Below are 106,152 nucleotides of genomic sequence, written 5' to 3'. Positions count from 1 at the left end.
ATGTAGGTAAATGTTTTGTGATTTTAATGGAAAATGATTTGTAGACCATTGGGTAAGATTTAAAGATGCTATCAGGTCTTTTTTACATCAGTAATCCTAGATGCAGCATTTAGACAGGCCTGTACTGTACATACAATAACATGCAAATGAGTCTAACTCCTCAATTACAACAGAACAGCAGCATCGGAAAAATCCTGCGAAACCAGACGGAGTGGAATTTTGTTTTCATAGCGGTAGAAATGTACGGCTGTTTTTAAGTTCTACCAGCTAGAACTGGTTCAGTGAACACTGTACTGCGTGTGACGGTGTGATTGGTTCCCTGGTCGTGGGGCAAACAACCATAAATAGAAATCAAAACCAATTCCAGGAAATAATTCATTGCTTTGTTCTGTATGATGCAATGCAACAATTGACTTCGTATAAAGGTTTGTTTTTCTGTTTTTATCTTCCAGTCGACTGGAATCAAGGGAGGGATAGCGATAACATGCCGGATTAATGTCAGGCCTGTCATTATGCACCGTAGTACAACCCACCACCAGGACGCCCCATCGTAGAATTGTTCAAGCCTGTCTTAAAACAATAGCCAGGTGTTGATATGAACACTGAAACAGGTCTTGCTTGCTGTAATAATCCCTCCTGTTCATTCTGGCCATCACATGTAAGAGATTCCTCTTCACGGCCAAAACATCTCAAGTTTATTTGAAGTAGAGCGATGATCACGGCCAAAAGATCAGGCTGAGTGGATATGGAGGAAAGGCCTGAAGGGACGGGCTGTCAGTGTTGCAGACTTACCGACCTTCTAGCTAGTTTAAGGGATGTTTGGAGCTAGCGTGAGCTAGGTAGGTCGGTCAATTTATAGGTGGGTAGGTCGTTGGTAAGGTAGGAAGGTAGGTAGGAAGGTAGGTTGGAAGGTATGTGGGTAGGAAGGTATGTGAAGTTATCTGTTTTTTGGGTCTTTTTGAGCGGATTGCAGCCGGGCAGCAGGTGCTGTCGGCGTGCTAAACGCTAGCATGCGCCTGACGGAGCTAACCAGGGAACACGGCGTGAAGATCCCGCCGCTGTTCGGGTGTTGGGTGGAGGAGATCAGCCTGGCAGTGGGTGAGGTTGTCGGCCACAGCCACGTGAAGTCCGCAGCGCGGATGAACAGCGCTGTGGTCATCTTTCTGGACAGCATAGAAACTGCGGAAGTGGTGTTGATGAACGGGATCTCTGTGGGTGAGCACTTCCTGCCCACGTATGCTCTCGCCTCACCGGAGGTGAAAGTCACTGTGTCCAACGTGCCGCCATTCATAAAGAGCGCTGCCATCGTCAAAGAGCTGTCCAAACATGGGAAGGTGGTGTCTCCGGTTAGGAGGGTGTCCTCTGGATATCAGTCTCCGCTGTTGCAGCACGTGGTGTCTCACAGGAGACATGTCTTCATGATCCCCAGCAACAGGAGCAGAGTGGTCAACCTCAGCTTCAAGATCACTGTGGACGACTTTGACTACGTCATCTTTGCAAAGACGAACGATTTTAAATGTTACAGCTGTGGGAGAGAAGGACATATGAGCAGAGCTTGTCCTGGGGAACAAGGCTCAAACAACGACCAGAACCGGAGAGGTACTGAGGACAGAGGGGACAAGCAGGACGGACAAGAGGGAACAAGTGGCGCACAGGAGGTGAGAGTGGAGGAGACGGGTGGGGCTCAGGTGGTGAGAGTGGAGGTGACGGGTGGGGTACAAGAGGTGAGGGTGCAGGAGACGGGTGGGGTACAAGAGGTGAGAGAAGAGAGGACAAGTGGGGGACAAGAGGTGAGGAAGGACGGGGCAAGTGAGGTCCAGCAGGTGAGGGAGAGTACTGGAGGACAGGTGGAGGCAGGTAGGGAGGTGGACATGGAAGCAGACGAGGAGCAGCTCAAGGCCCCTCAGCTGAAGAGGAAACAGAGAGGAGACAGAGGATGCTCACAGGCCAAGAAAGTGGCAACTACAGAAAGTGGAGGAGCAGCCGAGTGTGAGTCCAGGCTGGAAGAGGACCCTGAGTCCGGTTGGGAGGACTCTGAGTCCAGTCAGGAGGAGAACTCTGCTGTAAACAGTGAGCCCTCTACACACGGTGCTGGCAGCTCTCGGGGCTCTGGAGGCTACAGCGTGGAGGAGATCAAGGAGTTTCTGAGGAGGAGTAAGAACGTGAGAAAAGTCAGAGTGGAGGACTACCTCTCTGACAAGGAGCAGCTCTCCAGCTCTGCCAGATCTCACATGAGGAGCAAGGACAGAGGAGGTCTCACGAAGCAGGAAGGATACAGACTCAAGAAAATAGTTCACAAAGTGAACAAAGAACTGGACAAAGTGGGCACTAAGTGAGAGTCAGATCTCAGCCTACAGACAATTAAAGACACGTTTATGTGATTTGTTTAAACCGTTTTAAATGATAACGTATCGTGTTGATCAGAAAACAATTCTGTTTGTTTTGAGTAACAGTAGAACTCTGTAAATGGAACTTAACACAAACAAATAAAGATATATTTAACCTCTCTCTCTCTCTCTCTCTCTCTCTCTCTCTCTCTCTGTCTCTCTCTCTCTCTGAGTGGAAGGAGGTGTGCGGAGCTGCAGGAGCGGAGTTTTGAGAGCGAGAATTAACGTGTTTTTCGACATTTTTCTTCGTTGGGTAATGTTGGGGATGATAGTGTAGTGTAGTGTGGAGGGTTCACGGGGGTTGTGTGCACTTTTAGGGACTTTGTTTGGGGGTGTTTGTAGCCGATCAGCGCGAGCTGTCGGCGGCTAGGCGCCGCCATGGGCCTCATTGATTTGACCAGGAAGCACGGGGTGAGGATCCCGCCGCTGTTCGGGTGTTCGGTGGAGGAGATCAGTCTGGCAGTGGGTGAGCTTATCGGCCACAGCAGCGTGAAGTCCGCAGCACGGATGAACAGCGCTGTGGTCGTATTTTTAGATTGCGTAGAAGCTGCGGAAGTGGTGGCGGAGACCGGGGTGGAGGTGGGCGAGCTTTTCCTACCCGCTTACGCTCTCAGCTCACCGGCAGTACAAGTCACCGTATCGAACGTTCCTCCGTTCATTAGGAACGATGACATCATCAGAGAGCTGGCCAAACACAGGAAGGTGGTGTCTCCGGTTAGGAGAATGTCCTCTGGGTTTAAGTCCCCGCTGTTACAACACGTAGTGTCTCACAGGAGACAGGTCCGCATGATCCCCAGCAACAGGAGCAGGGAGGTAAACCTCGTGTTCAAAATCACTGTAGAGGACTTTGACTATGTCATTTTTGCGAAGACTGATAATTTTAAATGTTACAGCTGTGGGAAAGAAGGGCATATGAGCAGAGAGTGTCCTGGGCAAACCGGTTCTCATGAAGACCAGAACCAGAAAGGCACTGAGGAGGAGGACAGAGGGGAGAAGCAGGACGGACATGAGGAAACAAGTGGAGCTCAGGAGGCGAGGAGGGAGGAGACGGGTGCGGCCCAGGAGGTGAGGGTGGAGGAGACAAGTGTGGCCCAGGAGGTGAGGGGGGAGGGGACGGGGGCGGCCCAGGAGGTGAGGGTGGAGGAGACAAGTGTGGCCCAGGAGGTGAGGGGGGAGGCGATAAGTGTGGCCCAAGAGGTGAGGGTGGAGGGGACGGGTGTGGCCCAGGAGGTGAGGGTGGAGGAGACGGGGGTGGCCCAAGAGGTGAGGGTGGAGGAGACAAGTGGGCTGCAGGGAGTGAGGAAGAGTACTGGAGGACAGGTGGAGGAAGGTAGTGAGGTAGATATGGAGGAAGACGAGGAGCAGCTCAAGGTTCCTCGGCTGAAGAGAAAGAAGGGGGAAAATAGTGGAAACTCACAGGCCAAAAAAGTGGCGATGACAGGAAGTGTAGGTGCTGCTGAGAGTGAGCCCAGTCTGGAGAAGGACTCTGAATCCAGTCTGGAGAAAGATGCTGAATCCAGTCTGGAGAAAGACGCTGAATCCAGTCTGGAGAAAGACGCTGCTGCTGAAAGTGAGCCCTCTAAACACGAGGCCGGCAGCCGTAAGGACTCTGAAGGATACAGCGTGGAGGAGATACAGGAGTATCTGAAGAAAAGCAAGAACGTGAAAGGAGCCAGAGTGGAGGACTACCTCTCTGACACAGAGAAGCTCTCCAGCTCGGCCAGATCGCACATGAGGAGCAAGGACAGAGGAGGTCTCACGAAGCAGGAAGGCTTCAGACTAAAGAAGATAGTTCAGACAATAAGGAAGGAGATGGACAAAGATGGAGCTAAGTAAAGAGACCGGGGCCCACGTCCCCACACCGGCTGTTTCACGGACCGCTGGGGGACGGAGCCAGGACGGGCATCCAGGACGGCACGACCCAGGTCTCAGCAGCATGCTGTGACCCTCTGAGGTCTCCAGGTCTCAGCAGCATGCTGTGACCCTCTGAGGTCTCCAGGTCTCAGCAGCATGCTGTGACCCTCTGAGGACTCCAGGTCTCAGCAGCATGCTGTGACCCTCTGAGGACTCCAGGTCTCAGCAGCATGCTGTGACCCTCTGAGGACTCCAGGTCTCAGCAGCATGCTGTGACCCTCTGAGGACTCCAGGTCTCAGCAGCATGCTGTGACCCTCTGAGGTCTCCAGGTCTCAGCAGCATGCTGTGACCCTCTGAGGACTCAACCGGCGGAGCAGGAGTATCCTGAACTCCTGACTCTACAGATCAGTTTTCAGATCTAGGATTAAGTACAGAGCTGAATGAACTCAACGATTCTTGTACATATTGTGGAAAGACACTCTTTTGATTGTTTTTTGTTTTGTTTTTGTCGTGAAGAGTTGCTTCTAATCCATTGCCACGGCAACGATGTTTTGTTTGTTCATATTGTTTGGCAAAGTAAAATAAAGGTTTTTCTAAAAATCAAAATCTCTGTCTGTCTCTCTCTCTCTCTCTCTCGCTCTCTCTGTCTCTCTCTCTCTCTCTCTCTCTCTGTCTCTCTCTCTCTCTCTCTCTCTGTCTCTCTCTCTCTCTGTCTCTCTCTCTGTCTCTCTCTCTGTCTCTCTCTGTCTCTCTCTCTCTCTCTCTCTCTCTGTCTCTCTCTGTCTCTCTCGCTCTCTCTGTCTCTCTCTCTCTCTCTCTCTCTCGCTCTCTCTGTCTCTCTCTCTCTCTCTCTCTCTCTGTCTCTCTCTCTCTCTGTCTCTCTCTCTGTCTCTCTCTCTGTCTCTCTCTCTGTCTCTCTCTCTCTGTCTGTCTTGGTCTCTCTCTCTGTCTGTCTCTCTCTCTCTCTGTCTCTCTCTCTCACTCTCTCTTTCTTTTTTTATGTCTTTAATCAATTTGACATTGACACTTAACGTGTGTTTCAAACCTCGGAGGTCAAAGATTGTGAATATGGCGTGTTCACCTTCACCTGATAATGAACAGGTTCATTCTCTCTCAAGAAGCAAGTCATTGCACTAATGCACAAACAGCCGAGAACAACCGTTCAATGCCATCCTTCATCAGCAAGTTTTTATATTGTGACACGAAAAGTAATATTGGAAGGCGTTTAAAATAAGAATTTTTCTTTTTGATTGTATGAAGTGAACACAACACACTTCTGAGCATGCATTCACAGTTTCACAAAGTGGAACACAGTTTTAATGTTTGGGCACCAATTCTCCAAAGTGGGCTTTTATTCTTTCAATCAATGCATCCAAACAATGAAGAAGAACTACATTGGCATTTAGCAATATACTTAACAACTCCCCGGATAGCCAAATACGGGCTGCCGCCCCTTGTGGACTTCTTCCATGTGTAAGTTGCGGACGTTGTGTGCTACGGCACATCAACAGTCATGATAGTAAGCGATGATGAAGAAAGTTATAATGAACAAGTCTGTACCGGGCATTAACTGTTGCTGACAAACTGTTATGGCACAAATCTGACCAGAGTTCTTCATCAATTGTTATATTCAATTCTGATGCCGGTATGCTGCCCAGCACGAGTTGTTCTTTCATTTCCTCCTCCAGACTGATTTGATGCCAAACGGCACATTGTCACATTCTCATGTCAGGAGTGGAAAGTTTTTAATGATTAATAATAATTGCAAAATGTCCTTGCAATTACTGTCATGAACATGCTCCACCAGTGCACACCCACACGGATGTTTTGTTCTTTGAGTGATTGATTGTTGAGCACACTTTGAAAGTATCACCCAACGCTCCACTGACACCTTGCCAGGAATATTTGTCGGATTGTCACGGATAAGAAGTAGTGTCACTGCACCTCGAACTCAGCACATTTACTGTGCTGAAGCACAGTTTCAACTACTTATTCTGTATTTAAGAAGAAGTGCAGTTGTTTGCTCCTGTATACTTCTACTACACTCCATGTTAGAGGAAAATATTGTTCTTTTACTCCACAATCTGACATCTGGAGTTACTTTACAGATTAAGATTTCAACATAAAACATATGATGAAGAAGATATGATGCTGTGCTACAGATTAAACTATGCAGCAGTATGTGATTAACATATTCTTATATGTATATGTATATATATATATATATACATGACAGCAGATGAAATGCTTTCACACTCGTCTTCCCGTAAGTCCACGGCTGTCTGAGCTTCAGGACATTCTTGCTCGTCACATTCTTTTCTTACATGTCGAGTATAAATGATCGGAGATAAGAAAAGAGCACAACAATGATCAACTGTATCGCTGTCTTCACTTCAAACTGCAACTTTACTGACAGATGGTGAATTTAGATTTTATTTAGAAAAAGACATATTGTAGATCTCCATCAGCTGCACGAGTGGGTGAAGTCCGTACACCACTGTGTGAAGTCACTACGTATCAACATGATGACGTCCAGCCCGCTCTCAACTGATGGTGAATGAATCATGAAAAAGCCATTTTGTATTCTTAACAGTTGTTTGTATTTTTATGTTCATGCAAAAGTATGTGTGTTAAGCCCTTTAAAATGTTCACCATATGATGGAGTTAAGGTAATTGGTCATGTTGCAGAATGTGCTTTGATGTATGTTGTTCTCCTTTAAGTAGGTTTCAGCTTGTTCGGCTCTCATGGAGCAAGATGTGGAGCAACAATTTTTCTGAACGCAGATTAGAATTTTTAGTTACAGCCAGCAGAAGGTCCGTGTTTTGGTACTCCATTTATTGCATCAGGATTTTGTCAATTGTTTTGTTGACATGGAATAAAACTACTTTAAACTACGAGCTACGAGCCTCATCATTGGACAGCTAACAAGACAAGGCTAGTCTGCAACAACAAGGTAATTCAAAGTGCTTCACATGAAACCATTAAAAGCATAAAGGCAAAAGGTAAAGGAGATTTAAAACATACATTTGTGGGGTTTGAGGCACTGATGGTCTTTAAATGTCATTTATAAATGCTTTGTAAGCAGATAGTCCTCACTTTAGATGAGGTCACACAAAATACTACCTGAATTAATCATGAGTCGCAGTATTAATACGTGTTTATAAAGCATATATTAACATAGTCCCTAACCATTAGTGCAAATCATTATATATATATATAAATGCATGAATAATGTAGATCTAAATACGTTCTTAATCATTTACTTACACTTTAGAAATGATGTTATTAATCATTGACAACTCCTTAATTGGTTTGTAATATATATATAATACTTCATTTACAAATGGGGAATCCATCATTTATAAAGTATGAAAACACAATGAAACTGTCAGGATCCCTGTGTGACCCATTGTGTGTTTACCTCTGTTCCCCCTCCAATCTCCTCTCCTCATGTGTCTGTCATTCCCCTGTTTGTTTTTGTTATGCCATGTGCTTGGTGTTTTCTCGGACCCTGCCTCAGACTCCTCCCACTGCTACCGCCCTGATGGATGCAGCTGCAGACAATCTGGCTCGTTACCCGGCAGCATATCAGCCCTGGTCTTGCAGGCCTGGGTTGTCAGTCTGTATTGTCTTCTGCCTCGGTAGCGCCCGCCGTTTCGTGAGTTGAACCCCATGGTATCTTCCTGTGCTAATCTCTCTCCTCTCTGCTACGGGTGTAGAGTACTGGGCGATCTACGAACTCTCCGGTGTCGAGCCACGGGACTCACACCAGCAACCCACCTGTCTAAAATAGTGTCGAGCCACGGGACTCACACCAGCAACCCACCTGTCTAAAATAAACCTGTTTCATCGGACTCTGTCTCCTGTGGTCTGCATTTGGGTCCTACCCGTGAACTCCCGTGACAGAAACACATAATACACAAGCTTATTAATCAAGGATAAAACATTTATAACTGTTGATATTAATTGCATACTAACGAGTGTTAATGTGGGAACAATGCTTTATAGATGATGAAGTAAGTGTTTACTCATACTTAACTAAGGCTTCATAGTTTAAACATAATCATGCATGTCAAGCATAAGTTTAGTATGATGTTGAACTGCTGTCTACCATCTTGTGTGCACATATTTAGGATCTACAGTTATGTGAAGTTGATGATCTGACAGCAGATGTCTCCACTAGTCAGCGTTCAGGCGGTTGGAGGTTTTGGGGTTCATAAGTAATGACAGAGGAGAAGGAGGGGAGCTTGGTCTTGGCTGGTCTGGTTCCGTGTTGGGACTTGACTGAAGTTATGAGGCAAACCCAGAATGTGTTGAACTGATTTATTCCTTATCATACACCCACGTCGCTACATTAGCATGCTGACGTTAGCCCCGAATGATTACATCGCACACATGCACAACACACCACAGACACACAAAGCATTGCTTATTGTGTAATGAAGACATCAAATGGAAGGTTGATATAATGCACATTTCCCCTTTTATTGTAAATTAAAATCCCATTTAAAAGACGCAAATACATGACTTCACCATGATCACAGGCGGTGAAGGATCCAGCTGAGTTGGTTCGGGCATCCGATCAGGATTACTCGTGGACACCTCCCTTTACAGGGTTTCAGGTAAACCCAGAAATATCATATATCTCATCTGGAAAAGTTTCTGTGGAGAGGTACGCCTAGAATACCCTGCTAAACCTACTGCGCCTGCAACCCGGCCCGAGTCAGCAGAAGGGAACGGAAGAAAGGTTTCAAAGTGTGGAAAGTTTTATAGCTACACAAACTGAACTGCATGTCTAACGGCACATATTGTCAAGCTACCGATGTAACAAATGTAGGTAAATGTTTTGTGATTTTAATGGAAAATGATTTGTAGACCATTGGGTAAGATTTAAAGATGCTATCAGGTCTTTTTTACATCAGTAATCCTAGATGCAGCATTTAGACAGGCCTGTACTGTACATACAATAACATGCAAATGAGTCTAACTCCTCAATTACAACAGAACAGCAGCATCGGAAAAATCCTGCGAAACCAGACGGAGTGGAATTTTGTTTTCATAGCGGTAGAAATGTACGGCTGTTTTTAAGTTCTACCAGCTAGAACTGGTTCAGTGAACACTGTACTGCGTGTGACGGTGTGATTGGTTCCCTGGTCGTGGGGCAAACAACCATAAATAGAAATCAAAACCAATTCCAGGAAATAATTCATTGCTTTGTTCTGTATGATGCAATGCAACAATTGACTTCGTATAAAGGTTTGTTTTTCTGTTTTTATCTTCCAGTCGACTGGAATCAAGGAGGGATAGCGATAACATGCCGGATTAATGTCAGGCCTGTCATTATGCACCGTAGTACAACCCACCACCAGGACGCCCCATCGTAGAATTGTTCAAGCCTGTCTTAAAACAATAGCCAGGTGTTGATATGAACACTGAAACAGGTCTTGCTAGGAGGTAGGAAGGTATGTGGGTCGGTAGGAAGGAAGGTATGTGGGTCGGTAGGTAGGAAGGTATGTGGGTCGGTAGGTAGGAAGGTATATGGGTCGGTAGGAAGGAAGGTATGTGGGTCGGTAGGAAGGAAGGTATGTGGGTAGGTAGGAAGGAAGGTATGTGGGTAGGTAGGAAGGAAGGTATGTGGGTAGGTAGAAGGAAGGTATGTGGGTAGGTAGGAAGGAAGGTATGTGGGTAGAGTTTCATCGAAAAAGAGTTGGCAACACTGGGCTGGGTTTTTAGGTTGGATCATTTTAAAATGTTGCGTACTCTTGCTCGTTTCTCATTACAACCAACACTAGCTTTAAAAAGAGATCTTTTATTAAATAGCAAATTGATCCGGAGGGATGATGAAGGAACGTACATATAGACACCTGAGTATTGTTTCAGTAAGACAGACCTCTAAAGGAGGTGAAGCAATCCTTTAACAAAATACAACACATAGTAAAAGAGATTAGTTGGGTTTAGTTATCCCAAGCTGAAACCAAAAGAGATTTGCGGTCTTCAGATTTGCTCTTCCTTATGAAGTAACCAACAACCGCAGCCATCACCACCAGTGACACAAAGAAGGCGCTGGCAAACACCACAGTGCTGATGTCGGTGTTGAGGATCTCCTTGATTCCCCGAGCTCCTTCGCTGGATTTAATGTCTGGATAAATGAGAGAGACAGAGAGAGAGAGAGAGACAGAGAGAGAGAGAGAGAGAGAGAGAGAGAGAGAGAGAGAGAGAGAGAGAGAGAGAGAGAGAGACAGAGAGCGATAGAGAGAGAGAGAGAGAGAGAGACTGAGAGAGAGAGAGAGAGAGAGAGAGAGAGAGAGAGAGAGAGAGGAGACAGAGAGAGAGAGAGACAGAGATAGAGAGAGAGACAGAGAGACAGAGAGAGAGAGATAGAGAGAGAGACAGAGAGACAGAGAGAGAGAGACAGAGAGAGAGAGAGAGAGAGAGAGAGACAGAGAGAGAGAGAGAGAGAGAGAGAGTCGTAGGTAAGTCGTTGGTAAGACGTGTGGTCAGGGGAGGCAGGTGAGATCATGAAAAGCGAAAAAGAAATAATGATCAAATAAAATAAATATTAATATTTCTCTACTGATCTGTGCTATAAATGTAATTTCTTTCTGATTCCAATAATTCAAAATCGCTGAATTTGCACGCGAGCTGTGCCTCATCTCAGATCGCACAATCCCTCACGAACTGGGTTGAGCGCCTTTTGCTGTCTCATTGTTTGTCACCACTCTCATATTTGTAGACACCTGTATTACATGTTCTTTCTTTCTTTCCATAGAACAGGCCATGTAGTTCACGTGTGTGTAGAACATATTTCGTCTTGCTGATCTGAGATTAAACTGCAGTGAAGAAGCACAGCGGGGAGGCAAACAGCACCTCTGCCTCCATGACGGGTCGGGTTCATGCTTGTTCTGCCGTTGCTCTTCTTCTACACTTCTCTTCTTCTTCGTATATTTTGCTTTGACCGCAAAAATGGAAGATTCTATATCGAAGCATAAACATTTCTCAAATATGACCAAATCAACAGCAATTCAACGTCTGACAGGTAAAGTAACCTTTTATGTGTTTGTTGTTCTCTTTACACATCCGTGGTTGTTACACAGATTCGCGTCTGAAACGCTCGCAGTGTTAGGTAGGAAAGGTAGGTAGGTAAGGTCAATAGGTCAGTAGGTAGGTAGGTGGTAGATAGATAGGAAGGTAGTTAGGTAGATAGATAAGTCGTTGATAAGGTAGGTAGGTATGTCATTGTTCGGAAGGTAGATAGTTAGGTAGATAGGTAGGTATGGCTGTAGGTCGGTCGGATCGGTCGGTCGGTCGGACGGCTGATAGATCAATAAATGAATTGATAGATCACATATTCACCTGCAGCGGGCGGGTCACTCTTTTTAATCACAGGGCCGTCATCATTTGCATTGGCAACAGCCTGAACGGCAAACCGCAAAGGACCCTGGGTAATGTAGTGTCCGGCTGTGTCCCTGTGCAGCGAACGCTTGCGCCTGCGCCGGGATGGATCCGTCAGACAACCCTGGGCGCATCTGGAAAAGGCACTGCCAGGCTCGCACAGGATGACAGAGCAGGTGATGTACACCTGTAAGATGGAAGTTAAGAGGTTTTATTAAAGAAGAAGACAAGACATCCTTAAATAACAGGAAACTGTAGCTCATGCTTTGCTTCAGTTTGCATTTTCACAAAAATCTGATTTCATCTGGTCTTTGGTGATGTTATATATATAGTACAACCGGATACCTTAGACACAGGTGTCTGCAGTTCGAGATGAATCAGTCAGTAATAAACTGTAAAGACAGTCGGGCTCAGCTAAAGATCTTGGAGCTACTGTTATTTGTGCTACCACCACCAACAACCAAAAAACAGATAAATAGCTGCCAGATGGCAACCTCCTGTTCTGAAAGTGAAGTCAAAGCTTCATGTGTTAAAGCTGCATTCACTCTAGTGTCCACCAGGGGGCGACTCCTTTATGGTCTCAATCTCTAGTTTCAAGTCTTCTTCAATACAGCATGATGTTCATTTAGTACATTATGGTCCATTTAGAGTCACACAGACCATAAAGCAGGGGATGCTTTAGGGCGGGGCTACACGCTGATTGACATGGTGGCGTCCAGTCTGGAAGTTGTACGTGTTTTGGTCTTTGAACTTAAACCCTTTCACAGTGTGTTTCCACTTCATGAAGGTTCATTGTAACATGTTGGTCGCTAAAAAAATGTCTTGAAAAAAGGCTCCAACCTCTCATGTCACTTCTGGTTGCAAAGAACAAGATGGCGATGGCCAACATACAGAACTCGAGGCTTCCAAACGGCAGTCCACAAACCAATGAGTGACGTCCGGTGACAATGTCCACCTCTTAAATGCAGTCTATGATTGTACATTGTCTCATCCACACCACAGCCTGTATGAACAATATTTTTGGCATAAGTTTGGTATAATTTAATATTCATTGTTTTTACCTGATCAAAGTTTCCCGTAAATTTGAAGGCTTGAACCTCAAAGTTGAATGAAGTTTGATTAGATGGGTGGATTTTAAGTGTCGCGTCCATTTGACACCTGTCAGAAAAATGAAAAATGAAGTGAGAAATGAAAAGCCAAAAGCATTTTTGTTTGTGATCCCAGAGAGCATCAGCACTCACCCGTTCTTGATGAGGTCATAGGACAAGGTGTTTTCCGGGTTGTCATCGGGAGTGGCTTTGCACGATTCGACAAACAAATTCACATTTGGTAGATCTGATTCCGCCTGAATGCCCATGTAAATCATCTCCAACAGCTTCACCTCCACTGGATAGGCGCTGGCAGCCACCTGGCTCGTAAAGTTGCCGTCTGTGAATATCTCGAAAGTGTAGCCGAAGCTGCCGAAGCTGGACTCTGTGAAAATGTAGTCAGACTTGTGGAGGTTGTAGTACCTGGAGATGCTGATGGTTTTCGGAAACTGGCAAGAGAAGCCAATCTTAACGTTTTCCCTCCGGGTTATAACCTCGGTGGGCTTCATGTAGGAGTGTATCTCGTTCTTGAAAATGAGAAAGTCGCCTTGATCCTGTATTTCAGAGCAAAAAGAAAGCGGTATGAGAGCAGAATGAACAGGAAGTTCTGAGTTCACAAAATGCAGAATTTGTTTCATGGCATAGAGTGCTGCAGGAACGACTCCTACAACCCCATCAATGAGTCAGCATGTTTGCACTTCCGATTCCCTCGCCTCCATGTCAATGTATTTTTTTTATTAGGTTACACGTCTGAAACCAGGTTTGTGTTTAACTCAAGCTGAAGAGATTTTAACGTTTGGTGCTATGATATAAAATATGTCAGTAACTGAATTTAGAAGCTGGTTAAAGGTGGTTGCTAAGAAGTGGCTTAATGAGAACGCCATCACGTCAACTAGCCCGCCTTCACAGCCTCGTTTTGTGTACTTACATTACATTACAGTCATTTAGCAAAAGACGCTTTGATCCAAAGCGACTTACAATTCAGATTCTATCACAATTCTACACGTAGGCACGGCTAGAGGAGCAATGTTGGGGTTAAGTGTCTTGCTCAAGGACACATCAACATGCAACTGCCTGAGGCGGGGATCGAACCACCGATCCTCTGATTGAAGGATGGCCCTAAGTCCCTTGACAGCCTCACGTTAGCGTTTCACTTTACACTTCAAAAATCACAGAAGTGGTGTTTATTTGTGAAGAAAACCTGTGAGCGTCATGAACGTTTGTTTTCCACAGACATTATTTTCTGCAATAATCGAAAATCTGATGGAAGACTGTCATTGGCTTTTTTGTGGAGGAAACCGGTGATGCTAACTTCCTGTTGGATTTTTTAAAAAAAGAAAGCATCCCTGCAGCTCTCTTTTGCAATTTGATCAACGAGAATGAATTCCTGATTTTGATTTTTTTTTAATGGAAATTTTCTGCAGACCTCAAGTTTTGTGCCGCAGGTGCTGAACGACATGGAGCCCACGATGTGAGTGCCGTTGGAGGTGAGAGAGCACGACGGGTCGCTCAGCTGCAGGTAGTTCTCATCGATGCCGGGAATGGAGGCTTTCTCCAGGGCCACCATCATCTTGTTGGGTGAGCATGTGACAGTGGCCTTGCCTGTAAATCACGTTTCGTGTTCAACTTCCACATCAACGAGGACGACGTGGCTTCAGAGTGCAACGCATACAGTCTCCAATGGCCCAAACGTTAAAACACTGCTCACATGATGAACTTGGAGAAGTAAGTAAAACAACTTTGGTTGTGTTCATTGCTAAGTTAGCTAAATCAGATCCGTGGGACGATAGCACACTACTTGTGTTAAGAAGACTTGTCATCTGTAAACAGTGCAGAGAGGAGCTAAAGTAAAACAAAGAGAATAAATGATGCAACATTCACACACGACAAGGACGACTGTACACGAGTCATAGAAATAGAAAAGTATAAATACTAAAGCCAGCTGTAAATGTGGTCTCTACTGGACCCTCACTCTGCAAATCAGCCCATTCGCAAAAACAGTCCAATTCACAAGGATCTCTCCAGCGATCATGGCAGCGCTGGAGGATATCTTTTCTTCGAGTCCAGTCCCAGACTGGGAGGTTGAATCTCAAACAGGGCTTCTCGCCTCACGCTGCTCGCCGTCTCAACGTGCCGTTATTCTCTTCTTCTCTCAGTCAACACTTATTCTACAGCTCAGCTCTGTCGCTGTTGGTTAACGGCGCATGTTTCTCTCCACTGTGACCTTTTGTTCTCATGGTTTTTAACGGAGACAACTGACGATCAACACACCTTCAATGACGGCCCTCTTGGTCACCGTGACGACGACACACCTCATATCTGATTGTCTGAATGTTGAAACAGAGAAAAATATGCTTCAGTGCAAAATGCAAGAAGAACATTATCAGTCATATTCATGACAGAGTTACTGATATTATCTCACGCAGTAATGCTAATGATTTAGATTGAAAGGATAAAACATGTTGAGATCATCAGAGAAGATTTAAAGCGAATGTTACAGAAACCAGAAATACATAATCTCCTAAAGCAATAGAGGCTCATGTCTTTGTTAGTCCTCCTCGGTTACTCCTCCACTTTATAGAAAGAAACAAAAGATGTCCGCTCTGCTGACGCGACACAAAGCAGCAAGAAGGAAGTACTTGACCGTACTTTCCCCGTGACTCACGTTTCTTGAGTCTCTGCAGTGAAGCAGAACGGGACAGAGCGGTACAGGTCGGTGGGCTGAGGTTGCCAGCTCACGGTCACTTCAGCTTTTCCGTTCGGATCGTCTTTGAACACTTTGCTCGAGTTCATGGGGCCGCTCACCTGGAAGTCCTGAATGCTACCGGACAAAATGGAGACAAGTGTCAAATAATTTGGCATTATCTTCTCCTGGGCAACCAGAAATGAGGTGTCCTTGGTTACATGTGCATAGTATGCATATTAGGCAAGGCAAGGCAAGGCAAGTTTATTTGTACAGCACATTTCAACAACAAGGTAATTCAAAGTGCTTTACATAAAACCATTAAAAGCAGCAAAACACAAGGCAAAAGAAAAGGAGATTTAAAAACAATTAAAGAAACAGTGTAAGAAATAAAATTCAGTAGTAAAAAGTAAAGGAGATTTAAAACATACATTGAAACAATAATTGATGTCTTCCTGAGACATTACGCTGCTCGCACACAAACCACGTCTGGAAAAGATCTCTGCCGATTAAGCATATTATGCATATATTATCTTTATTTAGGCAGGCTAATGGACATAGGCCACGTACGGATTATTTAACGGGCCAACCGGGAACAGGTCCAGGGGCCCAAAGTGTCAGGGGCCCCTGGACTTTACTTACTAATGTCACTCACACAAACTCAAAATGAACACAAAGAAACAAAATGATGACAAAGAAACAAAATGACGACAAAGAAACAAAATGAACACAAAGAAACAAAATGAACACAAAGAAACAAAATGACGACTACAAAGAGACACACACCGGCTACAATTAGGGACAAAACAACTACAGAGACACTAAATGACGACAAGGCGACAAAACAACAACAAAGAGACTGAACACGACTAAAAATAAAGCCACGTAAAATGAATAACTCAAAAATACACCAGAGAGTCTGAGTGTCCTGCTGTGTACGTGCTCTACAGACGTAAGAGGTGAATACCTGGTGTGGTGAGCTTGTGCTCGGGCAGAAAACTGGAAATCCTGACCGACAGCAGCAAAAAGAACATCACCGTGAGAAGGAGTCTGGGACAAGAACATGGGCCGACTGTGACCAGCTTGACAGGTCGGAATCGGAGGAACGACTGAAACACAGACGGGACAACAGGAGGTGCATTAGACTTCAGTAGGTTCTAGTGCTTTCTATGCTTTCCATGCTTTCTATGCTTTAGTGCTTTCTAGTGCTTTCTATGCTTTAGTGCTTTCTAGTGCTTTCTATGCTTTCCATGCTTTCTATGCTTTAGTGCTTTCTATGCTTTCCATGCTTTCTATGCTTTAGTGCTTTCTAGTGCTTTCTATGCTTTCTAGTGCTTTCTATGCTTTCTATGCTTTCTAGTGCTTTAGTGCGTTCTAGTGCTTTCTATGCTTTCTAGTGCTTTCTATGCTTTCTAGTGCTTTAGTGCGTTCTAGTGCTTTCTATGCTTTCTAGTGCTTTAGTGCTTTCTAGTGCTTTAGTGCGTTCTAGTGCTTTCTATGCTTTCTAGTGCTTTCTATGCTTTCTAGTGCTTTAGTGCTTTCTAGTGCTTTCTATGCTTTCTAGTGCTTTCGTGCTTTCTATGCTTTCTAGTGCTTTAGTGCGTTCTAGTGCTTTCTATGCTTTCTAGTGATTTGGTGCTTTCTAGTGCTTTAGTGCTTTCTAGTGCTTTCTATGCTTTCTAGTGCTTTAGTGCTTTCTAGTGCTTTCTATGCTTTCTAGTGCTTTCTATGCTTTCTAGTGCTTTAGTGCTTTCTAGTGCTTTCTAGTGCTTTAGTGCTTTCTAGTGCTTTCTATGCTTTCTAGTGCTTTCTATGCTTTCTAGTGCTTTAGTGTTTTCTAGTGCTTTCTATGCTTTCTAGTGCTTTCGTGCTTTCTAGTGCTTTCTAGTACTTTAGTGCGTTCTAGTGCTTTCTATGCTTTCTAGTGCTTTAGTGCGTTCTAGTGCTTTCTATGCTTTCTAGTGCTTTAGTGCTTTCTAGTGCTTTAGTGCTTTCTAGTGCTTTCTATGCTTTCTAGTGCTTTAGTGCTTTCTAGTGCTTTAGTGCTTTCTAGTGCTTTCTATGCTTTCTAGTGCTTTCGTGCTTTCTAGTGCTTTCTATGCTTTCTAGTACTTTAGTGCGTTCTAGTGCTTTCTATGCTTTCTAGTGCTTTAGTGCGTTCTAGTGCTTTCTATGCTTTCTAGTGCTTTAGTGCTTTCTAGTGCTTTAGTGCTTTCTAGTGCTTTCTATGCTTTCTAGTGCTTTAGTGCTTTCTAGTGCTTTAGTGCTTTCTAGTGCTTTCTATGCTTTCTAGTGCTTTAGTGCTTTCTAGTGCTTTAGTGCTTTCTAGTGCTTTCTAGTGCTTTAGTGCATTCTAGTGCTTTCTATGCTTTCTAGTGCTTTAGTGCGTTCTAGTGCTTTCTATGCTTTCTAGTGATTTGGTGCTTTCTAGTGCTTTAGTGCTTTCTAGTGCTTTCTATGCTTTCTAGTGCTTTAGTGCTTTCTAGTGCTTTCTATGCTTTCTAGTGCTTTCTAGTGCTTTAGTGCTTTCTAGTGCTTTCTAGTGCTTTAGTGCTTTCTAGTGCTTTCTATGCTTTCTAGTGCTTTCTATGCTTTCTAGTGCTTTAGTGCTTTCTAGTGCTTTCTATGCTTTCTAGTGCTTTAGTGCTTTCTAGTGCTTTCTATGCTTTCTAGTGCTTTCTAGTGCTTTCTGTGCTTTCTATGCTTTCTAGTGCTTTAGTGCTTTCTAGTGCTTTCTATGCTTTCTAGTGCTTTATGACGCCATGTATGCCGGCTGGTGTTAGATTTGGTTGGTCAGCACTCCGTCAACGTCGCATGTCTTGAGTGAAAAAAGGTAAAGCTGAGTATTTTAAAGACAGTCATTTCAAGTCAGGATATCATGACACAGGAGTTGGTTTTAATGTCTTACTTCAGCCTCTAGTGTCTGAAAACAGGCAGCGCTATGTACGCTGCGCTTATCGAGTGTGGAGGACAAACTGTGTTTAAGGGGAGACACGACAAGGGAATCGGATATAGAATTGAACTAACAGATTGATTACAGTTGATTACTCACATGAAGAACATTATTTACTGTATTACAAGTGTTCTGAAAAGTTATGTTTAAATATGTAAAAGAGGCATTATGTAATGCTATGTCTTCTGCTCAATATCAAGTTAATCATCACTTTTTCACTCTTTTCCACACAAGATAATTCCGCTGTCACAAAGCAGTCAGTTGGTTTCCTTGAGGGTCCGACATCCTCTGTTCCTGCGTCCTACTTACTCTCCATGGAGAACTGCAGCTTCACTCTGCAGAGAGGCGGTGCGTTCATGTCGGAGGCCTCCCGCACCACCGACGATCCATCCGCGTAGGTCAAAGTGATGTTTTTGCGCGGAAAGTCATCCAGCAGCAGCTCAAACACGTGGACGCCAACGGCGACTTGACCTGCAGCCGTCAGCGCACAAGCAGTCTGGGAGGAGAATAAACCAAGATGGTGAGATCATTTTGTCTCTTCGGGGTTTTGACGTTAGAAGAACACATTTTTGGAGCTTAATTTAGGACACCTGTGAACAGACATAATACAAAGCTAAATACATGAGGAACATGATGTCGCTGCCTCCCTGATGAAAAGCATTACCTCATCCATAGCGAAGTTTGCCGGAGCCGAAGCATCTGGAGCAAAGCGGCATCTCACGTGATCTCCGTCTGGGTCGTGTGCCAGAAGCTGAAACCTTGAAAAGCAGTTCTGAGGCACGCTGCAAGGAAATCAAAACGCAGAATGTTCACACTTACATGTGTGACATATTCTGATCTTCATGCCACCTGAAGATTGAAGAAATTATGAGACGAGAAAGTAAAACAATTCTATATCTTTTCTCTCTTTAACATGTTTTTTTATTTGTGGAGGCTTCCACCATGTCAGACCTGTGAAGTCCTAATCCTCAATAATGACATTTAATTTAAAATCCCATTTGAGGGAGTCGTCTCTGATAAGACAGCAAGTCAGGCTACATACTGAGTAAATATCAAAATACATACGTGTGTATGTGAACAGAAATATAAACGCAATATGTTTTCTTTTTGTTCCCATTTTCCAAAGATTTAAGTCTTTATCTATGCACACAATATTATTTCTCTCAAATAACGAGACAGTCTTACAGCAGTTTATTAAATACTCACAACGTGTTTTGCTTGAAGTATCTTTTGTGCCGGCACAACGTTGGACGACATTAAGCAACAAAACTAACATAACCAAAATGAAATTGATATTCCATGTAGACAATTCACCAGATTTTAATTTCTGTTTATATATATGTATATATACATATATATATATATGTATATATGTATACATATATATATATATATATATATGTATATATACATATATATATATATATATATATATATGTATATATACACATATATGCATATATATATATATATATATATACATATATATATATATATATATATATGTATATATGTGTATATATACATATATACACATATATATATATATATATATATATATATATATATATATATGTGTATATGTATATATACATATATATATATACATATATATATATATATATATATATATATATATATATGCATATATGTGTATATATACATATATATATATATATATATATATGTATATATATATATATATATATATGTGTATATATATATATATATATATATATACATATGTTTAAAGTAGTTTTTAAAGCTGTCAACAGTCTGCATTACAGACTTTCTGTGATGTTATGATCCTTCATGAGCTGTTTGTAAAGAAGAAAACAGGCTCAACAATGATGGAATGTCCTCCAAAAGCTGAGGTGGAGGACATTGTTCAACGACAGATGAAAACCTATTTATTTGACTTGGTCTAATGTTTTTTCTCCTCATTTTCTATTTTTTTGTTATTCTTATTGGTCTCTGTTTTTAATTGTAATAATATATTTTGAGCTGCAGTCTTTTTATTGTGTACCTTTTATTTTTTTTACTTTGAGCTCCAGCTCTTGTCATTATTATTATTAAGGAGCTTTTTCTTCATTTGTTTGTTCATATTTCTGTATTATGGTTGAGAACTGGTCCTCAGGCTTCTTCCCGATCCGCTGGAATCTGGAGATCCAGTACCGGCACACAGTGATGTCGCACAACATGTGTTTCATTCCTCCTGCACTGACTGACAGACTGACATCTTACTGGTGTGTGTTCTGCTTCACCTGCAGAGCTCTGCTTGGTGTCTTAATCCCAGTTAAAGAGAAGGTTCGTACCGTAGAGAAGACACCGTTGTGGTGACGGGACAGCCGTTGAGGCTGTGAGAGTCGGATCGACTTCCCAGGTCCAATTCTGCGAGAGAAGTCCAGTTCGTCTTTCCTTCCACATTGGACGTCCAGCAGCAGCCCGAGTCCCTGAGGAGAACAAGATGAAATGGGTTAAATAAATACACACACACACACACACAATTATTATTGTTATTTTTATGTTATTATTATTTATTTTAGTTTTTACTGTGTATCCCATTTTATTTACAAAAATGTAGTTGTAGTTATTCAGCTTCATTCTCTGTATTTATTAAAGCATTTCTAAATAATTTCCTGTGTTTACATGGCTATACATATTTATGTCGTTATGTCGTCATAATTGTTTTTTGGGTTCATGTAGAATGTCTAATGTAATCATTTTCTGAAAACCTAAAAAAATATATAAATCATAAAAAAATAAAAATATTGAGCCTTCAAAATCAACTTTGAAAGTCTCACAGACATGTTTGGTGTTATAACTTCGTTTACTAACACTCTGATTTCCCCCCACATCTGCATTCAGGCCACAACAACAGATGAAGCACTGTACACGTCCACTGATGTGCAGAGAAGAAGGCGCTCACGTTACCTCAGGGAAAAGGAGGTTTCATTGGTGAAGGTGGTCGCTGCTGTGCGCCGCTCAGACTGGCACCAGCGCCCCGGTCCGGTGGAGTCCTCGTCCGTTTGCAGGACAGTTGACTCAGTGGAGCTCGTGCACACCCCGCCCTCACAGCTGTGGGATGACTGGCTCTCACATGTGTTTCTACCATTCTGTCTGCGATGAAAGGTCACCTGCAAAATAAAACACGCACTGCATTCATACTATGAATCGTTTTAAAGCACTTGTTTCCTTGTAGTGTTTCTGTCTCGGCGGGTTGTAAAGGTGTCTCCATCGTTTAGATCAGGGGTTCTTAACCTTTTTGACCTCGGGGCCCAACTGTTCAAGGACAAAGTGTCCCGGGGCCCACTCTGACTATATGCATCAAAAGTGTCAGACAACCTGCAGGTCATACAGAAACAGAGCAGTGGGCCTTTGGAGTCAGTAAAAATTTAAGATTTTTGTCCGCATAAAATAAAAAAGTATCTTTCAGTATAAATAACTGCCGGTGGCTGTATCTGTACAGGTAAAGGACAGTATAGGGCTGTAACTACACTATCAGTGAACAACTGCCTCACATTTGAAGAAGATTGGACAAAGTATGACCATTCACATACAGTGTTTCTTCATGAAGAGATCCAGGCGGAGCTCTAAAAGGACATTTGGAGACCCAAATGGACACATGGTAACCACATGATATTCTGACACACTAAAGGTGTTTCTCCCTTTATATTGTGATTTTATATTATTTTCCTTTTATTTTTAGCCTTTGCAAATTGCAAAAACTATGTATATGTGGTCGAATACGTGGTGTGTGAGTAGCGGACTTGCTGTGCTTAATGGCTGCGACCGAGCGCACGAACGAGAATGAGAATAGCTCAGTTACGCAAACGTTGGTTGACGGCTTATGGAAGAGGAGGATAAGGTTTGTATTATAAGTACCAGCGTTTTCTGAAGACAGTAGCTCCATGGTAACATCCGCTAGCACGTTGTCGGGTCTGTAATGTGTCTTTTTCCGTCGAAATGCTGCAAGATACGACTTGCAGCGGTTATGGCGACTTTGGACAGTGTGTGTGTGCTCCTTTTGTGGATAAACCATAAGAAATGAAAGAAAATCGATGATTTCTTTGCAAAGATGCGGATTTTGGGCATGCTGGGATACCAAACACGGACATGTTTTGTGACGTATTTGCGCAAACAAGCCGTAGGAACGGAAGGGGAGGGGATGGAGGATGCCGGTGTTGAACAGGCAAAACCCTTGTTAAATAAATGAGATGATACAATGTGATGATCACAAAGACATTTATTATCATGTGTATGGAAACCTGAATACACAACAAGAAGCCCAACAGACTTGCCCACGAGCGTTGGATGTTTCGTCGCTTGGTGTCGCTTTATTTTTGAAGGCTCCAGTGCTTCGTTTGATAGCATTAGCCCACATTCCACACACTGAGCCCTCGGCTCTGCCTCGTTGCCTCCGTTCACAAAGCCGTACTTAAGAAAGTCAGGGTTGTACTTGCGCACACATTTAGACTTTTGGGGGGTATGGCACCACTGTCGTCTTCATTTTTTCTTTTTAATAACTTATCCATAACTTTCGCTACAGGCTAGCGGCTAGCTGAGTGTCTTCTTCTGCTTATTGCAGCTTGTTAAACAACTGACTGACGCATTACCGCCACCAGGTGGTGGGAAGCTGTATTGTAACTGAGTGTCTCATGGATAACAGTGATATCTCTGGTGTCTTCGATTGATAACCTATGCGGTCCCGCGGCCCTCGCGGCCCACAGGTGCAAAACTGAAAGTTTTTCGCGGCCCTCTAGGTGGCGCTCGCGGTCCAATCATGGGCCGCGGCCCTATGGTTAAGAATCACTGGTTTAGATGACAGCAGGAGGTGTGAATGACGTGCAGGTGTTTCACAAGCCGAGGAGCACTCCCTCCCTCCACCCTCTCATGTTAAGAACATGGGTTCTAAAATATGTTTTTCAGTTTGTTCTTCTGACTCTTTCGTCATAGTTTACGCGGCAGGAAACCTTTTTCAAACAGTAAATCTTGATTATGAAATAAAAAATGATAAATCCTTCAAACAGTACTTGCTTTTTTTTGTAGTTTTGCTTTGAATCCCTTTGGTAAACGTCCAATGTTGTGATAACATTGAAAAACAAATTACATTTCTAAAATATGATGATGATGATTAAAAAAACAACACAATACCTTGAATGTCCCATCCGTCTTCCTCCTCAGAGGCATGAAAGTGATGCTGTCTCCGTAAAAGCTGAGCGTGGAAGAAACCCCCAACAGCGCGGACAGCAGCAGCAGCAGCGCAGCGGCCTCCATGACGTCTGACTCAGTGTGATCGGAAGAGAAGCTCGTTCAGTCGGTGATAACGTGAGAGGCGGCTCCATCTCCATCACCCAACCGGACCAACCAGATCTGCGCTGATGTGTCACCATTTATCGTGCTTTCTTCTTGGCATTCTGCCTTTCTGTTGGCCATGAACTTCCATCGCCTGGTTTGGGTTCCAGTCGTCAGTCATCCAGGGCCTGTTTAACGGATGGACAGTGCGTGAAGTGACGGGAATTAATCCGTCGACTCGGACGAGCTTCAGACTCACAGTCGGTCAACTCCATTCTGTTTGGATTCGATCCTTAATTGGACATTTGTGACATTGTTTCCTGGTCGATCCTATCATTAGAGACAAAGTAGACAAGAATCAACATCAAATGTGCAGCATTTACAAACAGTCTGCGTGTTCAAAATGACTCTCATCGTGTTGCCTTTGGGTTGTGTTTGTGTGTTGTTTCTTTCTGTCTGAGAATGCTTTTTCTTTTGTTGCTGTCTTTATTGTGTCTTTATAAGACGATCAGCTCACTGGATTCAAAACATCCCGCCAGTTTAAAATCAGCCAGCTGGCACAGTTATGAAACGTTGATTAATGTGTGTCGTCCTTATAATGTCATTTAAATAAATAAAAACAAAAAAAGAGGTTGTGTAGAATATACAAAATGTAATAGAAAGAATCAACCCTGACTGATCATTTTGATGTTGGAGCTGGTTGAGGTGGAGCCACTTTGGACTATTTTGCATGATATTTAGTCTATAACAATGGATCATATTCTATAAACGTATTACAGTTCTTTTATGTAACATCTTAATCCATAAAGTAGCAACAGCTGAGAAATATATGTAGTTATTCACTCTTAAATAGGGAAGTAGAAGTATCGTAAAAGGGAAACACGCAGGAGTGCTTGAGTAAATGACTTTATGCCACCATGGTTGTGAAGAGGAGACAAAAACTAAATATGTGAAGACTTAGTAAGAATTCTGACATTTGCAGAATCAGTAACATCGTTTCTGTCAAAACTTATCTTTCACTTTTCTGTCACTTTTAGGTATTGTATTTCCATTGTACTGTAATTATTGCAATGCATTTCTGTTTGTTGTTCCTGTTTAAACCATGTAAAGCAGTTTGTGACTTTGTTTTGAGAGGCACTGTGTTCCTAGTATTTGTTTTTTAGTATCAGTATTTATAGTATCAGTATTATGGAGTTTTGACCTCTTAAAGCTTATTTAGAAATTAATATTTAGTGTTGATTCAATGATTACACTGCCATTCCTGTTGACTAATTGATCCACTGGTATGATATAAAGAAAAATAGATTGTTTTAACAATATCCTAACCCAATGTAAATTATTTTAAATGTGTCCTTCAGAGGAGTTAAGAAAATGTAATCCACCATCTTCATAGTAATTCATAATGACTGATTTCTGACCATATAGACCTATAACTAATCCTCTCTATGATCCCATTAAGGGCTTAATGCTGATTGGTTTAGCCAATAAGAGTTGGCTGCAGCATTTAAAATATAGTTTATTGTACAAGAGTGAAAATGGAGGAACGTTGAATTATTACACGCAAGCTACGCGCCAATCAACAGGTTTTACGTTGAAAGCTTTACGTTTGTGTGAGCGTAAACCGGCTTTTCGCTTTTATTGGGTGTATGACCAAATGGCTATCCGTAGTGACGTAATCTTATGGAAATCTGTCTAACAGTTGCAAGATGGCTACGGAACCAAATAAGACTGAGATCCTCACCATTTTTAAAAGACTTAGATCCATTGCCACAAACAAGGTAACCGAATAGGACGCCGGCGGCCGTTGTGTGTGCATGTTTTTTTTTAAATATATGTACATATATATATATATATATATATATATATATATATATATACATACATATATATACATACATATAGATACACACATATAGCCCATGTATGCCATGTAGCTAGCTCCCATGTAGTTGGTCCTAGCATGTAGCTATGTAGCATGTAGCTAGGCCCGACTACATGGGAGCTAACGACTGCTAGCCTCAAACATAAAGGCCACGTATACGGGTTGTGTATGCCGAGGAGGGGGAAGCTAACCACTTAAGCCTCACTACGTTATGGAAAAGTATTAACGAGACAGCTAGGTAGTCTAAAACTCTAGATACATACAAAATGAGACTCGGTTTAACAAAGATATGTACGTGAAGGATTGACAGTATTGAACCATATGCTATCCAATGCTAGCAGTGTCTGACGTAATAACTACCGGTAGCTACAGGACATATGGCAGGCTGGCTTGGGATCAGTTTAATATTAATTGTAGGTGTATTGTATCTGATTTGATACGTTTTATTAAAGCTGGTTACAATGAGAGTGTAAATCAAATCCAGTGGTGAAATGTAACGAAGTAGATTTAACTTAATCAAATCTTCAGGTACTTTACTTGAGTGTTTACATTTTGTGTAACTTTATACTTCTACTGTACTACAGCTCAGAGGTACATATTGTACTTTATACTGTACTACATCTCAGAGGTACATGTTGTACTTTATACTGTAGTACATCTCAGAGGTACATATTGTACTTTATACTGTAGTACATCTCAGAGGTACATGTTGTACTTTATACTGTAGTACATCAGAGGTACATGTTGTACTTTATACTGTAGTACATCAGAGGTACATATTGATGTGTTGGTGTTGACTGAAGCGGCTCTCTGCAGTGTAATAACCACTGAAATGTTGACGCTAACAATAGCTCATGGGATGTGCGTGTTGTTTCTGCACAGGGATGTTTTGACTGCGCCGCCAAAAACCCGAGCTGGGCGACTATCTCCTACGGCGTGTTCTTGTGCATCGACTGCTCCGGCATCCACCGCTCCCTGGGAGTGCATCTCAGCTTCATCAGGTAAGCCTCGGCGTGCAGCTGTCAACAGTCCGCATCATGGCGCCCACCTCTGAGAGGAGTTGAGCTGTCTGAAGGGAATACTTTAATTACAGTGTGTTCTGTGTGGAGAATAGTTCTGCGACCACAGATTGTGAATGACTCAGAATTCGCAGATGCATCGGCTACGTTCACACCGCAATCTTTAGCCTGAGATGGAGCCCACACTGTCACTCACTGCACTCCCTGAACATGTGTTATTTAAGAGAAAGGACAGACAGAAAGGTCTACTTTATGTGTTTGAAGGTATATGACCAGGATGAAAGCAGGTTAAAAAGATAAAGATAGAAGTGAACCCACCAGAGAGACAATGGAATGAAGGAAGAACACTGTTGCTGTACAGCTGGGCAGCTTTTTATTCACTGTTAGAAGGATTAAAAAAGGGAAATCAGCGTGTGTTTACATTCAGTAGCTTGTCAGACAAATCAAAATGGAAAAGATCAGATTCCTGCTGTTCATGAAACACAGTTTTGAGTCACATACATCAGATTTGGTCCACTGCTGATTCTTTCTCCATGTTCTTCCCTCTGTGCCTCAGGTCCACTGAGTTAGACTCCAACTGGAACTGGTTCCAGCTCAGATGCATGCAGGTTGGAGGCAATGCCAATGCGGTGAGTCCAGCTTGAGGTCAGGCGTGAATCAAATTTAAAGAATGAGATACAAGATGTTTAGGTTCAAGGTAGACATCAATAACTCCTCCTTCTGTTTGAAGACGGCCTTCTTCCGTCAGCACGGCTGCTCCACAAACGACACCAACGCCAAGTACAACAGCCGCGCCGCTCAGCTGTACCGGGAGAAGATCCGGCACCAAGCTAACGCCGCGTTGTCCAAATATGGCTCAGACGTGAGTATCACTTGAGTGGAAACCGTTTAAAGGGGGAGGAGTCTCGTGTTGTAGGGCTGCACAATTAACTAAAGTGTCTGTATTTGTATTGCACACACACACACAAGGACACTTACACTATCTGAGCTTTTCTGATCCAGGATGGTTTTTATAGTCATGTGATACGTTTGTGACCTCCTATAGTCTGACAGCTGATAGCTGCACACAACAACCCGACCAGCTGGTTTGTTGTGTCAGAACTGAACAGAACTGAGCCGGCGTCCTGTCGATGGTTGTCGTGTTACATCAGAGTCTGAGCCGTGCTGGCAGGTCTGGTTCAGAGTCCGGCAGGTGCACTGATCACGCTACCTGATGACAAGAACATGAGAGGCTTGAAACGCTGCTGTGTGAACACAACGTGTCTCAGTTATCACTCTTCTTGTCTTTGTCGCAGCTCTGGATCGAATCTTCTGCAGGAGGAACTCCTGCAGCTCCTCAGAAGAAAGAGGCAGACTTTTTTGCAGAACTCACACAGGTGTGTGTGTGTGTGTGTGTGTGTGTGCGTGTGTGTGTGTGTGCGTGCGTGTGCGTGCAACAAAACCCCAGCAGCCATCTTCAATAAATACGTTCGTGATCACTAAACGTATTTAGCCACATATCGGGAGCAAACACGTAAAAGATGATAATTAAACATTTAAGTGAAACACAACACATCTGAAACTAAAGTCATTAGTAATACCAGTAAATATAAACAACAGCATTAATACAACAAAAACATAGTAAAGTTGAGGAAAATGTGTAAAAACGTTTAAAAATCAGAACTATAGCGAATGAAAACAGGAGCATAATCTCCATTAAAGGAAGTTGTGTTTGTGTTGTTGGCAAATCTGTGTTAATAACATATTGTTGACATTACTGTGACGCAGCATCGTGTTATCAGCTGAAACGCGTTGCAGTTGATACATCTGTGATGCTGCTGGACCGACATCATGAAATGTTTTCTCTCGCTCGATAGGAAACATAAATACATAAATACTTTGTTTCTCTGTCTCCGTCCTCAGAACGCTGAGGACTGGAGCGTGGCGCCGGAGCAGAACGGAGCCGCTCTGACCTCACAGCTGATGGACACGCCAGCCAAAGGCCAGGAGGACACCCGTCAGTAGAACAAGCCTTTGTCTTATCGGGTTTACACATTTTAAAGGTTCTATAAAACAGATGCATCAGCTGCAGGGGACTCCTCTGAATTCGATTATTTAATAAAAGGAGTGTTTTGTGGTGCTGTTCACAGAGCTGGAGGAAGGACCCAGCATCCACGGTCTGAGCTCGTCACCCAAAGCCTGCATGGGTGAGTCTGTGAGCTCCACTCGGCTCTTTCATAACCTCAGCACTGTCATGTGCAGCCCCCCCCCCCTCATGGTGGACACGTGTGCTTATTCTCAGTGATGCTCTCCCTGTGCCTGGAGCTCCATTCGTTATCTGACTGTGTCTGTCTGCACCGACATGCATCTGCAGATTGTTTCCCTGATTCATTATACTGATTCATAGTCAATTATTTAGCGTATTTCATAGAAACAGATGCAGCAGAATGTGTTCAAACCAACAGAGAGAATATAAATCAAAGAGAGAGATTCATGAATGATCATAACTGTTTTTAAGATCACGAACAGCACACGTTGTGTCTGCCTGAGGTTACTTTGTGATGACATGTCAGCAGAATAACACACAAAGCATTGAGCTAAAGGAAAGTCCTAAAGTGAACCGCTCAGTTCTCTTCAGCTTCCTGTCGACTGATTCATTGATCCATATGTTGTGTGTAACTGTGGCTCAGAGCTTGATGTTGATGTTAAATGGGCTCCTTCTGTGTTTTGGACGGTGGTTGTGATGACGCGTAGACGACTCCATGCGTCTGTCCTCACAGGACGGGCGGACCCCTGCAGGTGACTAGCCGCTGTTGGTGCCGGCGGTTGCATGGCTGTGTTTGCTTGATTTGACTCTTCAGTTTTGTGCCGATCTCACCGCAGAAAAGGACTCGTTCAGGAGAAACGCTTTGGGCTATTCCTGCTCGTCGGCACGACAAGTTGCCGCTGCGTTGTGTGAACATGAACGGAGGTTATTGTGGAGCTGAAATACCTGCAGCTGATCCGTGTGATGCTGCTGACATTCCACATTCCACAAGTGTTGACGTTGTGCGTCATAGCTCTTCATTGAAAGGTTCAAAGGAGTCTAAAAATAGTCTCTGAACAAATAGTTTCCTGAAGTGTCTGTGATGTTCTCTCAGCGTGCAGGTAACAGACTGACGAGCACTCGTCTGTTTGATGTGCCAGAGTTCCCACGCGGAAAGCTGTTTAAAGTCATTTAAGCACAACGAAGACGAGAGAAAGTCAAACGTCCTGAAATATTGTTCCAACGTTCTCAACATTTTCCTTCAGCTGAGAACAAGAGCGCCGCGAACGGAAACGTTGCCGTCAGAAAGTACGACTTAGTGGTCACACTCTGGATCATATTAACGTTGAGTTGGTAGTTTAGAGATGAGAGAGTTTGAATCACGCGGTGAACACCTTAGCGACACTGCTTGAGATGTAGACGTGAGTCTCTGCTGGTTTCTTCTGTTATCACTTTGTCATCGTGTTGCATGTTGGAACCGTACACCAGAGCATCTTTAGAAACCAACCAGCCTCAGTGCAGCTTCTCCTTGTGAGCCGTGGGGATTCTTCATGCTTTGATTCCAGCTACTGAATGAAAGTAGTCTTTGAAGTTTGTTTCAACAGATTCTACTCTGTGTTACAGACGTGAAGGCCTCCATCATCGGTAAAAAGAAGCCCATGTCTGCCAAGAAAGGGGTGAGTCTCGTTTCCACCAAACCACGAGCCTCGTGTTTGAGCGTCCTCTTTAACTTTCATCCGTACTTATGAATATGTGACGTTGACTCGGTGCAGCTCGGTGCAAAGAAAGGTCTCGGAGCCCAGAAGGTGAGCAGCAAGAGCTTCTCTGAGGTGGAGAAGCAGGCGCAGGTGGCCGAGAAGATGCGGGAGGATCACGCCGCTGAGGCCAAGAAGCACGCCGAGGAGTCCATGTGAGGAGACACTTTACTCTCCTATTCCCACCTCAACTCGTCTCACATCATTACAAGAAATGTTTTTCTCCGTAATTGTCGTTCATCCATCCATTCTTTTCAAAATAAGAGATAAAACACTTTGTGCTCCGACGTGACTCGTTGTGGCTCTTGCAGCGTGGCCTCCATGCGTTTGGCCTACAAAGAGCTGGAGATCGACAGGAAGATGGAGGAGAAGAAGATCCAGAGCCTGGAGGGCAAGAGGAGGGAGCAGGCCGAGAGGCTGGGGATGGGCTTCGGCAACAGGAGGTAACGCCCGAGGGTCGGCGAACCGGAAGGTTCCGCTGCACTCCAGCGGCCCTCGTTGTCCCTGAAGCGGCTCGCTTCTCCTCTCAATGTGTTGCTGTTCCTGTTTCAGCGCCGTGTCTCACTCGGTGATGTCGGAGATGCAGGTGATCGAGCAGGAGACCCCCGTGGGAGCCAAGTCCTCCTCTCGCTCCAAACTGGACTTGTTTGAAGAGCCGGGTTTCACCTCCGGACCCCCGAAGTACGTAAGACACCTCGAGGGACCTGTGCTTATTGATCTCGCACAGTTTGAAGCTGTCGTATGTGTTGTTGTCGCATGATGTTGATCATATCAGACACCAGTTCGTGATAATCTGCTGATGGACCACAGACTCTCTGGAACATCTGCATTGAGGTGAAAGCTGACCCGTTGATTCATGTGCACTGTCCCTCGTAAATAGATGCATTCAAGTCAAACAATGAATATGTTTCTTTGAGAGAAATGTGATTTCAGTCGATGGCGTGATATCCTCTTTGTGCAGCCTCAGCGTTGTTGTTATGAACTCGTGGGACGTCAGGATCTTAAGTCATCAGAGGAACCAGCTGAGCTAACGTCAGCATCATTAGCTCGTCTCTCAGCGTCGGAGAAACACCGATTATTAACGTGAAGCTGCTTCATTCAGTGTTTTGATCAGTTGTTTCAGTAGAGAGGACATTATGAATTGTGCGTTTGAATCTCTGATTGTGTGCTTTGACCACAAAGAGCTGAACAGAACCCCGTTAACGCTCCGCTGTGTTTGATCTTCCAGGTATAAGGACAACCCGTTCACAGTGGGAGACACCTTTGGGTCCCGGTGGGACACCGAGGGAGGAACCGCCTCCTTCACCACCTCCTGGGCTCTGGAGAAAGACGACCCCAAAGCGGAGGTCACCATCTCCAGCATCCAGCCCATTGGAGAGAGGTATCTGCTGTCCTCTGTGTTGTAACGGCACCAATGAAGCCGCCGTTTCCTCCGGCCGGTGTGCAGCTCTGACCTGCTCTGTGTTTGATCCAGACTCCCCAGCAGGAGGAAAGACGTGTCGGCTCCGCTGTCCGAGTCCAGCGAGGCCCGACAGAAGTTTGCCAATGCAAAGGCCATTTCTTCAGACATGTTCTTTGGTCGGGAGATCAGTGCAGAGGTGAGCAAACGACTCGGCTCCTCAATATTCACATCTTCATGCTCAGAAATCACTCAGACGTCAACTTTCTAGAAGATTTAGGAGCAAATTAGGGCGCGGCTTTCCCCACTTCTTTCCTCTGTGCAATGCTTGAAAGGATGCTTTAAGACGATATTGCTCTTTTGTAATTGCTCTCGTGTATTATTGTCCATGTTTCATATGTTACATTATATTTATGGTTGTTTGATTCAGTAGCATCACTATCTTTTATTAGGAGTTAATGCGGCTCTATGAACCACACACAGTCATTCTTATAGCTCCTATATCTCGTTAAAGTACCGTGTTATCCACATTACGTAGTCACATCTTATCTCTGTTCGTTTAGTTCTCTGTAATATTGGGCGTTTTTAACATTATTTCGGTGGAGGCTTCAGTGTGCTTCCTGCACTGTGATATTATTTATCTCTGCGCTTCAGTTTAGGATGATAACTGAACTTGGATACATGTTTCCGTGTATATGACAGCAGTAACTCGGTCACGGTGACTTGTCTTTGGTCCTCAGTACGACGCAAAGACCCGACTGGAGACCATGTCTGGAAGCACCTCCATCAGCTCAGCGGACCTGTTCGGGGACGGAAGTGACCAAAAAGGTAACTCCTGCTTGATTGAGTGTTTGTGTAGAAAAGAGCTGCAGGTTCATCTTTTCAAAAGGGTTCAAATTCCCTGAAACAGCTGGAAATAGTGCATTTGTTGGGGACTGTTTTTAGCGGCGGATGAATCCACATTTGGTGCTCTGGTGAGTCAAAATAAACGAGTGTGTGAAGGGAAATCTATCTGCACCCTTATCATCCCACTTACTCCCCAAATGAGTGATTGAACGTCCCCTCCTCTCAGGCAGGGGCCCGGGCTTCGACAGCGTGCTGCCCTCCGGCCCCGACATCGCACAGTTCAAACAGGGAGTCAAGACTGTAGCGGGAAAGATGGCCGTCCTGGCCAACGGGGTCATGAATACAATCCAGGTGAGCCGTCAGCCGGGTCAACGTCACCTTAAAGAGACTGCGTGTGAGCGTGAGCGAGAGGTTCTTCTGCAGAGTCTGAGTCTGTTAGGAGTCTAGAATACGTCCACAGCAGAACATGCTTCTCCGTCTGTTTCTATAAACTCTACTGTAGTAGAACTGTGACTCTGGAGAAGAACCTCACACACCACTAAACATCTCTACTGTCTCTTTAAACCGGGGAAATGATTGAACAATGTTTGCTCATTTCTCTGGATTTGTGAAATGTTTTCTCAGGATCGTTACGGCTCGTACTAATCACCTCTGACCTTTGGGAGGAAACGCTGACTGACGCCTGTGAAGAGCCGCCCGGCCTCCTGACGGACCGCGAGAGAGACGGGCAGCAGGACGGGTTGCATGGGGACAATGAAAGCGTCCTCTAGAGACAATGCTGCAGCAGTGAGAGCGTCACAGGGTGAAGTCGCCGTTCTTCTCCTGAAACCCACTTCTGTTGGTCTGTTTTCAAAAAGGACGCCAGAGTTAATTCTACATTTTATTCCTTATACATAAATCAAAGTGTTGTTTTTGATTCATATTGTCAAATGTCTTATGTTTTTTGTGATATTAAAAGAAAAGTGCAGTATATCTATATATATATATTTTCAACGTTAATTTGAAGACCAATACAGAAATTTTGCATTTGGTGTTTGATTCACGGAAGTTCAGATTTATTTTTATTTTCATTGACACAAAACACTGAAATATGCATTTCTGTCTGAAAGTATATGTTGTAAAAACATCGGAGCATCACGAGCTGCTCTGGTTATTTATTTATGTTTTTAATAAACGAGTTGAACCCGGCAGAGACCAGACCTCCTGTGACCCGGAGGAGCTGTTAAACTACACGGCTTTGATTCAAACTCCTCAAACTAAACCTTCACTCAATCTGACATCTCCGCAGTTTGACCTTTTATTTTGAAAGGTTGGAAGTCTTCAGTTTACATTTCTAAAGATAGTTTAAGATAAAAATGTCATTTCAGAGCCGGGCAGCATGTAAGTTCAGTTAGAAGTTATTCTCTCTGGTAGATGCTGCAGCATCGTCACGTTCACCGAGTTACCGACCGGACCGACCGGTTTATCTTCCTTCATGGACCGATTGTTCCTGGCGTGGCCGTGTGTGTGTGTTCCACCCTGTGACAAACAAAACAACCACAAACTAAAAACTTTAAACTATTTATTCGTAGGCCACAAACAGGCTGTTCAGTATGATAATAAAGATTTAAGAAAACCTGCGGCTTGTTCATGGTCATTGACTCCACATTGAAACCGGATGTTTGATCTGTTTCTGAGGGAGAAACTCTCCCGACGGGAAACTGGAAATTCAGAGTCGGCCGGCGGGGACGAAGCCGCTGCAGTTAGTTTTTAGGCGCTCTCTCGAAGGATTCCTCTCTGCAGCGAGCTGCCGACGACTCGCTCTGGACCGACAGCGGCGCTCGCCTCACCTGGTGAGACGCTGAAGGGGGGGGGGCTCCGAGAAGAATAGAATGATGACATTGCTTCCAAAAATAGGTCGCAAATCAATGCAAGTAGGTCAGACTAAAGGCTGCGCGGTCACCGACATTGACGCACGAAGCAGACGGGATGTTTAACGCGAGTCACAGCTATTTGTGAAATAGCCTAGAAGCTGCTCTCTGCCCGTCAGACGTGGTAATCAGCGCCACATCAGTGCCGTCTGACTTTAAGGGGCCCACGAGGAGCGTCTCCAGCAGCTCTTTATCCCCAGTTGTAGAAGTAGATCTTCTGCCAGGTGGGGAGGTAATCCATCAGCGGGCCTGCACACAGGAACAGCACGTCAGGAGAACACCAAGACCTCCGTCATTCGATATCCTGTTGTCTTCACGTGTCACTTCTATTGATCATTCCAAGTGAGACTCTGTAACTCCGCTGATCAGAAACTTATTTATTTTACATTTACACCTGAAACATTGTGTTGAGGTTCTGGATGTTAAACGTCAGATAATAAATATGGAATTATTCTGTTTGAGTAAAATATTTATATTCAAAGTCAAGTTTCCTAAAACAAATACGAAGCACAGCTCATGTATTTTGGGGACAAACTGTCAAAGTTAAGATGTTTCCCCTGATAATCAATAAGGATAACTGTTCGTTGATGATCATCGCTTCAGTACTTACGAGCCACGAGGCCGATTCCTGGAACGTGATCGGCCAGAAGTCTGAGCAGGAAGAGCATCTTCTCCCTGAAGACCAACAAACAGACAGAACAAGAACTCCGTGTGACCTTAAACACTTCTGTTGTTGATTGGTCGGTTGTCAGAACATTCATTTCATTCAATTATGATCAATATTTTTTAAGGTAGTACTACTTACTCAGAGTATTTGTCGTAGAAAGGTGAGCGGAGGAGGTAGTACAGCAGGAGAAAGGTTCTCCTCCTCATCTCGGCCTTTTCCCATCGATTGAGGAACTTCCCGTCACTGAGCACCGCCAAACTAAAGGGAGGAGCACAGAACCACCGATTATTATGAACACATGAACAGTGATGTCATCTTTGTGTTTCAGAAGTCTGATCTAATAACTAATAACAGCAGAATGCTTCTAGTCACTCTGTGAGTTATGAGCGTTAGATTCAACTACTTCGATTTATTTATTTTAATCTGAGGAAACACGACTTTAAAATGCTTTCACTTCTTACGAAATCACGTTTAAAAAATATATTTATTCATTGCCACTCATTTATCTATGAATATTTTATAATTATTTATGTGATCCTCCAGAGAATAAGGGAGGTAAAAACAATATTCTAGAATAATCTTTCTAAACTCCTAATTTGTTTTCAGTGTTTGTTGTTGTAATACTTATTTCAGCCACACGAGGCTGACGTGCACCACGAGCTCACGTGTTCTTCTTAATTTATCCATGTACCATAAACACAATATTGTCTGTTCGTGAGTTATGTCTCATCACGGTCTTGTTAGGAAAAACATGACGTAGCGACGCACTTCTGCCTCTTGTGGTCGAAATGAGAATTACAGCAACAAACAGACAACCAGAACAAAAACCTTTCAAAACGTTTTTCCCATTTGAAAATAACTAAATAAGGAAAAGTATGATTATTGTGGTGAAACCTTTTTATTCAGCTGTGCTTCAGTCATAAACACAGGACAGAGAAGTACGTCCATCAGACTTCACTTCCTGTCTGGATGTCTGTACTTCAGAGAAGATCTTTAAATGAAATCTACTTTCTGTTTGTTTTCCCTTCCACACATGGAGGATCAGGTGAGGTTATATTACGGTGATAAGTATTCAGCATCCCTGGTTTAGATCAATCTAAAACTCCTCACAACTGAAAATATTTAAAATATTTGAAATAATATTAGATCAAGAAATGACATAACAGTTGGAAGCGACAACTACATATATATTTATTGTAAAGGGGGAGGAGCTTGCAGACCTGGAGAGTTCGAGGACTCCGGAGATGAGCCACGGCTTCCAGGACTGTTTCCCACAGAGTCCGAGGCAGAGCACTGCAGCCGGGAGGCTTCACTTTAAGGACAAACTCATTAAAAGGTCCTCGGAGCAGACAGGAGGAACGACGGATACTTTGTTCTGCTTTAAAGGTCTGAGATGGTTCTGTGGTCATATGATGAGGCTTTCACTCTTTCTAACTTAAATACTCGTGTTTTTGGCTTCACCGCAGGTGCTACAGCAGTCCTCATTAAAATATATACAATTATAACAGTAAGCTGTATTTCTACAGCACCGTTCAATAAAACAAGGCCAGCAACTGTGAAACTGAATAAATTAAAAACGACTTTTTAAAAGCAAGATAAAAAAGTTATTTCTTAAGATTTTACTTGTTTATTACTAAACTAGATGCTTTCTGTTCTGTTCTGGTTCATCAGATAGAAGCGAACACGATGATCTGTGGTCGTGTTTGTGCAGCAGATTAAACCATTAGAGGACTGTGCAGCCCTGGAGGTATGTTCTCCATGTATATAAATATATATATGTGTGTATATATATACACACTGTACACACTATGTACTGTTCCCGTGTGCACAGATGAGGGAAGGATACGGTGAACGAGTGGCCGCCCGATGTACACAGACTCGGCCAGAGTCTCCCGACGGCCCAGCGGCGTCGGCTTGCTGTGGAGCTTCTCCCCACTCGAGCTCCTCTTCTTCTGCTGACTCGGTGCTCCCCACAGCCGGGCCTGCAGGGAGGGAGCTGAGACACGAAGGAGACGAGAGGAGACGGTTTACCACAGGGACAGAAAGTCTTATTCTGTTGCCTCTTCATTTTAGAGTTAGATTCAGTTTGTATTTCATCGGATTTTATTTCACTTTCTTTTATTTCACTTTATTTTAAATGAAATGAAATGAAATTACATAAAATTATTTTTTATTTTATTTGACAGTGAAAAGTCAATAAATTCTTTGACCTATTTTCACAGCAGACATTCCCATATTTCCGTTGATCAGGAAAACCAGATCCCAGAGAACCAGATCCCAGAGAACCCGATCCCAGAGAACCCGATCCCAGAGAACCAGATCCCAGAGAACCAGATCCCAGAGAACCCGATCCCAGAGAACCAGATCCCAGAGAACCAGATCCCAGAGAACCAGATCCCAGAGAACCCGATCCCAGAGAACCCGATCCCAGAGGACCCGATCCCAGAGGACCCGATCCCAGAGGACCCGATCCCAGAGGACCAGATCCCAGAGAACCCGATCCCAGATAACCAGATCCCAGAGAACCCGATCCCAGAGAACCCGATCCCAGAGAACCAGATCCCAGAGAACCCGATCCCAGAGAACCAGATCCCAGAGAACCCGATCCCAGAGAACCCGATCCCGAACATGAAACCCAAGTGTTTATAACCTTTCAAACAGCATTCATCTTTTTTTCAGGCTTTTGTTTTGACAGGAACCGGACATTTCCTGTTTCACATCAAGTCAAGTCACGTGACTTGACACCACCACTCAGTCACGCAGACTCTTAATAAAGATATTAAACTTAAGATTGAAATATTAACGAGTCTTACCGCCGCCTAGGGGCCGAATGACTCGCCCTGACCTCTGACCCACGAAGCAGGTGTCCTCTTGCTGCTCCGTGTTCCCGTCATCTGTGGAGAAGAGCAAAGAAAACTCACTCTATATATATATATATATATATATATATATATATATATATATATATATATATATATATATATATATATGTTACATTTGATCAGCTGTTGATGTAAACAATATTAATAAAAGCAGCTTTCATTAATCCAACCTGAAGCAGTCGATTCTGTCAGAAGAGTCAACAGGTTGGACTGTTTTTAGTGCTGAGTCATGTAAACGACTACAGCAGAGCTCATCAACAACGTCTGTCCAAGAGCCAGAGTGTCTCTGGAACCAGACTCAATAAATAAATAGAGATAACTTAAGTCAGTGTTTAATATGTTCACCTTCTTTATAACATGAACGTTGTTTATATTAGTCTGCGTCTGTGTGAGGACTCTATTCATACTCAGAACTCGATACTTAACGAGAAAACGCTCTCAGATTTCCACCATGGAGGAAGTTCATGCAGATATTCTAGGATTGGTAAATCATTCCTAATAATACGATTCTGTGCTGAGACACAGAGGCGACTTGAGCTAAAGGCTAACTTCATGCTAACGCCCTGATGTGTGAATCGCTCCATCTGTAACATCCTCCACTTTCCTTCCCTTTCAAACCAAAAGAAGCTCTTTCTCATTAAATATTGTGGCATCACAAGGGGACAGGTTGTGGAGGGGCGCTACATCCTCACCCGGGATCAGGGCCCACAACCCAAAATGGCCGCCGGGCTAGAGACTACAGCTCCCAGACTGCCTCATCATGCACCCAGCTGCAGGTGCTTAAGGCCCCTAATTGAGGCAGGGCTGGGAAACGGAATAAAGGGGAGAGCACCACGGCAGAGGAGGGGGGCCCGGAGTCGGAGAGCGGACGCATACCTGGAGGAACCGAGACCAAGGACTTTGCAGGGTGGGAGTACTTTGTTGGATGAAGAACCCCCTTTCTGGGACGCTTTAGGTTTATTCATGGACTTTTTTGGTTGAGGTGTGACTTTTGGAGTTAAAGGCACTGCCAGTGAGATGGGCCAATAAAACCTTTATTTTTGTTTGTACGGTCTGATTGTGCCTGTTTGATGCTCTCTTTTGCACTGCCCCACCCAAGGGACAACCCGTGACTCTACAATATGAAGGACGAGCATCTGAGATTGTGCAAAGCGGAGTTAATAACAGGGAGGAAGAGCGAGAGGAAGAGGAGCGCTGACCTTCACCAACAAACTCAGCGCCTCTGTCCAGGGGCATTATGGGAGGTGAAGTCTGGATGCCAGATTTGTACCACAGAAGAAGCACGAGCCGAAAAACTGCCCTGAAGACGAACGAGAGAAGAAAATCTGGTCAGAGACGAAGGATGACATCGTGCTTCATAAAGTGTTAAATATTCAAACTCTCATAAAGGTTATAACACAGTAATATACAGACAACACCACATGGAGTTTCTATTCATCTTTACCGTTTAAAACTAATTGCATACACTTTAAACTGGTCTGCTCTCTAAAGAATAGTATTAAACATGTGGACACCCATATGTGACAGTTGAACAATGCATTATAAGATAACGATAATTAGCATTAACGTGCTGCTCGAACAGCCTGTACTCTTCTGCTTTCAGGGGTTCAGGGGGAAACTGTGGCACCTGTTGCTGTAAATGCGTACCTACACTGAGTAGTAGAAGCAAAGGATTATGGGTCATTTCAATTTCCAGTTTTTTTTTCTTCTTTTCATTAGAAAAATGAAATCCTCCGTACTTGAAGACGTGGATGAGTCCGATCACCAGCCAGCGGCCGACGTCGCCCCACAGCTTACAGGCTCCCATCTCCAGGAACACCTCCACGTGCTCCAGCACAGACAGCCAGGTGAGCAGCCTCTGCTGGGAGAGAGACTGAGCACACGGCAGCAACACCGGTCACACCGTTACACTTTCACAAAATAAAAAAGTTTAAATCTTGATGCCACTTTCATTCTTGTTTATGTTTTCTTCCTACACCGCACAGACGGAGCAGCACGTGTGAGACCAGTGTTTGTGTTTGTCTGTCTGCCCGGTGGAGCTCACCACAGGGAAGGCACATCTCAGCCCTTTACGCAGAATGCTGTCATTGAAGAGCACCAGCAGATTGGAGGCAGAGTACACTGAAAAACAGACACCAGTTCATCAGGAAACATGTCGATCTTTGCATCATCATATTTTATAATATATAATACATTCATGTTGTGTAAATACATACATATCTATCTATGCAATTTCAACAGGGATAAATAAAGATAACGGTCCTTGAAACAGCAGATTTATTGACTCTTAACTTTTACTTACCGAGTTCAGATATTTCATGAGAATCTGCAAATCGCCCTGAAAAATAGGATTCATGATCAGCTTTATGTGTGCACAGGAATTTAATGTTTTTTTTGCATTGCTCTCAATGTACTCACAGAAATAAACACAACAGCTAAGAACACAACACGGTAAAGAACTGTTATGTACACAAGTATGTGAAAATATATCATTTAAAAAGCACCAATGTCTCTAAACATGTCATTCATTACGTGCTGACAACATTAAACAAGTGTCACTCTGTGCAGCAGACAACAAGTAGTTCATGTTTTCAAAGTTAATGATTTATGATATCTGGAACAAAGTTCAGTCGAGGTAACAGCAGTTAGAATTAAGACAGATGACAGACAGTTACTTTACTAATGGATAGATGACAGACAGTTACTTTAAGTTACTACAAGGGGACATTTTTCACGACAGCAGCAATTGTGGTGCATGTAAATAAAATAACATGTTAAATATAAATATGCACAATATAACTTATATAATGAAATGGAATCATATTCAACTAACTAACTAGACAATAGTGCAAATATTTTTATTTAAATTTGAGTTTTCACACAACACATGTTTTATCCTGCATCATTATTCGTTAAAATAAAAACGTACCTGCGATCAGGTAGGAGAGCGTCCGCACCGTACTCTCCAGCTGCGCTGTGGCGGCCGGGTTCCTCCTCACGTACTCCGTGTAGCGCTCATAAACACGAGTCACTTTATCGATGTGCGCTTTAATGTTTGACATGTTTCGCTTTCAATTTCTGCACGCTAACAAATAAAGTCCTCATTTACCCGCCGTGTTCACAGATATACCCGCTGTGTGGACATATATGGAGGAGTAAGTTAGTTTAGGACTACGTACGAAACCAAAAAACATAACTTCCGTGTTGATAGTCCGTCAGTTACTAACGTCCCCCCTGCCCCCGCACTCTGGTTGGAACACTTTGGTTCCGGTTCCTACTGCTCGCGTTTAATGCTCGGGTTCTTCTTCCGGACACGTTATTGTTGCATCAGCATCATCCAAACATCCAGCGCTGCAGCTATGTCGACCGCAGCAGAGCCAGGTACCGTAAATAACGTTTGTTTGTTTTTATCTCTGAAAATATATATTTTTTTGCTGCCCTTTCTTATTCTTTGTATACATTTTTTTTGTTGTTGTTTATTGAAAAATTGTGTTTGTACATTGAGAGCGGAGTGGAAACCGGAGTCAAATTCCATATATGCGTAAGCACACATGGCCAATGAAGCTGATAAAGCTGATTCTGTTCTGATCTCGTAACAGACACGTTAGCAGGATTTAATGCGTGTTCACGAGCTGTGACAGCCAACAGGCTGCCGTTAGCTGTGGTAGCTAAAGCCGTAGCTAAAGGTAACACCGGTCGGTTAATGACAAGCCGAACCTTCTTTAAAATTCTGACCATTTAAGATCATCACTGCTTCAGCAGAGACACGCAGGTCAACGAATACAACTCCAAGAGTTTAAAGGAGCTCATTCTTCAGTTCGGCATATATATAATTTGTAGATATATGTAGATATATTTCTATATATTATATAACAATATTTTCTTTAGATACACTGACTGCTGTTGTCATTGGTTCAGGGTGTTGAATGGTGTTTGGTGTGTCCTAGTGTGATGTAAAGAAACGAAATCATCTTTAGACTGATTGAAATACAATTTAAAATACATTTATTGAATTATGAATTCATTAAAAATAACGCTTTAATTAATAAAAAACTGATGGAAATTGGTAGTTGATGTTTAACATAACCACAAAACTGTAATTTATGGCCTGAGACAATACAGGCTGTTCATTCCGTTTCTAATACATCAGCATCTTTTTATAACTTCACATCTGGCCAGATGTTACTTGACATCCTTGGTTGACTGCGGATATATTTCCAGAAAACAATAAAATAAAGAATTATTAAGACTGTGATCTGTTTGTGGAATGTGAGTTTATGCAAAATCATATTATTTCTTAACATCCAGTTTGATCCGTTTAGTTTCTGTTTGACAAGTCATGTATATTTTATTTAAGGGACCAAAGGTCCTGAGACCCTTTTGGAATAACTTGTATTATTATTATTATTATTATTATTATTATTATACAAGAGTACAGATGTTGTTGCAACATCTGTACTCTTGTATAATAATAGCACTACTCCTCCTTTAAGTCCTGTGTGCAGTAGAACATCTGTCCATGAATCATCATTTCTTCTCTTCTTACGACTCTGCCTCGGTCAGTCTGCTCTTGTGAGTCATAGAATCTGTAGGATTTTAGTTTAACTTCTTTGTGAGTTTATTATTTCATAATAGACGTTTAATTGTTTGTATATGTTTGGTTTTTACTTTCAGTTTTGCACAGTTGCATCATCTTGTTTGATCTGTTACTATTATCATTATTATTAATAGGAAGTACTTTTATTGTTCTCATTCATATGATGATTATTATTGTTGTTATTATTTAAAGCCATAATAATAACAATAATAATAATAAGACAGCCAATCAAAACAAGCTCAGCTCAGCTTTTCAAAGCTCAGTCTGACACACTGCTGCATCTTAGTGATGAAGGTTTAATGTGTAAATCATTGATGACTGAAGAACCTCAATAAGCAGATTGTCTCCATTGCAAACATCACAGAGTCCTGGTGGTCTGTGCAGACCTCTGGTGGTCTGTGCAGACCTCTGGTGGTCTGTGCAGACCTCTGGTGGTCTGTGCAGACCTCTGTATAGACCTCTGGTGGTCTGTGCAGACCTCTGGTGGTCTGTGCAGACCTCTGGTGGTCTGTGCAGACCTCTGGTGGTCTGTGCAGACCTCTGGTGGTCTGTGCAGACCTCTGTGTCCTGTTTGAATCCTTTGTCTCGTGTCTCCTTTGCTTTAAAAGCTGCTTTAGAACAGCGTTGGTTCTATTGTGTCTACTTCTCCTCCAGCTTCACGTTGTGTTTGTTTCTCTCACTTTCTTTCTTTTCAGTCTCAGGTCCTCTGCTTGAGTCGAGAAACACATTTAAGTTTCCTTTTGACTTTTTGGGTTCACACTGTTTGGAAAGTTCATCCAGTTAATTTCAGTTACACTCTTACTCGTTGGTGGTTTCTGGGAAACGGTGCGTTTCCTTTTCAGACAGAGAGCAGCTTTGTTATTGCAGAGCGCTGAACTGATCAACATGAATTGATATTTACTCGTGTATCCGTATGTTCTCTACATTACTTTGTGTGAGTTTCTCATTGAAATCACATGTAGAGTCTGTTTCATGTCCCGTTTACAGAGTTAACTCTGAGACGTCGTGTCAGTTACACGTCTCTAAAACGTCTGGGATGTTGTCCGACTCCTGTAATAAGATAATGAGTCATGAGAGCAGTATTACAGCTGTGCATACCAAACATGACAACAATCTACTCTTCTCTAACGTTCAAACATGATACCGAGAGCAGAACAATCCCAACTCAAGCCTGGTCTCTGGTGAACTCGTGGTGCTGAGCCTGGTCTCTGGTGAACTCGTGGTGCTGAGCCTGGTCTCTGGTGAACTCGTGGTGCTGAGCCTGGTCTCTGGTGAACTCGTGGTCTGCCCTCTTGTTTCTGCAGCCTTTGAGTTTGGCTTCTTGCTTCAGATAAATGAGGAGTCCGCGCTGGCAGCGGCCCTGAACGACTACCTGACCCCACGCGGCTACCTGGCTGGGTTCAGCCCCTCCCAGGCCGACCGGGAAGCCTTTCGGCTCCTCCGCAGACCCCCAGACCCGCGGCATGTCCACGCTCTGCGCTGGTACAGACACATAGCAGCCCTGCGGGACCTCCACCCTGAGAGAAGCAGTGAGTAGACGGCCTGGATGGAGGTGCTGTCTGAGGTCCGGAGACTGAGAGGCAGCTCGAACGTGCCCGTCTGCAAAACACTGACACGCATGAAGCCTGAAATCATTGAGCATTTGATTGAGTTCCAGCTGTGACTCGTCATGGCAGCATGCAGTACGTGGTGCTTGTAGGCGAACGCAGGAGAGAGTTAGTTTATCTCTGTTCCAACAAAACGTCAGCAGCTGGAAAAACCCCCGTAGACATGAAACACAACCTGGTGTTGAAACGGCTGCAGACACAGAAGTGTGACATTTGCAGGAAGTCGCTGCTTTGATCCTTCACAGGACCGCTGAGCAGATCCTCCAGCTTTGAGCCGCATGTTGCTTCCTTTTTGCAAATTGTTTTACTGGAAATCTTAGTGAAGAAGCAAAATAAGAGAACTTGTTGCAGCACGACACAGATTCAGATGAGTAGAGCTGAGGAGGTTTTCTCCGTCAGTGATGTTTTAAAGCTACAGTTACATTCATCAAGACTGGAACGTTTGAATTGTCTTCTTTTGTGTCTTCCAGTGAAAGGAAAGCGGGTTCAGCCGGCCTGGTCTCCTCCAGCAGGGACAGATGTTCCTCAACTCCACCTCTACAACAGCCTGACCAGAGCAAAGGTGAGGAGGAGGAGGAGGAGGAGGAGGAGGAGGAGGAGGAGGAGGAGGAGGAGGAGGAGGAGGAGGAGGAGGAGGAGGAGGAGGAGGAGGAGGAGGAGGAGGAGGAGAGAGGAGGAGGAGGAGAGGAGGAGGAGGAGAGGGAAGGAGGAGGGGAGGAGAGAGGGAAGGAGGAGGAGAGAGGGGAGGAGGAGGAGGAGAGAGGAGGAGGAGGAGGAGGGGAGAGGAGAGGAGGTGAGGAGGAGGAGGAGGAGGAGGGGAGGAGAGAGGGAAGGAGGAGGAGAGAGGAGGAGGAGAGAGAGGAGGAGGATGGGAGGAGGGGAGAGGGAATGAGGAGGAGGAGGAGGATGGGAGGAGGGGAGAGGTGAGGAGGAGAGAGGGAAGGAGGAGGAGAGGAGGAGGAGGAGGAGGAGGAAGGGGAGGAGGAGAGAGGGAAGGAGGAGAGGCGGAGAGGAGGGGAGGAGGAGAGAGGGAAGGAGGAGGAGGAGAGGAGGAGGAGGAGGAAGGGGAGGAGGAGGTGGAGGATAGGAGGAGGGGAGGAGGAGGAGGAGGAGGAGGAGGAGGATAGGAGGAGGGGAGTAGGAAGGGGAGAGGAGGAGCGGAGGAGGAGCAGGAGGAAGAGGAGAGGAGGCGAAGATGAAGATATCAGATCTTTGTCTTTGTGGGGAAATGATGCAGAATATAAAGTTGCTCACAGGTTGAGTGGTTTGTTGTGAACATCACTCTGGAACGTGCGTCCGTCTGTTAGTCACTGCAGCTCAGTCAGGAAGTAAAACCTTTATCTGCTTCCTGTGTAGACCTTCTGATGTTCTGCTGTGAGCGGTGAGGATTTACAAAGTGAAACTCTCCGTTGTGATGTAATCTGTATGAAGGGCAGAGGAAGGTCGTCAGCTGACTCTTCTGATGGAGATGAAGCTCCTTATAAGGTGATGACAAAGAGCAGAGGCAGTGACTCCATGAATGTAGGAAACGTCTGAACCGCTGTGCCACTCGTTTGTGTTCTTGCATAAAAAGATGCTTTGGAAAGACGTCACTGCACGTTGTTTGTATGAAGATAAAATAGATTAAAAAACATAAACACATTCATGCAGCACAGCAGAGACTAAGTGACGATCGTTAGGATTTCAATCCCTGTTGATTAATGACATTAACAATTCATCTTTCTCTTGGTTCCATGTTGGACAAACATGTCGCATGTTAAACCATCACGGGCTGTAAATCCGTATGAATAATTCTTATTAATCACAGTCACGTGTGTACAGAGACCACATGCAGTCTGTTCTCTGCTGCTTGATGTATTGTGTGACGGTCTTTGTGTTTCAGGAGCCGTTTGTTCCTCAGAAAGGGAACCGGGTCTCGTGGTACTGCTGTGGACCGACGGTGTACGACGCCTCTCACATGGGACACGCCAGGTAAACACGTCCCAGCACAGAGCACTGCAGACGGCAGCTTCGTTAACTAACCAGTGTTGTCATTGTCCATTAATATGTTGATTATTTTCTCAAGTAGTTGTTTTGTCAATAAAAATGTCAGAAAATTGGTTAAAAGGAAGATTGGTGTGACCCAAAGCCCAAGACGACGTCCTCGAATGTCGTGTTTAGTAAAAGATGTTTAATTCACTGTTGTAGAAGTCAAGAAACCAGAAAGAAATCATTTAAGAAGCTGGAAAATAGTTTTTAATAGCAAACAATCAATTAACTGTAATTGTATTGAAAACAATATTTTCTAATCTGTCTGTGTGTTCAGATCCTACATATCTTTTGATATTCTGCGAAGGATACTGAAGGACTACTTCAAGTACGATGTCTTCTACTGCATGAACATCACAGACATAGATGACAAAGTGAGTGTAAGGAACGGTTAATCAGTGACTTTATCATCTTTGATTAACCCTCCCAACCGTCACCTAAACTACACCGTTTATCAGAGCAGGAAGCTGTGGAAACCGTCATTATCTTCAGATTTTAATCTTTCAGACGGTCCTTGAACACATCATGTGTGACGTCAGAAAACACAACCGAAGCTTAAAATAGTGATATTTACCATGTTAAGATGCGTCATTGTAGTTTTGATTGGTTTGTAGCTTATTTGCTCCGGCTGTGAGACTCCTTCATTCTTCCTCCACCCTCCATATGTAATGTAGTTTTTGTAGTTTTCCTTTGTATGCAGCTGATTGGGACTTCAGACTGAAGTTTGTAGTGTAACGCTGTCGCACAATGACACATAAAAACCTTCTAACCGTCACTGAATCTGGATCAGCACAGACACAGAATGAGTTCAAGTGCAGTTCAGAGGTTTATACATCAAAAGGATTCAATCATGAACAAACATAAGACATCAACAGAGAAAGACCTACATGATAATGAAGTAGCCATTGATGATGCTAATGATGCAGTCAGTGTTTAGTTCAATTAAACAGCTACGTATTGATGTTGAAGGTTTCTAACACGGTTTCTTATGGGCCGTCATGTCCTTTTCCTTTGTGTTGCTTAACGTTGGTGTTTCCTCCTCTCAGATCATTAAGCGGGCCCGGCAGAACCACCTCCTGGACCAGTACAAGGAGAAACAGCCACAAGCGGCTCAAATACTGCAGGACGTCCTGAGCGCCAGAGAGGTGAGACAGAAGCTCTCTTAAACCCTTTGATACAACAACAAAGAGCTTCTAGAGACGCCTGTCAATCACTGTGTAGCCCCGCCGTAAAGCATCCCCTGCTTTATGGTCTATTAGAGACCTGTCAATCACGTGTAGCCCCGCCCTAAAGCATCCCCTGCTTTATGGTCTATTAGAGACCTGTCAATCAGCGTGTAGCCCCGCCCTAAAGCATCCCCTGCTTTATGGTCTATAAGAGACCTGTCAATCACGTGTAGCCCCGCCCTAAAGCATCCCCTGCTTTATGGTCTATAAGAGACCTGTCAATCACTGTAGCCCCGCCCTAAAGCATCCCCTGCTTTATGGTCTGTGTGACTCTAAATGGACCATAATGTACTAAATGAACATCATGCTGTATTGAAGAAGACTTGAAACTAGAGATTGAGACATAAACTCATGTTTACAATGTTTACTGAGATAATAAATCAAGAGAGAAGTAGTATTTCTTTATCATTAAAATCATTCAAAAATAAGGACAACACAATTTAAAGAGCTTTATAGACTTAATGCATGTGTTCATTTTCAGCCCTTTCAGGTCGTCTTGGCTTCGACGACCGACCCGGATAAGAAGCAGATGCTGGAGAGGCTGGACGCTGCCGTCACCGCCGCTCTGCTGCCCCTGCAGGCAGCGATGGAGGGCAAAGCAGCCCACGCCGTCGTGCAGCCTCTGGCCCGGGTGAGACGGAGCCGCCTTGACTTTGGTCACTTCCACATGTGACCAGTTTATCTCTTCATAGGGAGAAGTCCGACATGTTGGGGAAATACTGACGGAATCACGTCTGCGTGCTAAATCTGAAGCCATCGCAAGCAGCTAACTTAGCTTAGCATGAAGACTGGAAAGTGTTTCTTGTTTGCTTAAACTTGAATTGGCTTTAATGTATTCTTATTTTGACTGTATTAGTCCTTATTAGCTTGAGGGCGGTGTGTTGTACACACTTTGATTGGCTTTAACGTATCCTCGGTTGTCTCCAGGTGCTGCTGGAGAACTCAAAGGACTTGCTGTCTGATTGGTTGGACAAGCAGTTTGGAAGTCAAGTCACAGAGAATTCCATCTTCTCCATTCTCCCTAATTATTGGGAGGGAGAGTACCACAGAGACATGGAGGCCCTGAACGTGAGTAGAAGCACTGTTGTGTATTAACGCGAGGAGCCTCCGAAGGAGAGGAGAGATGACGTCATTGGTGCTTTCTTGGTCAGTATCATCGTTAAGTGTTTGTTGTTGTAATTCTCATTTTGTCCACAAGAGGCTGAAGTGCACCTCTGCCCCATGTTTTAAAAAGGGGAGTTTTAATTCTGACACAGGAACATATACTGTGAGTCAGCGGTTATGTGCACTTCAGCCTCTTGTGGACAAAATAAGAATTACGTCGACAAACAGTGACAACGAGGATCCCGACAAAAAAAATGCCAAAATAATAAAGAATGAATGAAGTTAAAGCTTATCCACCTGTTGTGAAGTCCTAAACACAGAAGAGAAACGTGTTTACATCAGACTGAGGGAGTGGGTCAGCAGATTGTATTCTTTCATTCTCTCCGTGTGAACTGTGTTGTGGAAAATTCCGAAGACTAGTCGGGAGAAGAAAGTGGAGGTTTTTCAGTTAATATCAAACAACACAAAGTCTGACCAATGAACAGAGTTGCCGTGATAATTAATTTGTCTGCAGACAGAGAAACGGTGTCACAGATACATCGCCGTCATAATGCATGGTCGTTCATGCTCAAAACAGCTTCCTGTTGCTCTCAGCTGAGCTGGCAAGGACACACAATGGACACAATGAAAAGGCGCGTCATCATTTTGCCTTGGACACTTCCTGAATATTCAGTGAATATTAAAAAGTAAACATTGGAATCTGCTATAGTCATATTGTAAACATGACATTGCACTCGTACTTTCATTAATTTACGCTGAGAATGTGTCAGAAAGTGAACTTGATCCACGTTATAGAGAACAGATCAAACAGATTCACTTTGATTATGAATATGCATAATGTGGTCACGAGTATGTGGACAACGCTGTCTTTGGTTTGGGCTCCGCCCCTCTGCTCCTCTTACAGCTTCGTGCAGCAGCACACAGTCATATTTGAGACTGTAGTTTGTTGTGGTACTTCTGACCACGTTGTGTTTGTTTATTGTTGTTTGTTGTGTGTAAATCGTCTCTGCGACCACCAGGTTCTTCCTCCAGACGTTCTCACGCGAGTCAGTGAATACGTGCCGGAGATCGTGGAGTTTGTGAAGAAGGTCGTGTCAAACGGTTACGGGTGAGGAAGAAGCTCCTCGCGTTCACGCGTGCGTCCGTTATCGACGGGGCACTTTGTGGTGATTCTGTTTTCCTCGTGTTCACAGGTACGAGTCAAACGGCTCCGTGTACTTCAACACCTTGAAGTTCGACGCCAGTCCGCAGCACTCGTACGCCAAACTGGTGCCGGAGGCGGTCGGAGACCAGAAGGCTTTACAAGAGGGAGAAGGTACAAAGCTGCACATCTTACGATGTTCTCTGTGATTAAAGCAGCCTTCACGTCATCCTGATGGTTTGCAGAATGAGATCCACGATGTCTTTCTAGCACCGGGAGTCAGAAGTGTTCTAATCTCCTGTAAACATGAATGCTGAAGATGGATCTATCTTCAGTGACCGTGTTGCTACTTCCATGAGTCCGTTGCTGGTCGTGTTGGTCCCTCACGTGTCTCTTGTGGCCCTGCAGGTGACCTGAGCGTCTCCGCTGACCGGCTGAGTGAGAAAAAGTCCCCCAATGACTTCGCCTTGTGGAAAGCCTCCAAGCCCGGAGAGCCTTCGTGGGACTCTCCGTGGGGGAAGGTGAGCGCTGCTCCTCCATGCAGACGATGCGGACGCCTTCCAGTGATCGGTGCGACGTTGACTGTCATTTGAATGTTGTGATGTCACAGGGAAGGCCGGGCTGGCACATTGAGTGCTCGGCGATGGCCGGCTCCGTCTTGGGGGAGTCCGTGGACATCCACGGGGGGGGGTTTGATCTCCGGTTCCCCCATCACGACAACGAGTTGGCTCAGTCTGAGGTACACAAAACCACCCAAAAATCCACCTTTATTGATTATTGAAAATACATTTGAACTCAACAGCAACGTCTCTTTCCAGAGATCACGAGCCTGTACCTGAAGATAGCAGAGCATCTCCCATCTCTTTGTGATTCTCATCTTTTCACCTTTTCACTGATTGAATCACGTCTGTACGCTAAATCTGAAGCTATCGCAAGCAGCCAGCTAGCTTAGCTTAGCACAAAGACTGGAAACTGGGCCTTGTTCTCTTAATCTGTACAATAATACCAGGTAATGTTCTCCTCTGACTCATCTGAAGAAAGCTTCAAGTTCTTTAAATGTCGAACTGTTCCTTTAAGAGACTTTAGTAACTCCATGAAACGTCTCACAACCAGGTCTGATGGGGAACCGGTCATTTCTAGAAAGAGACGTTGCTCTTGAGTTATTTAAATGTATTTCTTTGGAAGATGATCAACTGAAGTATTACAAAGCTGTTTGCAGTCAAACAGAAGGTAACAGAGTTCGCCTGTTGTCCTCACAGGCGTTCTTTGAGAACGATTACTGGGTCCGATACTTCCTGCACACCGGACACCTGACGATCTCGGGCTGCAAGATGTCGAAATCTCTGAAGAACTTCATCACTATTAAAGACGCCTTGGAGAGGAACTCAGGTGACTCCCCCGCTGGGCGTCGCCGGTGCTGTAGATCTGTTTCTTTATGAAAGTCTGTCTGCAGACGAAACCTCTCGTGGTGCTTAAAGGGACAGTGCAGGTGAAGTGTGTTTGTGTGAGTCAGCGTTCTGAGAGGTTAAATCACTGTTGTTATCAATGGAGTCTGATGAAGAGAGCAAAGATAACAGCTTCAGTTCTCTGACAGAAAGGTAAAGAGGTGGAAATCTTCTCAATACAGCCTAAAACTGACAGTGATAAAGATTCTAGAGTCTAGAATACGTCCACAGCAGAACATGGTCCTCCTGTGTGTTTCTATAGACTCTTCTGTAGTAGAGCTCTGACTCTGGAGAAGAACATCACTACCGTGTCTTTAAGTTCCAGCAGAGCGCCTCTGGATGTGTTGTGTGACAGAAGTAGAGACCGTTTTCCTCTCCGTCCTCCTGCAGCTCGTCAGCTCCGTCTGGCTTTCTTAATGCATTCCTGGAAAGACACCCTGGACTACTCCTCCAACACCATGGAGTCGGCCGTCCAGTACGAGAAGTTCATGAATGTGAGTCGACAATATGACAAATGGGAAGTTTGAGTACATATTGTGATGCATATATATTTCATTAATCAGCTGTTTTTGTGCCGTTCATGTGACAGGAGTTCTTCCTGAATGTGAAGGACATAATGCGAGCTCCTACTGACATCACCGGTCGCTTTGAGAAGTGGGAGGAGGCAGAGACGGAGCTCAACAGCGGGTGAGGGAGCAAAGACGCGGTTTCACCTCCGGGAATCTTCCCAAACGCATTAAAACAACAAGCTTCAAAAGCTTCTTTTCTTAAAGCGGTCTACTTGTGTTTTCCAGTTTCTACGACAGGAAGTGTGCCGTCCACGAGGCTCTGTGCGACAACGTGGACACTCGCACCGCCGTGGAGGAGATGAGGCTGCTGGTCGGCCTGAGCAACAGCTACATCGCCGGCAGGAAGAGCGCCAAGCTGAGGCCCAACCGCATGCTGGTGGAGAGCGTCGCCGTGTACCTCACCAACATGCTGAAGGTGAGCACCGTGTCACGCTGTACTCGCAGCCGTGTGTGAGTTAAGAGCTTCGAGGCTGCTGCTCACCACGGCCCACGCGTTCGTCAGCTCGTTGCGTAGCGACACGACTCGCCCTTTGGGTAACGGAAGGTTTCGATGCTCTAACTGGACAGAAGGAGCCGCAACTAACTGTTGAGTGTCTGTGAGCTGATGATCAAACAGCAGCAGCAACAATGGAAATAAAAAGAGGGTTCAGATTATAGATATGTCACTTTATGTTTGGATTGAATGATTTACACTCCAGTTCCTTTTATATTTACATTTAGACATGACGCTCCATGTGAAATATGAGGTCTGCCCATTGGTCCAGAGGCCCGATATTCCAAAACAACAATCGTTTGAAAAACTTCCTATTTGAGCAAAAAAAAACAACTGACGTCCAACAGCGTTTTTTCACCAAAATAAAAGCCCACTGCTCTGAAGACACGTTGCTCTGAAGTGACGGTCTGCTTTAATACTTTACAGACTGTGAACATTTTGCTCAATTTAACAGACAACGTCAACTCATCATATCAATCATAACGTATGGCTGTTTTTTCGGGATAATGGGCCGTCGAACATCCTGCTTTCAGTCCGACAGGACGTTATTGTTCACCCTGCTTTCTGTATTTAGTTTTGAAACTCGCCCACTGGGAACAGATCATGAAGCCACCACTAGGGGGCAGTGAGCTTCACTTAAACCCTTTTTAAAGGCCTTTCCATTCAATCCATTCATTGTTACTGAAATAATCAAAAGAACAGAGTGAACACCAACAATGTGACTATTTATTAAACATGTTTTCACTGATTTCAAGTGCCTGCTTTCATGTAAACAAACACTGTGATTCTAAGCATTCTGGGTAATGCAGTTTAAAGATTTACAACAGCTCATATAAACACTGTTCACTTGATGTTCAGACACATTGTTGTTATTTGATGTGTGTCCATTAATCATTTGATGATTGTGAGTGAGGTGAAATATCTGTGTTTCATGCACTTTATTATCTGGTGGGTCGTGTGATGCTAATGCTAATCTAGCGTCTGTGTGACTCCTTTGTTTTATGCTGTTGAGGCTGTTTTACGGGTCTAGACATTGTTTTTATGTGTTTGTCATTTAGATATTTGGTGCCATTGAAGGATCGGAGCCCATCGGTTTCCCAGTGGGAGGACAAAGTCAGAGCATCGATGTAAGTCCAGAGATTTCTGTTTCTATTGTTGATGGAAATGAATCTGTTCACGCTGATTATGATTGGGTGATGCTCGTGAGACATCTGAGATGACTCTCTTGTTAATGTTTTCCTCAGCAGTCGATCTTAAGATCACTTTGTCTCGTGTGAATCACATCCGTCATGTGACCAGCATCCTTGTTTTTCTTCTACCGGGTGATTTGTTTTGTCCATCGTTAAACTTTTAGATTATGTTTTGTCAGAATAAAATAATAATTAAAAGTAACTGAATGACTTCATCGATGTTAAAATGTATCTGTGATTCCTGTGAAACAGATGATTGCGTACATCAAGCTGTTACTGCTCAGGTTTACAGGATGTTTTTAAGCTGCTTCCACTAAAGAAACCTTCAGTAAGATGTTGCTCTCGCTGTGTTGGTGTTTCCAGCTGGAGAGCACCGTGATGCCGTACCTCACCGTGCTGTCAGAGTTCAGAGAGGGCGTCCGAAAAATCGCCCGAGAGCAGAAAGGTAAGAACTCCGAAATATGTTAAAGTTGTGTTATCATGTTTACGTCTGCTTAGAATATCATGTTAGTGTTGAATCAGAGAAAGTAGAAACATTTATCATCATATTTTAACACTTTTTACTGTCATAGTTTCTCTTCAGGGTCCAATTATTAAGGCCTTTATTTAATGGAATGTATTTTTATTTTATTTTTTATTTTGTTTTGTTTTATTTTGTTTTGTTTTATTTTTGTTTCATTTTTACTTAATTTTGACTTTTTACTTTCTTTTGACTTTCTTTTTAATTTTGACTTTATTTTATTTCCTTTCCTTTTATTTTGTCTGATCTGATGTGATCTAGTGACGGAGTTGCTGCAGCTGTGTGACGTCGTTCGTGACGAAACGTTCCCGGCGCTCGGAGTCCGACTTGAAGATCATGAAGGTAACAGAACTGATCTTAATCTTTCTCTTTTCATGGACTCACCTCAGTATTATAAAGTCAAATATCATTTTGTTAAGATAAGCGACTCACTATCAAGATGTGGTTGAAAAGGTCCCGGGATCGACGCACGATGCTGATGGTAAATAATAAACGTGTTTCACAGAAAGTCTCCTCGTTGAATCGCTTCCTGTGTCCTCAGGTCTGCCCACCGTGGTGAAGCTGGTCGACAAGGAGACATTACTGAAGGAGCGAGAGGAGAAGAAGCAGGTGAGGGAGTCAAGAGGACGTCTCCACATTAATTACGACATGACTACAAATAACAACACAGCTTCCTGTTTGGAGCAGTTTGTTTTTAAAACTATAGGACACAACCACACAACACAAAGCATCATGGGTAAATAGCTACACTGTTGTATAGACTGAAGCTACTGAAAGCTCTTTTGTTGAGCTTCCTTTGAGTTCCCTCTGCTTAACAGTTACAGTGTACACGTCTCGGGCTTTTATTGTGAAAAGCGCTGCCTTTGTCAAAGTTAGAAAGGACTAATAAAGTTTGTCATCTTGTGTCCGCACAACGTCACAGCTTGATGCCGTTATTTGAGGCGCGGAAGCTCAGAGGAATCGACCAAACTGTGGCTTTTCTGTTTTTTTAGCCAGGTAATATTTCACTGTATTTATGTAAATTATTCGCAAGAGCAACGAAATGCATTTATTTATTTAAAAATGTCAATTAAAAAGCACAAGTCAAGTATGATTCGTAAAATAATTATACCACTAACAATAATATATGTGAATATAAACCACACTTTGTGTCCAGTATTGCTGTTGTAAAGTGTCTGTCTGCTGCCTCAGCAAGCAGTCAGGTCCACTGTTCCGTTGGTCATTCTGTGCACCAGTCAGGAGCGACTGTGCTGAAGAGACAGACCGCTGCACAAGAAGGGAATATCTTTCATGAGGGATGTTAATATTGAGGTGATGTGTGAACTCTGCTGGTTTCTCTTCTCTCACAGATGGAGGCGGAGAAGAAGAAGAAGAAGGAGGAAACGGCCAAGAAGAAACAAGAACAAGAGGTGGCTCAGTTCCACTCGTTTGGTTTCTCTTGATCCACAAACAGGTTCACTCACTCGCGTCTTCTTCTGTGTTTCAGACGGCTAAACTGGCAAAGATGAAGCTGCCGCCGTGTGACATGTTTCGCACAGAAACCGACAAGTATTCCAAGTTCGACGAAGCGGTAAATCCCTCGAGTCCAGAATAACTATTTACAGCACTTTGCACAAATGCATTACTTCAACGAGTGAAAGAGTAAAGTACTCTATTGTTTTACTTTAACGAGTGAAAGAGTAAAGTACTCTGTTGTTTTACTTTAACGAGTGAAAGAGTAAAGTACTCTATTGTTTTACTTTAACTAGTGAAAGAGTAAAGTATTCTATTGTTTTACTTTAACTAGTGAGAGAGTAAAGTATTCTATTGTTTTACTTTAACTAGTGAGAGAGTAAAGTACTCTATTGTTTTACTTTAACTAGTGAAAGAGTAAAGTACTCTATTGTTTTACTTTAACTAGTGAAAGAGTAAAGTACTCTGTTGTTTTACTTTAACGAGTGAAAGACTAAAGTACTCTATTGTTTTACTTTAACTAGTGAAAGAGTAAAGTACTCTGTTGTTTTACTTTAACGAGTGAAAGAGTAAAGTACTCTATTGTTTTACTTTAACTAGTGAAAGAGTAAAGTACTCTATTGTTTTACTTTAACTAGTGAAAGAGTAAAGTACTCTATTGTTTTACTTTAACTAGTGAAAGAGTAAAGTACTCTATTGTTTTACTTTAACTAGTGAAAGAGTAAAGTACTCTATTGTTTTACTTTAACTAGTGAAAGAGTAAAGTACTCTGTTGTTTTACTTTAACGAGTGAAAGACTAAAGTACTCTATTGTTTTACTTTAACTAGTGAAAGAGTAAAGTACTCTATTGTTTTACTTTAACTAGTGAAAGAGTAAAGTACTCTATTGTTTTACTTTAACTAGTGAAAGAGTAAAGTACTCTATTGTTTTACTTTAACTAGTGAAAGAGTAAAGTACTCTATTGTTTTACTTTAACTAGTGAAAGAGTAAAGTATTCTATTGTTTTACTTTAACTAGTGAAAGAGTAAAGTATTCTATTGTTTTACTTTAACTAGTGAAAGAGTAAAGTATTCTATTGTTTTACTTTAACTAGTGAAAGAGTAAAGTATTCTATTGTTTTACTTTAACTAGTGAAAGAGTAAAGTATTCTATTGTTTTACTTTAACTAGTGAAAGAGTAAAGTACTCTATTGTTTTACTTTAACTAGTGAAAGAGTAAAGTACTCTATTGTTTTACTTTAACTAGTGAAAGAGTAAAGTACTCTATTGTTTTACTTTAACTAGTGAAAGAGTAAAGTACTCTATTGTTTTACTTTAACTAGTGAAAGAGTAAAGTATTCTATAGTTTTACTTTAACTAGTGAAAGAGTAAAGTACTCTATAGTTTTACTTTAACTAGTGAAAGAGTAAAGTACTCTATAGTTTTACTTTAACTAGTGAAAGAGTAAAGTACTCTATAGTTTTACTTTAACGAGTGAAAGAGTAAAGTACTCTATTGTTTTACTTTAACTAGTGAAAGAGTAAAGTACTCTATTGTTTTACTTTAACTAGTGAAAGAGTAAAGTACTCTATAGTTTTACTTCAACGAGTGAAAGAGTAAAGTACTCTATTGTTTTACTTTAACTAGTGAAAGAGTAAAGTACTCTATAGTTTTACTTCAACGAGTGAAAGAGTAAAGTACTCTATTGTTTTACTTTAACTAGTGAAAGAGTAAAGTACTCTATAGTTTTACTTTAACTAGTGAAAGAGTAAAGTACTCTATTGTTTTACTTTAACTAGTGAAAGAGTAAAGTATTCTATTGTTTTACTTTAACTAGTGAAAGAGTAAAGTATTCTATTGTTTTACTTTAACTAGTGAAAGAGTAAAGTACTCTATTGTTTTACTTTAACTAGTGAAAGAGTAAAGTACTCTATTGTTTTACTTTAACTAGTGAAAGAGTAAAGTACTCTGTTGTTTTACTTTAACGAGTGAAAGACTAAAGTACTCTATTGTTTTACTTTAACTAGTGAAAGAGTAAAGTACTCTGTTGTTTTACTTTAACGAGTGAAAGAGTAAAGTACTCTATTGTTTTACTTTAACTAGTGAAAGAGTAAAGTACTCTATTGTTTTACATTAACTAGTGAAAGAGTAAAGTACTCTATTGTTTTACTTTAACTAGTGAAAGAGTAAAGTACTCTATTGTTTTACTTTAACTAGTGAAAGAGTAAAGTACTCTATTGTTTTACTTTAACTAGTGAAAGAGTAAAGTACTCTATTGTTTTACTTTAACTAGTGAAAGAGTAAAGTACTCTATTGTTTTACTTTAACTAGTGAAAGAGTAAAGTACTCTATTGTTTTACTTTAACTAGTGAAAGAGTAAAGTACTCTATAGTTTTACTTTAACTAGTGAAAGAGTAAAGTACTCTATTGTTTTACTTTAACTAGTGAAAGAGTAAAGTACTCTATTGTTTTACTTTAACTAGTGAAAGAGTAAAGTACTCTATTGTTTTACTTTAACTAGTGAAAGAGTAAAGTACTCTATTGTTTTACTTTAACTAGTGAAAGAGTAAAGTACTCTATTGTTTTACTTTAACTAGTGAAAGAGTAAAGTACTCTATTGTTTTACTTTAACTAGTGAAAGAGTAAAGTACTCTATTGTTTTACTTTAACTAGTGAAAGAGTAAAGTACTCTATTGTTTTACTTTAACTAGTGAAAGAGTAAAGTACTCTATTGTTTTACTTTAACTAGTGAAAGAGTAAAGTACTCTATTGTTTTACTTTAACTAGTGAAAGAGTAAAGTACTCTATTGTTTTACTTTAACTAGTGAAAGAGTAAAGTACTCTATTGTTTTACTTTAACTAGTGAAAGAGTAAAGTACTCTATTGTTTTACTTTAACTAGTGAAAGAGTAAAGTACTCTATTGTTTTACTTTAACTAGTGAAAGAGTAAAGTACTCTATTGTTTTACTTTAACTAGTGAAAGAGTAAAGTACTCTATTGTTTTACTTTAACTAGTGAAAGAGTAAAGTACTCTATTGTTTTACTTTAACTAGTGAAAGAGTAAAGTACTCTATTGTTTTACTTTAACTAGTGAAAGAGTAAAGTACTCTATAGTTTTACTTTAACTAGTGAAAGAGTAAAGTATTCTATTGTTTTACTTTAACTAGTGAAAGAGTAAAGTACTCTATAGTTTTACTTTAACGAGTGAAAGAGTAAAGTACTCTATTGTTTTACTTTAACTAGTGAAAGAGTAAAGTACTCTATTGTTTTACTTTAACTAGTGAAAGAGTAAAGTACTCTATATACTCTGTTGTTTTACTACTTTTAAGTAAAAGATGTGAGGGAAACATTCTTTTGCCGGTTTTCTATAAATTGGGTATAATTTTGTGCAGCATTGAGACAGAAAACTCATCAGAAGGAAGTTGTTGTTGTTGTTGTTGACGTTGTTGTTGTTGTTGTTAAACAGGGTTTCCCCACTCATGATGTGGAGGGGAAGGAGCTGAGCAAAGGACAAACCAAGAAGCTGAGAAAGCTCTTCGAGGCCCAAGAGAAACTACACAAGGAGTATCTTCAGATGAACCAAAATGTAGACTGATTGTGTTTACAAACTGTCCGAGCCCTCCTCTTCCTCCTCCTCCTCTTCCTCCTCTTCTTCTTCCTCCTCTTCTAATCTTCCTCCTCCTTGTCCTCTTTCTCCTTCTCCTCTAATCTTTCTCCTCCTCTTCTTCTTCTACCTCCTCTTCTTCTTCTTCTTCTTCTTCCTCCTCCTCCTCCTCCTCCTCCTCGCTGCAGAATAAATGTTTAGTCCAGAGATGCCGGGTCATCGTTTGTCTCTTTATCTGTTCGGGATCAGAAAACAACGCGATACAACTTTGTGATTTTCTTCTTTACTTCAGAAAGACGCTTAAACGTGACACTTGACAACATGACGTCCGTGCATCGTGTTCCTAAAAGTTGTGGAAGAGAAAACCTGAAGTGAGGTTTCATGGTGTTCTGGACTGAAACGTCAGTCAAAGGATGAAATCGATGATTCTTTCTGTATGATTTCACTTCAGAGTTTTAAGATGAGCTACAAATGAAAGACACGTTTGAAAACACTTTCTAAACAGACGGACACATTGAGCACTGAAGCTGCAACTATTCTCATGATCTGACAATCTGTCCGATTAATCGTGTTTTTCTGTAACATTTAACGTCTTCGTGAAAAGATTCACATTGTCTCACAGCTGGAGAGGAGATGAAGTCAGACTGCTCGTTTTAATCGTTTGACTGAAAGACGTTCAGTTTTCTGTCATTGATCATCTGAGAAGCTTCAATCGTCACATGAATGAAATGAGACTGAGCCGTAGATGTTTCAATGAGCCACTTAAGCCTCAACAATGTTCATTCATTACCGGTACTTGTGTATCGATCAATACATTCAGTAAACGTTGCAGCTCTAGAAGTCGACCATAAATAAATATGTTTTACTGCCGTACTTCCTTCTGTAGAGTTGGATTGCTTTCTCGGACGAGTTTTCTTTCTACAAACTGAATAAAAAGTAAAATAATCGTGATTTCTATCTACAGCGTGACCTTTAAGTGAGGTGAAGCTGTTCTCCTTCATTTGAACAGAAACTAACAGAATGTAAATGCGTATGGTCTGACATGGTGAGATAAATAACGTGTTGCTGTATTTGATGCAGTGCACAGAGAGAGCTGGTGTTAACCAGCTACTGAACAAACATTCTCTCTGCCTTTATTATTTAACTCAAAACCTTTTTTTTACACTGTTTTTGATTCATTCCTCGTTTCAGTTACATATTCTGTAAATTCACTGGATTTGTCTTCAGCTTAAAGCTGCTGATGTTTACTTTTGTTTTGGTCATTGAATCTTCATGAAAAGACCAAAATGAACGACGTGTTGCTCCGCCTCTGAACTCCTCCTCACCTCCCTAATCTTTAGAAACGCCTTCAACAAATATGAAGGTTCATTTGAGCGGGACGAGATTCAGCGGCGGATTAAGAGACATTTGGTGCTCCAGTGAGTCAGTAACGCTCCGTGGCACAGAGGAAATCAATACATCGTTGGTTGTGCTCTTTTTATGGGATTTGTTGCCAAAGAGAACAATAAAGGAAATCACCATCTTTGAAATCTGTGCAGCTGTTTTCTCACCATTTGGGCAAATGTAACTAGTTCAACCCTGTTAGTGTCTCTGGTGGCCGTCTTAGGAGTCATGTGTTGTTGTACTGTGTGTGTGTGTGTGTGGGGGGGGGGTCATGGTTCATGGTCCTGTGAAGGCATAAGGATGAGAAGAGGCTCCGATAAAGAGGCAGTGAGCTGATTTCACTTTGACGAAATAAAATTGGTCGTCATTGAAAATTCTTTGGTCTTCCAGGATGTTGACTTTTATCCCAAATTGCCAAGATAATGTTATTAATAAAGATATAACTGGATTGTTACTCAAATAAAAGACATCCGGGCTGGAACATTTGGGTTTAAACTGTCTTATTTTAAACATGTTGTGCATCTGTTGTCTCAGTGGAACATATACGTTTATACTGAGGCAGCCGGTGATTGTTCTTCATGGTGTTCATGAAGCACCAACAGGAGCATGAGACGTTTGATTTGAGCTTCAGTCGACCTCGTGGATGAACTCTGAGCCTCATTGAGTTTGACTTTAAACATTTGAAAACCCACATAATGCTTGAGTTGCTCTTTGTTCTCATAGCGTTCATTTTAATGTGTTCATATATATATATTGTGCATAATCGCGTTTTCTGTCATGTCTGACATTGTTGGACATATATATATTATATATATATATATATATATAATATATATATATAATATATATATATATATATATAATATATATATATATATATATAATATATATATATAATATATTATATATATATATAATATATATATATATATATATATATATACATACTTTGTTCACGATGCTGGAATTGTTCTTGTAATTTGGCAGCCGTGTTTGATTCTTAGTAATACTTTGGATTGAGTTGCAGCAGCTGTTTGGAAATCCACACGTTTGATATTTGGTAAGAACTTGTTTGTGTGAAACTGTTTAACGTGAATCTCCGCTTATTAACATGTATAACTGGCGCCACCAGTTCAGAAAATATTTAAATGAAAAAGAATCAAAACTCTGAACAAGCAGTTTTTTTTGTAAACAGTTTATTACCAAAATAAGTTTTGTAGTTTGTGTGTAAAGCTGCAGGTTTCTTGTGTTCCTGCTGTCGGTGTTTAGTTGAAGCGGACTCGGCGCATTGAGCCCACGGTGCTGTTCTGGCTGCCCCAGTCCGAGAAGTTGTTGAAATCACGCTTCTCCAGGATGTAATGAGACCCTCTGTAGTTCGGCTCCTGGTACACGGCCCACCTGCACACACACACACACACATTAGTGTCTACTGTGAACACATTCTAAAAACATAGACATGTCTCAGTGTGTGTGACAAAACTGTGATTTAACCTCTCAGAACTCAGGAGCTGCTGGTCTACTGCTGCCCCTGAAGTCTCTCAATAACTCAAACACACTAACAGATGGAGGCAGCAGTAGAACAGCAGCTCTGAGAGGTAGAATCACTGTTTCATGAATGGATTCTGGTGTCTTTGAAGAGATCAAAGACACCAGCTTCAGAAAGGTCAAGAGGTGAAAATATTCTAAATATAGCTTAAACCTTAATCTGATATAGAGTCTTTAAAGAGTCGACAATACGTCCACAGCAGTACATTGATTTTCTCCCGTGTTGGGTCTCAGGTCAGTGTTCTACTACAGTAGAACACTGACCTGTAGTAGAACACTGACCTGTAGTAGAACTCTGACCTGTAGTAGAACTTTGACCTGTAGTAGAACACTGACCTGTAGTAGAACTTTGACCTGTAGTAGAACTCTGACCTGTAGTAGAACTTTGACCTGTAGTAGAACTCTGACCTGTAGTAGAACTTTGACCTGTAGTAGAACTCTGACCTGTAGTAGAACTCTGACCTGTAGAACACTGACCTGTAGTAGAACTCTGACCTGTAGTAGAACACTGACCTGTAGTAGAACTCTGACCTGTAGTAGAACTCTGACCTGTAGTAGAACTCTGACCTGTAGAACACTGACCTGTAGTAGAACTTTGACCTGTAGTAGAACACTGACCTGTAGTAGAACTCTGACCTGTAGTAGAACTCTGACCTGTAGAACACTGACCTGTAGTAGAACTTTGACCTGTAGTAGAACACTGACCTGTAGTAGAACTCTGACCTGTAGTAGAACTCTGACCTGTAGTAGAACTCTGACCTGTAGTAGAACTCTGACCTGTAGAACACTGACCTGTAGTAGAACTCTGACCTGTAGAACACTGACCTGTAGTAGAACTCTGACCTGTAGTAGAACTTTGACCTGTAGTAGAACTCTGACCTGTAGTAGAACTCTGACCTGTAGTAGAACTCTGACCTGTAGTAGAACTCTGACCTGTAGAACACTGACCTGTAGTAGAACTCTGACCTGTAGAACACTGACCTGTAGTAGAACTCTGACCTGTAGAACACTGACCTGTAGTAGAACTCTGACCTGTAGTAGAACTTTGACCTGTAGTAGAACTCTGACCTGTAGTAGAACTCTGACCTGTAGTAGAACTCTGACCTGTAGTAGAACTCTGACCTGTAGAACACTGACCTGTAGTAGAACTCTGACCTGTAGTAGAACTTTGACCTGTAGTAGAACTCTGACCTGTAGTAGAACTCTGACCTGTAGTAGAACTCTGACCTGTAGAACACTGACCTGTAGTAGAACTCTGACCTGTAGTAGAACTTTGACCTGTAGTAGAACTCTGACCTGTAGTAGAACTCTGACCTGTAGTAGAACACTGACCTGTAGTAGAACTCTGACCTGTAGTAGAACTCTGACCTGTAGTAGAACTTTGACCTGTAGTAGAACACTGACCTGTAGTAGAACTTTGACCTGTAGTAGAACTCTGACCTGTAGTAGAACTTTGACCTGTAGTAGAACTTTGACCTGTAGTAGAACTCTGACCTGTAGTAGAACACTGACCTGTAGTAGAACACTGACCTGTAGTAGAACTCTGACTCTGGAGAAGAACTCTGACTCTGCAGAAGAACCTCACACAAACACACTTCAACTAAACATCACAACTATATTTTGAAGTCACAGAAATGTGGACTTGGACTTCTTTAGAAACATTGAAGTAAATTGCAATTGTCCAATTAAAAGTAGTTTGAAAGCAAGTCAATCGGCAACGATTGGCCGATCGTTTGAGTCCGTTTCCTCTTGGATCAGCTGATTGGCTGTTGAAGACAGCAGGCAGGATGTTTGACTTACGCTCCTCCGAGCACGCGGATGGAGGCGACGCGGTTGAGGCTGTAGCGGCTCATTAGGTTGGGGATGTCGTCCTGGATCTCCATCTTCTTACCAGAGAAGCCGGCTCGCTCAAACAGCTGAGCTCTGCCCGGGTTGTTGTCCTGGAAGAAGAAAAAGCTTCCATTGAGTGTCGGTGGTGAATATGTTGACTCTGTGTTAGCGTTCTTAATTATTCCTCCAGAGTCTGACATCATTCGGACATTTAGTCTACTTTCTAATTATTAGGACTTTATTTTCCTTATTTAGTACATTTCTTGCCTCAGTGATCGACTCTTTTATGAACTGGAACAGCCTGCAAATTACAGTCTGAACACTTTACATATGTACAAGCTGTTTACATCTAAAGGCACGATGAAATAAGTCGTTTTTATTTTTATATTTTGTAAATAAATCCTACTTTTAAAATGATGTAATCTTGAAACCATTGCACAGGTCTTCAGTCATTTAAAATGATGTATTTCCATCTATACTGCAGGTAACCAACTCATTCACTAAATAACAACTCTGGTTTAAATGTAGATTTTAATGTAAAACATTAAATTTGTGGGAAAAATCGGACAGAAAATACTTTTTTATTTCCTGTAAAATGTCAGATTCAACAATTATTTCTGTCTAATTTCTTTTATTTACATGCGTTGATGAATTCATGGGAGAGACACAGCTGTTGCATATGCAGCAGCTGTGATGTCACCACATTGAATCCAGGTGTGCGCTTGGTGTGTCTTACCTGTTTGACAGCGCGGACGGAGGAGACGTGGTCCACCTGAGCGCACCACTTGTCGTAGCAGTTGTACTCGCCCCGGTCGGACATGTCCCACAGGTACTGACGGCCCCGGAAGTTCTCATGCTCGTAACCGACCCATCTGTGAAGAAGAGAGGCGGCTCAAACAGCAGCAGGGAAATCTTTTGAGGTTTTGTTGATCCGTCTTAAATATGAACGGATTTCCATTCAGTTTGGAACAGAAGAAATCTTAGACTTGAATTTTCCACAATTATAAATGTCTAAAATATGTGTAGAAACCAGGTGAACCAGGTCCTAAATTCATGTTGAAACAAAGTCACAGTTATACTTATCCAAGACATTTAAAAAACAAAATGTAACCTCAACCCAACTCAAATTTTGTGTAGTAATTTCAGTTCATGCAAGTGTGCATTTTCTATATTATGTCCTTTTGTGACGTATGATTTCTACCTTTAGATTTAGCTTCACCTGCAGATGACCAAACTAAAGTCGTTGTTTTTTCATTTTCTTGGCTCAAGGCTCATCTTTCCACCAGAACAGATGAACAGGGCTCATATCTGCACCACTGGGTTTTGGGTGCATTCATTATATTTTACATTTATACATTATGAGTCCCCCTCTTCAGATGAAAACATCTCTCTTGTTGTCCACTATAATACAATGATGTTAATCTGCTCGTTCTCTGTCCGGTCTCTCGTGGCCCTCCAGTACTCCAGCCGTGGGTGTTGTGGACTTACGCTCCGCTCTCCACCTGCACAGAGTTGCATCTCTCTGGGAAGTTCTTGTCACTGATCCGGGTGCAGTCTGAGCTTAGGTCCAGCCGCCTGCCGGCGAAGTTCCGCTGCTCGAAAAGGGTCACCTGAGGTCAAGAGACAGCAAAGCGGAAAAAGAATGACATCACAGAGCCTGCTGGGATTTCACCGCAAACGTCACCACTCAGGTGTTTGGGTGTGTTTTATAGATGTTACATTCCTTTCTTTAAATCTTCTGTCTCTCCTTCCACTCGTTCAACATGTTCAATAACTACAGTAAACATCGTCGTGGATAATCCTGTCGTGACATGTCATGATGTGTGATATTTTTTTAAAAGGACAGTTTGGAAGGTTAGTAACTGGTGACAAAGCTCCCCAAAGGTAAATGTAAATCACCGAAAATGAACTGTGATATTTACATTGTATTTTCGGGGAGTAATATTTATTTGTGAACAGTCAGCAGTGTCTTCCTGGAAACTTGGGCGAGTCATCGAGATATAATTACGCTGCACGACTACTCTGTTTGTGTACAGATTAAACTATCGAGATGAAACTTAGTTAGTGAACTTAAAGTAGCAGCATGTAGCGCCATCTAGCGGTGACATTGCAGATTGCAAACCAACTGAAACTTCTCCAGTGTGCCAAGTATGCAGGACGGTGAAAATGTGAATGTCCCTCTCTAGAGCCAGTGTTTAAATGTGTCCGTTCTGGGCTACTGTAGAAACATCAATGCATTGAATTTGTGTCCACCATGAATAAAGCTCCTAGTTGACTCTCCATTGGTGTTATTTTTGTCCCGAGCGACACGGAAAAAACTGACATTTCGTGTCCCTGTATAGAAAACCAGGTTTCACAACCTGCTATGATACGGGCTGCATGTTCAGCTGATCATCCACTGAAGAAAAACATACTTATTGTTGGAATGCTGTTAAGCATTCCAACTATTGTTATCCTGTTTCTTTATTCAACTTCTTCTATTTCTTCCGTCGCACCGCTTCTCCTCCTTCATTTTTTAAGCGACAGAAACCGTTCAACTATTAAAATGTTCAGCTCTTTCACCAGAGGTGTGCTATGACTTTTTATATTTCTAACCTTTAAACTTTTTGAATTATTAAGCTTTTTATTTTTTCAATAGGATCTCTATGGAGAATATTTTCAAATGGCTTCAGGCACACAGGTGTTTGTGATTGAGTCAATTAGTGATGTTGATGAACACACAGACTCACAGACACACTTACACTCCTCTCTCTCTCTCTCTCTCTCTCTGTGTCTCTCATACAGTCATTCAGGTCTTAGGGATCTTTAGAGGTCTTCCCCCCTCCTCCACCCCCCCCCCCCATACACACATACACACACACCATTTTAAAATAAAAGCCCCACAGAATGAATCCTAACTGAAATGCTTGTGATGAGCCTGTCATTTAATAACCGGTTTGTGTTTATCGAACATTGTGATTCTGTCTCCTCTCCCCTTCTCCCCCACACCCCATTTCAAAATAAAAGCCCCAGAGAGTGAATTCTAACTGAACTGCTTGTGATGAAGCCTGTCATTTAATAACCTCTGTTTATGTGTCAAACATGATGATTATGTCTCCTCTCCCCCTCCCTCCCCCACCCAGTCCCACCCTTTCAAAATAAAAGCCTCATGGATTAACTGTATTTAAACGTTTCGCTCAAAATTTGGCTTTTTTGTTGAAATAATGAATGCTCTTACTAATACTGCGACAACTACTACTACTGCTAATATTTCGAGTATTAGCACTACTACTACAACTTTTGCTGTTGCTACTATTACTACTACTGCTACTGCTATTACTGCTACCATAAATATTATTACTACCACTACTGCTATTACTACCACTACCACTACCATTATTACTGATACCACAACTGCTAATACTGCTATTCCTGCTACTACCAGTACTAATAACCAGTACTAATACTACTACAGCTATTAGTACGACTGCTGATACGACTACTTCTACTACTTCTTCTAATTACAAATACTTCGACGACAACTTCTACTACTACTGCTACTACAAATATCACTACTGCTACAACTAGTACTGATTCAAATGCTACTCATACTTATACTGCGAATAATACTTCTACTACTACAACAAATATCACTACTGCTGGAATTCTTTTAAGCTACAGAAACCGTTCGAATATCAAAATGTTCAGCTCTTTCAGGAGAGGGGTGATATAACTTCATATTTGTAATCTTTCAACTTTTTGAATTATTCAGCTTTTTGCAATTCTTTTAAAATTGGATATCTATTTTCAGCAATGTTTTTGAGATTCATTTCAGCTTTCAGCATTCCAACGCATTTTCAGCAGGAAATGCATTTTCTAGTTCATATTATATTCCATCTCTGCCAATAGATCGCGCTGAATACAACACACTGTACCTTTAAGAGGTGTCGGTGGGTGAATTTTTAGAACTAACTGGACAGAGCTAGGCTAGCTGTTTCCCCCTGCCTCCAGTCTTTATGCTAAGCTACGTAGCTTTGAATAAAACAATGAAGTAATTAGAAATTAGTATTATAATAAAAAGAAAACAGGGAACAAGTATGTTAATATACACTCACGAGTCAGCACCATTCAAAGATCCTGACTCATGTTGGACTCACCCTCCCACTGGACCCGTAGAAGGCACGTTGGAGCACAGACCCCAGCTTGCTGCAGATACGGAAACATTTTCAATGGATAATTACACCACAAACACACCACTCCATAACTAATACAGACGATGAAACAACCACAGAGAGACTTTGGAAACAAAGCGGCGCTTTTGAGGTGAAACTGAAGACCTGAGCCGCTGAAAAAACGTCATAACTTGTGTCACGGCTGATTGTAATTTATATTTTAAAGTGTCGTCATGCTCCAGTCTTTCAAAATAAAACCATCAACTTGCACCTAAACTGTACAGTTTGTGCAGTACAGTTTGTGCATGTTTAGGTTAGGGAAAGTGGTGTAGGAGGCGTCCCAGAGAGCAGAGCAGAGGACCTCCACACCTCTGACCTTGGGGGGGGGGGGGGGGGGGGGGGGGTCTGACCCTGGAGCACGGCGCTCTCAACATACCTTGTTTGTTGGGCAAATCCTGGGACTTTAGTGAAGATGTTCATGTCCGCTCTGCGAGGCACCAAGGAGGCCCCTTAAATACAGCGAGGAGAGGAGAGGAGAGGAGGAGAGGAGAGGCTGCTAGGAGGCTCACAGAGCTTCTGCAACAGTCGCCATTGATATGCTAAACACACACACAGGACCACGCTCATGTTGTCCTCTGTGTCATCACACACACACACACACAAACCCTGCAAGTGCATGCAGAGCACAAAAAAAACATACAAACACACACACGCACACACACACACGCACACACACACACGCACGCACGCACACACGCACACACACACACACACACACGCACGCACACACACACATCAATAGGAATAGAAGAGCGTTTCTGTTCACACTAACATGTAGATGTGAGAGTGCAGAGCTAACAGTTTTTGGCTTTGAACAATTCAGCGTTTTTGCACAACAATGCATCTCACCATAATGTTTGTGTTCAGGCTTTGTGCCGGGCAAAGCTCCAGCACACTGTATTCACTGTAAAGAGGTCGTGACCCTGAAGGGGGGGGGGGGGGGGGTCCTCTATGAACCTGAATGTACAGATTAGACTGCTGCAGGGTTCACCTGGCATGAGTTTAACGTGAGTCACATGTCTCACGTATTGTTTCGTGAAATGTTTTCTACAATCTGTACAATGTGATAGAACAACAAGCTCAGGCTCAGCTGCACCGAGTGTCTCAGTAAACCAGGACTGTGAGTGACCCAGCACAAGACCAGGACTGTGAGTGACCCAGCACAAGACCAGGACTGTGAGTGACCCAGCACAAGAACCAGGACTGTGAGTGACCCAGCACAAGAACCAGGACTGTGAGTGACCCAGCACAAGACCAGGACTGTGAGTGACCCAGCACAAGAACCAGGACTGTGAGTGACCCAGCACAAGACCAGGACCTGGAAGCAGCTCACCTCCTTGTTAATGTCATCACACCTGAGCTTCTCCTGCTGAAGTGGAAATCTCACTATTACTGAGCAGATGGTTATTGTTTTAGTTTATAATAAATGTATTCGTATTATTTTTTAGATTACCTGATTATTATGAGCTAATTATTAAAACAGCATTTGTATTTGAGTGATCAGCATTTTTTCTCCTGTATGACAGAACTGTCTGTATGTTGATGTAATTATGTAGTTTTGTATTCCATACAATCATAGTTATTGGTCTCTAATTGGAGACGAGAGAAGCGATTATCAAAGACAACGCGCCATCATTTCCTCTATTGTGTTTTATTATATTATTGAACTCTTGTTAAATGTGTAACCACTGACTCCAAGCCACACATTTATTTTCCAAGAAATGTTTTCGAATCAGTTTGGAGGCAACATTTTATTTTCATAAGAAATTGAGTTGAAATTGTGTCCGCTCGTCAATAACATCATTCAGCGCAGCATCACGACAAACTGCAGCACGGCATCAAAACTCTGACACGTCAACTTTACAAAATGTATGAAGGTCACAACAAGTCTACTACATTGACTGATGCACGTCTTTCTAGTGGTTCATCCTTTTTATTTATTTATACTTAAATTGATTGCGTCTTCAGAGATAATATTTTCAGTTCTGTTTCACAGGATGAAGCTCGTATCGAGACAGAGCTGCAAACTTTGCTTACAGTGTCAGAATCCAAAAGATCTGTTTGCCGCAGCAAATTTACTGTCACACATCACTGCCTTCAAATGGAGCGTCATTCAGTGTGTGTGTGTGTGTGTGTGTGTGTGTGTGTGTGTGTGTGTGTGTGTGTGTGTGTGTGTGTGTGTGTGTGTGTGTGTGTGTGTGTGTGTGTGTGTGTGTGTATGTGTGTGTGTGTGTGTGTGTGTGTGTGTGTGTGTGTGTGTGTGTGTGTGTGGCTGATGAATGGCAGAACATGTCCCTGGATGCTTCACTGTTGTAACATTGGCTCTGAACCTGACGGGTGGGACCCATTAACCAGGTCCAGCAGCTTGGGGACGTTTCTTGCACTTTGGAGCAGGTTCCAGCGGAGACAAATGCAGGAGGTGCAGCAGGTCAGACATCTACATGTGGTTCTGAGGAGACAGAGGCTGGGCGAGGGGGGACAGATGTAGGGAGAGACACGGCACAGGCTTTGGCAAGGACACGACTCAACCCTACTTTTAATCTTCTAATCTTATCCCGGTGGGAGATTTACAGCAGCTTGAACATGTCGCTCATCCTGACTGCGCTGGACAAGCTGGCTTACGTTCTGTCTCTGGTGGCGTTTTGTGTCAGTGTGTCCTACAGCTGGCTGAAATGAGACGACACTCTTCCTTTGAATCCACGAGCTCTGATACTGACTGGGTGTGTTTTGTCTGTGGATATTTTAACAAATGATCCCGAGTGTTTTGAGTTCGGATGGTTTTACTCAAAACCTGTGGACACCTGACACCTCTGTTCTGTGTGAGTTCCTCAATCTTTGTTTTTACTTCAAGACATCTGGGCTCAGGGATTGAACAGATGTTGTAACCCATGTAGCTGTTTTTCACAGGTTTGCCTTGCTATCTGTGAGATTCGTGTTCAAACTGGGTGATTATGGTCCTTCAGGTGTAACTGAAGACCAGGACCACGATGCTGCAGCGGTGCATGCTGAGGCCGTACCACCTGCTCACACTGGTGCTGTGTGTGTCGGCCAGGGAGGACTTTGACTGGACGAAGAACGAGAGGACGTCTTTCCACTACGGCACCTTCCCGACTGGTAGGTCACGCGATCAAACGCAAGATAGTCAAACTGTTATAATAACCTGCAAAGAGCATCAGCAACGGTTACGGTTGACCGTGCAGGTTTCTCCTGGGGAGTCGGCAGCTCTGCGTATCAGACGGAAGGCGCTTGGAACATAGATGGCAAAGGAATGAGCATCTGGGATGCATTCGCCCACAAGAAGGGGAAAATATCCTCCAACGACACGGGAGACGCCTCGTGTGAGGGCTACTACAAATTCAAGGTGACATGCCAAAGATGGAACACAATGTCAGAAAAGAAAAAGCTGATCAAATCTTGAAATGTATCTTCGACAGATGGAAATAGAACTGACGTTTAACTGTTTGCCTAGTACAAAAGAAAACAGCACTTATTATTTGTTACGGTAAAGTGTTGTCGCAGCTCTTTAGACGGATGGAACGCTGCTGCTGTTCGGCTCGTTCTCTGTAACCAGCATGGCATTAAAGCAGCGGTGGAATTAGAAAACTAGCTAACTTGCCAGTCGTCCGCTAGTTTTGCTAGCTGGTTTGCTAATTCCACCATAATGTGATAATCTTTGATGCTTTGCTGGTTACAGAAAATTAGTAAAGTTGTCACTCATCATCTGTTGATAGCAATGATCTTTCCGACGCTGTGACAAGAGTGTGTGGATGAAGCGTTAAGTTGTTAAAATGTACTAATTTAGTGGCTGGCTAGTTAGCTAGCTAGCTTGCTCATTCCACCATGCTTTAATGCTACGCTTTCTACAGAAAATGAGCCGAACAAAGTTGTCACTCATCAGTTTATAGCAATGTTCTTTCCTACGCTGTGACAAGAAAGCATTCAGTTGTTTTTTTACTCATTTATTTCCTAAAATAAAGTTCTGTGGGTTTGAACAATGTTTGATTTTTTAAATGTCTCTTTCTTTGTTTGTTTTTCAGGATGACGTCACCTTGATGAAGGACATGAAGCTGAACCATTATCGTTTCTCTATTTCCTGGCCGAGGATTTTACCAAGCGGACTGAAAAGTAACCATGACGATGTTTTTATATTATTGTTTTTCAGTTTGTCACTGTGTGGAACGCCATTCTTTACCATTTTAACATTTATTTTTTTCATTGGCTGGTGATTGAAATCAGTACCGAAAATGATTGAAGATTGAAAAGTCAATAACTAGAAGTTGTTTCTCTTTTCTAAATAATTTTACTTCAAATACGTCACCTTGGGCTCTAAAAATGATATTAGTCATTTTTCATTCTTTTTTGACATTGAAAAATAAATATTTTATTTTGTTAAACTCCAATCAAGGCAACCCTAATTGTAATGATGTTTTATTTCATGATAGTGAACATTGATATTCATTATTTAGTGGTAACTCTTTCAGGTGATCACATCAACGAGAGAGGAATCAAATACTACGAGGACCTGATTAACATGCTGCTGGACAATAAGATCACACCCGTCGTTACTTTGTACCACTGGGATTTACCTCAGGTGAGCAAAGCACCAAACACTTTAATTATTTTATTGCCACTTACCGACTGAGACACTAACACGTCTTTTACTCCGCAGGTCTTACAGGAGAAGCACGGCGGCTGGCAGAACGCCACCATGGTGAACTACTTCAACGACTTTGCCGACTTGTGCTTTGAACGATTTGGAAACAAAGTGAAGAACTGGATCACTTTCAACAATCCGTGGGTATGTCGGGTTTTAAACGGGAAACGGTGCGTTCACTGTCCCGGTGAGCAGACGTGGTTTTGACTCGTGGCGTCTTGTGTTTTCAGTCCATCGCTGTGGAGGGATATGAAACAGGGGAACATGCACCCGGACTGAAGCTGAAGGGAACGGGAGCTTACAAAGCTGCTCATCACATCATCAAGGTACAAAGACTCCAGACTGGTGGTCTGTGTCCACTTCAGTGGGGGTCTGTGGACCCGAGACACGGTGGTCTGTGGACCCCAGACTGGTGGTCTGTGTCCACTTCAGTGGTGGTCTGTAGACTCCAGACTGGTGGTCTGTGTCCACTTCAGTGGTGGTCTGTGGACCCGAGACACGGTGGTCTGTGGACCCGAGACACGGTGGTCTGTGTCCACTTCAGTGGGGGTCTGTAGACTCCAGACACGGTGATCTGTGTCCACTTCAGTGGTGGTCTGTAGACTCCAGACTGGTGGTCTGTGTCGACTTCAGTGGGGGGTCTGTGGACTCCAGACATGGTGGTCTGTGTCCACTTCAGTGGGGGGTCTGTGGACTCCAGACATGGTGGTCTGTGTCCACTTCAGTGGGGGGTCTGTAGACTCCAGACTGGTGGTCTGTGTCCACTTCAGTGGGGGGTCTGTGGACTCCAGACATGGTGGTCTGTGTCCACTTCAGTGGGGGGTCTGTGGACTCCAGACATGGTGGTCTGTGTCCACTTCAGTGGGGGTCTGTAGACTCCAGACTGGTGGTCTGTGTCCACTTCAGTGGGGGGTCTGTGGACTCCAGACATGGTGGTCTGTGTCCACTTCAGTGGGGGTCTGTAGACTCCAGACTGGTGGTCTGTGTCCACTTCAGTGGTGGTCTGTAGACTCCAGACACGGTGGTCTGTGTCGACTTCAGTGGGGGTCTGTAGACTCCAGACTGGTGGTCTGTGTCCACTTCAGTGGTGGTCTGTAGACTCCAGACACGGTGGTCTGTGTCCACTTCAGTGGTGGTCTGTAGACTCCAGACTGGTGGTCTGTGTCCACTTCAGTGGTGGTCTGTAGACTCCAGACTGGTGGTCTGTGTCCACTTCAGTGGTGGTCTGTAGACTCCAGACTGGTGGTCTGTGTCCACTTCAGTGGTGGTCTGTAGACTCCAGACTGGTGGTCTGTGTCCACTTCAGTGGTGGTCTGTAGACTCCAGACTGGTGGTCTGTGTCCACTTCAGTAGGGGTCTGTAGACTCCAGACTGGTGGTCTGTCTGTGCAGAACACAACATTTACAGTTTCACTGCATGTCCATTTGTCTCAGTAATGACATGATTAGTGTGGGTTAAATATGTATTTATTAACTTAACATTGTTAACTTATGAAGGACTTTACGCTCAAACCTAGACATATTTTCATGAAGGAACTCCTGCAGCTTTGCTTTCTTTACACCAATGAAGACGATGGAAGTAAGTCTCATACTTCAGTAGATGTGTGTGACTGTCAAAATAATGTCAAACAAACTAAACTACAACAGACACTAAAGTGACACTTTCTGTCTTTGAAACAGGCCCACGCTCAGGTTTGGCACACGTATGACATGAAGTGGCGAAGCAAACAAAAAGGTAGAAAAAAGAAAAAGCTTTCATTTATTTTATTTACTTTGTATTTCTTTTTTGTGACTGAAGTCAAAGATAAATCACTGCCATGCTGAGTGTGTGTGTGTGTGTGTGTGTGTGTGTGTGTGTGTGTGTGTGTGTGTGTGTGTGTGTGTGTGTGTGTGTGTGTGTGTGTGTGTGTGTGTGTGTGTGTGTGTGTGTGTGTGTGTGTGTGTGTGTGTGTAGGCCTGGTTGGGATCTCGCTCACGGCCGACTGGGGGGAACCAGTGGACATCACCAACCAGAGGGACATCGACGCAGCAGAGAGATACATCCAGTTCTACATGGGATGGTTTGCTGCTCCCCTCTTTAACGGGGACTACCCCCAGGTTATGAAAGACTACGTCGGTACGTCAGTGTTTCCGAGAAAGACGACTGTACTCAGCAGAATAATGTCCGGCGACAGAGGCTGACTTTATTCTGTTGTTGCAGTTTGTTTGACGTTATTATTGTTACTATAAGACACATCAAATCACACACAGCTACAAAAGTCCAAAACGTATTTCCATTGTCGTCGTAAAGTCCTTCATAAGTTCTCAGTCGCTACGAATTAGTTTAAAACTAGAGATTTACCAAATGAAGCTGCACTATTATAAACATAAGAAATGTCTCAGTGGTGTGTAAATCGGTTACTAGGAAACATCGTCAGCGATGTCCAATCAAGAGCAAGCAGCCACGTAAACAGGAAGTCATGGAAGCATCACAAAGTACAGTTTTAGAATCGCAAAATAAAATACTTTTGTAAACGTAGTTATTAAGTTTTATTTCTGTCTGCATACAAGGAGAAATCTGTATTCATACTGTTTATGATGAGAAGGAAATATGTGATTATGCTAAGCTAACTGATGGGATTTGGATTTTTCATATATTGTTTAACTATTGCACAATATGAACAGTCATGTGATCTAAAATGCTTAAAAAGGCATTTTTCCACTTCATCTAAACTATAAGTTAGCGATGCGTAACACTCCACCAAGTAAACACTTTGAGTCAGAAGGAAGTTGATGAACCGCTGGTGAAACCGTCTTGAAGTGGTGTTTTAATAGAAAACGTTTGTCTCAACGAAACGGTGCTTGTTGTGTGTTGCTGTACAAATGATTTGTAATCCCTGAACTCTGACCTTCAGGCAGGAAGAGCGGCCAGCAGGGCCTGGGCGCCTCGCGGCTGCCCGTCTTCTCGTCTCAGGAGAAGAGCTACATCAAGGGGACATGTGACTTCCTGGGTCTCGGACATTTCACCACTCGCTACGTGACCCTGAAGAATTACCCGTCGGGCCTCGGGGACAGCTACTTTGCGGATCGTGACCTCGCCGAGCTGGTTGACCCACGGTGGCCCGACCCCGGCTCCGAGTGGCTCTACTCGGTTCCCTGGGGCTTCCGACGCCTGTTGAACTTTGTCAAGGTGGGAAACAGGAATGTGAAAGACGTCCAGATGTCATTTATCAGCTCATTTACGCTTCACAGGAACAACAGCAACACGATCCGTACATTTCTAACTGACACTACTGCACATGTGCAAACTAGTACTGCACACCTGTGGTGAGGCGCTCTGGTGCTCGCTGTTCTTTTCCTTGTGAACACCAAATCTCTGGTGAAGAGCTAAAATGAGCTTCCTCCGAAAATATAAAACATTCACTGAAATAAGGAACATTTATTTTGATAAATTCAAATCTGTCGTCCCAGATTTCAAAGAGTTTAATAAGCTGTATTTATTATTATTATTATTATTATTATTATTATCCAACAATCGTAATGTCATGTCAATGTTGTATTTGTATTCATATTAATATCATTGCATACTTTTTTATTTTAATGCTTTCATGCCAATAAAAGCGCATGAAATTGAAATAGTCAACGTCAGCTAACGTTAACGGAGGATTCATTTTATTTTATTTTTATTCGTTCAAGTTTTTTGCAATAAACTTGAATGAATACAGTTTTTTGACAATAGAAATGGCAAATAATTTAGAGTCAATTGCTCTAAAGATATATATTTTAAAATCAATTTATGCTGGAATTTTACCTGAAGAAACAGTTCAATATTTTTGAAAATAAGCTCATTTACTTCAAAGTTAATGAAAAGAGAAGATCGAAACCACACTGATGTCTTTACGTTTGGAGCTAGAGCCAGGAGGTGATTAGCTTAGCTTAGCATAAAGACTGGAAGTAGGGGGAAACAGGTAGCCTGGCTCTATCCATAGCTCAAAAATACATACCAGCAACTTTAAAGCTCAAGAATGAAATTATATCTTTTATGTCGCAGACAAATGTATAAATTACAATTTGTGATTTTAGACGGAGTTTTGTCGTGAAATTATTTATCGACAAACAACATTTATCCATCCGCACAGCACTTCTATGTTTTTGAACGTTAAAGAGAGCGAGGCTAACCATTTCCCTCCGCTTCCAGTCTTTATGCTAAGCTAAGCTAATCACCTACTAGCTCCAGCTCTGTTGACACACATGAGTGATATCCATCTTCTTCAACAAATGTTACATAAATACACGTGATACCTCGTGTCACGTGTGTGACACGATGTCTCCTTCAGACTCAGTATGGGACACGATGTCTCCTTCAGACTCAGTATGGGACACGATGTCTCCTTCAGACTCAGTATGTGACACAATGTCTCCTTCAGACTCAGTATGTGACACGATGTCTCCTTCAGACTCAGTATGGGACACGATGTCTCCTTCAGACTCAGTATGGGACACGATGTCTCCTTCAGACTCAGTATGTGACACGATGTCTCTCCTTCAGACTCAGTATGTGACACGATGTCTCCTTCAGACTCAGTATGGGACACGATGTCTCCTTCAGACTCAGTATGGGACACGATGTCTCCTTCAGACTCAGTATGGGACACGATGTCTCCTTCAGACTCAGTATGGGACACGATGTCTCCTTCAGACTCAGTATGGGACACGATGTCTCCTTCAGACTCAGTATGTGACACGATGTCTCCTTCAGACTCAGTATGTGACACGATGTCTCCTTCAGACTCAGTATGTGACACGATGTCTCCTTCAGACTCAGTATGTGACACGATGTCTCCTTCAGACTCAGTATGTGACACGATGTCTCCTTCAGACTCAGTATGTGACACGATGTCTCCTTCAGACTCAGTATGTGACACGATGTCTCCTTCAGACTCAGTATGTGACACGATGTCTCCTTCAGACTCAGTATGTGACACGATGTCTCTCCTTCAGACTCAGTATGTGACACGATGTCTCTCCTTCAGACTCAGTATGGGACACGATGTCTCCTTCAGACTCAGTATGTGACACGATGTCTCCTTCAGACTCAGTATGTGACACGATGTCTCCTTCAGACTCAGTATGTGACACGATGTCTCCTTCAGACTCAGTATGTGACACGATGTCTCCTTCAGACTCAGTATGTGACACGATGTCTCCTTCAGACTCAGTATGTGACACGATGTCTCCCCTTCAGACTCAGTATGTGACACGATGTCTCCTTCAGACTCAGTATGTGACACGATGTCTCCTTCAGACTCAGTATGTGACACGATGTCTCCTTCAGACTCAGTATGTGACACGATGTCTCCTTCAGACTCAGTATGTGACACGATGTCTCCCCTTCAGACTCAGTATGGGACACGATGTCTCCTTCAGACTCAGTATGTGACACGATGTCTCTCCTTCAGACTCAGTATGGGACACGATGTCTCCTTCAGACTCAGTATGTGACACGATGTCTCCTTCAGACTCAGTATGTGACACGATGTCTCCTTCAGACTCAGTATGGGACACGATGTCTCCTTCAGACTCAGTATGTGACACGATGTCTCCTTCAGACTCAGTATGTGACACGATGTCTCCTTCAGACTCAGTATGTGACACGATGTCTCCTTCAGACTCAGTATGTGACACGATGTCTCCTTCAGACTCAGTATGTGACACGATGTCTCCTTCAGACTCAGTATGTGACACGATGTCTCCCCTTCAGACTCAGTATGTGACACGATGTCTCCTTCAGACTCAGTATGTGACACGATGTCTCCTTCAGACTCAGTATGTGACACGATGTCTCCTTCAGACTCAGTATGTGACACGATGTCTCCCCTTCAGACTCAGTATGTGACACGATGTCTCCTTCAGACTCAGTATGTGACACGATGTCTCTCCTTCAGACTCAGTATGTGACACGATGTCTCCTTCAGACTCAGTATGTGACACGATGTCTCCTTCAGACTCAGTATGTGACACGATGTCTCCTTCAGACTCAGTATGGGACACGATGTCTCTCCTTCAGACTCAGTATGTGACACGATGTCTCCTTCAGACTCAGTATGTGACACGATGTCTCCTTCAGACTCAGTATGTGACACGATGTCTCCTTCAGACTCAGTATGTGACACGATGTCTCCTTCAGACTCAGTATGTGACACGATGTCTCCTTCAGACTCAGTATGGGACACGATGTCTCTCCTTCAGACTCAGTATGTGACACGATGTCTCCTTCAGACTCAGTATGGGACACGATGTCTCTCCTTCAGACTCAGTATGTGACACGATGTCTCCTTCAGACTCAGTATGTGACACGATGTCTCCTTCAGACTCAGTATGTGACACGATGTCTCTCCTTCAGACTCAGTATGGGACACGATGTCTCCTTTAGACTCAGTATGTGACACGATGTCTCCTTCAGACTCAGTATGGGACACGATGTCTCTCCTTCAGACTCAGTATGTGACACGATGTCTCCTTCAGACTCAGTATGTGACACGATGTCTCTCCTTCAGACTCAGTATGTGACACGATGTCTCCTTCAGACTCAGTATGTGACACGATGTCTCCTTCAGACTCAGTATGTGACACGATGTCTCCTTCAGACTCAGTATGTGACACGATGTCTCCTTCAGACTCAGTATGGGACACGATGTCTCCTTCAGACTCAGTATGTGACACAATGTCTCCTTCAGACTCAGTATGTGACACGATGTCTCCTTCAGACTCAGTATGTGACACGATGTCTCCTTCAGACTCAGTATGTGACACGATGTCTCCTTCAGACTCAGTATGTGACACGATGTCTCCTTCAGACTCAGTATGTGACACGATGTCTCTCCTTCAGACTCAGTATGGGACACGATGTCTCCTTCAGACTCAGTATGTGACACGATGTCTCCTTCAGACTCAGTATGGGAACCCGATGATCTACGTGACAGAAAACGGCGTGTCGGAGAAGATGCTCTGCACCAACCTGTGTGACGACTGGAGGATGCAGTACTTCAAAGATTACATCAACGAAATGCTCAAAGGTGAGACAGCAGCTCAACGTCACGCAAAGATAAAACAGAACGATTTTCACAGTCTGGATCATGTGAGATGAATCTAGACGTGTTACGTTTGTATTGTTTGCTTGTTTGTTTGTTTCCAGCGATGAAGGATGGGGTGAACGTGAAGGGCTACACAGCCTGGTCTCTCCTGGATAACTTTGAGTGGGATGAAGGGTTCTCCGAGCGGTTCGGACTCTACTACGTGGACTTCAGGAGCAAAAACAAGCCGCGCTACCCGAAGGCCTCGGTCCAGTTCTACAAACGCATCATCAGCTCCAACGGCTTCCCCAATCAGAGAGAGGTAAAGCGTCCCGCCGCGCGACACGTGGAGCACATGGTGTGAACCACTGCTAAGAGGTGTTTGGATCTTTACAGGTGGAGAGCTGGAAGAGGAAAGCCGTGGAGACTTGCTCCTCCAGTAACCAGCTCCTGGCTGCAGGTCAGTACGATGAAGCTCAACAAAGGAAGCTCGGTGGGGGTCAAACAAAGAAGGAATTCTGTCTCAAGCTTGTTCTTTCGCTCTCTAACGGGGTTTTTCTTTGTTTCGCCCCCTCCAGCTAGAAGAAAGTCCCAGAGAGATCAGCAACAGGCTTGGCCAGTGCATGATGAAGTTTAGGTACAACAGCTGCTTCTGAGTGAGATCAACGGGATGTTTCTTTCATGCAATGCTGCCTGATTCTTTATTTCAGGGGCAAATAATACGAGTTTTGTTCTCTGAGTTCAAAAAGCTTCTTAAGAATGAGAAAGCCTGACAAATACAACAAATGTAAGATAAAAAACTTAAATAATTATATCAAAATACAAGGTCAATAAATGAAGAAATAATAACACGCACATAAAAATGGAGATAAATCCATGAGATGCATGACTTTTACTGAACGTTTTCAAGGTGCATAGCAGCCATTTAAATATATATATATATAATATTTATAGACTTGACACTTTAATTAACATACTTAATTTAACTTACTCTTAATTTTCACATTATTTTATTATTAAATGATGTATTTTACTTCTGAACTGTGTTATTGTTATGCACCAAACACCAAGCCAAATATGGCGAACAAACATTCTTGGCAATAAAGCGATTGTGATTGTGATTTCCAGTTATTTGAAGCTGGGGCTGTAAATGGAGACTTTTCCTCACAGTTCCTTGTTGTGTGTCTCAGATCCGTTGATAGGCCACATGGAGATGGTGACAGAGATCGTGGTTCCTACCGTGTGCACGCTCTGCATCCTGCTCAGTGCAGTCTTCCTCATGTTCCTGCTGCGTGGACGACTCTGAAGACACGCACACACACACGCACACACACACACAGATCTGAGAGTGACTTCAAAGCTGTGAAACTTTATTCTGTCGAGAGAATTTTGTTGATTTAACTGTCCTGCTGTTCTGTTTTGAATAAACACTTTTCGAGGTTATCACCATTGAGTCAAAAAAGCTGTTCAAATCTGAAAGAATGAATTCAAATTCGGTATATTACTATTATTATTGTTTTTATTTATTTTTTAACAAACTGTTCTTGAGTGGTAGTTTGACTCAAACTAACTGCAGAGAAAATATGGTTTATTGTCAAAAGGTTTGTAAAATAAAGAAATAAGAGTGATGGAGATAACGTGTAACTCTGTGGATCATACACTTCAAATAAATACATGTTAAGACTTAAATGGAGCTGGTTATTGATATGAATTGATCAGATAAATCACAGAAACACCTTTTCCTGCACAGCGTTCTATCCTTCAAATTAAAAGCCCTTATCTGGATATAAATCAGGGAAACCAACATACTAAACATGCAATTATAGTTAACAATAATATTGAATCTGTTTCTTTTTCAGTGAAACTATTTTTGATCACTGAACTATACTGACAGAAATTAAATACACATTAAAACAACTCAAACAAACTGAAAGGCAAAGTCATAGCCAGGATTTCAGGATTTTTTTCAAAAACATCTGTACATTAGTAACTTCTAAATTTACTTTTTTATATATTAATTTCACCGTTAATTTATGAATGAATCGGTGGGACTTTATTTTGAAAAGAGAAAATATTTGTACCGGAAGTGGGTGTGGCTAACTTGACATTTGGTGCTTCGCTCAACAGACAAGTGAGTGGTAAGTCAATATTATAAAGTTATAAAGTATTCAGTTTGAACTACAACGTCGTATTTGTATAAGCTATAGTTATTTTGGTGACTCGTGTTTTACTATTGTGCTGACAGCAGCTTATCGTACATGTTAGCTAACGTAAGCTAGCCAAAGTAACGTTATCTCAGCAGCTCGTAGTTAGCTTAACGTTAGCATAGTGTTAGCATAGCGGTCTTTACGTTTACCGCCGTCTTTTTCTTCTTCGTCTTCTTTTCAGTCTATTTGGCGGAGTACGAACCAACGCCACCTACTGCACCGGAGTGTGTAACATCATGACTTTATGACTGTCATTTAAACACAATAATGTTATTTATATATAAAATAAAATAAATACTTTATTTATAAATACAATTATAAATTTAAAAAATACTTTATTTGTAAACAAAAACGATTATTTATGAATGGGGAAAAAAAGACTATGAATACAATTTGAATTAAAAAATACTTTATTATCTATAAAGAAAAAATACTTCATATAAAAGTTATATTCTGGATGTTAAACCCGTTCCATTCATAAATGTACATGAAGTTCTTTTAACCTGAACTTGTTTGTCTCCTGTCTCTAACAGTCCTTTGATGCTCCACTCCCTTCCTAAAGTTATATGATATATAGATATATATATATGTCTATATATCATATGTATATGTATATATATATATATATATATATATATATATATATATATATATATATATATATATATATATCATATGTATATATATATGTATATATATATATATATGTATATATATATATATATCATATGTATGTGTATATGTATGTATGTATATATATATATATATCATATGTATGTGTATATGTATGTATGTATATATATATATATATATATATATATATATATATATATATATATATATATATATATATATATATATATATATATATATATATATATATCATATGTATGTGTATATGTATGTATGTATATATATATATATATATATATATATATATATATATATATATATATATATATATATATATATATATATATATATATCATATGTAGTTAACTGCTCTGTAAGTTGTAAACTATACAAACAGTGCAAATAAATAAATACTTCATGTGTAATGCTGCGTTCACACCGGTCGCGTTGATTTTTTGACGCACTGCAAAAAAGCGTCCAACGCACTGCAAAAAAGCGTCCAACGCGCCGCTGGTTGTGTTCACACCGGTCGCTGCAAAATCTCGTAGCGCCGGAGAGGGGGCGTGGTTTATCGTCCTGGAAGCCTCCATCTGGCCGCCATTGTTTTCCGCCGTCAACCATGACAGGAATAAGGACAATTGCTGCTCTGTACGTGTTGTGGAAGTCCCTCAAACGTCGGAATGCCAAACGCAGTCGTCTCTGGGTCCATAACAGCATCCGTAGACGAACACAGCTCGGTGAATTTCACAGACTTCTCCAGGAACTACGTCTGGATGACTACCGCTTCCAGCGCTACATGCGGCTAACCATTAGCCAGTTTGATGACCTGTTGGCTCGGGTCGGTCCCAGGATTTGTCGACTGGACACCTACTACAGGCGTTCCATCTCAGCTGCGGAGCGCCTGTCCGTCTGTCTCCGGTGAGTGGCAGTTCCATAAAATGAATTAATGAAAGAATGAAATAAGTTCAGGCTTTGTCGGTCCACAACAGGGCAAGGAAGCCACTTTAACATAGTTTTTCTGAATGGAGTTTGGATCCATGATGGATCCGAAGTCCGACAATACTCAAAATAACGTAATCTTACCAAAATCACCAGCATTTAAGATGTTTATTATTCATGACAGCAGCTGTGCAGTCATATCAATAAAAACTACTTCTATTAGCAGCTACAGTATGTTCAATAACTCTGTTAAATTGAATGTTCTTCTGTGCTGCAGATATCTTGCTACTGGTGACTCCTTTAGGACCATCGCAAACAGCTTCCGTGTCGGGGTCTCCACTGTCTCCGGTATTGTCCCAGATGTTGCCACAGCTATTTGGGACTGCCTTGTGGAGGAGTTCATGGCTGTGCTCACCACAGAGGAGTGGAGATCAATTGCTGTGCAGTTTGAGGAGCGGTGGAATTTTCCTCTCTGCTGTGGAGCACTGGATGGAAAGCATGTTGTCCTCAAAGCCCCTGCTAATTCCAGATCTTCCCATGGCAAGACACCGTGTTCAAGCACATCCAAAACAGCTCTTTTAAGAGCCACCCACACATTACTACTGAGCAAACTTCCTGCAATGTTACTTAATATATGTTGTAGCAGTGTGTCCTTCACTATATATATATATATATATATATATATATATATATATATATATATATATATATAGTTGTATCCTTAAGTTTTCTTGTAAAACTACAATAAAGAACATGGACAAAGTAACATGAAATGAAGTGCATTGATTTATTGAAAATGTATAGAAAAACATATACAAAAACAAACTAATTTTTACAAAATACAAACTAATTGTTTTTTTTTAATTCCTGGTTCGTTCCCTGGAAAGATTGTCCCCCAGATGTCTAATCCAAATGTTCCAAATTCAGCACCACAGTGCTGGCATCATAAATTAATTTGTGAAATTGCAATTTTATATATTCCTTTTGCTGGCGTGGCAATCTTTCCAGGGAAGGAACCAGGCTCCTCATGAAGAGTTCATCCTCAGATTGTGGTGGAGCTGGTGGAGCTGGTGGAGCAGGGGGGTGTCTCTCTCCAATGCCTGCAGAAGGCGCTTCTCTATCTCCTGCTGCTTCTCGATCCCTGTTGGCCTTTTTGGGGCCCTTCTTTTTCCTGTATGACATGGAAACAACATATTTCGTGAAACTATTGCATCCCATCACTACAATAGCTTGTAAAGTAAATATTTGTAATTGTGAAAAACATACCATGAATGCATAAATTGTATTCATACAAAAAAATGCAATCCAACTTTTGTGATGTACATACCCATGGGTGGAGCAGGAGCGGGAGGAGCAGCAGGAGGAGGAGCAGCAGCAGCACCTTGAGGTTCTTCCTCACCGTCCTCTGATGACCAAGCTGTTTCATCTTTGAACATGAACAATAAAACAATTGTATGACTCAAAAGTGCTGCTTTAATTGAATAGTAATTTGCCTTCAAAGCTATGACAGTATAGTGGTTTAAGATCCGGAGCCCAGAGTTCAAAGCTCCTTTATTATAATTTATTTTTGCTCATGAAACATTTTTTTTAATAAGTATGAAGACTATACAGAACCAGGCTTTGCCAAATGAAAAAAACAAACCTCTTGCACTGATTTGGCCTGTCGTTACTACTTCAGCTGTAGTAATATTTTCTGTATGACTTAACTATGCTGTGCTTTTGTGTCTTCACTTCAACAAACCTCTCCTGTCAATCTCAGATGGCCCTGTTGCTGCCTCTGACATGTCGTCCTGGTCTGGTCCTGCATCTGTGAAGTACTCTGCGGTACTGTCTCCCTCGACCCTCCCCATGTTACCGCTACTCTCCCTGGGAGTCACGAAGGGGTTGAGGAAAGACATAACCGCAGAGTACTTCCATTTCTTTGATGGCCCTGCTCCTGAGCCACTCTTTCTCTCTGTCTCCTCTTTCTCAAATACGTGTCCCTGAGAGTCTTCCACTTCCGTCGGCAAATCTCATCTGACAAGGAACGCATAACGTATTTAGTGTGAAAGCCGGTGGTTGGGCTAGCTTTCATGCTAACATGGTTCATATAGCTAGTTAGTAAATTACAACCGATAGCTAGAATCAAGTAACAAAGACATAATAATAACTTACCAGGTTGTCCGACGTCCTCACCTACTTTCCTCCATGCCATATCCTTTTTAGTTCGGTCGCGGTAGAGATACGACGACGTATCGTAGAGCTCGGGGAAGCCACAAAACCGCCACTATTAATTTGTCCTCCATTGTTTACGATTCAGCACCGCAGGAGCTACGGCACTGATGACGGGGGCAGCAACTCAACGCTGATAGGCTATCGCGCCACAGCGTCACCCGATTATGTCGCTGAAGTTGAAAAATTTCAACTCGCGCGTTGGCGATTTTGCGGCGTCCAACGCGTCCACCGCGTCCACCGCACTGCAATAACGCGTCCAACGCGCGGCGCCATCGCAAAATCGAGGCGCGCCAGTCTCATCGCGTCTGTGCATAGACTTTGTATGTAATCTCGACGCGCGTCAAAAAATCAGCGCGACCGGTGTGAACGCACCATAATGATGGAATGGATACATGTCTAAATACAGTTATAATGATTTATGGCTGGTATTTTAACTTTTCCTCCAGCAGTTGCTCACCATGGTGAACGGCCGGTTTGACAACCTAGAGGACGAGACCTTCCCTCCCCTCCCCCCTCCTCACTCCCCGGGTCAGGGAGGACGAGAGGCCGGACAGCCTTCTGATGACGGTGAGAAGAAGAAGAAGATATTCGGCGTTTGAAGCCAGGTCACACCGAGAGAGTGGAGAGTGATGGTAGATCCAGATGGTAACTGAGCTGCTGTCATGTGTTGATGCAGCGGAGGAAGACGGAGATGAGTCCAAGCTGGTGGACGTTCCTGCTGCGAAGAGGAAAGGAGTGAAGAGGCCTCAACCCAAGCTGGACTCTCAGAGGTACCTCACACACCCGCATGAGACGTACTGTGAGGAACGCACCAGGAGGCCTCGGAGATTAGCTTTCACACTGTTTCTTATTTCTTATAATACTTTTGAAAAACATTTTTCTTTTTTGATCCAAAAATCCAAATAGAAATCCATTAAATACAGTTTTTAATGCAACATAACCGGAAAAACGGTAAGCAGGGTGAATAGTTTTGGGGTGTGTGTGTGTGTGTGTGTGTGTGTGTGAGAGAGAGAGAGACAGAGACACAGACAGACAGAGAGAGAGAGACAGACATTACCTACCATAACATCCTCTTTTGTACAAACAGTGGATCATATGACAGAGGTTTTGTGTATTTTCCTCTTCAGGCTGATCTCAGAAAGAGGACTTCCAGCTCTACGAACTCTGTTCGATAATGTCCGTTTCAAAGGCAGAGGGCACGAGGTGAGAGCAGAGAGCAGACGACGTGGAGTCGTTCACAAAGTATTGAATCATATCTCATCGCGTTCAGCCTCACGGTGTGTTTTGGTTCCACCAGGCTGAGGACCTGCGGCTGCTGATGCACAAGATGGAGAACTGGGCTCACAGGTTGTACCCAAAACTGCAGTTTGAAGATTTTATCGACAAAGTGGAGAAGCTCGGCAACAAGAAGGACGTGCAGGTGGGAGGAAGATCATTTCAATGAAATGTACTTATCGTAGCATTAATTAGTATTCGAGTAATTATTAATTTCCTTTGTTTCCTGCAGACGTGTCTCAAACGGATTCGACTTGACATGCCGCTGACCCACGAGGACTTTATGGGTGGTAAGAAAACCTTTCATATGAATTCATCTGAAACATGAAGTATGAGCTCCATATAGGCCGGGATCAGGGTCTGTAATGAGCTCCATATAGACCGGGATCAGGGTCTGTAATAAGCTCCATATAGGCCGGGATCAGGGTCTGTAATGAGCTCCATATAGACCGGGATCAGGGTCTGTAATGAGCTCCATATAGACCGGGATCAGAGTCTGTAATGAGCTCCATATAGACCGGGATCAGGGTCTGTAATGAGCTCCATATAGACCGGGATCAGGGTCTGTAATGAGCTCCATATAGGCCGGGATCAGGGTCTGTAATAAGCTCCATATAGGCCGGGATCAGGGTCTGTAATGAGCTCCATATAGGCCGGGATCAGGGTCTGTAATGAGCTCCATATAGGCCGGGATCAGGGTCTGTAATGAGCTCCATATAGGCCGGGATCAGAGTCTGTAATGAGCTCCATATAGGCCGGGATCAGGGTCTGTAATGAGCTCCATATAGGCCGGGATCAGAGTCTGTAATGAGCTCCATATAGACCGGGATCAGGGTCTGTAATGAGCTCCATATAGACCGGGATCAGAGTCTGTAATGAGCTCCATATAGACCGGGATCAGGGTCTGTAATGAGCTCCATATAGGCCGGGATCAGGGTCTGTAATAAGCTCCATATAGGCCGGGATCAGGGTCTGTAATGAGCTCCATATAGGCCGGGATCAGAGTCTGTAATGAGCTCCATATAGGCCGGGATCAGGGTCTGTAATGAGCTCCATATAGGCCGGGATCAGAGTCTGTAATGAGCTCCATATAGGCCGGGATCAGGGTCTGTAATGAGCTCCATATAGGCCGGGATCAGGGTCTGTAATGAGCTCCATATAGGCCGGGATCAGGGTCTGTAATGAGCTCCATATAGGCCGGGATCAGGGTCTGTAATGAGCTCCATATAGGCCGGGATCAGGGTCTGTAATGAGCTCCATATAGGCCAGGATCAGGGTCTGTAATGAGCTCCATATAGGCCAGGATCAGGGTCTGTAATGAGCTCCATATAGACCGGGATCAGAGTCTGTAATGAGCTCCATATAGACCGGGATCAGAGTCTGTAATGAACTCCTGCCACCACTCAAATGCAGGTGAATTGTTGGCAGAGGTTTAGTAAAGTTCACTTTGTGTTTTTCCTATTTCGTTGGCATTACAACCTGGAATTTAAAGTGTTTTTTATTTGGATTTTATTTGATGGACCTACACAACATAGTTAAAACAACAACCTTGTATGAACACAAATGTATTGATGCTTTATCTTTACATTAATGTGAAACAGTGCGTTCCTGGAAGCTACGGTGTCATTGAAACATGTAATATATCTAAACTGTTATTCCTTCATTGAGCAGATGGACGTTCAGTGTCAGACTCAGTTCATTTCTAATAAACGAAAGTATATTTCCGACCCTGCTGCATAGTGCCGCTAAATTATACTTCTGGTGCAGAAAAGGGTTCCCTGCTGCAGCAAAGCGTTGGAGACGATGACATTAAGTTTCCTTCTGTGCGGTCATTGGTTTGTATTTCAGACTTCATGAGATCAGTTCTGCTCAATTACCCAGAACCCCTCGTGTTCCTGTGTGGTTCCATGTTGTAAGAAAACCTCTTTGTTTGGTACAAATCTGCAACAATCGCACAATAATCATCTTAGGATCGTGATCTGAAACTGATCATTCCCTCTAATGTCACAAAGCATTTTGCAATATCAGGTCAAATGATCACAGTTACCGTATATGTTGATGGTCGTTGTGTCACACTGGACTCAGGAACGAGTTTTAATTGGCTGAGATCTGGAGAGTGAACGCTACAGAGGAGCTTTTCTATAATCAGTAACATCCAGAAGAGTAAAGAAGCATTCATCAGCTGTTTGTTCTGCTCTGTGAGACCGACCCGAGGATGAGGCCACACAAACAATAAGACTTATATGAGAGTGAGTAATGTTGAAATGTATTCTCTGAATCCACGTTCTGTCCAATGTGTCTCGCTTTAGGTGAAGAAGAAGAAGCAGCTCCTGGATCTCACGTTTTTGGGGATCCGGATCCGTTCAACAGCTCGAGCTTTAACGACCTGCCGGCTCCGGTCCGCTCCGCTCCGGCCGCTCCGGCTTCCCCCCCGGCTCCCTCCCTGACGGAGGAGCAGCGTAGACGCATGGAGCTGAACCGACTGCGAGCGCTGGAGAGGCGGCTGGCCCGCCAGCAGCCAACGGGTGAGAGGAACTTCTGCTGAGAGCTGATCTCGTTCAGTCGTTGTCTATTAATGATGCAGACAAACCTCAGACCGTCACCAACACGACGCACAGCTGCGTCCTCGTCAGGCCAGTCTGCACATGTTGGAGTATTGACCTCATGAAGCGGCATTCGATCTTAGCTGCAGGTCTCACTCTTTCTTCTTACTTCTAGTACGAGCTGCCCCTAAGAAGCCCTTTGAACTCTCTCGCTCATATATCTGCTGTGCAAAGGATTGTGGGTCAGAATGTATTGGGACGTAGTGATAATATTCTGGTTTTATGAGTTTATGAACACTGCTTATTTAAGAGCTTGATAGCAACATATGCACGCACCACTCCCCAGTCTTTTATTTCTAATGCTGCGTTCACACCGGTCGCGTTGATTTTTTGACGCACTGCACAATCGCGTCCAACGCGCCGCCGGTCGTGTTCACACCAAACGCCGCAAAATCTCGTAGCGCCGGAGAGGGGGCGTGGTTTATCGTCCTGGAAGCCGTTCACCTGGCCGCCATTTCTTTCCGCTGTCAACCGTGAAAGGAATAAGGACAATTGCTGCTTTGTACGTGTTGTGGAAGTCCCTCAAACATCGGAATGCCAAACGCCGTCATGTCTGGTTCATAATATTGTTCAGAGGAGCTCCGTGGATTGTATCGAGCTGTATTCACTGTGTCTAGCAAGCCACCGGTCGCTGTTTACTACAGCTGTAGGAACACAACATCAACTGATTTGGCTGTGATTCAACGGCAATAAACCGACAAAAAGGGACTCCGAAATAACTACGAAATGATACCGATTTGTAGGCTACTTGTCTTCTCAATGGAGCTCTGATGGATCGGTGCTAGGCTATGCTAACATCGTAGCAGCTCCACCAGCACTCAATAACGTCACGTAGACGTAAACACGGCAGCGTCTATTCATTGTTTGTACCGTATGGTTTACACACACACACACACACACACACACACACATGCATACACATAGTTTGGTCCGGTCTCTGTTGATATGAGGTATCGTAGAGCTCTGGGTGAACACAGACGGCTACAGGATTTATTTCCTGATTCAACAACGGCAGGAAGCCAGTGATGACAGGGGGAGCAACTCAACGCTGATAGGCTATCGCGCCACAGCGCCACGCGATTATGTCGCTGAAGTAGAAAAATTTCAACTCGCGCGTTGCCGATTTTGCGGCGTCCAACGCGTCTACCGCGTCCACCGCACTGCAATAACGCGTCCAACGCGCCGCGCCATCGCAAAATCGCGGCGCGCCAGTCTCATCGCGTCTGTGCAGAGACTTTGTATGTAATCTCGACGCGCGTCAAAAAATCAACGTGACCGGTGTGAACGCAGCATTAGAATCGTTTTTAAAACAATTTCTGTTTTTATTTGACTGAACTTTGCCAATTTTGATTATTTTGTGGAGATCCGTTACATCAAATCCAAGTAAAATTACATTTGAATTCCAGTTTTTAATGCAACATAACAGGAAAAACACTACGGTGTGCGTGCGTGTCCCCTCTCAAACAGTAGGTATTCAAACATGATATATAATATAATATAATATATGTAAACATTGACTGACATCTGATCTAAAATGTCTTCCACCAGATCCTTCAGACTCTCAGACCGTCGACTCGTCAGCAGATGAACCGACAAACGTCCTCAACAATTCTAAAGACCGGGATGAGGAGGTGGAGGCTTTAGAGGCGGAGCCAGCCAGCAGCACACAACAACAACAACAGGAAGAACCCAGCCAGCTTCCACACACAGACTCTGAGCTTCCTGCTGAATCGCCTCACAGTGAGAGAGAAGAAGAACCCGGTCTCACTGAGGTCCAAGAACCCGGTCTCTGTGAGGTCCAAGAACCTGGTCTCACTGAGGTCCAAGAACCTGGTCTCACTGAGGTCCAAGAACCCGGTCTCACTGAGGTCCAAGAACCCGGTCTCTGTGAGGTCCAAGAACCTGGTCTCACTGAGGTCCAAGAACCCGGTCTCACTGAGGTCCAAGGACCCGGTCTCTGTGAGGTCCAAGAACCCGGTCTCACTGAGGTCCAATAACCTGGTCTCACTGAGGTCCAAGAACCTGGTCTCACTGAGGTCCAAGAACCCGGTCTCACTGAGGTCCAAGAACCCGGTCTCACTGAGGTCCAAGGACCCGGTCTCTGTGAGGTCCAAGAACCCGGTCTCACTGAGGTCCAAGGACCCGGTCTCTGTGAGGTCCAAGGACCCGGTCTCACTGAGGTCCAAGGACCCGGTCTCACTGAGGTCCGGCAGCGTGTGTGAGGACGGAGATTAGCGCTCTGAGATTGAAAGCCAGAATTTATTTTTGTTTTGGCAACAAATTAAATTGATGCATAAATTGTCTTGTAATTTGCAACTTTGTTCAAATTCAGAATTCCTGTTTCCATCTGAAATACATAAATACATACACACTGATCCCACATCTGTTGTTTTATTGTGTCAGCAGCTTTAAATGAAACTGATGTTTCTTCATATTTTATTAGCAGGATGTAGTTTGTAATAAATGTCGGTGTTTGTGTATCTTTGTTGTTCACGCATCATCAGTGCAGCACGTTCTTTTGTGTTATTGATCAATCGAGGCTTAGTTTCCATCTTTTGTTTTTTTAATGCCAAACAATAAACTTTATGAAGAAAAGTCTGATCTCATCTTATTAATACATTTATGTTCTTTATTTATGCAATAATCAGAGTCTGTGGACCAACATGATAAACTCCTCTAATAACAAATTCACACTTTGCATTGTTGAACATTTGTCTAAATGATGAGTATGCGGATGATAAAATCTTCCATCATGATTCACTCAACGCTGAAGAAAGGTATGAAAGAGTTCTGATTCTGTGTTCGTGTTTCCAGTCGTCTATTTAAAAACTTTACGCCGCTTCACGCCGTCGTCGCAGCGACCCGTGAAGCGGCCTCCGGGTCCATCAGAGCCAGCTCCCGGACCTCCTCCAGGAGGGAGTACAGATTGGGAGTCTTGCTCTGGCTGAACTCTCTCTCCTCTCTGGAGAGTTTGGGCCGCCGGGCCGCCTTCTCCTGGGCCTGCTGGGTCGCCTCCTCGGCCAGACGCACCACCTCCTGGACCAGCCGGCTGCGGCCCTGCGAGCTCGGCCGCCGGGGTTCTGCGGCGCCGCGGTGCGGCTCGTTGCTGACGACCTCCAGGTTCAGAGCGTCCGCGTGGCAATGCAGCGAGCGCACCGAGATACGCACCTGTGGAGGAGGACTCGCACGTCACCGCACGGCCGGTTAAACTAACAAACATGTCGACATCGGTGAGGACTCAAGGATTCAGGGATGGATGATGACGCTCAAGTTAATATCGCAATATTTGTAAGAATATTCATCACAACAAATGATACTTCTAATTATGAAAACCAGTTGCAGGGCTGTGGAGCGATGCCTTAAAGACCGGGTCTCTTGTTTGCACAGGCGACGATGCAACACGCTGATGCAGCAAAGCGCCTGCAAAGGTGGAGAAGAAGAAGAAGAAGGAGCAGGAGATGATGAAGGAGGAGGAGGAGGAGGAGGAGGAGGAGGAGGAGAAGAAGAAGAAGAAGAAGAAGAAGCAGAAGAAGCAGCAGGAGAAAAAGAAGAAGAAGCAGGAGGAGAAGAAGAAGAAGAAGCAGGAGGAGAAGAAGAAGAAGCAGGAGGAGAAGAAAAAGAAGAAGCAGAAGAAGAATAAGCAGCAGGAGGAGAAGAAGCAGGAGGAGAAAAAGAAGCAGGAGGAGGAGAAGGAGGAGAAGGAGAAGAAGAAGCAGGAGAATGCCAGCGATGACCTCTCTAAACCCTCAGACTCCCTGTAAGTCTGTGAGGGTTTAGTTCTGTCTGTCAGACCCTCCAGTGTTTGAGTCCTTTGTCAGCATGTTTCTGTTCGTCCACATTTCTGCAGATTTTGCCCAAGAGAATTACCCACAATTCATAGCAAAACAAGGTAAACAAAGGGGACATCACATGTTGGTGTTCAGCCTGGTGTATCACATTTACACAAAGAATTAGGGTTTGAATATGGAACCAAAAAACATGAAATCAGAGGAATGGAAGCAGAAACTTTATTCATCAAACATTTTACTTTGTTATTTAAGTTCTTTGCCAAAAACGAGAAAATAGATTGTTTGACAAATAACTTCCATCTTGTGAGGAAAGAGCCCGGAAGACGTTCAAATACAAACTAACAAATAAACACCCACGATATACACGTAAACATAAACAAATGAATAAACGCGACTCACAGTGATGTGGTCGAACAGTCTGAAGGTGGAGGTGCCGCAGCTGGACGTGGTGCTGATGTGGTCAGAGTGTCGCCGCACGGAGCCGCTCTGCCACTCACAGCAGCCGCCCTGACCGACCCCCACCACCTCACCCTCTCGATTCCTCATGTACACCGGCCCTTTAACACCGTACCTAGGGGGGGGGGGGGGGGGGGAGAGAGGGGGGGGGGAGAGAGAGAGGGAGAGGAGAGAGGGAGGGGAGAGAGAGGGAGAGGGGGGGAGAGAGGAGAGGGGGGGAGAGAGGAGAGGGGGGGAGAGAGAGGAGAGGGGAGAGAGAGGAGAGAGAGGGAGAGGAGAGAGAGGGGGGAGAGAGAGGGGGAGGAGGGGAGAGAGAGGGAGGGAGAGAGAGAGGGAGGGAGAGAGAGAGAGAGAGGGAGAGGGGGGGAGAGAGAGAGGAGGAGAGAGAGAGAGAGAGCGAGAGAGAGAGAGAGAGCGAGAGAGAGAGAGAGAGCGAGAGACGTCATGGTTGCAGCTCTGTTGTGAGACGGACTCACACGTTGTTTTCATGTAATTCAATCTTCGTCCTTTGAACATTTGAACATAGAATTGACTGACACTTGGTTTGACAATGAAAAGCTGAAAGTATTCGTACTCGGGGACAAACACCAACACGCCGTTGTCTCGGATGGAGTAGATGACGGCGTCGGCCACACAGCGCCGGTCCGACTGAGGGTCTCTGTCTTTGAAGTAGAGACACTGAAACAGCTCCGTGGACGACTTCTGGGCCTGCTGGGCCGCCTGAGGACGCCACACAGAGGCGGAGCGGTCAGAGGAGATTCTTCACGTACATTGACAGAAGTGAACCACAAAAGCACAGCACCGACCCGGTTCTTGTTGTTGATATGATGAGCCGCTTCCTCCAGCTCTTTGTTACCGGCCACTGCTCTGTCCAACCCGCGGTCCACGGCGAGCGCCGCGGCGAGGAGGCGGTGCACCACGATGTCGGCATAGCGGCGGATGGGCGAGGTGAAGTGAGTGTAGCGGTCCAGAGCCAGTCCTAAAACAAAGAAAGCAACGTCAGCACAGTTCACCAGAAAACATGTTCATCTTCTTTGAAGTCTAAAAATCAGAGACGCTCAGATGACGTTTTTCCTTCCCGATACCGACGTCCAAGTATCGGCCGACACCGAGATCCGATAACACCGCAGCACGTTATCTCACGCCACCTCCGTCAGCATTCGTTGTTGAGACAATACAAAGCGGAGGATGTTGTAAAGACATTGCGTACCGTAGTGGTAGAACTGGTCCTGAGACTGGAGACCAGTGGAGAAGTACACAGCCTGTGACATGGCAGTAGTGGCCATGATCCTCAGCAGCCTGTTCACCAGCGGGTCCTGTGGGTCCACAGCTCGATCCAGAGAGTCCGCTAGAGCCTTGTTGGTCCTGGAGGAACAGAACCACCCGTTAGAATACGACAGTCAGACATTATTGCTCAGTTCCCTTTCATTCTTCATCTGTGAAAACAAAGGTTTCTCGTGAGGATCAGGTGGTGTTTGTTGTTGTAATGCTCATGTTCTGTACAACAAACATGTGAAGACACACACAGCTTCATAAAATCAGTCACCCGGTATCGATGGCGAATCCCCGGGCGGCGGCGCTGTCCACCAGCTGGCTGAAGAACTCCTGCCGTGGCGGCGGGTGCCGCCTCAGCAGGGCCTGGTGAGGGAAGGCCTCCTGGATCTTGCGCGCCACCCAGTGGTTGGCGTAGATCATGCACTCGGCCACGGTCTCGTGGACCTCCAGCGGCTGACGGGGGACCAGGGCTGTGATGTTCCTCTCCTCGTCCAGCTGGGCTCGCACCTGAGGAGGGATTTCAAAAATACACTCAGGACTTTTATGTCGCGTAGAAAATAGTCCCCAACAAATGCACCATTTCCACGACAGCTGTTTTAGGAATTTACGGAGCCTTTTTTCTCAACATGAAACAATAAATTTGTGACCGATTTTAAAAGATGTACGAGCTGAGCTGAGAGTAGCGAAGCGGGAACACATTCAGAGACAAACAGTAATGGTTTTGGTGTCTTATCCTGAAAGACAATTTATTTATTTTTATATATTAATTTGTATATGATTATAGATTATTCATTTTTATTATTTTTTATCCAAAAAAAAAGAAGAAATTCTTTTTTTTATATATATATAAAAACAAATGTTCTTTTTTTTTTAAATCACACGAGTCTCAGACTGCAGCGTATTAAAGCCGTTATAAGTGAAACGATGGATACTACGGAGACGGGGACAGAGATGAACTTGAACTTGAATTTTCTGAGATTAAAGCGATTCATCAAAGGAACCACGTCGTTACAGCGACATCATGCACAGCGCATCGTCTTTATTTATATACGTATTAAAGATCACGTGGAACGGACATGAACAAGAAAACATTTACTGGAAATCATCAGAGTGGACTATTAACCATACGTTACTTCATGAAAGAATGAAAGCAGTTATTACAAAGGATGACACCAGCTTGAGAAAGAAGACTTCTTTATTCTGAAGAAGCAAGAAGGACAAAGGAAGCAGTCCTACCTCCACCCCTTCCAGCTCCAGCGCTCCTCCTCGGTCCCTCTGCGCCCGGAGGTGTCTGGCTACACGAGTCAGCGTCTCCAGACTCCGGGTGAGCCGAGTCAGCTCGGCGTCCCTCTCCTCCGACCCGAGCCCGTCCAGCTCCGGCACCTCGGCCGGCTCCCCGTCGAGGAGCGCCTGGGCCAGCTCGTAGTGGAGCTGGTAGGAGGAGCGGATCAGCGTGCGACCGTACCACACCTTGTCCACGGCGAGGGTTTGTGCGTCGAGCTCCCACATCACGCTCATGGCGTACCTGGAGAGTGGACGCGACTGCACATCAGTGTCACGCTACAAGGGTTTTATTTCTCGTGGTACGAAACTTAGATTGTAGTCCCAATTTGATACATCGGAAAGAAAACAACTATGTCACATATAAGGGCGGAGGATGAGTTCAGGAGCCTCGCAGCCAGAAAGAAGCAGATCTGAAGTCCGGTGCTTCGGCAGCTGATACTTCTGCATCTCTTTGGTTTCGTCTTTTAAATACTGTCAGCTCTTCGCAGGCACCTCTTGTCACCAATATCTGTGATGCTCAATGATGTTCTGGTTGTAATCCCCCGCTGGAGAGCCCTCCTGTCCTGAACATGTCATGTTTGGATGTTTTCTTTTGCTCCTCTGTTAAACGTTTACAAGAACATCGGAGGTTTTCTGAGCTTTCTTCACCAGGATGGAGTGCGAGGACCACGTCAGGTTGTCTGTGATGTCGTTATCTTGCTCCTCCTCAGCTCGTCATGTAGACGGATGTGTGCGTCTTCGCCTCCTCTTGTTTTGTGAAATCATCGATCGGCTGCTTGTTGCTCCTGATGAGCAGCAGGTTGTTCTCTGAGCTCTGACAGGTTGTTGCTTCCGCTCATTAAGGAAACAGAAGGTAGAAAGAGTGGCTCACTGACCTGTCGACCCCCCCCAGCAGAGAGCAGAGGTCTGCACTGAGGACAGCAGGCAGCATGTCGTAGCGCCGGTCGGCCAGGTAGTACGTCGTAGACCTTCAGAGACACAGAGGAGGAAGAAGAGGAGTCTTCTTCACTTTGCCACATGGATGATTGCAATCAACTGCAAACAGGAAACACTTTGTGTGCGTTTGCTCTGTAATGTCATTTGTGATCAGACCTTGAGATGAAGCCGCTGGCTTTGAATTCATTTTCTTTTCAATTTCATTTATTTGTTATTTTTGTTTCATTTCTTATATTCTGTAAACTTTTATAGTTTTTATTCTGTGTTTACCTGTTAATCAACAGAATGAAAGTTCTTTGTAGTAACTTTGATTGACAGAGAGAAGTAATCTCACACACACACACACACACACACACACACACACACACACACACACACACACACACACACACACACACACACACACACACACACACACACACACACACACACACACACACACACACACACACACACACACACACACACACACACACACACACACACACACGGTTTAAATCTCGTCGGCCCCGTTGCTTCCAGCTGAACTCACCTGGTCCGTGCCTCCAGGTCGGTGAGCGAGCCCTCGGGGACGAAGTGGGCGACGTCTGCGATGTGGACCCCGAGCTCCAGCAGCTTCCCGCCGGCGAGGCCGCGCACCGACAGCGCGTCGTCCACGTCCTCGCAGCCCCGCGGGTCGATGCTGAACACCAGGTGACTCCGCCTCAGGTCCCGCCGCTCCGCCGCCTCGGCCGCATCCACCGCCCACGGCCTCTCGGGCGAGTTCACCGGCATCTCCCTCAGCTGAGGACGGACAGTCATTTACTTCTCTCAGCAGGACGCGCTGCACTAAATGAAATGAGCAACGCGAACGAGAGAGGAGAGAAAAGCGCGATAAGCTTGACAAACGACGGACGCGTGAGATTAAGATCACAGACGAGCTCCAGCTCACCTGTGCGTCGGAGAAGGGGGGCACGTGGATGCAGTTCTCTACGAGGATGGTCTGGACCTCCGTCTCCAGCTCTCCAGCCCGACCCAGCACGCGCACGCTGTGGCCGTTGGGATAGAGCGACGTGCTTTCCCAGGAATCAATGCGCACCACCACTCTGTGGTCCTGGGGGGGGGGGGTAATAAAGAGATCCGATCTTATATCAGCCGAACCAGTTTCCTGATCTGAGTGAAGAACACATGGAGGGACCAGACCTGCAGGGCGTCGGCCTGCTGGGTGCTGATGCGGATCTTGGGGATGCGGTGGTCCCAGGGGACGACCAGGATGCGCTGGGAGTTCCTGCTCTGGGGCTGAGGTCCTTCTCTGGGGGGGAAAGTGACCACGTAGTCCCTCCAGTTCCTCTGCAGGATCCCCACAACGCGGCCTGAGGGTTTTGGTACAGAAAGACAGAATTGATTGTGTTTCAGTGTCAAAATTCTACTTTTTTTCCAGAGGTTTGCCTTAAAATCATCTTGGTGTATGATTATGCTCTGAACAGTATTCGAGGTCCTCTTATAGTCCCTCAGAGGTTTCGATGGTTTCCATGCAGTGAATAGAAGCGGGCCTCTGAGCTGGATGATTCTCTTGCTGTTTCGTGAGCTCACCTGTCGGCATGGGTTTCCCGTCGCCGTCCTCGCCGCTCTTCTCCTCGCCCCGACCCTCAGTCAGAGCCGTGTCCTTCCCTCTCCACTCGCTCCTCGGCAGCAGCTCCACCGCGACCACGTCGCCGTGCACGGCCCGGTTGCGGTTCTTAGCGCTGCACACCAACACGCCCCAACTCAGATCTGCAGAGAGAAGAAGAGAGTCAACGCCAGCGGATATCAAAGAGCGACGGACGAGCCGAGTTCTGCTGCTGCAGCGCTGCACCTGAGTTCTTGTTGGAGAAACCCTCGGCCGTGATGGAGGCTTCGCTGTGCGCCCGGTGCTTGCTGATATTCAGAGTGCCCTGAAGAAAAGGAAAGAAAGACGAGATTCATCTTGATGTGAGGAACATTAATTGTCGAGTTGGATTCACCAGATTGTCCTCGATCAGCTCCGCTGCTCTCGAGCTGACAACTCTTTCCTTTGCTGCCTCCTCAACCCCGAACACGTACTTCTACCACATCAAGTTTCATGTTTCTCTTTCACATTGGAGGCTACCAGGCAGTAACATCTGTTCTGCTTCACGTGTTAAAGCTGCATTCTCTCTAGTGTCCACCAGGGGGCGACTCCTCTGGTTGTATAGAAGTCTATAGAAAATGACTCTACTCCTCTCTTGATTTATTACCTCAGTAAACATTGTAAACATGAGTTTATGTCTCAATCTCTAGTTTCAAGTCTTCTTCAATACAGCATGATGTTCATTTAGTACATTATGGTCCATTTAGAGTCACACAGACCATAAAGCAGGGGATGCTTTAGGGCGGGGCTACACGCTGATTGACAGGTCTCTACCAGAGACGTATACGACGTCAGTCCTAATATGGTCACTTCCTGTTTATTGTTTGTAAAAAGAAAAAGAAAAAACATCTGCAAACTTGGGCTTCATAACATCAGTCCACAAGTTTTTACTTTTTCTAGACATTTCAAGAAGCCTTTTGTTCATCAGAACAGCGATTGTAAAGAGAGACCCGCTCAACATAAAACCACGTCGGTGGACTTGTTCTGTACCTGAATGTACCGCCCAGACTTGATTCCAGCCTCCAGGACCTCGGCGGGCAGATGTTCGGCGTACTCTCTCTCCGTGGCCTCGCTCTCCTTCTCGTGCAGCGCCTGGGAGATGGAGCTGTACAGCTCATGTGCTGCCTGCAGCTCCGGCCAGAAGTTTTCCAAAAAATCCTGTCAAATCCAGAGACGCATGAGTGTTCTGAACCAGTCTCAGTGTAGTCCTGATCCTCTATGAACCAGTCTCAGTGTAGTCCTGGTCCTCTACAGACCTCCATCAGTACAGAGACCATCAGAGAGAAGATGGTCTGTTTCTATAGAGTTGTTCTTGATGCTCGTCATCGGAGCCACCGGGTCGGATTCTGGTGAAACCAGATGAACTCATGCAGGTTCACCAGAACCTCCTTCAGCTCAGACTCCAGCAGAGACCGGCCCACCGTGGACAGACCCAGATCCTCCAACAGAGACCGGTCCACCGTGGACAGACCCAGATCCTCCAGCAGAGACCGGTCCACCGTGGACAGACCCAGATCCTCCAGCAGAGACCGGTCCACTGTGGACAGACCCAGATCCTCCAGCAGAGACCGGCCCACTGTGGACAGACCCAGGTCCTCCAGCAGAGACCGGTCCACCGTGGACAGACCCAGATCCTCCAGCAGAGACCGGTCCACCGTGGACAGACCCAGATCCTCCAGCAGAGACCGGTCCACTGTGGACAGACCCAGATCCTCCAGCAGAGACCGGTCCACTGTGGACAGACCCAGGTCCTCCAGCAGAGACCGGTCCACCGTGGACAGACCCAGATCCTCCAGCAGAGACCGGTCCACCGTGGACAGACCCAGATCCTCCAGCAGAGACCGGACCACTGTCTGTTTCTCAGAATAACCGCTTTCTCGTGCGTTAGAACGACTGTACATTTTGTCGTCTTGTTTCCTTTATGACATAAATTCTGTGATGTCTTCGTGAACTAAAGCATTTATTCTGAGTTTTCTGTTTTCTGTTTTTCACTTTAACTTCTCATTACGATCGGATGTTGATTGCACGAATAAACAGCTGTGGAATAATGACACCACTGTGTCACGCCAACACTCGTCATAACGTTTAATCTCCACTGATGATCAAATCTTCATCAGCGCACGGTTTCAACTCCTCAACTTCTTCAGACAAAATAAAAGCGCACGAAAAATTGAATTAAAAAAAAAATCTACAATCCTCCTCGAGGTGAAACCTCAAATTGAAAGTGTTTTTAAAAAAACAGTAAAAACATGTTTTTTTTGGCTCTGAACTCAACAATTACAGCTTTCAGATGTAATGTTGTTTGAGGGCGTCCACATCACTGCTGTGAGAGGAGCAGAATGAATGTTAATCAAATAAAGTTCATGTTTTAAATCACGGAAACATCGTTCTCACTCCTAGAAAACCTGTAGACACACCTGCATGTCTTCTTTTGTTGCATTGATTTGTTGTTTAGGAGCCTCCTGTGTTCACCGTTTGTATTGTCACTACAAGCACTAAACACATGCAGCTGGTCTTCGTGCACAAATGTCTGTTACAGTTCTAATCGTAATAGTCGCTGTGACGTCCATATCTAATAAACCAGACCAAGAAAGTGAAGGACTCCTCGTCCTCTTTAGAGCACTGCAGCGCTACAACGTCACGAGTAACAGCCTCCAGGTGAAGCTGAACGCCGGCGCTCTGACCTCACACGTCTCATTGTCCAAATCCTCGGTGGACGACGTCGCTGGGACGTCCCGTACCTTGATGGAGATGACGTAGACTCCGGAGTGGAGGCTGCTGTACTGAGCCACGGCCTCCTGGTCCTCCGTGATCATCACCACGTCCCTCATACCGGCCAGGTGGTTGTAGTACCACACTGCTGCAGAGTACACACACCTACACACACACACACACACACACACCAGATTTCAGCTCCAGCTTTAACAAAAGTCTTTAAAAGTGAAACTAAGAAGTTTGGGGACGACATAACGCGTAACACAGGTGGACCACGTCACCGAGAGCCACGTAATTACATCTTTATCGTCACAAAGATCTGGGTGGTAAGCAGAACTTCTCCTGCGTCTGATTATCGCTTCCTTCTGTATCGCAGCTTCCTCGTTGGCTGTTTAATCTCTGCAGCAGACGACTAATTGATCTGCAGATGCATTGATAATAATTATGCAAATGATGTGCTTGCAATACAGTCACACACGTATGAGTAGAAGTAGAGAGAACTCCAACATGTTCGTTGTTATTTATGCCATAGATTATATATTTAAGTTAAGTTGAATTTATTTGATAATTCATTTTACAAAAATTGGCAAACAATGGAATCTATATATTAAATAAAATGGAAGCTCCACATGTTGTAAATAATACGCTATTCACATTTTTACAACCTCTCCTCTCTCCTCTCTCTTCTCTCTCTCCTCCCTCCTCCCTCCTCTCTCCTCCCTCTTCTCTCCTCTCTCCTCCCTCCTCTCCTCTCTCTTCTCTCCTCTCTCTCCTCCCTCCCCTCTTCTCTCTCCTCCCTCCTCTCTCCTCTCTCCTCTCCTCCCCCCTCCTCCCCCCTCCTCCCTCCTCCCTCCGCCCTCCTCTCTGTGTTCACTTCCTGTAGTTCAGTCAGAGTGTCTCCTCCTTGTTGTCACATGACTGTTGGTCTCAGATGAATCAATCATGACTTGATAGTTTCACTGAGGCGCTCACACTTTAATGTTTCTACAGAACCTGGTTAAAATAAACGGTTTATTTGTGACGATGTTTTTAATTAAGACGTGTAGAACTAAATGTTTTTGATGAAATATCACAATTTTAAGCTTCGTTTCGGTTGCATTTTCTGACGTTAGTCACACATGATGTGTTCAAGGACCCTCGGAAAGATAAACAGACAGAGTATCAAATAATTACTCAAGTCCATATTTTATTTGCTTATAGTACCCGTCTTCTTCCTGAATGGAAATAAAAAATGGTGAAATTGCCCCTAAAGCCTCCTGGACAAATCTTTGATTGACAGCTTAGCCAGGAGGCGGGCCCTAGGGGCCGTGTGGTTCAGCACCGCCAGCTTCTTCAAGTTGAACCAAAGTTGAAGTGAATTCAGGGTTTATACATCACTGAACTTTCATCTAAAAGCTGCTGAAGGAGCCAGAGGAGCAGAAGCATCACGACTATTTCAGAAGCTAAACTTCAGAAATAGTTCAAAACGTTCTTTCGTGACTTCCTGGAGTCTCCGGTGGTCGCGCTCCAGTAAGAAACTGTCTCAGTGAAATATTGTAGGTTTCACCATGTTTAGAAAATGTTTGTTTGTTTGTTTGTTGTGGTCCTGGCTGCTAGCGTTAGCAATATGGCTACATTAGCTAATGCTAGTAACATGGCTAATAGTAGCTAACACTAGCAGCCACAAACAAGGGTTCAAGGCTTACTGTTGTCATTATGCAACAACAAAATGCACTTGGAGCCAATTTGTTACACAAGAAAGAAAACATGACATCTTTTGTTCTTCTGAACACTCATTTCTTCTTGTATGCAGACAGAAATAAAACTAAATTCAATCTACAGTTCAGTCTTTTTTGGATGTTTACATAATTGACAGGACGAAGCGATAGAGTTACTCTTTAATGGTGCAATCTGCTGGTTTAGAACCAGCTGCTCGTAGTTGCGGTCCAACATCAAGTGAAACGTGGTTCAGTTCAGTGTGTGAATCAACATTGAAACACGTATCAGACTGGATTATCTGCACATACCCAACATCAAAGGACACAAACAGGGACAGCAGCGCGTCTCCCTGATGAGCTTCTTCTTCTCTCTCTGAACTCTGAACTACAGTCATATGAAGCACACCATCGCGCTTCATTACAGTCCTTGCGTCTGTAAGGCGTCGACCACTGACCTGGTCTGCCACTTGTCCTGGCGCTCCCCTTTCTCTCGTGGACAGTAGGAATACTCTTGAAACTCATTGGCGAACAGCACACAGTCATGTCGAGGGTCTTTGAGCAGCTTTCGCAGACGGTTGTATTGCCTGCACGGACACACACACGCACACACACACACACACACACACACACACCATGAGGTCTAAATCATAGAGAGAATTGCAACATTTAAAAGGAATAGTTTGACATTTTGGGTAATACACATATTGACTTTCTTGTCTCTTTGCAGCTGGTTTGTAGTCGTTTTGTGTCTCTTTGTTGTATTTCTGTTTCTTTGCAGTCATTGTGTGTCTCTACCTGGTTGATTCATCTCTTTTTTGTTTCCAGTTCCAATGCTAAGCTAAGCTAAGCTAAGCAGCTGCTAGTAATAGTTCATATTTACCAAAAGGAGAGTGGTGTCCATCTCCTCATCTAACTATTCCTTTAACGTAGCATGTCTCAAGAATGAACCTTTCTGACACACACACACCCCCCCCTCCCATCCTTCTCTACTTGCTAGTAGAACAATAAGCCGGTGCTGCCGACCACCTGAGGAAGGAAGCCTCCGTTCAGAGACGTGCACCTGCTCAGCGTGTGGGTGCGAGCGTACCTGCGGCCTTTGCTGTGCTGCACGGCCTGGCAGGCGGTCTGGGTGAAGACGACGCCCTGCAGCTCTCTGAACTCCAGGATCTCCAGATAGTCCACCACCACCCCGACGTCAGGGACCACGTAGTGGGTCAAGTCTCCCGGCAGCACTTTGCCTTCTGGTCGGGATGTAAGCAGATCATCTTCTCACTGATTCACTTCAACACAAGTCCAGATGCTCACGGTCAACAGAGTTCACCTGTTTTTGAGGTGTAGCTGAGCTGATGCCACAAACCTTTTATTATTTGCACCGGTTCTGATCTAAAGTGTCAACGTTTATCGAAGGAGGTAATCACTGCTCTGTCTCTGCGGCTCCTACAGCTCGTGACATGGAAGAAGATTGTGAGAAGCTCTGAAGAGAGTCCATGCAGGACACACATGTTTGTGTAGATCGTCTCGGATTAACATCCGTCACCACATGAGCCGAGTTCCAGATCACTGATGTAAGATGCTGTTACTTTTAGCGCTGCAGCTGCCTTACAAAGTACGCACTGAACCGGGACGAACTACTTCCTACCTCTGAGGTGTACTACAGTATAAAGTACAACATGTACCTCTGAGGTGTACTACAGTATAAAGTACAACATGTACCTCTGAGATGTACTACAGTATAAAGTACAACATGTACCTCTGAGATGTAGTACAGTAAAAAGTACAATATGTACCTCTGAGATGTACTACAGTATAAAGTACAACATGTACCTCTGAGATGTACTACAGTATAAAGTACAATATGTACCTCTGAGATGTAGTACAGTATAAAGTACAACATGTACCTCTGAGATGTAGTACAGTATAAAGTACAATATGTACCTCTGAGATGTAGTACAGTATAAAGTACAACATGTACCTCTGAGATGTAGTACAGTATAAAGTACAACATGTACCTCTGAGATGTAGTACAGTAAAAAGTACAATATGTACCTCTGAGATGTACTACAGTATAAAGTACAACATGTACCTCTGAGATGTAGTACAGTATAAAGTACAATATGTACCTCTGAGATGTAGTACAGTATAAAGTACAACATGTACCTCTGAGATGTAGTACAGTATAAAGTACAATATGTACCTCTGAGATGTAGTACAGTATAAAGTACAATATGTACCTCTGAGATGTAGTACAGTATAAAGTACAATATGTACCTCTGAGATGTAGTACAGTATAAAGTACAATATGTACCTCTGAGATGTACTACAGTATAAAGTACAATATGTACCTCTGAGATGTAGTACAGTATAAAGTACAACATGTACCTCTGAGATGTACTACAGTATAAAGTACAATATGTACCTCTGAGATGTAGTACAGTATAAAGTACAATATGTACCTCTGAGATATAGTACAGTATAAAGTACAACATGTACCTCTGAGATGTACTACAGTATAAAGTACAACATGTACCTCTGAGATGTAGTACATATAGTTTATCGACTAATCGATTCAATCGAAAGTGAAAGTCACACAAAACTTTAAATCTTGTGTTTTTTAGAAATATGTGTTGGTAAGTTTGTCATACAGCATTTAAAAAAAAAGCTTAAAAAATATGAGAAATCGACGAAAGAAAGTCTTAAAACGACCGATTAGTCGACTAGTCGACGAAGAAGGGGCAACAAATGACCTTACAATCCATCATATTAAGAGTAAATGTACTCGGTTACATTCCACCACTGGTCTACACTGACTCTGACTTAATGGCTGTTTAAACACGAGTATATAAGTATATAATAACG

The 106,152-nt window shown here is 43.6% G+C and overlaps 8 protein-coding genes and 1 long non-coding RNA gene across 12 annotated transcripts; 4 read left to right on the top strand and 5 right to left on the bottom strand.

Annotated features, from left to right (window-relative positions):
- Positions 1 to 8,400: 8,400 nt before the first annotated feature.
- On the bottom strand, positions 8,401 to 23,636 carry LOC306794076 (uncharacterized protein; the record flags this gene model as incomplete). Its single annotated transcript, XM_079291967.1, has 13 exons — positions 8,401 to 10,382; positions 11,597 to 11,822; positions 12,697 to 12,793; positions 12,877 to 13,277; positions 14,150 to 14,325; positions 14,995 to 15,050; positions 15,389 to 15,544; positions 16,374 to 16,515; positions 18,669 to 18,855; positions 19,024 to 19,141; positions 20,675 to 20,812; positions 21,294 to 21,496; positions 23,514 to 23,636. The coding sequence occupies 13 exons, from the start codon at positions 23,634 to 23,636 to the stop codon at positions 10,198 to 10,200; spliced, it is 2,208 nt and encodes a 735-aa protein (XP_079148093.1). The 3' UTR covers positions 8,401 to 10,197.
- A 1,718-nt stretch (positions 23,637 to 25,354) lies between these two features.
- Positions 25,355 to 33,533, top strand: arfgap2 (ADP-ribosylation factor GTPase activating protein 2). 2 transcript variants are annotated; one of them, XM_079288011.1, is made up of 17 exons: positions 25,355 to 25,432; positions 26,419 to 26,537; positions 27,112 to 27,184; positions 27,286 to 27,417; positions 27,851 to 27,931; positions 28,458 to 28,551; positions 28,685 to 28,741; positions 29,289 to 29,333; positions 30,184 to 30,236; positions 30,333 to 30,469; positions 30,626 to 30,757; positions 30,867 to 30,995; positions 31,543 to 31,695; positions 31,789 to 31,912; positions 32,454 to 32,541; positions 32,786 to 32,910; positions 33,184 to 33,533. In XM_079288011.1, exons 1-17 carry the CDS (start codon positions 25,361 to 25,363, stop codon positions 33,202 to 33,204), a joined length of 1,635 nt encoding a protein of 544 aa, XP_079144137.1. In that variant the 5' UTR covers positions 25,355 to 25,360; the 3' UTR covers positions 33,205 to 33,533. The 2 variants fall into 2 exon arrangements, with proteins under 2 accessions (XP_079144137.1, XP_079144138.1); XM_079288012.1 differs by lacking the exon at positions 29,289 to 29,333.
- Positions 33,534 to 34,107: 574 nt separating this feature from the next.
- On the bottom strand, positions 34,108 to 41,219 carry pex16 (peroxisomal biogenesis factor 16). The gene is made up of 11 exons (XM_079288099.1): positions 40,948 to 41,219; positions 40,321 to 40,356; positions 40,063 to 40,139; positions 39,758 to 39,891; positions 39,218 to 39,318; positions 37,950 to 38,030; positions 36,983 to 37,132; positions 36,357 to 36,429; positions 35,275 to 35,394; positions 35,080 to 35,144; positions 34,108 to 34,718 (listed from the first exon to the last, which is right to left on the bottom strand). Exons 1-11 carry the CDS (start codon positions 41,078 to 41,080, stop codon positions 34,660 to 34,662), a joined length of 1,029 nt encoding a protein of 342 aa, XP_079144225.1. The 5' UTR covers positions 41,081 to 41,219; the 3' UTR covers positions 34,108 to 34,659.
- Positions 41,220 to 41,288: 69 nt separating this feature from the next.
- On the top strand, positions 41,289 to 60,837 carry cars1 (cysteinyl-tRNA synthetase 1). 2 transcript variants are annotated; one of them, XM_079287980.1, is made up of 23 exons: positions 41,289 to 41,399; positions 44,693 to 44,784; positions 45,579 to 45,707; positions 46,105 to 46,193; positions 46,528 to 46,624; positions 47,297 to 47,395; positions 47,958 to 48,107; positions 48,404 to 48,544; positions 49,600 to 49,688; positions 49,774 to 49,895; positions 50,130 to 50,242; positions 50,332 to 50,460; positions 50,981 to 51,110; positions 51,557 to 51,660; positions 51,756 to 51,853; positions 51,961 to 52,150; positions 53,287 to 53,355; positions 53,782 to 53,863; positions 54,200 to 54,280; positions 54,480 to 54,547; positions 55,288 to 55,347; positions 55,425 to 55,508; positions 58,836 to 60,837. In XM_079287980.1, the coding sequence occupies exons 3-23, from the start codon at positions 45,648 to 45,650 to the stop codon at positions 58,962 to 58,964; spliced, it is 2,184 nt and encodes a 727-aa protein (XP_079144106.1). In that variant the 5' UTR covers positions 41,289 to 41,399; positions 44,693 to 44,784; positions 45,579 to 45,647; the 3' UTR covers positions 58,965 to 60,837. The 2 variants fall into 2 exon arrangements, with proteins under 2 accessions (XP_079144106.1, XP_079144105.1); XM_079287979.1 differs by lacking the exon at positions 45,579 to 45,707 and having other exon boundaries at positions 41,295 to 41,399.
- A 784-nt stretch (positions 60,838 to 61,621) lies between these two features.
- Positions 61,622 to 68,362, bottom strand: crybgx (crystallin beta gamma X; the record flags this gene model as incomplete). Its single annotated transcript, XM_079288110.1, has 6 exons — positions 61,622 to 61,754; positions 63,702 to 63,841; positions 64,468 to 64,603; positions 65,220 to 65,341; positions 67,868 to 67,916; positions 68,319 to 68,362. 6 exons carry the CDS (start codon positions 68,360 to 68,362, stop codon positions 61,622 to 61,624), a joined length of 624 nt encoding a protein of 207 aa, XP_079144236.1.
- Positions 68,363 to 70,929: 2,567 nt separating this feature from the next.
- On the top strand, positions 70,930 to 80,953 carry LOC306791375 (lactase-like protein; the record flags this gene model as incomplete). Its single annotated transcript, XM_079288051.1, has 13 exons — positions 70,930 to 71,056; positions 71,143 to 71,303; positions 71,980 to 72,067; positions 72,424 to 72,533; positions 72,612 to 72,740; positions 72,827 to 72,922; positions 74,276 to 74,330; positions 74,550 to 74,711; positions 75,490 to 75,764; positions 79,524 to 79,650; positions 79,770 to 79,969; positions 80,044 to 80,107; positions 80,838 to 80,953. 13 exons carry the CDS (start codon positions 70,930 to 70,932, stop codon positions 80,951 to 80,953), a joined length of 1,710 nt encoding a protein of 569 aa, XP_079144177.1.
- An 812-nt stretch (positions 80,954 to 81,765) lies between these two features.
- On the top strand, positions 81,766 to 92,108 carry tipin (timeless interacting protein). 2 transcript variants are annotated; one of them, XM_079288063.1, is made up of 9 exons: positions 81,766 to 81,785; positions 86,087 to 86,207; positions 86,317 to 86,410; positions 86,768 to 86,843; positions 86,938 to 87,060; positions 87,148 to 87,205; positions 89,225 to 89,440; positions 91,067 to 91,290; positions 91,603 to 92,108. In XM_079288063.1, exons 2-9 carry the CDS (start codon positions 86,099 to 86,101, stop codon positions 91,738 to 91,740), a joined length of 1,038 nt encoding a protein of 345 aa, XP_079144189.1. In that variant the 5' UTR covers positions 81,766 to 81,785; positions 86,087 to 86,098; the 3' UTR covers positions 91,741 to 92,108. The 2 variants fall into 2 exon arrangements, with proteins under 2 accessions (XP_079144189.1, XP_079144188.1); XM_079288062.1 differs by having other exon boundaries at positions 91,067 to 91,733.
- On the bottom strand, positions 84,201 to 85,758 carry LOC306791415. Its single transcript, XR_013772746.1, has 3 exons — positions 85,581 to 85,758; positions 84,754 to 84,852; positions 84,201 to 84,597 (listed from the first exon to the last, which is right to left on the bottom strand). It is a non-coding gene; the product is annotated as an uncharacterized lncRNA (long non-coding RNA).
- A 47-nt stretch (positions 92,109 to 92,155) lies between the features above and the next one.
- On the bottom strand, positions 92,156 to 103,859 carry dis3l (DIS3 like exosome 3'-5' exoribonuclease). Its single transcript, XM_079287946.1, has 16 exons — positions 103,752 to 103,859; positions 101,626 to 101,761; positions 99,875 to 100,042; positions 99,092 to 99,170; positions 98,830 to 99,009; positions 98,440 to 98,609; positions 98,189 to 98,350; positions 97,790 to 98,040; positions 97,197 to 97,289; positions 96,274 to 96,562; positions 95,309 to 95,544; positions 94,973 to 95,127; positions 94,569 to 94,741; positions 94,337 to 94,482; positions 93,706 to 93,877; positions 92,156 to 92,686 (listed from the first exon to the last, which is right to left on the bottom strand). Exons 2-16 carry the CDS (start codon positions 101,713 to 101,715, stop codon positions 92,360 to 92,362), a joined length of 2,691 nt encoding a protein of 896 aa, XP_079144072.1. The 5' UTR covers positions 101,716 to 101,761; positions 103,752 to 103,859; the 3' UTR covers positions 92,156 to 92,359.
- Positions 103,860 to 106,152: the final 2,293 nt, after the last annotated feature.

Source organism: Melanostigma gelatinosum, assembly GCF_949748355.1.
Source record: "Melanostigma gelatinosum genome assembly, chromosome: 2".
In the NCBI taxonomy this organism is placed as follows: Eukaryota; Metazoa; Chordata; class Actinopteri; order Perciformes; family Zoarcidae; genus Melanostigma; species Melanostigma gelatinosum.
This window is presented reverse-complemented; position numbering and strand designations above follow the sequence as displayed.

What these genes read in the sequence shown, in the direction of transcription:
- arfgap2 (XM_079288011.1), top strand. Translation starts at nt 25,361, where the DNA reads ATGGCTACGGAACCAAATAAGACTGAGATCCTCACCATTTTTAAAAGA. An exon ending in ATCCAGCCCATTGGAGAGAG is followed by an intron (nt 31,696 to 31,788) that starts GTATCTGCTGTC and finishes TGTTTGATCCAG; the next exon opens with ACTCCCCAGCAGGAGGAAAG. An exon ending in GGACGGAAGTGACCAAAAAG is followed by an intron (nt 32,542 to 32,785) that starts GTAACTCCTGCT and finishes CCCTCCTCTCAG; the next exon opens with GCAGGGGCCCGGGCTTCGAC.
- pex16 (XM_079288099.1), bottom strand. Translation starts at nt 41,080, where the DNA reads ATGTCAAACATTAAAGCGCACATCGATAAAGTGACTCGTGTTTATGAG. An exon ending in GGAGTCCTCGAACTCTCCAG is followed by an intron (nt 35,395 to 36,356) that starts GTCTGCAAGCTC and finishes TCCTCCCTTTAG; the next exon opens with TTTGGCGGTGCTCAGTGACG. An exon ending in TTCTACGACAAATACTCTGA is followed by an intron (nt 35,145 to 35,274) that starts GTAAGTAGTACT and finishes GTTGGTCTTCAG; the next exon opens with GGAGAAGATGCTCTTCCTGC.
- cars1 (XM_079287979.1), top strand. Translation starts at nt 41,309, where the DNA reads ATGCTCGGGTTCTTCTTCCGGACACGTTATTGTTGCATCAGCATCATC. An exon ending in TCACAGACATAGATGACAAA is followed by an intron (nt 46,625 to 47,296) that starts GTGAGTGTAAGG and finishes TCCTCCTCTCAG; the next exon opens with ATCATTAAGCGGGCCCGGCA. An exon ending in TCGTGCAGCCTCTGGCCCGG is followed by an intron (nt 48,108 to 48,403) that starts GTGAGACGGAGC and finishes GGTTGTCTCCAG; the next exon opens with GTGCTGCTGGAGAACTCAAA.
- tipin (XM_079288062.1), top strand. Translation starts at nt 86,099, where the DNA reads ATGGTGAACGGCCGGTTTGACAACCTAGAGGACGAGACCTTCCCTCCC. An exon ending in CGGACAGCCTTCTGATGACG is followed by an intron (nt 86,208 to 86,316) that starts GTGAGAAGAAGA and finishes GTGTTGATGCAG; the next exon opens with CGGAGGAAGACGGAGATGAG. An exon ending in TCAAAGGCAGAGGGCACGAG is followed by an intron (nt 86,844 to 86,937) that starts GTGAGAGCAGAG and finishes TGGTTCCACCAG; the next exon opens with GCTGAGGACCTGCGGCTGCT.
- dis3l (XM_079287946.1), bottom strand. Translation starts at nt 101,715, where the DNA reads ATGAGGGACGTGGTGATGATCACGGAGGACCAGGAGGCCGTGGCTCAG. An exon ending in AGTCTGGGCGGTACATTCAG is followed by an intron (nt 99,171 to 99,874) that starts GTACAGAACAAG and finishes CCTTTTCTTCAG; the next exon opens with GGCACTCTGAATATCAGCAA. An exon ending in CTGCTGGGGGGGGTCGACAG is followed by an intron (nt 96,563 to 97,196) that starts GTCAGTGAGCCA and finishes TCCACTCTCCAG; the next exon opens with GTACGCCATGAGCGTGATGT.